Source organism: Bombyx mori, chromosome 1 (genome assembly GCF_030269925.1).
Source record: "Bombyx mori chromosome 1, ASM3026992v2".
NCBI classification, from domain to species: domain Eukaryota; kingdom Metazoa; phylum Arthropoda; class Insecta; order Lepidoptera; family Bombycidae; genus Bombyx; species Bombyx mori.
The window spans coordinates 3,563,734-3,672,120 of record NC_085107.1 but is presented as its reverse complement, the minus strand read 5'-3'; the positions used below and the strand labels follow the sequence as shown (position 1 = coordinate 3,672,120).

The 108,387-nt window shown below is 36.5% G+C and overlaps 2 protein-coding genes and 1 long non-coding RNA gene across 8 annotated transcripts; 1 reads left to right on the top strand and 2 right to left on the bottom strand.

Moving 5' to 3' along the window:
* Positions 1-21,822: 21,822 nt before the first annotated feature.
* On the bottom strand, positions 21,823-44,866 carry LOC101743859 (otoferlin). Of its 5 annotated transcripts, none has more exons than XM_021352372.3 (32): positions 44,661-44,866; positions 43,828-43,968; positions 42,852-42,996; positions 42,195-42,345; positions 41,390-41,549; positions 40,900-41,083; positions 40,019-40,206; positions 39,133-39,274; positions 39,030-39,056; positions 38,786-38,958; positions 37,875-38,075; positions 36,794-36,958; positions 35,735-35,887; positions 34,900-35,079; positions 33,974-34,087; positions 33,747-33,878; positions 33,443-33,592; positions 33,083-33,225; positions 32,660-33,009; positions 31,901-32,166; positions 31,613-31,666; positions 30,977-31,191; positions 30,422-30,613; positions 29,452-29,625; positions 28,924-29,072; positions 28,412-28,566; positions 26,989-27,170; positions 26,362-26,476; positions 25,621-25,729; positions 24,755-24,924; positions 23,255-23,346; positions 21,823-22,216 (listed from the first exon to the last, which is right to left on the bottom strand). In XM_021352372.3, the coding sequence occupies exons 1-32, from the start codon at positions 44,760-44,762 to the stop codon at positions 22,048-22,050; spliced, it is 5,043 nt and encodes a 1,680-aa protein (XP_021208047.2). In that variant the 5' UTR covers positions 44,763-44,866; the 3' UTR covers positions 21,823-22,047. The 5 variants fall into 5 exon arrangements, with proteins under 5 accessions (XP_021208047.2, XP_062533076.1, XP_062533078.1 ...); XM_062677092.1 differs by having other exon boundaries at positions 44,671-44,812; XM_062677094.1 differs by lacking the exon at positions 44,661-44,866 and adding an exon at positions 43,369-43,630.
* Positions 44,867-46,188: 1,322 nt separating this feature from the next.
* ap (apterous) lies at positions 46,189-97,863 on the bottom strand. Of its 2 annotated transcripts, none has more exons than XM_021352275.3 (7): positions 97,742-97,863; positions 76,128-76,359; positions 71,702-71,836; positions 69,782-70,018; positions 64,639-64,787; positions 52,890-53,125; positions 46,189-50,862 (listed from the first exon to the last, which is right to left on the bottom strand). In XM_021352275.3, exons 2-7 carry the CDS (start codon positions 76,208-76,210, stop codon positions 50,653-50,655), a joined length of 1,050 nt encoding a protein of 349 aa, XP_021207950.1. In that variant the 5' UTR covers positions 76,211-76,359; positions 97,742-97,863; the 3' UTR covers positions 46,189-50,652. The 2 variants fall into 2 exon arrangements, with proteins under 2 accessions (XP_021207950.1, NP_001269150.1); NM_001282221.1 differs by having other exon boundaries at positions 50,394-50,862; positions 76,128-76,356; positions 97,742-97,815.
* A 380-nt stretch (positions 97,864-98,243) lies between these two features.
* On the top strand, positions 98,244-99,087 carry LOC134199752 (uncharacterized). The gene is made up of 2 exons (XR_009974378.1): positions 98,244-98,357; positions 98,480-99,087. It is a non-coding gene; the product is annotated as an uncharacterized LOC134199752 (long non-coding RNA).
* Positions 99,088-108,387: the final 9,300 nt, after the last annotated feature.

Sequence of the window (108,387 nt, the reverse complement as noted above, 5' to 3'; positions counted from 1 at the left end):
AGTGTTGCTAACACTGGCCCTAGCAAGAGCAGTGCTTCGCAGAATCTACCACCAGATCGGAATCACGATCCACTGAGAAGATCCGGCGAGAAAATCAGTGGGCTGTATCTGTGGATTAATTTACTCGCCGGGCCCTTCGTCGCAAGCGACGGGTTCGGCGAGGGCGTTGACCGGTGCTTGAGGTACCTAAAAGCACCGTTAATGGGTCGGGAGTTTAATATGTACATAATATATATCTGTAAGGTACGGTAATCTCACAGCTCATTTAGCTTAAGCCATACTAAAATTTGAATTTGGCCATAACAATGCACGAAGTTCAAATCTCTTTTCAACATTTTTCTAAGATTTTTACTCCCCTGACATTACATTACCAAAAAACATTACCGTTCAAAAATATCGGGTTGGTATAATTTTAACAAATATATGTAAATAGTCTCCATTTATATTAAGGTGAAATATGCCAGTCTTTATAACATTGTCCATAACAATAACTGTTCTATTTTTCATGAACTAAAAATAATTAAGCGGCTCTGCTGTACGGTGTAGTCTCGTATTCTGACATCTATTGACATGTGTCACAGGGTGGGGACAGAGGTACAGAGCGGAAGTTGCGCGGCAGATCTCCCGTCAGATGGACAGACTAGGTCAAGACTCCAACGGAATACCCATACCATAAGCAATACAGTAAGAAATATCAGAAGAGAGTAATGGCGGCACGTTATAAAACTTGGCTTTGAAACCTTGACAGCCACGACAGCTCTGCCAAGAGCGATAAAAGAAAGAAGATGTTATAAGCTCTCAAAAAAGATGTAATACATGTTCAGTATCCATCATGACCTTAACATATCTACCCCGTAATACTTTATTCTATTTCAATTAAAAAAACAGGTTGTATAAAGGTAAATAAGAGCAAGTGCTAATTATTAACTTTGAGGGAAATGAATAATACAGTATTGTTATGATTAACATCTTTTATCAGTCTTCTTATAACGAGCTTATTAGCTTTGTGTATTATACTCGTACAACACAAGGACAGATGCCTGAATCTCGCTTACGACATTTTCAAGATAAATTTGCATTGAGTACAAGTTCCGAACAACAACACACGGACCGGTCGGTCTACCGAGCAAATATCACCCGCTCGGTGGAAGATCTTTCCTTTCGTCTTTATACCTACAGCTTCCTAAAACTTATTATGAACTAGTGACCCGCCCTCGCTTCGCTTCGGAAACATTAAATTTTATTATTGATAGGCGAGTCCCGTCATGTTGCGCGCGGTGCCACAATAAATACGGGTGACGCCGCGGGGCGAAGCCAGTTTAAAAAAACCTAAGTTAGTCCTTATATCATCAGCTACCTATTAGTGAAAGTCTCATCAAAATCGGTTCAGCCGTTCCAGAGACTAGCCGGAACAAACAGATAGACAGACAGACAAAAATTGTAAAAAATATTATTTTTCTGTATGTACCGTATATATATTCATATGCATGTAGTAAAAAGCAGTTATTTCAATATTACAAACAGACACTCTAATTTTATTTATATGTATAGTTATAGTCTTATCTATATATAATTATCTTATAGTCTTATATATAATTTATATTTTTCTAAGTCGGCATTGTAATTGCGAATATCATTGTCAGCTGGTTTCAATTTCATTACATAATGTGCTAATGAAAAAAGAAACATTTGTAAAATTTAATGTTACGAAAGTGATTCTTTAATGTTCTATTTTAATACACCCTGTATTTAATTTTTAGTACATAACGATGCTCGATACACCAATAACGATGACTTGCCTTGTTACCCTGAAACAAATATAACGCTCCAATTTTTAGCGATTACGAAAATTTCTCGTCCAGTAATTTAACTATTCCAATCAATTTGTACATGTTGTAATTTGATGTTTTTGTGTTTTTTATCATTGGAACATCGTTCATCGTACTAATGGAGCCGCGCCTTCACGATGCTTGAGGACTTGACAGGTTGCAGTTACGTCAGACCCACCGTTGACATTCCCATTCGATATGCAAATGGTATTAAGCAATTTGAGACTGCATACAGCGCAACATTACTTCGATATTTTAGTGGTTTTCCTGAAGGTTTTATTGTTCAATGGGTGCGCCATTTTGACGTTTACTTCACGAAATAAAGTTTCCTAGCTTTTTAGCAATTTCTTATTTCGTTTCCTCAGCGTACGTTCGCCGGCTATCGATCTTTTAAAATGATTAAATTAATTTTGATATGAAAGCGCAACTTGTGTACGATCTAATGTCAATACTAGTGGTGATTTCGAGACATGAGGTACTAGGTCCATGAATCATCCAGGTCTATGAATGAAATTATATGATCTTGGGTTAATAATATTCATTCAGGTAAAATGGCTGTACACCCTTATAATGCAGGTTGCAGTAAAAATCTCATGCAAAAAAAAAAATTAACTCCCCTCCAGGGTGTTTTCCGACCGCTATGACATGTCCTTCTTCAAACGAGGCTTGCGGAGAGTACTTAATGGTAGGTAGTGGCTTGGCTCTGCCCCTGGAATTGCTGAGGTCCATGAGCGACGGTGACCACTTACCATCAGGTGGGCCGTATACTCTTCTGCCTACAAAGGCAATAAAAAAAGTCACTGTACTCTCTTTTATACTGTACTCTATTTTATAATACATCGTAATTTTCAAGTGTAGGATGTTAGCGTATCTAAACGAACGACTATAAGATATAATGATTTTTACATTTTAGTGACTACTTAATTATTCTCAGCCAAAGTAATGTATTAAAAATTTTTTTTTTTTTTTTTTTAACATCGATTTAGCATTCCGTCCGCACCGCCTTTCCTTCCGGAATATAGATTATTCAAAATCTGATTCTCATTTTTTCGACTAACAAACTATAGATCGAAAATGTAACAATAGATTTCGGTCACGTTTCGAAGTAATTATTATTCTAGAATTCAATTAATTGAAAAGCCTTGAAATTATCAAATTGCAAGTTTTTTATCGAAAATTTCTAGTTCGGAACTGGCTAAACATTAACTTTGTGTAAAGATATCTGTTATGTTATTTTAAAAGTATATTTTCCTTATTCACTTTGTTAGATCTTCCTTTAAACTATTCGAATTATTGAGCAGCTCCTTCATAGAAACAATAAATCAGTTGCGTCAAATTGTCACTAGATGACACCGATTTTGTTCCTTTCGACTCACAGTTAATATCGACGCTATAGAGTTAATAGAAAAACTTACACCAGGCACAATAATTATTTATCTTTCCAGCCCACAAAAGTCTTGGAAGAGGCTTATGTCACTGCTGGGCACCAAGTGCGCCACAACGACCTGTCCTGCGCTGCCTACAGCCAATGCATTCACGTGACCTTCAATAAGTCGACGGTCTACCTTGTGGGAAGCCTGAAAATGCTACGTCTTCCGGTAAGGAGTCATCACTAGAGCAATATTCGGCCTTAGTGGCCATTCGTTCTACGAGCGATATGCCCTGCTCAGTGCCACTTCAACCTCGCAATCCTTTGACCTAGGTCGGTCATCAGGGTTCTTCTGAGATTTTCCTTATTCCTGATTTGATCTCGCAGGAAAAACCCTAGCTTTCCTCTTTGTGTGATCTGGCCTTCAGATAAGGCCCCTGGTGACGTCCCACTGATTTTTTGTATACCACCAGTCATAGTATTTTGTCTTGAGACATTGCGGTATTTATATTATTAAGGTTCTACACAGCTTTCCGAATATTGCGACTAGGTACACACATATGTACAAAAAGTATCCACTGTATGAAAAAAATAATCTTAAGCAAATATCTGTCAATTACCAAGTTTTAATTTATTATGTAAATTTATAAAATATTTTCATAACAATACGTTAGAATAACAATGAACGCATTTTTTTCGTGGTTTTATGATGTTGACTAAAATATAATTAGTTCCCAGTATTAACTACTTATATCCTCACGCAACACAAGCACCGGAGAGTAGGGTCAATTGAAAATATTCAGATTTCTATGTTCGAAAACCACTATTGTTATTTAGATTTTTATTTTTACGTAACAGGATGGTTATCGTGAATTTATCTATACTAATATTATAAAGAGGAAAGATTTGTTTGTTTGTTTGTTTCGAATAGGCTCCGAAACTACTGGACCGTTTTGAAAAATTCTTTTTCCATTAGAAGCCGACGTTGTCCCTGATGAACATAGGCTACTTTTTTTATTTTTTTTTATTTTGGTTCATGTGTGTTTTAATGTTTCCGAAGCGAAGCGAGGGCGGGTCGCTAGTCAAACAATAATTCGGAAAACGTTACTTATAGAAATTTAATATGATTTTTCAGACTTCAACGTTCATGATAACATTCGCTTTCATGTATCTATCTGTGTTGTTGAAAGTCTAATCGAGTAGTTTCTCGAATTCCGATTTGATTCTCGATTTTGACTATGTCAATTGCACATAGTTACAACGCAGACTTTTTGTTGAATGTACATGCAATATATTTTAGAATTTGAAATTAAATAAAAGATTACTCACAAATAAAAAAAAAATATGCATCGAAATTTATATGTCTAATATTTTAGGCTTTTTTTTTATTGCTTAGATGTGTGGACGAGCTCACAGCCCACCTGGTGTTAAGTGGTTACTGGAGCCCATAGACATCTACAACGTAAATGCACCACACACCTTGAAATGAAATCAAATAATATAATCATTACAATTAAATCAAATAATATAATCATTCATCTATATTACCGAATAGAAGAAATCGTCTAAATCAAAACAAACGATAATTTCAAGGAAATCTCCGATGTGTACAAGTTCCGGCTAACAAATTAATTGCTTCAATATTCTTATTTTATAGGAAATTTAAAATTTAATTATTCCTTGCTCGGTTGACCTACGGTTCCTCTTTTTTTTTTATTGCCTTTGTAGGCAAACAAGCATACGGCCCACCCGATAATAAGTGGTTACCGGCGCTCGTGGACGTCATCAAAGCCAGGGGCAGAGCCAAACCGCTGTCGAAAGTTCGGCTCAGATGTTGCTATGCATAGTACATCCTTGAAATCATCGTTAGCACGAGTCGGGATCTTTCCGAACCAATAATTACGATTCAGTGTATGCTAACGCTGAAATCAATATAAATAAATCACTATAGCACCACTTTCACTCTCTTGTTGGTCCGAATATATCGACGCTTGAAAGGCAAACGTGACTAAGCGACAATGCGTGAACTTTACAGTAGACTAATTTAAAGTTGAAATACCTGAAAAAAGATTCTATTTTAACGAATCTAGCTGTAGTAGAATCTAGCTAGTAGCTGTAGGATTGAAAGGATTTTAATAGACCTAGAAATATATATTTTTTCCCCATCGAATGTGGGTATTGCCTATCATTTATGTACAAAGCAGTTATTGTCGCTTAGTCATGTTTGCCTTTCAAGCGTCGATATCATATCATTGTAAAGCGGTTTCAGATTGCGAGTAGTATAGACGTGAACATCGTATATAAATAATCTAAAGCTAACTTTTTAGCGCGACGCGACCCGAATGCTCTCTCGCAAATGGAGCCATAACATATAGCCAAATCATTCAATCATGCAGTAGGCGACAAGCGTCAAAAGGGTTTCTTTTGTTAATTGAATTTCGATCGAACGTGCATTGTGACGAACGCTTTCAGGTTCGGTTGCTTCGGTCTAGCTGTCTACAGCTTTATAATTGACACGATCATTGTATTTACTAGAGTTAGGATGTATTGTTAGATCGCACGATTATATACCACGATCCTGCTAATTTGTGCCGAGAAACAGGTATGAAAGATCGTTGTACATGCGATACTGCGCATCTCCCAATGTGGCTGGTGGCATAAAACTTGTCATATCTATGGGCTCCGGTAGCCACTTAAATTCTGATGAGCCATGAGATTGTCTAGCCATCTATTAAATAAACATACACTAAGGTATTCCTAGTATATGGCGTATTCTTAGTCGATTTCGTAGTAATTCACAATTCTGAGCGTTCGTTTCTATGTGTAACTGATCGCGTCTTTGTTGTCGTCAAATAATTGGAGAAATTTATTGACAGTTAAGCCACGTGATCGTGGAACGCCTCAGGGAGAGGTAACGCCGCATGAGTCTTGTTTTTCGTGCGTGCAGCCGGCTCCATCGAATTATAAGACGTTGTCACGTCAATAATCTATACTAACATTATAAAGCTGAAGAGTTTGTTTGTTTGAATGCGCTAATCTTAGGAACTATTGGTCCGATTTAAAAAATCTTTCAGCGTCAGATAGTCCATTTATTGAGAAAGGCTATATATGGGCTATATAACACCACGCTAAGACCAATACAAACGGAGCACCAATAAATAATGTTTCAAAATCGGGGTTTTTTTTTTTTTGAGAGCTTCCGCTGCGTGCGCTGCCGAAACGGTCAAAGTTTCGCTAAAATAATGTATGACAAAAAATTCCCCTTTAAAAGTTCTCAAAAAAAGTCCACGACAGCATATGTCTATATTTTAAAGTTGGCTCACTATGACGTTTTTTTATAACCATTATAACCACTTTACAACAAACGCGCCATGAGCTTGTTTATAATTTTATTTATTACCCTTGTAGGCATACGAGCATACGGGCCACCTGATGGTGAGTGATGGCTGTCGTCCATGGATGTCAGCAATACCACGGTCAGAGCCAACCTGCCGCCTATTACAAGCGGCGCAATAAAATAATTTAAAACGTAGTGTAACTTAATCTTAATTCGACTGACATGTACCTTTAAAAAAACTAGAGGTCCCACAGTAGTCGCAATTCGACTATAATTAATTGGAATTGTAAGTTTGTCCCCTATTGTGATTGTATTTTATACTTCTATAATCACAAATTTCGCCAAGACTACATTATAAAAAATATTAACAAAGACAAACAATATTTAATCTATTCTCAATTTGACAACAGATGTCAAGAACAAAAGTTTGACAATAAATAGTATGCATGCGTGTGTGTGTCAAATACATGGTATGTATGTAGTGTGTGTAATATTTTCTTTATTGATTTAAGGTATCTTTTATGCATTATTTTAAAAAAATATTAGCATTGTGATATTAGCATTGTGTAGATACGAAGAGCCACTGCCAGTGGCCGTCACACCGATAATCGATTTAATTGTATTTAAACTAGCTAAAGTCAATTATGAATTTGCAAATTACTATTATTTTCCATTTCGGTTTAGAGAGCAGTCGGTTCCTATCTTGTCAATAGTTTTACGAGCATACTTACAAATATATTACTCATACATACATACATTATTACTGGTGGTAGGACGTCTTGTGAGTAGGGTTTGACGGGTAGGTACCGCCACCCTGCCTATTTCTGCCGTGAAGCAGCAATGCGTTTCGGTTTGAAGGGCCGAGCAGCCATTGTACTGTTAAAAGTGGAGACCCTTACAACTCATGTCTCAAGGTAGGTGGCGACATTTACGTTGTAGATGTCTATGGGCTCCAGTAACCACTTAACATCAGGTGGACCGTGAGCTCGTCCACTCGCCTAAGCAATAAAGTAAAAAAAATACTCACTGGTGGTAGGGCGTCTTATGAGCCCGCACAGGTGGGTGACTACCCTGCCACGGAATGGTGGTTTGCGGGATAAGTATTTAAGTTTTTAACAGTTTGAAGAGTAGGGTAGCCGTTGCACTATAGAACTCAGTGCTTAGAACTCGTGACTCAAGGTAATTAATTACTGTACGTTGTTGAAGTCCGTGGACTTCGGTAACCTTTCAATGCCAAGTGTACTGTCATATGGGCCGTAAGAAATTGTCCTACTATGAAAATTTAAAAAATGATATACTTAATATCATCACAGCATCACATTTGAGCTGCAATTGTAAATTTAAATCATCCAGATACCCACACAAAGATACTTGAAAATTTTCTCAAATAATCGGGCCAAAGCTTTGGGGGTTTGGTGACAAACTAGGTAAAATTCTATTTAGGTATTAATGTTTTGCCAACTATCGAAATAAACTCACTGACACCTCAAGATATATCATCAGTGGCTTTACAAGCAAACGGGAAAACGATCCTTATGTAACGATTTTGTTTTGAAGAAACAATAAATATCTATTCCAATATATATATTTTTTATGGTCCTAAATCTCGTCAATAAATACAAACAACAATAAAAAGAAAATCGGCTATCAAAGAAGACTGTTTCGTATTTACGTGAAAAGGAATATAAATAAAGAAGATAAATTAATTAAAAAAAAAAAACATATAATTATACATGAATAGATACAGAAACTTAACTAAAGTTATATCATACAAGTATACTAAACGGTAAACATCTTACATAAAAAATATAAAAACAAGTAAATAACATTTCATATTCATATAAATTTTTGAATTCCCGGAACAGAAAGGGCACGCCGTGTTTGTTACCTAGCAAAATAAATTTGATGAAAAATAAAATTAATGAAAATAATGGCTAAGTAATTCTCTTCAACGGATAGTCTAATTTTTTTGACAAGTTAATTACACGAAAATACGGTTTTAATAAACACAGCCTATAACGACCTATACTATGTATATGAATTGTTACTATGGAAAAATACATTTTTCCATTACATTTTGTTTGCAATTAAACAATACATTAAGTCTACTAGAAATATTAAGTGCTTGTTAAAAAAAAAATCTGCGGCCCAATGCGAATTAAATTAGAATAGATATTAAATCGATTAACGTTCATCTTGGTTCGTACTGTGATGACGCCGTATGTTCCATAGGAAATGGATTGTTGATGTAATCCCGTCATCTTTCTACTGTCGTGGCCACTGGAGCAGATTATGAACTCGCTTATCCACATTACATATCGACGTATGTTTTGGCACATATGTCTGCCCACGGCTATGGTATGAGTTTCTATACGGCGAGTCTTGAACGACATGACATATCCTTGTGTTCTTTTCGAAAGAGACTTAAAAAGATTCCTTAGCAATAGGCAACTCCGCTGTTGACTTCTACAGCCATAACTGACAATTCTCCATTTGTATGCTTGTTTTCAAGGGCAATAGTGAAAATAAGAAAACAGAAGATTGAGTTACTTAGATTCTAAAGACGCACTCTTGGGTTAACATCGAAGATCTTCGAGCTGTTGGACAATATTACGACAGCTGGTTCCGGGGTCCCTTTTAGTAGAACTATAGAAGATTAGGGTTTCCACACTTCTATCATAACTACTGGATCGCCTCTGAGTTCAATTTTACACAATTACTTTCAGCTTTTTTTGTGTTAAAGAAGTTTCTTCATTTCACTTACCGGGGTTTGTATAGAACATTGATATAAACGTATTTTCATAACACATTGCAAAGAGAAGAAAAAAAAAATTATTGGTTCCGTTTATGAGGCTTAGAATATATTTTACATTCTAAATTGAAATTATTCATGACAATCATATAACAAGAAAAACAGGTTTGATATTTTAAACACATAAAAATACTGGTTTTTAAATAATTTATTTAGTTTGTCTTGCTTTTAGATTTATTACTATATTTAAAACATAATGACTATTATAAGTTTATTTTCACTATATTAATGTGACACATTCGGATAGTTTGCGCTACTCAGATACTTGAAATTTGTTATTTTTTGTTGTACATTTTTCTAGCTTTTATATGTAGACTTTTCTAGTTTACTCGATTAAAACAGAAAATTGGTGGAAGAAAACCCATATTTGAAATAATCCCTTATTAATATAATTCTATTTATCTTAAAATGTAATCATTTGAGTCGGAAATTTTCATTTATGATATTATCAGCTCAGGTTTTGCTTTGGTTACTTTAAACTGCAAAGATGAAATCTGGTAGATAATGGAATAGTCACAGAGTCAAGATCACAGAGTATTTTAATGAACAGAGAAATAGATGAAATAATCAAAAAGATTTCAGAACTGATAACCTAATCCAGGATAATTATTAATCGAGCTGACATAGTTATTGTTAACAAAGTGGTTTTTTCGCCTTTCGCTCCAATATTTATATTTCGTTGATGATTAATAAAATTATTAAATAGAATTCCTATGATTTATTTGACGGATATCAGGAAAAACAAAATAATATCTGCGTCGCCATGTTTAAATTATGTTTTTATAATCGAGAATTTTCTTTTGGTTTACACTACAAAAATACGTAACGTAGGTTATGTTTGTTAATAAGAAAGATCATTGTAGCTGGAAGTGGAACACGAAATGCATAATAACAAGAAATCTGAAGCGTGTGTTATGAACACAATGTTCTCGAAATATATTTAATAATTTCGTGTAAGGAAAACAGATCTTGAAACTAGCAGCATAAGATTGGATATCCATAGTTTTCATTGGGCCTCTCAACATATCACGCTTACAAAAATGTAGGAGCCAATTTTAAGGAAAAGATTTCAATTTACAATCTAATGTGTGATCTAAAAAATGTTTTACAGAGTTTGGGACACCAAATACCACGAATACGTATAAAGTTTTTTTTTCCTGAAAATACCAAACCTATATTGTACGATAGATATTTCAGTGATCTCTTTATTCTATTAAATGGAAGGAAGAAAGACAAAAACATTTTAACGCCGCCCAGTTAAAAGAAAAATAAGAAAAACGATTCTCAAACTAAAAACATCCAGCATGCCATCGCTGATCTACGTCTAACGTGTGACAATTGCATGATTTTTAGAACGAAACTTAAAACTTAATGTATTCTCGAACCTGTAAATAACCGAAAAAAAGACAATACGTATCAGAGATGTCACAATATTAATTGCTGTAAAAATGGGTAGGAATGCATAAGATGACAACGTGCAGGAGTTTGCATGGGTGTCAGCAAACTGCAAGGCAGTCAATTTAGCAGGCGGGATTCGAGAAGAATGCAATTGATGAGAGAACACTGCTACTACCAGAGGTGGTCAGAGTCGCACATTCGTACCCTGGATTAATAGTTGGATAGACGTATTTTCGCTGGCTAGGGCGGCTGAGCGAGCGAGGAATTTCTTCCTTTACATACACCCACCACATCCTCAAAGCGTACAGGTGAGACGACGGATGGAACTCTGGAAAAAAAGAGAGCGGGACTGCTGGAGTCAGACCTCGCAGAGAAGAACGTGACAAAAAAAAAGCAGCGTAGCTTCCTCCCGCAATTGCTTTCCAAGAAGTGCACCCACTAAACCTCAATTAACCAATACCAGTGGAACTGGAGAGTCATCCCAGAATCCGTGTCGCCGATCCACCAGCCCAGTGTCTCGGTAGCCGCAAGCTTGACTTAAGTGTAAAAGTAACTAGTTTTCCTAATGGCTTAATTTCCTTATATTCATTTCACATTACCGATACCAGAAATAATTCCCAGTTCCCAAAGTTCACACGAGTTGGTGCAATAATCTAACCTATTTGAAGGAAGAGAAGCTGCTATGGATTTCTGTTTGATTAGTGGCAAAGGACTTACGTAGAATAATAATTAATCGAGGTACTTACTAAAAAACACGTTTTTCAATTTTGTTCTGTAAATATTATATCTGTCTTGTTTACATTGCTAAGAAGCATTTTGTTCCTATTTGCCTTTTGAATTTTTGCGGCTACTGATTTTTTTTGACGTCCTTGCGATCTATAGCTCACAGCCCACCTGGTTTTAAGTGTTTATTGGAGCCCATAGATATCTGCGACGTAAATGCGCCACCCATCTTGAGATATAAGTTCTAAGGTCTCAAGTATAGTTACAACGGCTTCCCCACCCTTCAAATATATCCAAAATGTACGTACCTATCCGATATTCTTACATTTAAGTTACAACATGTCATATATACGCAGCGCATGATGAAACATGCTGTACGAGAATTATTTGCGACATTAAAACGCTATTCCGTGTCTTGATAGGATTTCAAAGTCAGGAGTATTAAGGGGAGATATTGGTCGTATTGCACAGCTTTGTATCATTATGCGGTGTCATTATGACTCGTAACACACAAACGGCTAGCTCATTCATGACACTTGACGCAGTTATTGTGAACAGGTAAGAGGCTAACTTCTTTGCTAGGGTTACTGAACGGTCGGTTAGTTCTTTTGTCGTCTATGTTATGTACATATGAGAACGGTCAATTCGTTCCTTGTCTCGAATATATTAAGTGTATAATCTATGGTTCCTTGTCATCTGGTTCGTGTCAGTCTTTTAGGAAGTCAAAAAAAGTACTGCCTGCCGCTAGTCACGTAACGCCTCGTTCCATTTCTCTCTTTATTTTTGAATTCTTGTCAAGCGTCTGTCTTAGTCTGTGTCTAGTCGTTGTAGGTCTTATGTCCTGTCAAAGAGGTTGCACGTCACGACAGCTACCAAGAAGTAAAAGGTAAATATGATTAAAAGGTGTACTATCATTTGAAATAATTTTAATAACATGTTATAGTGTTTTATATCATTTATGCAGATAACATCATTTTAAGAGTAATAAAAAAAACGTAAAAGGTGGCGCAACTATTTCCAAACACTGTTTTTTTCCTTTTTATCTAAGTTTCATTACATTGACCCTATTTAATACTGACCGTATATTTTATATTAGATATAATGATATGGAATTCTTCAGAATGTATAAACAATAAAAGACTTACCTAATTGGGTTTTCTGTTATATAATAAGTAAACAGCCCTTAATCTCTTTTACACTTAATATTTTAACCAGTATTAATATAACATACCAAACTCAACTACTCTATTCACTGAATAACAAAAAAGTGAGTGATTCCGTCTAAGAAAAACCTTTTTTTTAAACTGATGAGTTTTAAAGGATTGAATTGATAAAGGTTTTTCTTTACATAAATTTTGTTGTAAATATATGTACATTAAACAGGTGCTCAATATTTATAATGTTTTTCAAATTTAAATTATCAATTTAATTCGAACGATGTGTGGACCTGCCCTGTGAGTTCACGCACATTTTTTTTCATCTTCCACATACTTTGATTTCGTATCAGAATCTCGGCATCGTCAAACGTTTGAGGCATCTCGACTTTAGCAGTTTCCGGTAATGCAAAACAAAGAACCGCCGTTAATATTGATGTGCATCCTACAACGAACATTGGAAACCACAAGCCGAAAACTGTCAAGTGCGGTATAAATGGCGATATCACAGTAGCGACATATCCACATATGTGTATTATGGATGTACCTGACCCTCGGATAGGAGCAGGCAAAATCTCGGCCGACCATTGCATACAAGTGCTCAATGACATATTTACTACGAATCTTGCGACGACTGCACACATTACGGACGGCCATCCATGACCGACAAAAGGTAAGATGAAACTAAATATTCCGCATAAAAACATCGCAAGTATTGTTAGTTTCTTTCGTCCTATAAAATCTAAGACAAACGACAATAAGAGAATCGAAGGGAATTCCGTGAAGGAGACAATCGTGAATGACACGAAAAAGTTGAATTTGAGATCACTGATTGTTCTTATCAAGGAGTCGTACACGACATAACAGCAAAAATACACGAGGCTCATGCAAATAAACACCCTTCGTAGCAATGGTCTCTTCATCATATCTATCATTGTAGTTTTTTCTTTATTCTCGCTACACTTCGAAATTGATAGCTTAAATTCTTCGATGAGTTTCCTTGACACAGTCTTCTTGTTGATTTTTCCTATTGACATCACTTGATTCACAGCATCATCAGTTCGACCTCTTGCTAGTAGCCAACGAGGACTTTCCGGCAGAACTAATGGGGAAAATAATGTTAAACCAAAAAGGCAACTTGTTACAATGGACGTTATCTTCCAGCCTCCACAAAGCAAAGCTATCCACGGCAAGATGCACACACCTGCCGTGAAGAAAATGCTAAAAGCCAAATTCGCCATTACGGTCCTATATTTTGGAGCAACGTACTCGAGTACGAGTAAGTAAGTCATCATCATACAATTGTCGTATGACATTCCCATCAGAAAACGACATAGCGTGAACGTAGTGAAACTTTTAGTAAAAGCGCTTCCAATACCTGCCAAGCACCCAATCAGGTTACTGGCCATAGCAGCTGGTAGTCTTCCAAATCGATCAGCTATCCAACCAATGATAAAACCACCCAATATTGAACCCACAAAGAAAACAGACTGCGCCGTTGCTTGATGAGTATCCTGTTCGCAGACCCATCCCAAATCACTAGTAATTGTCGCATAAGGAATTTCGGTATTATTGAATTCCCATCCATTTTGGCAGCTTTGAATCGGCCATGATCGGTTAGCTTTTTGACTATATATCAACACTTCACTCCAGTTCGCGGCATACGATGAACATCTAGAATATTCAAATCGATTATTAGCATCAACCGGTATCGCAAGTCGCTTTCGTTCTAGTGCTGTCAAATTTTCTAGCTCAGGTATCCAACACCAGTGGTCCGAGGATGCTTCCGTTAAGAACAGCTGCGAGAAATAGCTGAACGCACCACATATGTAGAAAGGTCCCGAGAGAAAAAACAAATACACTTGATATAACCCGAATTCGCCGGCGGAGAACAACAGTTGGTCGTAATCAACATTCTTATTTGAGTCGCATTCGTTAATAACTTTCTGATCAATATTGGGATCATCTTTTTTGGAATTCTCGGACATGTCTTCACCAATAATTACTTAAATAATTACAACGAATATTTTGTTTATCACTAACGTCTCAGTGTCTTCTAGCCGATTTCGTGACTGACTACATGTTTAATCATAAGGTCGACTAGACAAAGAACCGGTTGAAAACATGAATACATTCGCCACGGCGCGGCTATACGAGCTCCATATTGTTTGTAGTGCTGTTTGTCAATTTCTTACACAGTGTATCATCCTAAAAACAAAATCACGTGAGAGACACTCACTGTTGTTCAACAATATGTTTTTTTCCATTTAGGTAGGTATTACTTATTTTCTTCTTCGTACTCTAAATAGTCGTAATATATAGTCTCTAGATAGTCGTGAGCAGAATATAATTACTAACAAACAAACTGACATTCAGCTCGTCCGTTTTCAATGGTGAAAAGAAAGCCCACATTACCCAATTATTATAAAAATAAAATTAATTAATGTCAACGCTCACACCAATTACTCGCCTCAAAAACTCATACGTAAGTATTATAAACGATTTATTCTAAAAAGAATTCAGCCAGCTAGATGTAAACGAGACAGACTTAATTTGCTTTTATTAAATTAATATGACTTTTATTAAATTAATATTATTATTGAATGTTTTCGAAAAAAATGTGCGCAACAACTGCAATTTTAGTGAGTGATGTATGTTTTTTTTTTATTAATAATGACCATGATTACATCTGTTTACTATTTTTTCATTAAGCTCTTAACAAATTTCACAAAAATCAGTTAAGAGCCAATTCTAAGCTGATTGTCTATGTTACTCGATACTTTTATTCTATTCTAATTTAACGTTATCACAGAACACTAAATTCATCCGACATGCTATAATTAGAAATAAATTATTCATAGACTCGTTTTTTAATCAAACAATAGTCTTCTGCTATGGTAAACATAAAACTTGTTTTGATAATGAAGCAAAGTTAAGATCTCTGATGGGTTTCGTAATAAAATTATGAAGGCTTTGTTAACTTTTGCACCACAGATATTTGCGGCAAACGATACGCTTTCTACTAGTCAATTTTTTAATCTCTTATAACACGCCTACTTTAGTATATCACAGATATATTATATCTTTGTTAATAGAGTAACGGAAAAGTGTTAGAGACATACTTATCGCATCTTTATGATCAGATAGATTTTTTAGCGACATATTGCGGCTTGGCTGTGCCCCTGGCTTCATTGGTGTAATTTTTTTTTTGCATTCATGGGTGGACTAGCTACCAGACCAGCTCACCTGGTGTTAAATGGTTACCGGAGCCCATAGATATCTACAACGTAAATGCGCCACCCACCTTGAGATTTGAGTTCTAAGGTCTCAGTATAGTTACAACGGCTGTCCCACTCTTCAAACCGAAACGCATTACTGCTTCACGGCAAAAATAGCAGGGCGGTGGTGCCTGACCTGCGGTAAAGACAGTAAATAAGTGATCATGACCACTCGCCGAGAGCCCATCTACATAAAAAAGTTAAGAACTAAAAAAACATGTGTTTCTGTAGATTGCAGCATTATAACTTAAGTAATACTTACCATTGTTTTAATTCAAATGATTAGATCATCATCATAGTATACTGCTGCTGGTAGGGCTCACTTAAACCCGCACGGGTAAGTACCACTATCCTGCCTATATCTGCCGCGAAGCAATCGTACAAAACAAATGAGATTTCGACCTCATTCTCAAGGTGAACGGCAATATCATTGTGATATTTTTTTTTCCTATACCTATGCCGGTAGCCTTGAGAGGCTATTTCAGCGTAACCTTAACTAGTAAGTGAGCTCACGGGACTCAAACCTGACGACGTAGCTAACACGTACCAGAGCAAAAGCCGTGCTTCGCAGAATCTACCACCGGATCACCGAAACTCAGTGGGCTGTGTCTGTGGGTTAAGTAACTCGTCGAGCCTTTCGTCGCAAACAACGGGTTCGACGAGAACGATGACCGGTGCTTGAGGTACCTAAAAGCACCGTTAGTGGATCGGAAGGATCCGAAATGACGTGTTTTGGGCGACGTCGACTGATTTCCATTCTGTCCGCAGGATCGGGAATGTCACATTGACGGGGTTCGAATGACGACACTACTAACTGTAGAATGTATGTATGTATGTATGTAATATATTTATTCATAAAAAGTTACACTTACATTCAAAACATGCCCCGCAAAACTGCTTACGCAGTTCAACTGCAGGTAACTCGCTTTATACAAACAGCGTATAAACCATTCAACTACTTTAATATATCTTATTTTAATATAGACCTACTGTTTTTTTTTATACTACGTACAGCGGAAGGGTGAGGAAACATTGCGAGGCCAAACACTGATTTCTTGGTTTGCTGTTATCTTAAACACAAGCGCCTTGTCTATTTCTAACGCAATCATGTGTTCCTATTTAACGTGTTATATCTACGTGAGACTCAAGAATTGGTATTCACGAAAGCTGGTCTGCCCATCTTTAGTGAGAAAAATAATTAACTAAATTAGAGGTTTTCTTTTTTTTTTTTTTACGGCTAGCAATTTCAAATACACAGTGGATAATGAATTAATTTTATTAACAACCACAATTTACGATCTCAGGAACGTATTTCTTTTAAAATTTAAGATTTCTTTTCTTTATGTTTTTGTTTATGTAAAAACTTTTTGTAAAAACTACGATACGATTTGTTTTGCTTAGAACCAGCCATCGAACAGCGATGAAAAAAAAAACATTTATGATCTAATTCTCTTTTAGTTTCACCTTTATCTTTACATTAATACGTGAAGCAAAAACTTTGTACTTCTTTTTACGAAAACTGCGCGAACGGAGAAGTATGAAGTTTCCCACACTTAAAGAGAATATAGAGAAGAAGTACAGAATGCTAATATTTTTTTAAAATGATGCATTAAAATTACACTAATTCAATAAAGAGAATATTACACACACTACCATATATTTGACACACACATATTATACTCTTTGTTTATTTTCAAACTTGTTATTGTTTAAAGTCTGTAGTCAAATTGAGAATAGGTTAATATTGCTTATCTTTAATATTACAAGTATTTGTCTATATTGTAGTCTTAGCGAAATCTGTGACTATAGAAGTATCATAGTCTTTGACAAAATAACCATAACAATGCTCAAACTTATAATTTCAATTAATTATAGTCGAATTTCGACTACAGCGGGACCACTAGTTTCAATGAAGAGACGATAATCAACTTTTTTTCTAATTCGATATCCAATACCGCGATTCGCGAACGAATCGTACAACACGACAAAAACTCGAACAACAAATCGAAAAGCTAATTACAAAACAATAAAAAAAATCACTCACCAAAATTGAAATACTCGGAACGAACTTTGCATGAAGAACGAATAATTTTGTGCGATTTTTTTTTTTGTTTTTGTGTTTTTGTTCTTTTGTTTTTCTCGTAAACCTAAAACACGAATGTGCGGTATACGGGCGCTGTTTTGGTCATCGGTTTACGAATGAAACGTTTCAACGCCTCGCTATTTGCAGGCATGCGTGCTACGAGCGAAACCAGTGGTTCGGGAATCGCACTTCTAGGGGACGAGATCGTGAAATCTCATAGGTATTGGAACTGATTCGATGGAATTAAAAAAAAAAATAAAAAAATCTTTCTTTATTTTTTCGTTATTATTCAAAATGTTTTTTTTTTTTTTTTATTGCTCAGATGGATGGAAGAGCTCACAGCCCACCTGGTGTTAAGTGGTTACTGGAGCCCATAGACATCTACAACCTAAATACGCCACCCACCTTGAGATATAAGTTCTAAGGTCTCAAGTATAGTTACAACGGCTGCCCCACCCTTCAAACCGAAACGCATTACTGCTTCACGGCAGAAACAGGCAGGGTGGTGGGACCTACCCGCGCAGACTCACAAGAGATCCTACCACCAGTATAAAATTATTTCAAACTTTCTTTTATTATATTTAAAACTGTAACTAGTATGTAAAGCCAATACGGGCGATAGCTTGGCCGTATTGGTATATTTAATCGTTTTCGTGATCACAAACAAGAATAACACAAAAATAAATTCTTCTAGGCTCAATTGAGGGCCACCATTTTTTATTTTGCCGCCAAACGGCTCGTGTTTTGATTTACAATGCGAATCTGATCAGCCGTCAGCCCAATCTAGGCTAGAAGTTGTATTTAAGCTGTTGTATTTAAACTCTGAATGCCAATTATTAACACTGAGCCAGTTGTAAGCTCAATCGCCCCACTTTAATATTTTAACTATTTTTGATTAGAAAAATTGATCTCTTGATTTATGATATGATTTTATTAGACTTATTATCACCGGAACACGAGCGCAGTTTATATTAATTACTATTGTAACGCGATAACGCTGCGCTGTGACGATCAGTAATTGTATGAAAAGAGTTCGTTTCTTAAAAGGATTGGCACGCCACCTATCGCACGGCTATGATGCTATAATTGAAACCGAGTTCCAATCGAGTCCAAAGTCCGAGTGAAAATAAATCTGTACTAAATACGTTTTTGGTTTAATCTATAGTTTATCATTTTCATTTCATTGACTATGTTTACAATTCGTTTTTGGAACGAAGTTCCTTATGGGACAAAACGTCCGTAACGTAAGATTTTTATTAGTAGTGCACACAGTGTATGACTTAACTTTGTAATAAAATCGCTTTTTTTTCCTTTCCCTACCTATGCTAATAGCCATGAGAGGCTATTTCAGCCTCGTCCTAACGTGTAGGTGAGCTCATGGAGCTCAAACCGGGAGTGTTGCTAACACTGGCCCTAGCGAGGGCAGTGCTTCGCAGAATCTACTGCCGGATCGGAAACGCGACCCACTGAGAAGATCCGGCGAGAAACTCAGTGGGCTGTGTCTATGGGTCAATTCGTGATAACCGAAGAAGGTACTTAGTATAATAACTTTGTAAAGTTCCATCACAACCGAACAAATGATTTAGAAGGTCATAGAGAACAACACATAAGCATACATTTGTTTTTATTTTATTTATATAGATTAAGTTGTAATAAAAGCATATTACAGTGTGCATTTGATTAATCGTTGCTTATCAGTTAATTGACAAGCGATCAACGATAAGTGTTATAATGTACTCGTAAATGATGTGAAAATAAATACATTGTAATAACAATCGCTCGACATTGCGTTTCCTAACAATTACCATTAATCGATTGATTGCTTAAACAGCAACCAAAGCGCTTACGTATTAGTGGACCGCTTTTTCTCACAGGGCTCAAGCTGGAATGATGCTAACAGTGACCCTAGCAAGAGCAGTGCTTCGCAGGATCTACCACCGGATTGGAAACGCGACCCACTGAGAAGATTCGGCGAGAAACTCAGGGGGCTGTGTCTATGGGTTAATTCGCTCGTCGAGCCCTTCGTCGCAAGCGATGGGTTCGACGAGGACGGTGACCGGTGCTTGTGGTATCTAAAAGCACCTATAATGGATCGGGAGGATCCGTAATAACGTGTTTTGGGCGACATCGACTGTTTACCATTCGGTCTACAGGATCGGGTATGTTGGTGGACCGCGATTCTGAGGAGATTCTGATTATATGGCCTAATTTGAAAAATATATTTATATTTCCTAGGAAGGCAGCTAAACTCTCGTAATGGTGAGTGTGTTGCAGACATGCTTTAGCCCTCGGGTAGGATGTGAAGCAGAGTTTGTTCCATACACGGATGCTACAAGCCAAAAATGATCTATGTAAACGCGCTGGGGATAAATTCAGAAGGCAATCTGTCAATAGTGATGAACTCTGCTCAGAAGACAAATCGGTAAGTCAAGTAAAACTCGTGCAAGAATTGAAGCCACACGATCACATAAACGAAAGCATTTTCATAAGCGAATTTTGGTTTGCGATAAAGGTCACTTTTGTTTGAATTTATACGTAAACAACAAAACTGCCGTAATTGAAGCGATGATAATCCTCAGGTTTATTTTTTATTTATTTTTATTGCTTAGTTTGGTGGACGATCTCACGGCCCACCTGGTGTTAAGTGGTTACCGGAGCCGATAGACTTCTAGAACTAATCTTTTTATTTTTTTTATTGCCTTTGTAGGCAGACGAGCATGCGGCCCACCTGATGGTGAGTGGTTACCGTCGCCCATGGACTTCAGCAATGCCAGGGGCAGAGCCAAGCCGCTGCCTACCGCTTAATACTCTCCACAAGCCTCGTTTGAAGAAGGACATGTCATAGCGCTCGGGAAACACCGTGGAGTGGAGCTCATTCCATAGCCGGATGGTACGTGGCAAAAAAGATCTCTGGAAACGAACTGTGGATGACCCCAGTGGCTCCAGGTAGTATCGATGAACTCTACTCCGGTGGCGGGCGGTGCGATGATAAAAACGAGACGTTGGTATCATCTTGAACAATTCCTCAGAGCACTCCCCATGGAACATGCGGTATAAAATACAGAGGGAACCGAAGTCCCTTCGCAGACCCAGAGGCTCCAAACGATCCGTGAGAATGGGATTATCGACAATCCGAACGGCCAGATATAATTAACATATGTATATATTTAATCCAGAAAAACTGACTGTTTGATGTGCTTTATGGGCTGGTGGAATCATTGGTCAGTACTTTTATAAAAAACCATGCTGGTCAGAGCATTACAGTCAATGGTGACCGTTATAGAGCCATTATTATTGACTTTTTCGTTCATCAATTGAACAACCAATACATATTGTTGTTATCATACAATCAGAGTATTGTAATGTAAAATATTTTTTTGCGAAACTTAGAATCAACAAAACCTAACTTTCTTTATATTCGTACCCAAATTAGGTACTCTTTAGTTAAAAAATATTCTAGATTGTTCAAAAATAATTTTAGCTCACGCCATCTACACAAAAACCAGTAAGGTATTTGGACAGGATGTGTGCCTGGAACACACAAGACGTTCACTACACAAAACAAAGATGGCGCTTTGATAGAAATAAACATGGCACTATACAAATTAATATTTTCTTGAAATAAAGTAAATCAATTTCTGAATTTGATTAAATATTTCGGTACTTTACATTGAATATCAAGTTTAATTAAAAAAATATATTAATAAATTTATTTTGTATCCGACTAGTTTCAGCAGGTACTGGGATTGACCGACATGACTAAAGACAATGATTTCTGTAGGTATATTATTATATTAATAACAGAATAATAACCAGGTAGTGAAAATAAAACAATGCAGTTTGTTAATATAATATTAACTCTATATTGGATTAAAATAAAAATAATGATTGGATTGATAGATCACTAAAAATTGGCTTTCTTGTTTAACTAAATCAGAGCGGTATAAATGGCCACAAAGAAAACGCCAACACATATAACACTGCATAGAAAACTTAATAGCTAATATTACTAAATATGAAAATTCAGTGGAATTCCCCATTACGCTTTTAAGGGACTAAGAAGCTCAATCAAAGAAAAATATGTGAAAATTTCTAGCCAAATCGAAATAAAACACAATCAGTATGAAAGTGAATAAAATTATAACGCCGACAACCACATATTCTATCTTGCCGGTGCGAAAGAATGCTTCGAGATTCGAAATAATATTTGAATTATCGTTTCGTTCTTGGTGCCTGAAAAATATAAGAATTTTCTGTCAAATACATTGCGGTCTCTTACGACCGATTTTGCTTCAGTATATCCAGAGACATGACACACGCCGTCAGAGCAAACTTGAAGCCAACCATATTATTATCAATTATACTATAGTATACTATAGTATACTATACTATACTATACTATAGTATACTATACTATACTATACTATACTATACTATACTATACTATACTATACTATACTATACTATACTATACTATACTATACTATACTATACTATACTATACTATACTATACTATACTATACTATACTATACTATACTATACTATACTATACTATACTATACTATACTATACTATAAATTTTATCAATAAAATTGTTATCAACTTCCCAGACGTAGCTCAAGCTTTTGACATAGTATGGCACGAAGGCCTTGTATTTAAACTTAAATCATTATTACCTAAACATTTTATGGATATTCTAGAATCATACATATCTAACAGGGTATTTAGAATTAGGCAAAATTATGCCTATTCAGAGCTAGATGCTTATTAGCCTTATTTAACCCTCTGATTTACCCTTTAACTCTGCCAATGCCGGTCCCAAGCCCGATTGAGATAGGAGAGCGTTGAGTTGGAGTTCGACCTTTCCACCGTAAAACAGTCAACGCCGAATATCTGACGGCGGTTAATTAGCCGGACCCAAATAAGGCTTCAGCGGCCTTGAGGAACTAAGTCTCTTCCAAATGCACTACCGTGGAAGGACGCGGGACCCCACCACGTGTATTTTCCCAAGAAAGCCTCATGAGGCCACGACCTTCAGCATTGAGGTTTATCGACGCAAGGAAGAGGAGGATTAGCCTTATTAAGCTAGATGGTAATCCTAGTGTTGTGCCGCAGCTAGGTTTTGATACAATACATAAATAAATTAAAAAAAAAAATAGTCACAGCCTTCAGAGTATTAGAAATAAAGGAGTTTAGAGTTATCGATATGAATACTGAAGCCTTATCTATTCCACCTCGTGTCTAACGTCAAGAAAATATAGATTGATACCTTGGTTGTTGTGGAGACAAAGGCTCTTGCATGACGGACATCACAACGGCCGTTTCCAGTGGCGACAAATTCAATTCCATGTTTATAATGCCCTACGAGAAAGATTTTTGTTAAAAATTAGCATACTAATAATATTCTGTTAGTCATTGAAGAAGTAGTTTAAAAACGTAACATTATTCATATCTGTTAGTGTGACGATAGCCATCATAGAACACAAGGTATTTGACAGATGCCTGAATCTCTCTTACGTCATTTTCAAGATAAACTTGCATTTAAATATATTCCGAACAACAACGTTCGGACCATTGGTCTATCGAGCAATATCACACGCTCGGTGGAAGATCTTCCCTACGCCGTTATTTCCACATTAGCGTCTAGCTTTTTTTAAAGTAGATTAAAACACTAGGACTTAGAAAATACGAACGCTCAGAATCGAGAACTGCCACGAAGTTGATTTAGAATACGCCATATACTAGGAATAGCTTAGTGTTTATTTATTTAATAGACGGCTAGACGATCTCACGGCTCATCAGATTTGAAGTGGCTATCGGAGCCCATAGATATGACGAGTCTTATGCCACCAGCCACATTGGAAGATGCGAAGTATCGCATGTACAACGATCTTTCATACCTGTTTCTCGGCAGAAATTGGCATGATCGTGGTACATAATCGTGCGATCTAACAATATATCCTAACTCTAGTTAAACAATAATCGTGTCAATATAAAGGCGTAGACGACTAGACAGAAGCAACCGAACCTGAAAGCGTTCGTCACAATGCACGTTCGATCGAAACTCAATTAGCAAGAGAAACCTTTTTGACGCTTGTTGCTTACTGTATAATTGAATGATTTGGCTATCAAAACATTTAAATGTTGCATGAATCCACAGAACGGTAATAGAAAATAGATCTGAGACATGTAAAATGATATAATGACCTTCAAAAGTAATATCCATGTAATATATATCATGTATTAGGTTTATTTATAAAAAAATTATGATTAATATTTATATATTATATAAAAAAGATATAACGTATATCTTTCGTTTAATTTACCAAGCAATCCATCTGCTACGTTATTTACTGCATAATCTTTGGTTGATTAGTTGAGAATGCTTTAAATTAATTTGCATGAAGCTTAATAAATATATTATGAATTTATGAAGTTGAAGTTATTTGCTAAGTGAATTTATTAACATATTCCTGTGAATACTGTATAAGCTATTACCTATATAATAATATGTATGTATGTAAGTTTATGTATATATGTATTTGTATGGGAGAAAGATTTTAAAGATGTAGTTAAAAATCATTTTATATCCGTTATTTACGCTTATGTATGTTATGTATTTTTTTTTGTATGTACTTGAAATTTAATATAAATTTCATTGCGCCTACCACTATTTACTCTGCACTGCCTTTGGTTGACTAATATTATTTAAATATTATTTAAATACCTAATATTATTTAATGTCCATAAAATTGGCTATAAAACTTACGACATTTGTTCCGTTTTCGGGAGTCTCATCAGTTGACGTCAAAGGCCACCAGCCTCTAACAGATCTTGATGAAAACAGATGTACCCTTCTGGATCCTTCCGAAGCTTTACTAAGTGACTGAGCTGATAATGCTCCTTGTGGCATATTATTCAAATTTAATGACAACGAAGCTGATGATATAATATAAAACTGATTAACATAAAATCACAACGCTATGAGAATTAGTATGATTACAATTTTCATCGCATCTAAATGTTAGGATAGTAATAATAAATAATCAGTGACAAATCGCCCAAGATTAGGCCTCAATTTAAGTTTTCCTGTACTATGAGTACTTTATAAATGAATTAGCGGACCCGGCAGACGTTGTCCTGCATACACAAAATAAATGAAATGAATGAGTGCATACACAAAACTTCATTCAAATCGGTCCAGCCGTTTAGGAGTTCAGTGACATACACACGTACAATAAAGTAATTATATATAAAGATGGGCTCATTTCCACCTGGTGTTTAATGGGACTTTAACTAGACTGTTTAGTTTAAAGTGATTTTCCTCAAAGTCCCGGTCGAGAGACGACCTGTTTATTTTATTAGTATTTGTTTATTATTGGTATGGAATACCTATCTGATTGCAGGGCCTTACCGTCATAAATTGGTCATGCACGTCGGCAATTCTATGGATACAATTAAACTGCTGCATCTCAAACTCAAACAAGCAAAGAAAGCTCAAACAAACTATTCTCAATCAATTTTCGTTTTCAGAATGTGATACACTTGTAAAGTAACTGAATAAAAGTAACTAACATGTATTTTATTTTAATATGAACCATATTGCAGTAGTCCATCGTATTTTAGAGATCATACCTATTACGTTGTTTTCATTTTCAATGTCCTCTTCTAAGATACGAATTTCAAAAATGGGCAATGAATATTCTTCAAACTCAGTAAACGGGTCTCTCTCTTTGTTAACCAACTGAAAACAAACTTGGTCGGAAAACTTTCATTTTCGTCAAACTCGGTTCAGTTGTTCAGGCGTTAAATGTAAGAAAGCATACATAGTTACAATCGCAGTGATAAAATTATTAATCATAACACAAAAAAGTCATTGAAAAAAAGACATATTTTTTTCTTCTACAAATTAGTATCTGTCAATGTGTGAAAACTACATGAAAATTTGTTAAACTGTTCACGAACAAACAAACAAATAATTTAAAAAAAATACTTGTTTATGTTCTATTATCTTTTAGTAACCCTATTTCTATCATTTTGATTTGGTGTGTCAATAATAAATAAATAAGTTTATATTTACTAACAATCACGCCAATATAACGGAAATAAATGTAAGATTTTTATTGTACACATACATATATATAATATATATCCATAACCCTGGAAAATACATTTTATATTTATCATACAAATATCTTCCCCTGACGGGATTCGAACCGGCGACCCCCATGTGTAGTGACCATGTCACTTACTACTACACCAGACGGCCGTTGGATGTACACAGACACACTTAATTATACTGCTTGTACGAGTATTGTCTGTATTCTATGCATCGATTGATATAATAATATAACGATATGATTTTCATTATTTTACCTTGGCCAAAGACGGATGGTAATGAATTGGAAACATTATTTGCCAATTAAGATAGAACTCTGCCTGGGAACTCTGTATGTCTCCCTTTTCAGTTCGATTCGTATTCCCTATCCAACTAAAAGCAGTTAACGGTTTAGACTATGTTCTAATTTACAAATAAATAAATAAATAAACGCTGACATCTAATAAAATATTCAAAAATGCTACATAAAAACTTTTTTTTTTATTGCTCAGATGGTTGAACGAGCTCACAGCCCACCTGGTGTTAAGTGGTTACTGGAGCCCATAGACATCTACAACGTAAATGCGTCACCCATCTTGAGATATAAGTTCTAAGATCTCAGTATAGTTACAACGGCTGCCCTACCCTTCCAACCGAAACGCATTACTGCCTCACGGCAGAAATAGGCACGGTGGTGGTACTTACCCGCGGGGACTCACAAGAGGTCCTACCACCAGTGTAATATAGAAAGCTAACTAACGAAAGCAGAGAGTTTACTATGTCCATTTTTTTTTAAAGATTAAACTGTTTCAAATGACAGCATAATACTTTTTACTAATCACTTATTATCAAATATCGATTAGTATTAGAGGTAATATAACAAAAGAAACATTCAATTCACTAACCACTGAATCTGAATATTTTTAGGGACTTTAATTTTCTGGTCCTTGAAACGAAAAAGCTTAACTTGTCGGATAATAGCTTTCAGTGCATAATCTTCGACTTTCTGAGGTTCAATGTTGACCGGCGGTGGAATATACACACCATTTTCCATAGGATAAATATCTACCCACATCTGAATCTTTCCCTAGAAATTATTTTTTTGAAACTATCATATGTAAGGTAAATCAATACACCGAACGCTACTAGTGAATTTAGTAAAGTAATCAAATTATATCTGGAAATTGTAACTATATATCGCACCTTTAGAATTGAAGTGGCCTAATCCAATATATTCTTGTTTTTTGGAAAACGCCAAAAATTTTACTGAACTATTGTAAATTTTCAGTTACGATTTTAATATTTTAAGCCTTAAAGTTTAAAGTATGCACTTGATTTAAAAGTGACAGAAAGTACACTTTAACCTTTTCTAGGCTAAAATGTAAGTTTAATTTTGAATAAAAAAAATTAATTATATTAACTGATAGAATATATGTATATAAGTTGTATAACGAGTCCATTCTAAGGCAGCTAGACATCCGAAAAAGGCTCTCTTCCATCTGCCGGGAACGTGTTATGAGCTTCTTCGGACACATCATGCGGTCTCCCAGACATGAATTAGAGAAGCTCATAGTTACGGGTCGAATAGAAGGCAAGCGCGCCGTGGGCAGAACACCAGCCAGATGGTCAGATCTGGCAAGAGAAGCACTCGGTGGTAGTCTGTACCATGCTGTCCATGCCACCCATGATCGAGCACATTGGAAGTACGTCGCATGTGGTCGCGATCCTCAGTAGTGAGGGAACGATATAGAAGAAGATATAAGTTGTTCGAAGTGTAAATCTCATATTGCTAAAATGTTTAGTTAAGCCATTTCAGTTCTAAAGGTACGATGTTTCTTTGTTTCGATTCCATTACAATACTACAAATTATTCTCGTAGCGTTTCAGTTGACATTCCTGTTTCATGCCACATAGTTTTTCCATAAACAAACCAACGTATTATTTGTGAGCATTAAAGCAGCTCGAGAAAAAACAGCAAAATAAAATTATTGTACAGATTGTAATTAATCAAATAAGCTCTACTGGCCTGCTTTCAATGTGACTCTACTAAAGAAGAAATAGAAAAGAACCATCATTCTACCAAAGTTCACTTCAGGGTAAAAAGCTTGAGACTGGGATAAAATTGTCATGGTTTCGCTAGATTTTAAAATTAATAAAACGACTTTAAGAAAATTGGATCAACGAGGGTTCATGATTTGCCAATTAATAACCTACATTAACAATGAATTGAGCGGCAATTGCTCTTTAGGTAAATTAAAGGATTTTCATATTCACCGTATTAAAAAAATAATATTACCAGTTCATTCAAGACAGTGAATATAAAATATACCTGCTCAAATCCCAGTTTTTCGGGGTTAAATAGTGACCTAGTTTCTACATGCTCCGGAACTAAATGATGTCCAATGATTGGTAGAGTATGCCATTTGTGAAGTATGCTAAGACATATGTTTTCTTTTCGATCTGCTATTGAACCAGATGAAGAACCTATGGACAAGTTATGCAGGAAATTGCTCTAAATTACTTTAACAAAGTGAAGCTCTTTATCTTTCCTACCACGATGAACAGATGCGTTCGAGAAAATGCTGGATTGGAAGATATCCTGGAATTCATGTATCACAGATTCATATTTTCAATTAATTCGTTATATAGATTTATCTAAAAGCCGATCTAAAACTCTACCTTTGTTATGTATAGGGTTTACAGTAAGACACAACGAATGAAGTAAGTTATAACATTAAGACGTCCTGCATGTCACCTATTTCAATATCGGAGACACTAGGAATCATCAATAATATAAATTTAACCACCTTATTGGTAAGTAACTTACAAAAAACTAATTACCAAATCCACTATTATCTTTGTATTCAACCCCATTTATGAATAATGTAGACGCATCAAGGAAAAACGGAGGTGGGATGTGATTTTTTAAACAGAGCTCTTCAAGAATTGCGGAAGGTTTCCGAAAATCACGCCACCTCAAAGGACCGGTTCTGAAAATATTAAATGCCATCGGTCATATGTACAGATTATGTTTTTATTTATAAAGGACGAACGTTGTTGTAAAAAGCTGGGAATGTACGACTTTATTGATCCCCTAAATGATAATTGGTCGTCAGAAAAAAATAGGCGATATACTGGCTGCTCGGTAGGCAGTGGCTTGGCTCTGCTTCTGGCATTGCTGACATTCATAAGCGACGGTAACCACTCACCATCAGGTGGACCGTATGTTCGTCTGCCTACAAAGGCAATAAAAAAAAAACTTCACAGCCATTGCCATTACCACTTTGCCGGTTTGAAATGGTGACCATAATCAACTAATCGTTGCGTCAATATGAGCGTACTACTAATAAGCTACTAATAAAATCTTACAGGTTATACTCTGCGGCGAGACCAATACAAGCTCTGTGTTTTGAATAAAAACGATCTTCTAAATCAATGGAGCTTGAGCCTATCAGTTCATCAGATAACGAAGAAGAATCCTTGCTATAAACAGACACCGTGAGGAGGTAATCCTCTGGAAAGACACAGCGTAATTCGTACATCCTGTAAAAATGATTTGGGTTGTTGATTAAAAACGTGAAAAAAAAGTTACTAGTGGCAGAGAATATTGTAAGATTGAGCGAATAGAGAACACGATTCTTCCTATTTGCTATCTAATCATATGCTTTGTTTCGGGTGAGATATTTCGTATCGCCGTGAGTGGCAGTATTCACATTGCAATGTATATGAGCTCCGGTGGCCACTTTAAGGTACAAGAGCTGTGAGCTGGTTCATCTATCTATACAATGCTGAGATGACATTTAAAACCATCATCATCATCAGCCTATAGTAGTCCACTGCTGGACATAGGCCTCTCCAATTGCACGCTACTGACCGGCTCCTCGGATTTCCAGCTCTTGCCAGCCACCTTTCGTAGTCGTCGCTCCACCGAGCCTGAAGACGTTCTGTCTTTGCCAATGATAGTCCCCATAATGTACGCAATATACACAACATTTAAAATTAATTACGCAATCTTCACAATACTTTTAAACAAAATATTCCGATCACCAGAATTCAAATGAACTTCAGACTTCAAATAAATGTCTCGAGTTGCATTTAATCTGAGCATACAAACTTAATGTCCATATGGTTTGAGTAGTCAGCGAAGAATAAGGAGAACGCTGGATCTCTAATAAAGCATGAGGTCGAAGGTAAGGCATTTCTACTTTTTAATCCGGACATTCATTCGGTGAGGATATAGACAATTCACTACCGAACTCACTCCAGAATCACTTAAATTAAACCATTGGAGCTATTGCTAGAATAAGTCGCCTAGAATATTATTTTTCGTGAAACTCACGTTCCAAAAATCGGATTTGTGCTACTCGCAATGGAGCTGTGTCTATTTCCGAGCTCTTTTTTACCGCAATTAACGGTTGCATAGGTACAAGTTTGACCAATAAAACTTTTGACTGATAAATTCGTAGCACTAACGAGGTACACTCGCACCAAAACCTTAGCAGCTTCATTCGAAGGATAGTTCGAAAAATAGCTGAAATTAGAAAGAAAACTGTAACATGTTTATTAATGATAAAATAGGCTATTATTATACTTACCAATCACGTGTGTTCAGTATGGTCTAGGGGGGTTCGAATTGAAAAATGGGATAGCCACTAATAACCCATGTAAAATTTTCAGATTGTAATTTTATATTGTAGTCAGTTTGTCATTATTGTAGTAATTTTTTTTCCGTATTCGGGTTAATGATCTATGATCTTAACCGTGCAAATTTTGTACTGCATTAGATTTAGAAACAAAAACTTCTCTCATATATCGCGAGCATAACGTACGATTCTAAATTGAAACTTTATATTAACACAACGATCGGATTACATTTCAAAAATAAAAAACAAACCCTTTCCCTAAATCTACGCCTCCGGTACTGACTGATTTAGTATTTTCGGGTGGTGGCCACTTGTATATAGCGATACCAGCTTTGAGATATCCACAGAATATTTGATCGTCTTTTTCCGGAATTCCTGTTTTATTTCCATTGTACAGTTTGAAAGTGGAACACCAGTCTTTGAACTTTGAAAACTCTGGTTGTTTCTCCAATTCTGCATCGTATACCTGAATTTTATCAAATAAGTCGTTAATTTTAGTTGCTAAAGGAGTATCCCCTTAAGTACTGCTCTATTCAACTTTAATAAATTAGGTTAGATCTAAAATGATCACATCTCAAGGTGAATGACAACATTCACGTTGTGATATCCGTAAGCTGCTTAACTAAGTGCAGTAGGATTGTATTGAGCAGAGGTTGATTATGGGACATCGTGAGGATTATCAAGACTGCCCCCTCATACTACATCCTGATCACTCTGTCGAGAGCGTAACGACTAGGAATCTATGTATGAGGGCTCCAAATTCTGAGGTTATTGTGGACTTAATTTCATCCAGGTTACCAAAAGTTAAATATCCTTTCAGAACGTTATAAGCTAAAAGAAAGGCGCGACCTAAAAGACTACACATTAAAAAATTACCCTAAAATTACCTTTATTTCACTGAAAAATCTGGTACTGTCCTCGGTGTAGGGTAGATCGTTATCCTGTTTATGGACAATATAAATAATTAACAAAAAGAAAAACGTACAGAATGTATAAAATGCACTAAAAAGTAAATAAGTTTGATAAGCGTCTTATATCAATAAAAAAAAGTGGTCTTAAAATTAATCACCAAGCTTCGTGAGAACAGCCAACGAGAAAGCGAGTCAATAAAAACGATATATAATTAAGGTGCAAAATGACAGTAATTTCAGTAATAGGACTATAAAACATTTCACCTTTTGTGATTTTAAAAATTTGCTCCACCAGTTACAGACGTCACGTTTAGTTATTTTTCCAAAATTAACGTTGTCACGATCATATTTATCGAACATAGGAAGTAAGGTGTATTCTTCTTCGTCGGGCTCTTTGGTGCAGAATATCCTTTTCCATTTCGAAACTTTAATTGGAGTTTGTACAGTTATGTTTTTCGTTTTACTATATATGCTCTTTTTACAGCTCGACACGTAATTTGTTTGATTCTCCGAACTTAAGATAGAATTTACTAAAACATACATTTCAGTTATAAATTTTGGATCAGAATTAGCTTAATCTACAATATTATCCCTCACCTTTCGTTTCAGATTATATTACATGGCTTTAAAATATGCAAGGGGACTATTTAAAATATGTCGACATCATATCTTAACATAGGTTTTGGTATAAAAAATGTACTGGTGGTAGGACCTCTTGTGAGTCCACACGGGTAGGTACCACCACCCTGCCTATTAATTATTAAATTAATTATTATGTAATGCGTTTCGGTTTGAAGGGTGGGGCAGCCGTTGCAACTATACTGAGACCTTAGAACTTATATCTCAAGGTGGGTGGCGCGTTTACGTTGTAAATGTCTATGGGCTCCAGTTACCACTTAACACCAGGTGGGCTGTGAGCTCGTCCACCCAACTAAGCAATAAATAAAAAAAGATTTATTGATGTTAAAAATTGAATTTCAAACGATGTGTATGTGTGTTACATTAACATGCTATATTAGGTACCTTGATATAGATTCGCAGAAGAAAGTGATGCACTCCTTAATGACAGCTCTCTGTCATTATGCGACATCCAATTCACAAAGTATTTCATAGGATTTTGCACCATATTACTTCCCAAGAAAACAGTTCTACCAAAAGTGCTCGTTTCGTAAAGCTTCAAAAATAAAGGCGGACAGAACTCTTTAGTGACGATGCCTTCAAATATTTGACTAATCCTACCATTAGGAAAATTACAAATAGATTTTTCGTTAACAATAACATCGGATTTTATCGTGGTCGTTTCCATTTCAAACACCATACATGGCTTTTTAGTGATGGTGACGTTCCTTAGGCCCCACCAATAGATATCGACCCTGTAAAATACGGAAAGCTGCATGTAATACCTGTCATTACAGAAAATAACTAAACCAACAAGATATACCTTACTTATAACTACTCGATTCGGGAATGAGATGCGTAGGAAGTTTCTCCATTTTTTCACAGTTTTGATCCAAGTCCTGTACACCAGTCGCACAATACGTTGCATCTGTTGAGCCGTAAATAGTTGTCCTCATTACAGTCTCTGGGACCTTAAAATAAGGAAATTAGAAAAATATCTGTTTTATAATTTATTGTACAATAAAATATTTACGGTAGTAGTTTATTTTGTCATTTCTATCAATTCAATAAATATAGAAATGCCTAATGAAGTGCTGCTATGACTAGAGGCGTAGACAACAAAAATAAGTGCTTAAAATATTCATCAAGACTCTTTATCTAAAATGAATTTTACAGGCCAAGATTTACCTGAATCAACTGCACCGACATCAAAATCTGTCCTGTACATTCCATTCCATTATGAATCTTAAACCACTCAAGATTAGGCGCATATTCATAACCCTGCCTTTCATCTACAGCTGGAGTTATTTCCGATCTACCTATAAGACCAAAATTACCCTAAAATAAATAAAATCACTGATTACGTACGTAATTAAAAATCCATTTTTGCGATAATAAAATTATTAAATTATTTTTAATAATAACAATAGATATAATAATTTAATAGTATATTATATAGTAAAGATAATGAAAGTAGTATTTATTATCTTACAGCTAAATCAGTATCGAAGATTTCAATTAGAAGCAGCGGTGGACTTTTCATTAACCGCTGTGGGCTCATCAAAACCATTTTGTAGATTCTCAAAACTTGATTCCAGATTGGTGACAACGTTTTTTCTTTAACCTTTACAAGTATTGATTTTTCAAATTATTAACAACAGTATATAAAAAACAAGTATTTTTAACGAGTCATTTATGAACAGGCGAGTCGCAACCTACGTTCGTTTCTTGTGTTGAATTAAGTATATTGATCCTCGCAAACGTATAGTCCATTTCAAAACGATCTGTACAGTCGAATTTGGCTTGATAAATAAATGCTCTGCATTCCAACATCTGGAATTGACGTCAATCAAATCAATAACATTGATACGAATGGAATACGCTTAGGAAGCTTGAGTGCATTTCTGCTCTGAAAAGAAACGCCTGATATTCAAAATATAGTGTCCTTAAAATTTTAAATTTATTATTTCATAAAATTCCTAAAGCAACCGTGAGACTGGTAGCATAGATGTTGAAATATATTCTTGTAAAATTTCGGAAACTATGCATATCGTTTACTCTCTTCAAACGTGAAGAGGGTTTTTTGGAATTAATTGGTAGAGACATGTTGTAAATATTAAGTGGGTCGACTTTCATTTGCTTCGAGCCCGATGTCCTGGTAGTCCAAGCTTTATCATGCATGCCTTTCATGCCAGAAGTGCTACCTCAAAATTGGCCTCTTACGAGTAACTTTTCAATTTATCCGAAGATGTAAGCTACATATTATGTGCATTTGCGGTTGGCAGATATGAGATAGCATTGTTATCAAAGCTAAGGCTTATATTGTTTTTTTTTCATTTCTTATTGCGTAGGTGACAAGCTCATGCCATACCTGGCCTAAAATGGTTATCGGAGTCCGTAGACATCACAATGCGTTTTCCACCACCCACTTAGAAACATAAGGTCGAACATTTTAGTCACAGAATCTGATCGTTACTACCAAACTCCTACTGTTACTACAAAAACCCTTCCTATTTCTAACATAAATGAATTAGGCATTCCCACTTTAAACTTTTTCTCAGTATCCATCATTATATAAAATAAATAAAAATGATTATAATGGAGAAACTTGATCGATTTTTTCTATATACGTAGGTAATTCTTACCATCGAAGTCGTCTTTATACCCATGTCATAATTCTTTACTTTCATCTTGTAGCCATCAGGTAGATGCCCATCAAAGCTTTTTATTTGTTTGAAAAGACCCATCCACATAAGCATTTCAAGCTTACCGACGATACACGAACAAGTTCCAGTAGAATCGCAATGATACGGACACTTTAAGGGCTATAAAATATAATGTAGGCTGAATTTTCGAGATAATTCTTAGTAAATGGACAAACTAGTCTACATATAGTCGCAAGAAAGATCAAGAACTTCTCCAAAAACAATCCTCCGAAAACTCGTTCATAGCACATTTATGCAATTAGCGGCGTTTTGATTTAAAAACAAAATACAGTTAATGCTCAACACATCATATCTATTACATAATAAATAATGTTTCAGTTTGTTTGTGTAGTATTTCCTATATGACTTTAATCTTTAAAGAAGTCTGCTCCTATGGTCACACATGTCATATAAGATATATTTCTTTGAAGATTGAGAAATTGCTATTGGTTCAAGGGCCTTATTATTAGGACGGATTGGCTCGAAGCCTCAGCCAGGAGAGGGCTTTGATAACAACTGTCTATCTAATAGAGCAGGCAGTTACTGCTGCTTCGCAAATATAACTGCTATCGGATGGGAATCACGATCCACTGAGAAGATCCTGTGAGAAACTGAGCGGGTGGGCACTATGGACTAAGTGTCACTATGGACAAAGTGTCACTATGGACTAAGTGTCATAAGAACAAATTTGGAATGCTTTATGTTTTTCAAATTATTATTGCGGATAAAATAAATTTGTCTCGTTTTGCCGTCAATGGCTTCCAATAAAACAGACCTGAAAATATATCGTGTGTATACATCCACATTTTTGTCCTGCTTCTTCAGGCACGACAGAATGAATTACATCCGCTGGCGATATTTTTTTGTAAGCGACTCTCGAGCCCCCATTCAGAAGCCAGACCACAATATCTGGCCAAGGTTCTGGAATCTAGAGATTTATAGACAGGATTGTTAGATTATAAATTTAGATGAAATATTTATACATGACTTATAGAATGCTAAAACTACGGTTTTATTTATAAGACATTTTTCTAATGATTCTATCAATATAAAATTTGCCAATTACGCATTTCCAGTGACATTGCAAATAATACAGTGTCACTGAGCTCTCACTCTAGCAAGGGTTTGATTAACTCAAGTTCGGACCCATTGCATTATTTTATTGAGTATTTAAAAACGTTATGTTCTTATGATCATCGATGAGTACGATTTTGTTTAAAATCTGGAAAAACCTTGAATTTACATGTTAATAAAAACAATTTTGTCAAAGTTTTGTTGATTAGTCGATATTCAACAAAATTGTTTTGATTATTTTATAATTGATTGATATAAAACTGAAAAAATGAGTTTATGAATTAAATGCCAATATGTAATGCCAAGTTAAGTTGTTAAGTTATTCATGTAATTAATTATAATGAATATTATGTCAAGCGACATATCACATTGTTATCTAGCAATGTATAGAGGTACATAATTTATTCAAGTTATTATTTTTATATTTTATTATGGATCCGCTGATTTCTTAATTGTGCTGCGAGAAAAATTGGGCAGCAATATTGTCTTTTGAATCTGTGTGGCTGTTTGTAATCTTTGAAGGAATAAATTAATAAACTCAAAATACAATGAGTATCGTAGCTTTAAAACTGGCCTTTCCGAAATATTTTAACAATTATGAATTTTTAAATTGTTCTATAAGCTCTTGAGCCTATATTTGACCATCAAGTAACTTTACGTACTAATTATTGTCATGAATCGATATAAATTATTATCGATAACTTACATATTAAATTACATAATAATAAACGATTGCGTTAATCGTAAATTGAAAACTTACCTTGGGTATCAAACTTCTTAAGCTTTCTGCCATTGATTTGCTCTCTGCCAGCAGTGCCTTGAATTCTTTTTTAGAACCAAAAGTATAAATTTTCTCAGTGGATCTAATCATACCAGTAGTTGAGTCACCATAAATTCTCTTGGAAATTTTAAAATTTAAGTTTACCTATAATAACAAACCATGAAATATAGCAATTTTAAATATCTATATATTAATACGTGAAGCAAAAACTTTGTATCCCTTTTTACGAAAATTGCGCGGACGGAGGAGTATGAAATTTTCTACACTTATAGAGAATATAGAGAAGAAGTGCACAATGCTAATATTTTTTTTAAATAATGCATAAGAAATACATTAAATCAATAAAGAAAACATTACACACACTACATACCATGTATTTGACGCACACACGCATGCATACTATTTAGTGTCAAACTTTTGTTCTTGACGTTCGTGGTCAAATTGAGAATAGATTAAATATTGTTTGTCTTTATTAATTTTTTTTATAGTGTAGCCTTGGCGAAATTTGTGATTATAGAAGTATAAAATACAATCATAATAGTGTACAAACTTACAATACCAATTAATTATACTCGAATTTCGACTACTGCGGGACCGCTAGTATTATTAATTAGGACAAAAAACAAATGGTGAATATCATTTTTAAATACAAAGCCGCTCGAATAATGGTCACGTTGGTATATAAATTATGTATGTCAAATGAGTCAATTGCTAGTTTATTGTAGTGCTATCTTAGGACAGTATTGAAAATAGTTTGAAAAAAGTAACAAAATCTAAACAACTTTTTTCTTTTTTCTTTTTATTGCCCTTGTAGGTAGACGAGCATACGACCCCCACCTGATGGTGAGTGGTTACCGTCGCCCATGGACTTCAGCAATGCCAGGGGCAGAGCCAAGTCGCTGTCTACCGCTACCTGCTCATTTACAGAAAGTCTCAAAATAGTGTAACGCATCTGATATTCTACTAAGACACTCAAGTCAGAATGCCCATCGTCGTAATTTTCCCGAGTTTCCTCAAATCCTACATACCAATAATACCCTTTACAATTACTATGACGTACAATAGCATCCTCCTGTAACTTCAGAAGTTTCTGATCCAACTCTGTCTTATGTTCACAAGAACTTTCTTTCACTGTCTCTAGAAAATGTTTAAGTCCTCCAACTAATTTATCTAGTGCGTTATTGAGTTCACATATAAATTCTTGTGGATTTGACGATTTCATTGTTTTATATCTTTTTTCAATTTGAGATAAGCTATATTCCTGTAAAGTCAATAGTAATTCGATATTAGGGATACTTTCAAATGAACATAAATTTTCGATATTATTTCAAATTTTTGTTTACACATTTTTTTATAATAAGGCTATTGTTTATTAGAATAAATTTGTACTAGTTTTGTTATTGTATTTTTGTGAACCAAACAAGACAACGCAATTTGACATTACTTTAGGAATACCTAGTGGTATCCAAAATCAGACAGCTGTAATATTGAAGTGGAAATGGCACCATTTCCCCGTGAGATATAGGTTCAAAGTTGAAACTAATTTTACCTTTCCTAAAAAATCAATACTTTCAATAATATCCAATCCTATAATTCTCATATATAATTGCTCTTACATCATATATAATCCTATGCTTTTTTTATTGCTTAGATAGGTGGACGAGCTCACAGCCCACCTAGTGATAAGTGGTTACTGAAGCCCATAGACAACTGCAACGTAAATGCGCCACCCTCCTTGTGATATTAGTTCTAAGGTATCTCAGGATAGTTACAACGACTGCCCCACCTTTCAAACCGAAACGCATTACTGTTTCACGGCAGAAATAGGCAGGGCGGTGGTACCTACCCACGCGGACTCACAAAAGATCCTACCACCAGTAAAAGCGATCAAGGGACGCGATGGCGTTGACCCGATTTTATCATTAACAACATAGTTATGTATTTAAGAATTTCCTAAACGAAAATAAATACCAGGTCCATGATGATTTCTTTAATGACATTATTTCTGTACATATTGGATCTCAAGTCAGGAAGTCGGGTGGCTAGCTGTAAAACTGGAAATGCGTTCGAAAAATCCAAATGTCCATAAACTGGACTAGTTTTGATTACATCTAAAGGTCCTGTGTAGTGGAGTTTTCTAGATCCTTTTAACAAAAAAACAAAAATCATTAGAGCAATCAACTAAAAAAAAAACCCGTAAACAAATTCAACTTACGAATCTCATTCCACAAAGTCTCAAATTCTGAAACAAACAAAGCTATCAATGAATATCAGTTTACATTAAATTGATATTATTTATATTGAACATAAATAATAACCTCGATCTCCCGGACTGCTTGTAGAAAAGTCTCCAACGGTAATAGCAACACCACAATACTTCCCAACAATTCGACGATCAAGTAGTGATACTTCAAATAATGGACACATTACACAGAATTCTTCAATAGGCCATAAGTTTTCCTTAGAATTTGGGAATCTCATATTTAATAAGAATTAAATTAAATTATAAAATCTATTTAAATCTTATACCTTTAAACGAGCAATTCTTGTATATTAATATAACTATATATATGTATAATCTGAATCTCGGAAATGGCTCCAACGATTTTCATAAAATTTAGTATACCCCCTCCCTGTATTTCGGGGGCGATAAATCGATATACTACGATATTTTATTTTCAGAAAATTTTGTTTTATTCGTGTCTTCAAATCTTCCCGACATCTATTGGCGAATCATAAGACTATTTTTCTTAATTGAGGGAAACTAACCAAGATGGCGTTATCGAAAAAAAATCAAATCGGTCATCATCTAGGAAAAATGAATTGCTGTTCGTTAGTCTCGCCAAAACTCGAGAACGGCTGGACCGATTTGGCTAATTTTGGTCTTGAATTAGTTGTGGAAGTCCAGAGAAGGTTTAAAAGGTAGATAAATATGAAAATGCTCGGAATTAAATAAAAATAACAATTTTGTTTTTCCTTTGATGTGTCCCCCGTCGGACGGATTCCTTTTATTTGTTTTAAGTTTATTTTATACAAATTTTAGGTATTTTATTTACCGATTAAGACACTACGAAGTCTGCCGGGTCAGCTGGTATAATATATTACATTACTGTAATACATTACAATAGTAAATATAATATATAAATTTAGTTGCTCTCAAATTGCTATATGCCAATGCGTTAATAAAGAAAAAGTAATTCGTACCAGCTTCAAATTTGCCACTGGCTCTACAATTTTACTCTTCACGGGCTTCTCATAATAAGGTACAGTCGTTTTTAATGAAACCAGTAAGGAACCTCGGTAGAAGGGGCTATCGTTCGTGGTGGCCACGGTTTGTGTTGATAAATCGTCGTACATTGGCAACAAGGACGGTCCAAACGTGGGCAAAAACCCTGTAAATAGGGTCTAGTGATATTTGACTAATCAAAAAACGCTACTTTGTTTTCTTCTCTTATCTATACTAATATATAAATCTACAGTGGTTTTTACGGATGTTCCGTTATAACTACTGAACCATGCACCCGATTGACTTGAAACTTAGTATCCATGTAGAAAATACATGTACTTAATGGATAGGCTCATATTTATATGAGTGTTGGACTCCCTACACCATTTGCGGGGGCGTTAATGATGAGAATCTTTGTGGGGGTGAGAAATAATTTAAATGCTCATCAAAGCAGTCGGGTACAGCTAGTGTATTATAAATACATTATAAGCGTCATAATAAAAAGGTTACATTTTTAAATACCATTCAGTCAGCAATAGTTAATTTGGGCAGATCGCTTTAGCTGTGTCTCGTATTAAACTGGTCATTAAAACCTGATAGGGATTCTACAACACTCACAGACCTGATTACGAAGTCTCAATTGTATTGGTCTATCGAACGGGAATATACGACTACCCTGCTCTCTACTGACGGCTATCTTCAACACCTCATAAACTATCAGAAAACGCAGGGGAAAGAACTATACTGAGATGACCCTCTAAATCAAGTATTGTTTAAGAGCTTCTTGCCTTTTAGCCTTATCATATTATACTGAAAAAAGAAACAAAGGATTTTGGTATGAAAATAATAGTTAAATCACCTTTTTCACCGTCGTGGGATAACAATCGCAAATTCAATGACGTCCTAGCTATAACTTTGAGGCAACTCTCAGCTGAATAAACTTCAAAGTATATGATTTGACACATGTTCGGAAACATTTCAACTATGCTGATTCGTTCATTATATACTGGACAATGTGTGCGTTGCTGTACTGCTGTTCTTGCCTATATTAGTAATAATTTAAAATGCGTCAGAAGCATATATTATACATTTACATATTTAATACTCAACAGTTTTATTTTCTAAGACAGAAGACTCTATCTCTTCACTTTTTCAGTGGAATATATTCGCCGTAAAAATCCTTTAGATACTTGACATTTTAAAGGTACTTTTCGTTTTTTTTATTAGCTTCATCTCATTTGATAAACTTAACTTTATTTGCTAAGTAAATCACAAATTTGCTACAGCATTTTAATGCCAATTTATTTCATTAATCAAAATTCACGAGTTACAAGAAAAAGTTCACAAACCCCAATACCGCAAAACGATATCCTGACATATGCACTAGGTGGTTTTCCGAATCGCTTTTCGCCACCGGTAGTAGTAGTAGCGGGAAGACCGAAAGCTCCATGAATTGTAATTGAAAAATTAGCTCGCTGCTGTTCCGAACCTGACGGCAACAGGAGATTGCTAAAAGAAAACGTTCAATATCATCCCTGTTATCGTGTTCTTTTTATTTTAAAGTTTGCAAATCAACAACTGCTGCGAACTAGTCGTCTTTTCTTTCTCCATTTGGATCTGGACTTAAGCACAGTCTTGGGTTGTTGGCACGTTCTATCGTCCCCGCTCTATACCAACAGTTTTCCAATACATCACTATCTATTACTTCTAAATCGAGATATTAAATTGAAAATTCGATTATCTAACTAAAACAAGCTAAATTTATTTAACGGCAAAGACAATGAAAGCTGATAGCGGGAAATTAAGTCGAATCTGTGCAATATACCACCGCTCACTTTCTCATCTGGAGAGGGTACAGACCCGGGTAGACATGAGAAGCCTTGAAATGTGAAATTTATAATGTTACCTTATTTTCTGGTGGTAGCGCATCTTGTAAGCCCCCAAGAGTAGATACCAACACCAACGTGCCTATTTCTTCCACGACTCATTAATGCATTTCGTTTTGAAGGGTTCTACTAAAAAACTGAGACTTTAGAACTCATGTCTCAAGAGGGGTGCCATTTACGTTGTTGATCTCTATGAACTCCGGTGACCACTGAAAACCAGATGCGCCACCAAAATAAAAAATAAATCATTTCGTGTATATATACTCACTCTTCGACTTTTTCATAATTATCAACAGATGGCAAAATCTGGCTGTCTCCTCTAAATATTATTGAAATGTCAACTTTCAAAAATCCAACAACTGCCTCCGAAGGATCATTTCGCGAATCCAACTGAGCCCATTTATGGAAAGCTCGATGGTCTATATCAGAATATTTACAGAAAATATATTGTTTTAAAAAAACTTTACCGACTATTATATGTAACTATATTTACGTAGCAAGATCTAGAAATATTTGCAATATGTAATTTCAGGTGCGATGTTTCTATATTTTCTTCTAAATCAAAATAAAAAAACTGCATTAATTTTCTCTACTTATTCTAGGATTTAGTGAATTAACAACGGTAACCACTCACCATTAGGTGGGTCGTATGCTAGTCTGCCTATACGGCTTAAAACAAATTAATCTAAAGGCGAAACAATGATAACAGTGGAAAAAATAAACAAAACAAAAGATAAGCTTTCGTTATTGCAGTTCAACAAAAGAAAGACCATAGATTTGGTCACCTGTATTAAATTAGCCAATTCAACTTCCGACCTAATGTGATTGAAATCTTAATTCAATCACATTAGGTCGAAATCTCAATTCTATTAATATCGAAATTAAGTTTTTTTTTATATTTTATTATTGACGAATATATACTAACGTGGCAATGCCCATATTGTTGCCAATTCGATGCCCGCTTCTCCGACGGAGCGTGGTGGAGCGCAACAACGAGGCTCCATCACGGCCAGCCACAAAATCGTTCGTTGCATCTCACGGATGCTCATGAAAAGATCAAAAGTGAAATTCTACAAAAAATTTACTTGGTTCCCAACCGGTCACCTAAATTTCGTCGAGCCGATGATTAATTGGACTTTTTATTGTGTTGTTAGATGAATATACATAAATACATTGTTACATATATTGAATTATATTGTATATATATTGTTAATAGCAAATTTAATTATAAAAACACGTTTGGTATATTTTTCCTGGCGGAAATGATAGCATTTTTTGTCAAAAAGCTATCTGTAAAATGTCCGTGAGCAAGTTTTTTGTGTTAATTATTTTAAATTTTTTGATTTTTTTTATTGCTTATATGGGTTGACAAGCTCACAGCCCACCTCGTGTTAACAAAATTAGACGTTGATGACAAATTAAAATTGATAAAGTTATTACACCATCCGATACTGTAGTTACAGCTCATGTCTCCTCCAATACTCCCTGTAATGAACGTGTGACGACTGCATCCATGACCTTCAGCATGTCTCTACTATTTCTACGAATTTGACTTATTTGGGGTAAATACGTATTTTCTTCTTCTTAAACTTAAATTATTTCCTTCAAATTTTTTTTCCTAACCCCACAGTGTCTTCTCAATGATCAAACGCAAATTCACTAATATTATGCTCTATTATTTATTTAAATGTTTCGTCGACATTTCTAAAAATACTATTCTACACTTTAATATATAATAATATTAATGATAATAACTAGTATTGTTATTACAATACAATATTTTAATATAAATTTCATACCAGAGTAAAAATTAACAGAGGATCGAGATACCTATTCACAGGATTGCTCAAACATGGTTGGAGAAATTCTTTTAGAACACTTAAATTCATAAGAATACAGACCTCTCCGTAATAGGGCTCCAGCATATTCCTTCTAATTGTAGTTCTGTATTTTTTCTTTCCTATTGAAAGCAGAACGTACGAGGTAGCTGCGCGAGGATTATTCCAATGTAGCTTGCTAGCTTCTAACACAGTGACTAATATCTATAAGGCAATTACATTGATTTGATTATTTTTATCGAATTTTATTATTTAGTCGACTTCAACACAGAAAGCTCGACTTACGGCAAAAATAGGTAGTATTTAATCAGGCGGGCGGGCGAGGTTATTATACGACCTACTACCAATAAATCCACTCAACTAAATCTACCCCAGAGATTATTAATATCCAACATATTTGACTATTCCTAACTAGTAATCTTTGGCTACGTAGTGGGTCAAAACTATTATTATTAACATAAATAACAAAGATTAGCATTAAACAATAAATGATGATTGGTTTGCTTGTAAGTACAAAGTTTCATTGTATTTACATACAGAACAATAAAAAACAGAAAAGTCAATCTACCTTTACATGTAAATTTTAGTTTGAAACTTCACAAATGAACCGCATATATTCATTCGTATACCTCATGAGGCTACATACGATTTTGTATGTACATATAAACTCGCATACATTCAACGAATTCTACATAAAACGTTCGTAAATAAATCACACATCTGAAAGTCGTCATTGTCCGCGTATCCGAAGACTGGCCCACTAAATTATCGTGCCGCGCAATACGCATTAAACAGAACCCGTCCGCGCATACCTCGCCGCATAAGGGCGCCTTATAATCGAGGCAAAAAGCCGTCTCGTTTCCAGAGAACAAACATTAATAATTTATAAACTATACCTGAATGTACCTAGAGCTGTCTTCCGGGAGTTTATCACCGGCAACGGGTCCGGTTCGTATCGCGACAGGTTTTTGCCGGGGTCCCTCCACTTCGTTACGCATTATTTATTTATAAGTGATATGTAATAAATGGTATGTAATTTGTACATTGTACGTTTTACGTCTTGTAAGAGCGCTTGCGTCTGACGTGCGTCGTATTTAAACGATCGCATTTGACATTGCGCCTCGTTTCGTCAATCATAAAGAAAGAACAGAACAATTATTAATTTCTAAATGTAAAAAGTTCTAATAATCTGTATAATGGAGCCGAGAATTATTTAATCGCAAACAAATGCTAAGATCTTACGTCATCGCTCTAGATGTTATTGTTCATATAGTCGCGGTTGTCAGAAGCAGATCAGCACTTACTGTAATCCATTATTTTACAGCATATTGTGTTCATAAGTAAACTAGTATTAAGGTAGAGCCAGACGGATCCCACTTAGGCAGCATACAACAACTGATTCTATTAAAATTAAATACACATACCGCTTCACCTGTAAGACAATTCTCTTCTAAGTTATTTCCGGAACTTATGCTTTCAAAGCAATTTACATTCGTGGGGCAATGTTGTTACCTGGAACTAATGTGCACATCAACATACAGATATTATCATAAGTCCATAGTAGGGTCGAAATAGTCTATAAAATATCGATACGAATGTATTAGTGACGTCATTATAACATAATAATATGTAGTGACGACCCAGTATAGTTTGTGCAAAATGAACGATTGGAGAAATCAATAATTAAATCGAAAAAAAACTTCACAAAATACAATATCGCTTTAAGTCCAGGTATTTGATTAATTACTTATTTATTATGAATTAAAAGTATATATTCAGTTTCATAATTACCTCGTAATTATGTACCTGCACATTTCACATTTAATAGTCCCGAGAACTAGCTTTCAGTATTTATTTATTTTGCTTCGATTACTTCAACAAACAATAAATATGTACATTCAAAAGTAATTCATTGAGCATTAATACCCACACAAACGTCATAAATATAAATTTCCAAAGAACTAATTAAATAATGTATTAATAACAATAAATTGATCGATAGATATCTGTGGCTACCGGATTGGCACATTCGATTCGTTAAAATATTTTTATTAGATTTATTGCAACACAATGTGTCTTAATGAGATCCCTTCGTCCTATCAGAGATTGTTGAAATATCTAACGTTTTTGCAAACCCTGCTCAGGCTCGTCTTTTTTATTGTTTTTTAATATCTAAGCTCTTGGTGTGGTGGGAACTAGTCGGTAGACTATGTATGTTGCTAGTAGGGAATCTTGTGAGCACGATTCCGTACCCTTTTCTTGCACACGAGGCAATCAAAACAATTTCGGTATTCGAAGCTCTCAAATTTTCAGCTCCAAACTGCATTATTTTATCTCCTAGCTGAACATTCAACACAAGCTGAGACCTAAACATACAAGTATATTTTATGAAGGATCAAGGATGGGTGAAATGAAAAATAAACGTTACAATTGAATTTTAATATATTAAATCATTTTCATGTATAAATATGTGTCTGTCCTACATTCGTATCTAATAATACTACGCTTAAATACTAAATAGTTAAAGATGGCGTTAAAGAGAACGTTCTCGAAGCCGCGTTACCGTTAATACTTTTACTTTTAGTAAGATTGTATTTCGGGAATCAGTAAGGTAAGAGAACGACGGCACTTCGCCGCGTAAGCCCGAGGTCACTGACCTAGCGCGTCATCTGATTTTTAGGCTGCGTTACATTGCGCGGTATTCGGGAAACAATCAGTACTTACAAGTTGTTTCGTCGATCGTGTTATGGATCACTTATGCATTCGAGAACGACTCCAACACCCCCTATATGAATACAAATACATTTTACGTTCGTCATCAAAAGCTGAGTAGAGACAATATCATATTGTTTTTGTTAATTATTCGAAAACAGCTATTGAGCTTCTTGCACAGAGAACAAAAGTAGGTAATATTCGATCGTTAAAACGACATATATAAAAATCGTGACACACATAATATGTATATTGGGTATATAATATAGTGTTACAGTAAATTAGTTGTAACTAGCACGTTTTATGCGCAGTACTTTTTATGAATACACAAACATTGGTTTGGCACTGATAAGTTCACTGATAAAAAAAATACCTGTTTTGTTTTTAGACATATACATATTTGGCGTAAATTCATATAAATTTTAAACATTTTTTTTTATTGTTTCAAAGAAGATGAGTTTCATGTGCGATTCATGTATGTGTGTGTGTGCGTGAGTGATTTTTTTTTAAATTCTATATGCTTGACATTTTTTGCGTACCACGACTAGTAATTATTCGTTGTGCATAATATTAGATTAAAATTAAGCCTTGCAATCAATTTTTATGGCCTAATTAGTTTCTTTGATGCATTATGTACGTCTTGAATATTACATTCACTGCACATACTCCAATAATCTGGACTGTGGCCTTGGTATTCCTGATATCCAAAATTCATATTAAGCTCTTGCCGTACCTAAGGTAATGAAGAAGAAATGTGACATTTAAAAGCAAACTGAACGTAACCAGAGTAACTTATATATGTATTCTGTTGACAAATATTAATTTTATTCATTATAATAATAAATCATTTCGTTAAATATTCTTGTTTACATATTACTAAATTCTTGGTTAAGCACTTCTGTCATACTGAAACTGTCCACATTATCATTATTTGAATAGATTATTTAATACCATGCAACTTTAAGTTGCACACAAGATTACGTTTGTATGAACAACAATAAATTAATATGTTGTAAAACGTAACGAACAATTAGTGACATCTTATAATAGCAGCATAACTAATATAATAATAAAAATATACAATATGGCCACCAGTTGAAGTCCTTTGGCCATATTTTTTTATAACCTGGCAATAATGTATGTAGTTCAATTACCTGTGTTCCAAGAAAAAAATCCAAACTACGACATATTGAATAAATAAAATAAAAAATATATATCACTGTCAACTGTCTTGCGTGACACCTTTTATTTGACAAACTTTAATGTAATATCGCATGAATATTGTGTTGTCAATAAAAATTAAATTAAATTTGTTTTGACATATTTGTTGGATCAAATTTCAAAGTACAAATTATTTGCGTAAAATTATAATCTTAATGTACGTAATTTACAAACACTTTTATGTTTTTTTTTTTTTATATTATTATCAACGAGATTACAACATCTGTCAGGAATGGCTTGGGACATATTTAAGTACATATATTAAATGACACACAACTATCGACATAAAGAGCACGAATAAATAAATTATAAAAAATAAATTCCATTAAAACTTAGTTAACCGAAATACTATAGTTTTACTGTAGCAATATAATCATGCTATTTTTGATGTCGCATTAGCGTATAATGAATTACAATGAATAAATCGTTTTAGCATTCAAGTGTATACCAATAAAACACGAATGAAAAAAAATTACATGTGTGCAATTCACACGTGGTAGAAGTGAAACCTTCCAAAATTAAAATACAATTATCCTAAACGTCTTAAGTATATGTAAAATGTTGTCATTAGTAAATAATTGTAAGGTAGTGCCCTCTGTGAATTGATATTTTAATTTCACGTATAATCCTAAATTAAAATTCACTACAAGAGCTTTCATACACACGTTAGTGTTAAAAAATCTCACAGATGGCGCTGTATTAAATAGTATGTATATTTCTGTCTCATTCTTTGCTGGCTTCCTCCTACACATTTTTGTATTTGTGTCTCTTACCTGTCGTTTTTTCCGTTGCATCCGGTCTGAAATCACAACGATTCTAAAGAAGTTTTCACTTCAAAAGTAACTAAAATTGATGATTTATTAGTTCTAATAAAAGTATAATAATATCTAGATATTATTCTGGTTGTCGGATAAAATGTAATATAAAACCGATTTATTTTTTACATTGAGCCATTGTTCAGGAATGAAATCTTGCTTGAATAACGAAAATAATCAATAGTAAGTTTTCCAAATATTTTTTGTGATCCTTATCTAGAGAATTGTGATAGGACGCAATTATTATTTACGTAATTACTGGTGGTAAGACGTCTTCTAAGTCCGCAAGGGTAAGTACCACCACCCTGTCTATTTCTGCCGTGAAGCAGTAACACGTTTCAGTTTGAAGGGTGGGGTAGCCGTTGTAACTATATTGAGACCTTAGAACTTATATCTCAAAGTTGGTGGCGCATTTACGTTGTAGATATCTATGGGTTCCAGTAACCACTTAGCACCAGGTGGGCTGTGAGCTCGTCCACGCATCTAAGCTATAAAAAAAAGAACCAAAAATAGTACATATTTCCATACAAAGTACTTAAAAAATTGGATAATTGACTACATTGATAACTGATACATTCCATACAAGAAAACATTATGCAGGTTGAAACTTGACAACCTTAAATGGTTCTCTTTCGAATAATGATATATTTTAGCTATCTGGATCGAATTTATTTACACTTAATAATTTTTAATTGCCTGCGTAACCCAAAACGCTTAGTTCACTGATTTCTGACGTCAAAAGTCAAAATAAAGATTACTGCTCACTGATGATACTATTTTATCTGTATAAACAGAATTAAATGGCCTCACTATTCGGCTTTTACGGAAAAAATAATAGGAGAACTTCCCTGAAAACGGAAAAATCCACAATACCATCGTAGGCAAGTCCCTGATCACTATGTAATAAGAAAGCTATGACGTCACAAGTCAGCAAGCAGACGATTATTTGTCAGATATGTACAAAAGAAGGCTACGTCAATAGCCCAAAGAATAATTCACTTTTGTCTAATGAGTAATCTATTTAATAGTAAATGTTGAGTAGGATCTTAAAATAGCAATAGTTCTTTGAACAATATCACCTTAAAACAGTCTGATTTGCATATTTTTGTTTATGTTTAGTAAAATTATAAAATACCTTTCTACGTATGACTAGTTCCTATAGTCCTTTTAAGAATATTAAATTTTAAATTATTTTGGAATGTAAGTGATAGGTGTCATATTATTATCTTCAGCTATAGCTGCTTATACGTGATTCACGTTAACGTTTACCAAAACGATGATGTCCTGGGAGAAAATTTACGCACTAATTATAAATCTAAACTAATATAAAAGCCTCAAAATTACTTTAGATTAATATGTTATATAAATAGTTTTAAATGCACTAGAAAATATTTAGTATTTTTTACGATCTTAAATATCAGAAGTGTCTTTTATTACAGGAATTAGTTATACATATATTTTTATTATGATTAATAAGATGATTTCGGAATTAAATAAAATTCATAGTTTGAGAATTAAAAACTGAATGAAAATAATGTACAGGTTTTTTTTAAAGAAAATGTTTCAGGTATGTTTAACACACGCGAGATTGTCTGCCAGATGATATAGATATCCCGACGTCAAATTAACAAACTTTCTGATATAAAATAAAACTTATCCTAAAACTAGTTTCCTACACGAGAGGGTAAGATATTATATACTCAAGCGCTAAAGCCAAAAATCGAATTTTCTTTTTATTTTCAAAATTTTCGTATTTTTATTTCTTTTTCTCTCTGTGTAAAACCAAAGCACCCCATTTAAAAGATAAATATGGAACACGGATTAATAGGACGATTCATTTTTATCAATCAAAAAGTTCTCCAAAAGGGAAATTCGATATTTGGCTGCCGATAGAGATAGAGAATGCGTTTGTAAAATACTTTAATAATTTACAATATGAAGTAGATTATAACCATTAAGTGAAACAAATAATGTTATTATGTACTTAAAGTAATGTCACTTAAAGTTCGCTGTCACTAAATATCAGAGTTCGTTTACCTTTCGTGGTTATAAAAGATCTTACTGATACAATTATGTGAGTAGATAGGCTGTCATTGTATTTTCAGCAACAAACTTCTTTAAGTCGACGATTTTCCATTTGTCAGTAAAGTTCATTGAACGCCATCGGATGGGGAGTATGTACCCTCAAATCTTCAAGGGGCTGGAGAGGCTCCGAGAGGATCAGCGCGGTGGGAACTATACTTGGTGTTCCACCGTTACCAGGGACAATCGAAGTATGACCATTAACCCCGTTCGTTTCTTGCCTCATCATGTTACGTCGCCATTTTGCGCGCGCATTTTGGAACCAGACCTATGAAAATAAACGTAAGTTAAGATACATAAAAATATGCATCTTGCTGTAATGCAATAATGCAAACCAATTTGATTAATTGGAAACTTCCTCATCTCTCAAAGTTGGTTGATTGATAATTATATTTTTATACTTTTTTTTTTATTTTTTTTTTTTATTGCTTAGATGTGTGGACGAGCTCCTAGCCCACCTGGTGTTAAGTGGTTACTGGAGCCCATAGACATCTACGACGTAAACGCGCAACCCACCTTGAGACATAAGTTCTAAGGTCTCAGTATAGTTACGACAGCTGGCCCATCCTTCCAACCGAAGCGCTTACTGCTTCACAGCAGAAATAGGCAGGGTGGTGGTACCTACCCGTGCGGACTCACAAGAGGTCCTACCACCAATAATTACGCAAATTATAATGTTGCGGGTTTGATTTTTATTACACAATGTTTGTTATTCCTTCACCGTGGAAGTCAATCGTGAATATTTGTTGAGTACGTATTTCATTAGAAAAATTTGTACCCGTCTGAGATTCGAGCACCGGTGCATCGCTACATACGAATGCACCGGACGTTTTATCTTTTAGGCCATGACAACTTCAACATACATGCATACATTCAACATAATATGCTGCCGTTAAGGCCAGTAGTAAAGGGTCACAATAATTTGCTAGTACATTTTTAATGATGAGTCTGGAACTTTTTTATTACAATTCGAGGGCTGAAAGGCTATTTGGTTTAAGCGACATTTTTGCAATTTTACAGAAGAGACATTTAAGGATTAAAATTTGGAAAAGATAGGTATCATGCCAAAAAACTTCTTCAATGATCTATTCGACACAACTATTTGAATGAAGTAAAATTAATTGTAGTTCAATTAAAAATATCGAATTGTTAATGTTAATATGTACCAAATAAAATGCATCTTTAATTACAAAAATAAATGTCGCGTAATTAAGCGAAATGTCGCTTAAACCAACTCTTACCCCTGAAATTAATTATACTGCCTTACGATTTTCTAATTTTAAGGCAGCACCATCTAACGGAGGGATGAGGAATCTTTTTCATAAATCGTGCGCCCTCAAAGGTTTTCACGAATTGCGTATTGCTTGTTATTACTTACAAAGCGTTTGCAAATAATTCTCTAAATTATCCGATAGATGATGTAGCCTTAAAATTTGGCATATTACTTGGACTTATTTATTGAATTTAAAAAATGAAATGTACCTAATAATTTACAGTTAATAGTTTGTACCAAAATTTATTTATATTATACCATTTTTCATGTAATGTAACAATATAATATATTCGTTTCAGTGTGGTATTCGAGAATAAGCTGCTAAACTACTACTACCACTGTCATAAAAGTTTATTGAGCACAAACAGTTTAAATTTGTGTATATCGATCTTTTTATCTCTTAAAATCAAATATGCGAACTAAGCTTGTTGTAATTATAATTCATACACAAGTCGATAACCGTTGCCATTGAAATCATCGCATTTTCTGTAAAGTGAAAATATTGCACGGGCAACTTTGATTGATTCTTATAAACATTATAAAGTTGCGAATTTTCACAAAATTTTAAATCGACCGGTTTGTCGTTGATGATTCGCAGTCCATGCCGCCGCCGCGCGACAATAAAATTCACGACAAGTGGCCTCAAAAGGCGAGTCGTGATATTTTTATGATGTGGTCTTCGTTTAGGTAGGTATGCGTCAACAATTACCACAAAAAAAAAAATATATGTAACTAGCTGTACCCGTCCGCTTCGTTGGGCATTTAAAATTAACATTATTATTTCTCACCCCCACAAAAATTCTCATCATTAACGCACCCGCAACTGATGTAGGGAGTCCAACACTCGTATAAATATTAGCCTATTCATTAAGTATATGTATTTTCTACATGGATACCAAGTTTCAAGTCAATCGGATGCATGGTTCAGTAGTTATAACGGAACATCCGTAAAAACCACGGTACATTTATATACTAGTATAGATTGCATTGAAAAAAAAAACAGTGAAAGGGAAAGATCTAACCTGTAAGACCCTTTTCGAGAGTCCAGTCTTCTGGGCCAATTGCTTTAAGTCTTTCGCATCAGGGTTCTGGTTGATTGCGAAGTAAGATTTCATGGTCCGTAGCTGGTGATGCTTGAAGCTGGTTCGCATTCGCTTGGTCCTTTGCGTGTGGCTAGAAACGCTGCCTGGAGAGGCCACTGAAGAGTCATAAGCCAGAGACTCCATGGATGAAGACAGATCGCCACGATGCAGGATTTCTATGGAAGTTAACTGGTAAATTTTTGAGGTAAACTTACGAGCTTTGTAAGCAGAACGCTCCTGATACAGGATAAGTTCGCAAATTTGCAGTACATATTATTATAAAACAACTATTGTATCTTTTTATGTTTTCCGAAAAACGACAAAAAAAATAAAATTCGCAATATTCGCTTAATATTATAAATACAAAATAAAAACTTTAAAACAAACAATTCAGGAGTCCGTACATATAAAATTGACAGAAAGAAATAAACTTAAGTGGTTCAATAACGTTATAACATCCTTATTACTTAATAAAATACTTCATAAAATTCTTTGTAAATTTCCAAATACATAGTATACTTTCCCTAACATTTAAACTATCATTGTATTTAAATTGAAACTCTAAATCCACAAGCACATAGATCTAAATAGAGTTTATGCAAGAAAGGAAATACGTTTCATTGCTGTAGTAATAAGGAGCTGTCGTACCGTGAAGCCACATCCTACGGAATAACTAACTCTCATAGACAGGATGCTTAATTGCTTATAAGTTTGCAGATCGGAGGCTGTGGTCTCGTGATCGTTGGACCGGATTATGATATAGTTTTTGCTAATGGGAACGTTTTTGCTGCAGAACCATTGCCGTGGTTCCGGGGTCTGATCGCGACGAAGCTAGTGACTAGAAACGAGGCGACAATGGCCAAAAGAACCGCTGATATTGGGCCACTCTTCAAAAAAATGAGAATATATTTTTTATCTGGCAGCTAGCTACTCGAGTAAACGCCACAAGATAATTTCTACGCGACGATCTCTTTGAATTAATAGGAACTCTTTAAAGTTCAAACTCTGTATTTTGTACCGCATGTTACATGGGGAGTGCTCTGAGTAATTGTTCGAGATGATACCAACGTTTCATTTTTACCATCGCACCGCCCGTCACCGGAGTAGAGTTCATCCATACTTCCTGGAACCACTGCGGTCATCCACAGTGCGTTTCCAGAGGTCTTTTTTGCCACGTACCATCTGGCTATGGAATGAGCTCCCCTCCACGGTGTTTCCCGAGCGCTATGACATGTCCTTCTTCAAACGAGGCCTGTGGAGAGTATTAAGCAGTAGGCAGCGGCTTGGCTCTGCTCCTGGCATTGCTGAAGTCCATGGGCGACGGTAACCACTTACCATCAGGTGGGCCGTACGCTCGTCTGCCTACAAAGGCAATAAAAAAAAAACTCAAAAACTATTTTGACTTAGAACAGAGAAGCGGGTAGTTCAATTTTTCTTAAACGGTAACGTGAATTTCATAATATAATATATTATTCTCGAACGGAGAATGCCACTTTACAACGTAGTAACGTTATTTGAGGTCAAAATACATTATTATTCGTCATAGTATCCTAAAAAGATAGAAAGATAAATATAGGCCCAAATAAGCCAAAGACTTCGCTCCATTTTCTAACGGAAATTCGTTAAATCAACGTACCAAACCAATTAGTGAATAACGAAGTTGACGGACGGAAATATAATTTTATAAAACGGCTTTTCGATCAAACCAAGTGTACGCCGCTTACGTGGATGTCAAAACAAATAACTCGACATGATGAATGCTCCGATAATTGGAACTATATTTCGATCTAATAAGATAAAGACTAATAGACAAGCACACTCATCATAACCAATGGTTTATAATCTATTAATTTGTGGCCTCGAACTTGGGTGGTTGCACCCAACGGTGCAAATCGAACTAATTATCAAAATATACGTTTTTATTTTATTTTAATTAAGTGTATTTCGCTCGTGGGGTGTCTTGTTGGTAATTAATTTTTGTTGTTTGGTTCTGCTTTTATTCAATTCGGTGTGCTGTCCGTTAATCTCTCATATTAAATTATTTTTAATGGGAATAAATAGGGCACTTAATTTGATGGAGTGTGGTTTGAATTTTTTTTTTTCTTTTTTAATGTTTGTTCATCGAATTATAAGTACGATTTACGGGTAACAACTTCGTTCGTTTTTAGTATACTTTATTAAAGCCAAAACTAGCGCATCACAAGAACAGTTAGAACAGATAATTACGTGAGTGTTTCTAAAAGACACGTTGACGATATCAGTTTAAATATTTTCTTAAAGAATTCTTTTAGATTCTCAACTTAATAGAGACGTGCATTTTAGAAGTTATAAAATGAACATTGTTTCTATGTATTTATTTTTCAAGTAATCATTACGTCTAATTTGAAGTATATTCACCTTACTAAGTAATCTGAAATATGAGATACATTTTGATATAGCCTGCAACGACAGTGTTTTGTGACCAAATATTTTATTGCATACCAAACATTCCGTTATATTTACGTGTATCGGAATCCAAGTTAATGGGGCCCGGCAACGAATCGATCACCGCATTATGTACATGTTTTTCTTTTACAATCAAAATTAACATGTTACTGTATTAGAAAATTAAAAAAATAACTTCTTTGAAGTACTGCAATAAACCAAACGTGTTGTAAAAGCTTCGATATTAACCATTGGTTATAAAAAAAATAAAGGAGCCACGGAGTTGTATATGTGTTTTATTGCAGTTGTAGGCGCCGTTTCTGACGGCTCTCAAGTCAAGCGATGTAGCGGATGACAAGATTAACTGCTCTCGAGTCATGAAGTAAACAATAAATATTCAGCTCCATGACTACAGCAAAGAAAACAGACGGTCGACAAATAGGAAAAAAAATTCTGCACATTATATTTTGGTATTTATTTTTAAATAAAATATAATAAGGGTAAATCCGAATGTTTTTTATTCATACCATTAAATCTTGTTTAAAGCAGTAGCGGTAGAAACAAAAAAAAAGAATATAATCGGTAGACTAACTATACGGTTAAGATCCGAGATATAGAATATTATGCATAATATTATAATTATAAGCTTAAAAAACTAAATAATGTTTTTACATTAGATACAGATAGAATCTCATTGATTCTTATTCTTCTTACTGGTGGTAGGACCTCTTGTGAGTCCGCACGGGTAGGTACCACCACCTCGCTTATTACTGCGGTGAAGCAGTGATGCGTTTCGGGTAGCCATTGTAACTATACTGAGACCTTAGAACTTACAACTCAAGGTGGCGCATTTACGTTGTAGATGTCTATGGGCTCCAGCGACCACTTAACACCAAGTGGGCTGTGAGGTCGTCCCCCCATCTAAGCAATAAAAAAAATTAGAGGCTCACTGAATATAATAAATTTTATTTTTAGGTTTTTTTGTTTATTATACGCAGTCGAAAGTTTATGTAGTGCACCAAACACCAACAATAAAATTTCGGAGCTTGTAAAAAGATACTTCATCTGAAGCGAAAGCTGCTATTTTGGTAGATACCTAATATATTATTTGTTGTAATCAAATCCAGGCGGCTGTAATAAAACTTAAAAATCTCACAAACGCTAACTTCTTTCTTTGAGCTCTGGACACATCTCATTTACAATTGAGCTTTGTACGCGGCTTTTAAATCGGCGAACTTATCACGCATTACATATCAACTAAATTTAAAACAAAAAAGAGACAATAAAATGCATAAATAACTACATCGGAACCCATAAATTGATATCATAAAAACCAAATTAAAGTATAACAAAAAAAAACCTCACTAAATCGTTACGAAGAGGCGGTCAATCAATTTCCACAAAAAAAAAAAGTATAGTCAACAGTTTAATACCTATATCCGAATCTTAATCACGAACAGACGTCTAATTAAAATAAATATGCCTCAAAAGACAAACCACCCTCGACCCCAAACACACCCTACGTAATAAACGGCGGTGTGCATTTACAACCGCTGTTTCGTAAAAAAAAATCATTTTTTTGAACCTGTTCTCACACCTGTCTTTTTAAATAACGTTTCATTAATTGCAATTATCTTTCGGGTACAGAAAGACGACTTTCTTTATTTCTCGTATCTTTTGAGCAATGCCTTAGTGATCTTATATCTTTAAACGAGCAGTTCTTGTTTTAAAATATATAATAATATATAATCTGAATCTCGGAAACGGTTCCAAGGATTTTCATAAAATTTAGTATACAGGGGATTTTGGGGGCGATAACTCGATCTAGCTACGATTTACGTAAAATGTTGTTTTCAACTTTATCGATAATCAGCTTAATCATAAACTTTTTTTTTATTGAAGGAAAATAACAAATAATAATAATATAATATCAATATGTAATTCGTATTTAAATATAATTTCTAAAAAACAAAATTTATAAAAAAAAATCGTTCATCCTCTAGTGATCAAATATGATAACGAAGCGTAATAAAAAAATACTGGAACAATAGGACAGCTACGTGGTGGTGCTGGAACTCACCGGTAGTACTCATGAGGAGAAGGAATGCTTGCACCAGCACGCAGCATACCGAAAGAGAGGCAAGTAAAGAGCTCGCTACATCTAGTACACTCATGCCATTCGTTTGCCGTTAGATATGCAGCCATTATATAATAGCGTTTGTGGCGGGTAGCCATTACACAACACAAGATATTTGACAGATGCCTGAATTTCTCTTACGTCATTGTCAAAATAAACTAGCATATATACAAGTTCCGAACAACAACATCCACTGAAGAAATCTCAGTGCATGACCACCATTTTACTGAGATTACATTTCATCCCATATCATCTTATCTCATTTCGTTTAACTTTATCCCAGTCGATTAATGTCTCAAAATATTCTTCTTCATTTCCTCATTTCGTTTCATTTAATTTCCCTCCATATTGTCATTTTTCATAAAAATAAGAATATAAATTAAAATAAGACATGACTTAAAGTTCTTAGTTACCAGGTCATAAAATCCCTTAAAAAAAACAATATCGGACCGTCGGTCTACCGAGTTATTACACCCGCTTGTTGGAAGATTTTCCCTTCGTCGTTAAACTTTCCATAACGTTTGACGCTGAATCCATGCGCAGTTCACCAACTAATATATGCTCCTCAATACAAACATAATGCAAATAAACTTGCAGACTAAATGGTCTTAACTGACTCTATCCATCAACCCACAGACGTCCAGTAATGGATATAGGGCTCTCACAAGGTTCGCCACAATAACCAGTCCTACGTTACCTGCATCAAGCGGATTCCCATGACCTTCAATAGGTCTTAGATCCACCTTGGGAGAGGCCTATCCACGCTACATCTTTCGGTACACGGCTGCCACTCCGAAAACTTTTGATCTCAGCAGCCATCTGTTCTAAGAGCAGAGTTCCATTTCAATCCTGCCATCCTTATAATGGTTCTCTTATGAATCTCCTCATTCGTGAATCGCAGGGAAACTCCTTATTTAATCTAATAAATTTATTTATGATAACAAATCTAATATAATCAAATACTAAATACCTATAGTTTAAATCGTTGTGGATTTAGTTTTAATCACGGAATGAATTACCAATTAATTATTGGTGGGGCTCAAAAGTACTGGAGTGGAGACCTCGTACTGAACGTTGACGTGGGTAGACAAAGAAACGGACCGACGATTTGTTGAAAATAGCTGGTAGGGACTGGATTCGAAAGGCAAGAGACCAAAAAGAATGGAGTGCATTTAAAGAAACCTACACTCGGCATTGGATGGACAGGGGTTCAAGAAGAGATATATACGTGATACTGTCAATTTTCAATTTCAAACAAATAAGAATCATCACAAATGCATTTCTAAGCTGGATACGTCCCGTGAGAGATCTGCTCTGTGATTTAATGATTTAAAATTTTGGAATGAAAATAGTGAGTTTGTACAAATTAATGTGTAAAAATTTACCTTATGTTATTCACAGCTATTATTATATAGGCATTGGTCTCTCATTATGGTATATTAATAAGACAGAGTTAAATAAGTATATTCCGCATCTATAGTAGATTTAATTTCAGTGTGACGCTAATCGAAATATTAAAGTAAAATTAAAAACGTAATCATCTAAATCATGATTTATCTATGAAAAAGATTGTTGAAAGAAACCACATTTTAGTTTGCACAAACTCGGCCAAGCCACTACTAGTCTAAGTCAGTTGCTATGAAAAGTTTACAATATTGAATTGAGTAGAATAAGTGAAGACTCGCGAACTCAATTGCTTGTTTAATTTTCAACATAGATGAATTATGCCGGATCGTCGAACGCGAAAGAAAAACTTTCAACTTTGCAGTGGCTGGCACTAAACGCGGCGGCTATTTCATTTCTCTGACCTTGAGTTCCCTGAACTTGAGAACGGAAGCTTCTTAATGGACTGGTTTTTTTCCTTTTCTAGTGTTGCTAGTTTGAAATTTAAAGTATTATTGTTAAATGGAAAATTCAGTCTAAGCGTTTCGTATGCATATTTTAGTAATGTTTTGGCATTGAAAAGTAACATCTCAGAATGAATTTATTACTATTTTAAATCTTATTCAAAGGGAACAGATAATAAATTTATTTTAATTACGTCTCAATTAACTACATTTATGTTCTTCGTGGTTTTCTCGTAGATAATTTTTGTTACTGTCAATATAATTGGTTTTTTTATTGCTTACATAGGTGGACGAGCTCACAGCCCACCTGGTGTTCAGTGGTTACTGGAGCCCATAGACATCTACAACGTAAATGCGCCACCCACCCACCTTGAGATATAAGTTCTAAGGTCTCAGTATAGTTATAGTTATAGTGTATTCCGTCGTTAATCTGCAGTACTATGAAAATATCTTCAAAAAGTTCAGGAACATTTTATTTTCTCTAAAATCCTGATTCTACTTCCAAATGGAGCTCGTCAGCTTTGTAATAAAATTAAAATATCACACCAATACACTACTTCAGATAAAAGTTGTATCTGAGAAAGCAAATTATGAGTACACCTAAATTTACATACACATTGGTATCGATAATGTGTATATCGATAGTCGATAAGGCACGTATTTTAAAGGGCACTTGCAGTTCTCATTATGACCGTCACGTGCGCTGTCGAGTGGCGCTGTTGTGCCAACAAGCTAGGGTCGAAACGTGTGAAATAATCTAGATACCTAGCATACGTTTTTTACAACGGTTTCTGACAAAACGCGGTAAACAAATTGGCAAGTCACACAGCCTTTAAAATTAAATAATCAAAATCATTGTCGTTACCAATAATTTTACAAAATCTTGGAAAAGAAAAACAAATGTTTTGAAATAGTACAAAGGTCTGTCTTTAAAATCAAGAGATTAATGCTTTTTTTTAATATTATCTACCACAACATTAAAAAAATCCGAAATCTCGCAAGTAGATTCTTAATTTGAAACAACGAATAACGAAATAGGTAGAATTACATTACATCAGATGTTTCCATTAATATTTGCAGCCTAGTAGAGTACGCCACAGTTGTTGTAGTTTTCTGAGAATTTCGGCAGAGACCCGTCGCCTCTCTGCTGCCATTCTCGACGGCGGCACGATAAATCGGGTCGAGTAACATAGCCTGAATTCACCTCAATGAGTCTCGCTTTTCGTCGCTATAAAGAATAATCCAAGCGACCCTGACTGGCGACCCAACATCAGTACCCACACGTCTCTCCCTCACCCTTACCATCTCAGTACGAGCTTGAAAGAGACAAAGCCTACTTTGGTCGTTCGCTTTCTATTCATTAGTAGTGATTATGGCATGGGATGACTTGACATAGGGACATTGGGGTAGCAGCCGTGGGGTAACCCTCCTGAGGTTTGTGAATTTCAACTGATGCCTTATCCGAAAAATGGATGAGATTTTATGAACGTCTTAGGTACTGCAACTTATTCTGAAGCAGAGGTTGTATGTTTATTTTCTGGTATAATCATACTTTTTTCTGTCTCGGCAGAGTTACTTTACAAAAGTTAAGCGATTCTGGATTTAATATTACAGAGCTGTCTTTTGCTATAATTCACGAGTTCGGTATTTTATTAAAACTAATCATAATCCCTAGATCATATTAGCTCATTGTTACACATTAGACATATGACCCTAATACTGAGGAGTACTTGGGTATAAGGTCTGTATACCATACCCTTCCCTAAATTGTTCAATTTAGAAAAGGGATATTACATCCCTAAGATTACATAAAATCAAATTCCTATCCGCAATTTCATACCAAACATTTGCGGCACTTTGGATCGAGTTTCACGATTCGTGTTTAATGAGCGATTTCAAACTCTGCAACGGCTGCTCCTCGGGTTTAGTCGAATCATATGTACTAACAGTTTCAAGTGATATCTTAATTAACGTTAATGATCGATTAACCTAAGGTGTTAACATTTTCATCATCAGTCGTATATATACGGTCGTATTTCGTGTGTTTCTATATAATATAGTTTATACATAATTGTACATTTTCTATATATATTATGTTACGTTTTGTTTAAGTTATTTTCTTCCATTCATATAACAGTTCGACATTAAATTTAATGATTGGCTCTCTATCTCTGGATCTGCTCTGCACAATTATCTTTTTCGTTTAGTATTCTGTCAACTACTTTGAGATTCTACTAATATGAGAAATCGTATTAGTATCACCATATATGGTATATTAGAAACACTTATCCGTCATAATTCGAGCGGTCACGTCTGTTACTAAGAGCGACCATTGAAACCCAAAAAAAAAACATCAGAATTAATCAGGATAGTAAATGAAATGTGTTTCGATTGGGACTTCAAATAAGTAGCAGTTATAGCTATTGTCTCTAAACAGCTTTATGATAGTTTTTGTAAGTGTTTATGTAGCCTGACTTAAACAACTAATTTTTTTCAAAAAGGAAACCAGATTGGAATAAATACGTCGCGATTTTTATGAATCGAAATTTCACAATGGAGCGCACATTTACGCTTCTATTTAGTTACATCCAAACACATTTTACACTATGAAACGTAAGTCTCAATCGCAACAATATTTCCTGGGATAATGGAGGCAATGCGTTCCCGATGATAAGTTATGAATGTGAAGCCGGATGCTTGAGCTTACTTATTCACCCGTCTATTGAATCCGCGCCCGGGAAATTTTACATTTTATTTATTGAAGCAAAACGCTATTCGTTATCGGAATTTTGATCCCTACGAGTCACGGATTTAAGTTGTGTTTTAAATGCTTCTTGAACGTCGAGGACTTTAACGAGCTGATGACATATTTCAATATTTTTAAAAGGAAAATCCTTTTTCTGGAGAATATTTCAAAGTTCAATATAATATTTTATTTTGCCGTGTACCTCTGTTGTGTTTTAAGTTTCTTATTAAGACGCTATGCGATGCGGAATGCAAATAAAAACCGATACGTCAGTTTTATTGATTCGTACTAATCATCAGACCTCAACCAACGCAGGTCACACACAAATAAAATCATCGATACCTTAAACTCTATACCCATTTACGGGTATGTTTTATTATTTTGTATCGTTCTACGTACCATTTACGAAATAAACGTATTCCCCGTTTAAGGTTTGATTCATTTTGAATAACTAGAAACTTCCATAACTGTATGAGCAGGCGTCAAAATCGGTTGGATTTGGTAACATTCGATGGAATGGATGTGATTAAGCGCCGGTCGTGAGCCGATTAAATTGACGGTCAGTTCCATAGTTGCTTGATAGTTACTGCGAATTGTTTAATCATCTGACGTTTTTTTTCGATGAATAGTTCCTTTTTTTGTCGTTGTCGTTAAGTATTTTATTGTAATATATCCGATGTAAACGTTTAATGATGATTTCTTACTATATCGGTATCAAGGTTCTATATTACTGCCTAATTTTGCCGCATATCTGGCATTTGCAATAAAAATTAATTTAATTATATTAAATTTCAATGTATTTTGGGATTTAGTGAGAGATAGTCTGTCTGGGATTTTGTGGTATGGACATGTGATGCGCAGAGAGAAGATGCATGTAACTCGGAGATGTATGGAAATGGTAGTGCAAGGTACGGGGGGGAAGAGGTCGACCGAAGAAGACATGGACGGAGTGTGTGAATGACGATATTGGAGAGAGAGGAGTGAGTGTTGATGACGGCTGATAGAAGAGAATGGAAAAGAAAAATTATATGTGCCGACCCCACCTAGTGAGATTAGGTGGAGAAAAAGATGAGGAGTCTGTCTCGGATTTTGACGTTGTGACCACTATGGAATTATCTTTTGTTATTTAGAAATATTGAAAAATACCAAAGATATCTCTCTTAAATGCTTAGTGATTTTCACTTGGAGAAAGAGCCGCGACTACTAAACATACGCCGACAACATAGACGAAAGTCTATACGTTAGGAAGAACAAAGAGTTGTTTATTTTAACACAATTATTGACCTGACCTATCTATCTAATTATCTGTCTATGACTTCTCAACTTAATTTTCACTAACTTGAAGACGTCCGATTAAATTGGAAATTTGCACACGAGTTTTTTTTACTCACGGCATTTCAATCACAATTATCAGGATATTAAAAAAAATCTTGTTTGGTTTGCTTTTTTATTTATTGCTTAGATAGGTGGACGAGCTCACGGCCCACCTGACGTTAAGTGGTTACAGCAGCCCATAGACATCTACAACGTAAATGCCGCCACCCACCTTGAGACATGAGTTTAAGGTCTTACTTTTAATTACGACTGCCCCGCCCTTCAAACTGAAACGCATTACTGCTTCACGACAAAAATAGGCAAGGTGGTGGTACCTACCCGTGCAGAATCACAAGACGTCCTACTACCAGTAATTATGCAAATTATAATTTTGCGGGTTCGATTATTTCCTTCACCGTGGAAGTCGATCGCGAACATTTGTTAAGTATGTATTTCATTAGAAAAATTGGTACCCGCCTGGGATTCGAAAACCAGTGCATCACTACATACGAATCCACCGGACGTCTTGTCCTTTAGGCCACTACGACTTATTTGCTATGTTATTTGCTAATGTGTCTTTTATATCATTTTTATACAACACATATTTTTTACTGTTGAAGTGGGCGAACGAACTTATGGCACATCTAGTGTTAGGTTCCATTGCCATGAAACCGCCATCCATCTTGAAACATAACGACAAAGCCTCAAATGTATTTATAACATTAGAGCTGTCTCACCCTTGAAATCTAAACGCGTATCTTCCTTATGGCAGTAATACCGTAAATTTATAAAGTGAAATTAAATACTTGACATTAATTCATATTATACAAATAAATCCGTGTGATTTTTATCGAAAAGCAGTCATGGTTTCGATTTGAAGGGGAGCTTAGCCCGTATAAAGTATAAATGGATCACAGGATTCATAGTAAATACAAGTTAATACTAAGAGGATCACGAGATTTCCTACGCAATTACAACTTAAAAATATTGCGAAAATTCCACGGTCAGAACATTTATATTATGTATCTATTTAATCACATTACTATACCTCAACTAGGTACTAGGATTTTATTAATCTAAATTAGAATTGTACCGCTTATTACAATGATTGCTACCGTCATTTGTAAAGTATACATTGCTGTTTACATTACTGGATATTTTGATTTCGCTCTTTATGCTATATAGTCCCAAGCTACAAGGTTTATATTTAATTGAACTTACCTAGAGCGGAGCTGGCCATCCGTATGGTTTGTGCTTGTAGCTCGTCCGGAGAGCCGTGGGGTATCTTTCTCTTCCTCGGCCGACCTTTTGGAGTTGAACCTCCACTATAGTACTGGGGTGAGTTTCCGCCATTGTGCATATCTTGACACCTATGTGTGTTTTGTTAAGATTACCGTCATTACATCCATAGATTTTCTAAGAGTGATCAAAATTAAAAGAATAAATTTTAGCTGTATTTATACGGTACAGTTATAACCATTATATGTTGGTCTCTTTTTTTTTTTTTTTTTTTTTTTTATTGCCCTTGTAGGCAGACGAGCATACGGCCCACCTGATGGTGAGTGGTTACCGTCGCCCATGGACTTCAGCAATGCCAGGGGCAGAGCCAAGCCGCTGCCTACCGCTTAATACTCTCCACAAGCCTCGTTTGAAGAAGGACATGTCATAGCGCTCGGGAAACACCGTGGAGGGGAGCTCATTCCATAGCCGGATGGTACGTGGCAAAAAAGATCTCTGGAAACGCACTGTGGATGACCGCAGTGGCTCCAGGTAGTATGGATGAACTCTACTCCGGTGGCGGGCGGTGCGATGGTAAAAACGAGATGCCGGTATCATCTCGAACAATTCCTCAGAGCACTCCCCATGGAACATACGGTACAAAATGCAGAGGGAACCGAAGTCCCTCCGCAGACCCAGAGGCTCCAAACGATCCGTGAGAATGGGATTATCGACAATCCGAACGGCCCTCCTCTGTATGGAGTCAAATGGAAGAAGCTGGTATTTGGGAGCCCCAGCCCAGAGATGGGAGCAGTACTCCACGCGAGGCCGGACTTGTGCTTTATAAAGCAAAAGCCTTTGTCCAGGCGTGAAGTACCGCTTCGCTCTGTTGAGGACTCCCAGCATTTTGGACGCCAACTTGGCTTTGCTTTCCAAATGACTCCGAAACTGGACATCGCTCGAAATGTCGACCCCAAGTATCCCAATACTCTCGGAAGGTTGCAGGGATACTCCTTGGAATTGCGGCGCCATGACAAAGGGGTCCTTCTTTGCAGTGAACGCGCAAACTTGTGTCTTTATCGGGTTGAATTGAACCAAGTTCAATTCACCCCATTCGGAGACTCGCCCCAGAGAGTTCTCCACTTCAGACACAAGTTTTGATCGTCTCTCTTGCACCGCGCTCCGAGAGAGACTCTGATGGCCGATATATCGCGCATCCCCCGTGCTGTCATCCGCATAGCAATGCATGCCATCAATAGACAGCATGTCATTGATATACAGGATGAAAAGCGTGGGGGAGAGCACCGAACCTTGTGGAACGCCAGCGTTAATGGTCATGGTATCAGAACAGTCACCGTCTACAACGACCGTGATGCTCCGCCCATCCAAAAAGCTAGCGATCCACTTGCAGAGACCCTCGGGGATTCCGTAAGATGGTAGCTTCGATAGAAGTGCCCTATGCCAGACCCTGTCGAAGGCCTTCGCGATATCAAGGCTCACAGCAAGAGCCTCGCCCTTGCTCTCCAAGGCTTCAGCCCACCTGTGAGTAAGGTATACAAGAAGATCGCCAGCTGAGCGACCGTGACGGAAACCGTACTGTCGGTCACTGATCAGCTGGCGATCCTCAAGATACTTCAGGAGTTGTGTATTTATTATTCGCTCCATCACCTTGGAAAGCAAGGAAGTTATCGCGATAGGCCTATAGCTCGACGGGTCCGACCGGTCACCCTTCTTGGGGATAGGGTGGACGTGGGCGGTCTTCCATGAAGACGGAACCCTGTTAGCGCAATAAGAGAGGCGATACAAACGCGTTAGCGCAGGTGTCAGCTCAGGGGCGCACGTTTTCAGAACCACTGCGGGGATGCCGTCTGGCCCACTCGACTTATGGACGTCCAGGAGTCGGAGCTCCCGCCTAACTGCACACTGTGTGAAGCAGATATCCGGCAGGGAGCTATCACACTGGGGGATGTTCGGTGGTGTGACACCCCCGTCGTCCACAGTCGAGTTCGAGGCGAAGAGTTTGACCAGAAGGTCAGCCTTCTCTTTCGCGCTGTGGGCCAAAGTGTCATCGGACTTGCGCAGTGGTGGGAGACTAGACCTGCAAAAGTTTCCTTCTGCAGCTTTGGCGAGCGACCAAAAAGCACGGCTCCCAGAGGGATAGCTCTTCAGTCGCTCGCCAACTCTAGCAACGTGCTCCGACTTCGCCTTGGCAATTACCTTCTTGTAGGACCTGGAAGCGGCGTTATATTTCCGCCTTTCCCCTGAGATGTTAGGATCCCGACGTCTCCTGGCATTATCCCATGCCACGTATGCGGACCGCTTGAGGTGTGCAGCATCCCTACTGGCATTGTTATACCAGGGTCTGCTGCGACCCCCAACGGGCACTTCAGAGGAGGGAATAAACAATTCCATCCCCCGGAGCACCACGTCTTTAAGACGGTCCGCACAGACGTCAGGATCAGCAGAGGAAAAGCAGAACCGCCCCCATGGGTAGGATGCGTAAAATTCACGCAATCCATCCCAATCTGCTGACATATACCGCCAAACTCTACGATACCCGGTCGTCCTTCGACGACCGGGACGAGAGAGTGGTACGGCAGCACGAATAAGGCAGTGATCAGACGATCCAAGCGGAGCGTCGACCACCACACTGTATCCGGCCGGATCTGTGGTCAGCAGAAGGTCCAACAAAGAAGGCTCGCGCCCCTCGATATCTGGGACACGGGTGGGCTGTGTCACCAGCTGGGAGAAGCCGTAGGCCAAGGCGAAATCGTAGGCAGTCCGACCCGGGAGGTCAGTGGTTCTGGACCCCAACCACTCTTGGTGGTGAGCGTTAAAGTCTCCAAGAACCACCACCTCCGCAGATGGGTACTGCTCAAGCACGCGGTTAGTCCCCTCTTGCACATGCTCAAACAGAGCTGAACCTGCATCACTGCTGTGGGACCTGTACAGGCACGCGTAGATTCGGATACAGCCCCCGTGATCCACGCGCAGCCACAATAGGGACAGGTCCCGTTGTTCGAGGCCCCGAAGACGGCGACAACAGACATCCGCCCGGACGAATACGCACACCCCGGCTTTACGTAGGAAGTTGTGCTCCAATACGTAGCCGGGGTATTCAACGTAAACATTTTTGATACGCACGATCGTGTTAGTAATATACAAAAATCTTTTCACTAGCTACTTCTACTCTAAGCACGACTTCCTTTTGATAGAATTATTTACTGGTGGTAGGACCTCTTGTGAGTCCGCACGGGTAGGTACCACCGTCCTGCCTATTTCTGCCGTGAAGCAGTAATGCGTTTCGGTTTGAAGGGTGGGGCAGCCGTTGTAACTATACTTGAGACCTTAGAACTTATATCTCAAGGTGGGTGGCGCATTTACATTGTAGATTTCTATGGGCTCCCGTAACCACTTAACACCAGGCGGGCTGTGAGCTCGTCTACCCATCTAAGCCAAAAAAATAATATTTAAATAGTTTAATACCTTTTTTTTTAATTAATGGCCTGAGTATTTGCTTGGGAGGTAGGGATGATTTGGAAGCATGAAAGGAATTGGCGTATATCCCTTAAAATTAAGCAGCCAGGTATTGGTCGAAGTCAGTTATATTTTTTTGTATTTGGTTATTTATGTATATATTGATATTAAGCTTTTATATGCAAGCTTTAATGTTATCATCGGGATACCTTCTACACAAGGAGTCAAGCGCAAAATTATAAACAGTGAAAGAGAGAGAGAGAGAGTACAGCGTGTACCTATACAAATATTTAAGCCGCGAAACATAAATTCTCGGAATGCTTTTTTCGAACATTGAGGTTCATTTTTAAAACAAAACAAATTTTAATTGAGTTTCTATAAAACGAATCGAATTCCAAAGACAAAAGCTCTTAACGGATTTTACACAAACTAATTGGGTCAACTCCTCGAATGAATGAGTCAGAAGAATCTTATAGTTTTGTTGTCTGGGTGAATAGATTCGTAGTAAGTTCCACGTGGTAAGACCTCTTGTGAGTCCGCACGGGTAGGTACCACCACCCCGCCTATTTATGCCGTGAAGAAGTACCTAATGCGTTTCGGTTTGGGTAGCCGTTGCAACTATACTGAGACCTTAGAAATTATATCTCAAGGTGGGTGGCGCATTTACGTTGTAGATGTCTATGGGCTCTAGTAACCACTTAACACCAGGTGGGCTGTGAGCTCGTCCACCCATCTAAACAATAGAAAATAAAATCAAAATTATTGCTGTTTGGAAAACTATAGTTTTTTACTAACGTAATTTAAATGGGGTTCCTTCGTAGGTTTTTCTCTTTTGGATTTGCCACGGTATACTGACGAACATACGACCCACCCGATTGTGAGTGATGTCGCTCAAGGACATCAGCAAAGCCAAGGGCACAGCTATTTTTACTACGCACTATTTTTAATTCGTTTTAATTTATTTCCTATTTTTTAGTTGGATTTCTATAAAAGCGTATTTTGTTAGTTTTTTTAAGCTATTATTTATTTTATTAATTATATAAAGAGGAATGATGTCGTACGTGCCGAGAATACATCAAATGAGAATATTGTATTTTTATTGATTTAATGTGTCATTGTATGTAGTTACGAATGTCGTAAAAAAATCATTTTAATTCAATATGAATTCAAATAAAAATTAATATTAAATTCGACACGCACGTTCTCGAATGACCTCACGATTCTTTCTTCTTTTAGGAATAGCATCTATACTAATATTATAAAGAGGAAAGATTTGTTTGTTTGTTTGTTTCGAATAGGCTCCGAAACTACTGGACCGATTTGAAAAATTCTTTTTCCATTAGAAGCCGACATTGTCCCTGATGAACATAGGCTACTTTTTTTAATTTTTTTATGTAATTTTTTTGGTTTCATGTTTGTTTTAATGTTTCCGAAGCGAAGCGAGGGCGGGTCGCTAGTCGTGTAATAAAAATGAAACCCGCAAAAATAATTGCGTATTTACTATACAATTGAGTCCTCAAACTTCAACACGGTAGACGACATTCACGCTATATTACATAGACTGCGATAACAATTTAAAACCAGGTGGGGCATGAAGTCGTTTTATGCCATAAAAAATAACATTACATGCGAATTATATTATCTTTAAAATGACAATAAAGTTTCTTACCTATAACCGTTAGTCATTTCTTCATCGCAGTAGTCATCCAAGCAAGCGGTGTCGTAATGAGGACGACAGTATACCAGACCACCTTTCATTCCGAACACATCCCCCTTAGAAAGCTGAGTCCCGCAAGCGACACAAGTGAAGCAGTTGAGGTGGTAGACCAGGTCTCTGGCTCGCATCACGAGCTCATTGGCAGTGATACCATTACAGCATCTGCCGCAACGCTTCACGCAAAACAACCTGAAACAATTTCCTCGTTTTCGGCTTCCCTTCGCTGAGATTTTTGGCAGAGTATGAACCTAATCATCCTATGCGTAAAGATGAAAACCGCATGACGCTCCTTAAAAGCAAAAGCGGAAAATAAACAAACAAAAGATTTGAAACATCAAAATGTTTCCGCGCATTGTTAATGTGTAACATTGTTTCGCCACCCCTACCGGCGTAATCAATCAGTCTGTAGTTACACATCTTGACAGTCCACGCCGTATTGAACACACGCGTACAATTATAGTGCCATATGCCATGGATTTTGTATTAAAAAAGAAAACAGGTGCCCACAAAATAGCTACGATCAGAACTATTTTTGTAGCAGAAAACTAGTGCTCCCGAGTTGACTATAAAGAGATATATTTAGGTTAGTGACTCCAAAATTTTCGATATTTTATACTTAAATTTAGTTAAGCTTCATTTTAACAACACAAGACGAGTCCAAAGATTTTTTCACTAAATTGTACCGTGCTTAAGTTTTTTTTTCTGACGATGGTATTCTAAAGAAAGAAAAAAGCGATAACAATCAATAATGAGCCGTTTTATTCCAAATTTGTGAGTTTATTGTTAGGGAAACTGCGTTGCCAGCCAAAAAAAATATCCAGAATACGGAATTTAAAAAAAATCCTGTCTTAATTCTACTAGTGCTGTCCCTTATCTGTAATCAGGTATACGTGTCATCTCCAAGAAAATATTTATAATACGCAAAATCGGCATAATAATAACACGCGTTTCGTTTACCGCGATACAAAAACACGCATCAAAAATGTTGACATCTCGTTATCGATAATTGTTTGGTCGACCAGTACGGCGGCGGCTCCGACAGGTGTGGGAAATGCGCAAGTGTAGCGAAGTGAAGGAAGAGAGAGAAGTGGCCCCGAAACGACTCCCTAATTGCACCCCATGTTGACACGTGACAACCCGCGGCTCGCTGCTTGACTTCAGAAACGAGTTTATTCTGTACGTCTGACCACAATGAGCGAGCAATCAAAAGTTAATTGAACTCCGGATACGCGAATAACGATAACATTTAATCAGACAAAGAAGAAGACACGTGTAAACGATTCCACGTGATTCAATAATAAAAAAAAAACAAAGTAATCATAATTATACAGGGGTCAACACCAAATTCGACTTTGATTTGAAACAGTTTGCTTTTGAACTTTAATAAATCGACCACATATGAAACAAAATGCATCAGCATCGTATTTACAGTTTCGTGACATTTTAAGTTTTTCTGGGCTTGTACAAAACACCTGATCGTTGTTTATGACTCGAGTGACATCTACTGGCACTGTGTAAACGTAAACACTCCACTCTCATAGCGCGGTTTTTTCGAAAGTATGAAAATTAATTAAAATTTATAAAAAAAATGAAAAATGAGTATTATTACTATAACTATCACAAAAGCAAACTTTATACCAAAACAAAGGTATTTTATTTTCGTTTTTGTGAATAATTAACCGGAAAAACCTAGTATAAAAGTTATTATAAAGAACGAATTTTTTTTTGTAGAGTTGTGTTATCGATTCGATAACATTGTCAATTAATCAGATATGCCGGGGATGCTTTGAAATTCGCATTGGCGCAGCAAAATTTTCGCAACGGCGTCTGCAGACAAATCGAAAATAAACCAATTAAATGTTTCATAGATACCTGTAATAATCCTCTTTGCAATATATGTTTCCATCCCGTGAGAAGCAAGTCAGTTCGGTGTCTAAAGGCAGACGACATTCGCAGCAGCGCAGGCAGGATCCGTGCCACTGACGATCCACAGCTAGGAGGTAATATCTGAACATAAGACGTTTATAAATTACAGCATAAATAGACCAAATTGTTGTAGATCTTCTTAGACTATCCTGAATGGTGTTCATCGCTGTTCTCCATAGTGTCTTCCACTCCAGGAAAGCATAAAAGCTCACCAATCCAAAAAAAAACGTGTGTGGATGGATGATGGACTCATCTGCATTAATACTCGTACTATCCAAACTTGGAAAAATCGTGGTATGCCGCACAAAATATTTGACGATGATGAATGGTGATCACTAGTTCGTCGCGTTGCATTGATTGAATAATATAACTAATTTCATATCATGGGTCACCATTTTAGGACGCTTAAATAAAAGCGGCTCTAAATAAAATAATAAAATGTCTATTTTATGTAAAAACGTACAATACTTTTTTTATGGCGGGGATCATGGCCTCCTGGATTTTTTTGCCGCGCATGCGCGTGCCGTTACCAAAGGTTTGGCCACAACGTTTTAATTAGGGACAAAATTATCGATAAATAAGCAATATTCATTTAACAAGTATAGGTACTACTAATCGATGTCGGCACAGCTAGCTACTAATTTCTCGAGGGTATATTGAATGGCGGTCGGTCTGGCATTGAGTTTCAATAGGTGATGCCGCGGTTAAAAAAAACGTAATAGCAATTGTGCTACCGTTAAATTAACCCTATGTAATACGAAAAACGGCTTTGTGTGAGCAAAAGACAAAGTAATAAAAACATCACCATCTATGTACAATCACTACTACACTAGTACCTATATGCGTACCACCAGTAATTACGTGTAAAGTAAAGTAAAAGTATAGATATACATATAATATGTTTGAATGTATTTGAGTATGTTGATCAATCTCTGGTTGCACAATCGGGGATTCCTCGACTGTTTTTTAATTACGAAAATTTAATATAAAAAATCCTGCGTAAAAGCGTCGCCGCAAAAATGATTATGCAAACTTCGTCTTCCGATTTAAAAGACTTTTTCCCACAACTACAACTCATGTTTCATTCTTAATAGTTATTATTTTTACTTTAAATAATCTACTTGTGCATTGCAACACGTTTAACTTGAATTTTTATTACATTGAAACATCTTATTAGAGCTTTCTTGGTAATGGTCAACGCGGCATGGGATCATCTTTTTTTTTTTCTTCCTGAGCTGCTGGTAGCCTTGAGAGACTATTTCAGCGTAACATTAACTAGTAGGTGAGCTCACGGGGCTCAAACCTGACGACGTTGCTAACACGAACCCTAGCAAGAGCCGTGCTTCGCAGAATCTACCACCGGATCGGAGTCGCGACCCACTGAGAAGATCCGGCGAGAAACTCAGTGGGCTGTGTCTGAGAGTTAATTTACTCGTCGAGCCCTTTGTCACAAGCGACGGGTTCGACGAGAACGGTGACCGGTGCTTGAAGTACCTAAAAGCACCGTTAGTGGATCGGGAGGATCCGAAATGACGTGTTTTGGGCGACGTCGACTGCTTTCCATTCTTTCCGCAGGATCGGGAATGTAGTTACCGGCGACCACGATGAGAGGGTTCTCGTGTCGTGCCGCTTTATCGAAGTGGTGGTAGCATCGCGAAGATTTTAATCTAATATAAAAAAACAGCTTTTTTGTTTTTTTTGTTTTTATAAACTCACAATCGACTAAGTAATGAGTTGATCCACGATAAAAACAAAACCCTATCGCCATACATGATAATTAACCGTACACAATAACTAAATAATAAAAACATGTATTCGTTTAATATCGAAATATTTTAAAGATTGAAAGATAAACAACTGGAAATACGAAGCTGTCGAAAACCTACGTAATGAAAACTGAATTTACGTAAACTCCAAAGATCCCTTATTACTGTTTCTCGTGGCAATTTCTTTGTTCGAAGAATTTTATTGTATCGAAATAGCGCTGATTTCGAGTCACGCGGCAGCGAGCGTTTGCTTGCTTATTTTTTGGGAGAAAATATTTTTATTGTTCGTTTTTTTTTTTTTAAGTTGAAATTCGCAATTCAACTTTTTCAGATCGTAGACGTCACAAAAGCCTTCAAGGACGTCAAAAATACCTTCACAGTTACGTTGTTATGTTTATTTATATTGTTTGTATTTGGAAAAGTAGTTTAAAAGTACTTTAAAAGTTCATTTTTTTTTTCGTAATTATCTATGAAAAGCCGACGCGAGTATGTACTCCTCCTCCTCGAGTCGTGTTCCTCATGTCTGAGGGTCGTGACCACCATCACCCATGAGCTTCAATCTTAGGATCTTTTTCCACTTTCCCCTGTCCACGGCGTCATGCAGCGCGCTGTACACTGTACTGTCCAAAGCGGTGCGGATCTGATCGGACCAACGAGTATGGCTGCGGCCTCTAGATCTGTTGCCTATGTACTACCATCCAGGGGTGGGGAAACTCCCACGTCTGTTTTAAAGTATCTAGTTTTAAAGTATACTACCTGGAGCCACTGCGGTCATCCACAGTGCGTTTCCAGAGATCTTTTTTGCCACGTACCATCCGGCTATGGAATAAGCTCCCCTCCACGGTGTTTCCCGAGGCTTGTGGAGCGTATTAAGCGGTAGGCAGCGGCTTGGCTCTGCCCCTGGCATTGCTGAAGTCCATGGGCGACGGTAACCACTCACCATCAGGTGGGCCGTATGTTCGTCTGCCTACAAGGGCAATGAAAAAAAAAAGGTGTTTGCGTTATTATGTCTACAAAATACAGCAACCTTAGCAAGCCCATTGGGCCGCTAGTTCGTTCACGCATCGGAACAATAGAATTTAAAAGCATTGCAAAAATAAAATATTCTTCATTCAAATCTGCAATGATTCTAATCTTGTCCAACAATGGAAACTGTGTTCTTGGTTCCGCAGCGTCCTCGTTATCGCCTCAGGACTCAGCCACGAAAAGGCAATATCATTATTTCGCTGTATATGCACTACGCATCTACTGCTAGAGTGCTGAGTCATCCCCTAAAAATTTATGTAGAATTGCTAATAATAAAATACACGGAGCGATTAATCCTTTGATCTAAACGAGAAATTACGCTATTAGAAAAAAAAAATAGCCAGTTTTCTTAATGATAAATACTTAAATGCGTCCGGATTGATATCATGTCTCAAAGTGGCAAGATTGGTAATGAATTAACTTGTAATCAAAATAAATTATTGGGGACAAATTACACTTGGTTCTCTAGCCTCTCTCCAGAAACCCTCTAGGAACAACGCGAACAAGAGACTAATACGTGCTGAAATATGTTTAAATAATATGTTCCTAAGCATATATTTCAAACAGACACAGAGAAAACAAACCTTATTTTAATAAAAATAATTCCGAAATGGAAATAGAAAACACGATCCTCAGCTTTTCAGATGCCGTTTCATTTGATTACCTATATCATTGTTCAAACTAGTTCAAATCCATTTTTAATACTAATAATAATAACTGGGAACATATCACGCATGGTCATCCAGCCGCAATTTAGGATTGCCTGTGTTATGCGTGCCAAAGACTGATAAACATACCCACATATGTATAGATAATAAACACCCAGACAAAGAGCAAACAAACCTTATCATCATACTACTACATACATTACTGGTGGGAGGACCTCTTGTGAGTCCGCGCGGTTGGGTACCACCACCCCGCCTATTTCTGCCGTGAAGCAGTAATGCGTTTCGATTTGAAGGGCGGGGGAGCCGTTGTAACTATACTTGAGACCTTAGAGCTTACATCTCAAGCTGGGTGGCGCATTTACGTTGTGGATGTCTATGGGCTCCAGTAACTACTTAACACCAGGTGGGCTGTGAGCTCGTCCAACCATCTAAGCAATAAAAAAAAAACTAAAAAAAATTACAATAGTTGCCCGATGTGGGAATCGAACCCACGACCCTCAGCGCAGCAGTCAAGGGTACGAACTATTCAGTAAGTCAAAGCTTACAATGCCATGGAATATATTTTGCGGGAAACTTACAAAGCTCGCACTATAATATCGAACGTGAGTCAGACTATTAAATACGCAGCTATATATGAAGACTAGCTGTACCCGTCCGCTTCGCTGGGCATTTAAAATTAACATTATTATTTCTCATCCCCCCAAAGAATCTCATCATTAACGCTCCCGCAACTGGTGTAAGGAGTCCAACACTGATATAAATATTAGCGTATCCATTAAGTACCTACATGTATTTTCTACATGGATACCAAGTTTAAAGTCAATCGGATGCACGGTTTAGTAGTTATAACGGAACATCCGTAAAAACGACTGTAGATTTATATATTAGTATAAATAGATAGAACAACATTACCGATCTTGTATTTTGCCTCCGCAGCCTGCGCACTCGTCTGGTGCCCCGGGGGATCCTTCTGAGCTCTCGCGTTCCTTCAGCATGGCTTCCTGCTCCGTCGTGCCCTCCGAACTGGTCTCTTTGTCTCAAATAACAAGGTCTGTTTCCTCTTGTTTCACCGCTTCGCCGTTCGGTAAAGGCATTTTATATGTTTTTTGTTCGATTGTATTGAAGCGAGATTCCTCAGGCTCTGCTGACAAACGGTCGGCAACCATGTTAGTGTATGTATTCAATATAGACATTTGTTGGCTCTGAATTGACCAATCCCCGTGTTTCTGTATTGAACGAAACCATTTTATGCTATCGAACGTTTGTACTATTACTATGCTTGAAGGGTTTTACGATTTGCGAAAATTCTGACAGCAATTTTACCCAACAAAAATGTAATTCGTAATATTTGCGATTGTATTTTCTTATCATCCGATGAAGTTCATGAAGTGAATTGTCGTAATCTGATTAAATTTAATAGTCACTAAAATTGAATTTAAAATTGAATTAAATTTGAAGTCGTCGTGGCCTTAAGGATAAGACGTCCGGTGCATTCGTTGTTGCGATGCACCGGTGTTCGAATCCCGCGGGCGGGTACCAATTTTTCGAATGAAATACGTACTTAACAAATGTTCACGATTGACTTCCACGGTGAAGGAATAACATCGTGTAATAAAAATCAAACCCGCAAAATTATAATTTGCGTAACCACTGGTGGTAGGACCTATTGTGAGTCCGCACGGGTAGGTACCACCGCCCTGCCTACTTCTGCCGTGAAGCAGTAATGCGTTTCGGTTTGAAGGGTGGGGTAGCCGTTGTAACTATACTGAGACCTTAGAACTTATATCTCAAGGTGGGTGGCGCATTTACGTTGTAGATGTCTATGGGCTCCAGTAACCACTTAACACCAGGTGGGCTGTGAGCTCGTCCACCCATCTAAGCAAAAAAAAAAAAAAATTAATTGTTGTTAATTGTTTTAAACAAATGAGTTTTGTTTTGAGTGAGAGAGAAAGATAGATAGATAGAGAGAGATATAGAAAGATAGGGAGAGTGTATACTTTATTGCGCATCAAACCACAATATAACATTGGAAAACAGTCAACTGGCAGCTAAAATAAATGAAAAATGTTTTCTTCTTTCTCCCAGCCAATCATTTTTATTACGAAACATTCTGAGAAAGGTACAATAGTATTTTGCGGAGTGATGTTATTGTCAATATTTGAAGTGATCTAACAAACTAGACGAAGCCGCAAGCAGATTTTTAAATAAAGAAAAAGAATATGAAAGCAACTCTATAAAATAGAACATAAACATTATGAAATAAGTAAATGCAGTTAGGAAGTGTTTAATTTAGGAAATAGATGCATAATTAATTGATATTCTTTTTTGTTTAAAATTTGTGTTGAACGCAAAACGCGCAAATTAAGCTACACTAAATTAACTCAGTGCTCGTCTTCAAAGGAAGCTTACTGCATGAAGTCTTTTGAAACGGGTATACGATTAACAAATAATAATAATCTTTGCTAATTATTTAACTTGTGAAGTTTATCTGCTGAATCTCTGACAGTTAGCGCAGCACGGATTTGATATTCGTTTGAAAGAAAAACGAAGAATCCGGTACTGGTATTTGAAACATTTTGTCGGTAGCAAGACGACGACATTCTACATACATAATTATATAGGTATACTAGTGGTCCCGCAGTAGTCGAAATTCAACTATAATTAATTGAAATTATAAGTTTGAACATTATTATAGTTGTCAGAGATATTATACCTCTATAATCACAAATTTCGCCAAGACTACACTATAGACAAATAATATTAAAGATAAACAATATTAACCTATTTTCAATTTGACCACAGATTTTAAGCATTAACTAAAGTTTGACAATAAATAAAGAGTATATATACATGTGTGTGTGTGTGTGTGTGTGTGTGTGTGTTTGTGTGTGTGTGTGTGTGTGTGTGTGTGTGTGTGTGTGTGTGTGTGTGTGTGTGTGTGTGTGTGTGTGTCAAATACATGGCAGTGTGTGTAATGTTTTCTTTATTGATTTATTGTATCTTTTATGCATTATTTTTAAAAAATATTAGCATTGTGCACTCCTTCTCTATATTCTCTATAGGTGTGGGAAATATCATACTCCTCCGTCCGCGCAATTTTCGTAAAAAGGGGTACAAACTTTTTGCTTCACGTATTAATATATAGATTTCTTTACATGATACAGTCATTTCGTATAGTCGTTTATATCAGGTTATGATTTATACGTGTGAATCATCTAGAAATAAGGCTACTAATATATGTTATTGAATGAAATTGCTTCTTTTACGTACTATTTTTTTTGTGTTTTAAGGATTACCGGTGGCACGGACGCCTTTCCAGTTTCACCAGAATAGGTGGGCCAACTGATTAGTGAATGAATCTACTCCCGGATCCGAATCGCGACCCGCTGAGAAGATCCGTCGTGAAACTCAGCGGGCTGATGCATGGGTTAGGTTGCACGTCGATTTGTCGGTTTGTGGTGGTAGGGTATTTTGTGAGCCCGCAGGAATAGGTACAGTAGGCCTAGCCAGCCTATTTTTGTTGCAAAGCAGTAATGCGTACCGGTTTGATTGGCAGGACAGCCGTAGTACTATAGAACTGAGAGTAGTAAGTCTCAAAGCCGGTAGCGATATTTGCGTTATTTTTGTCTATGGGCTCCGTTAACCACTTAACACAAGGTAGGCCGTAACCTTTTACTGGTAGTAGGACCTCCTGAGAGTCCGCACGGGTAGGTACCACCGCCCCGCCTATTTCTGCCGTGAAGCAGTAATGCGTTTCGGTTTGAAGGGTGGGGCAGCCGTTGTAACTATACTGAGACCTCAGAACTTATATCTCAAGGTGTGTGGCGGCTGGAGTCATGGTCCAGGCGGCTGGCCGATCCTTCGGCTGGTCGTAGGACCGTCGAGGCGATTCGCCCGATTCTTGTGGATTAGGTGAATCGTGACAGAGGACGCCTCACTTTCCGGCTCACGCAGGTGCTCACTGGGCATGGTTGCTTCGGTGAGTTCCTGCACCGGATCGGAGGCAAGCCGACGGCAGAGTGTTACCATTGTGGTTGCGACTTGGACACGGTGGAGCACACGCTCGTTGCCTGCCCCGCATGGGAGGGGTGGCGCCGTGTCCTTGTCGCAAAAATAGGAAACGACTTGTCGTTGCCGAGTGTTGTGGCATCGATGCTCGGCAACGACGAGTCGTGGAAGGCGATGCTCGACTTCTGCGAGTGCACCATCTCGCAGAAGGAGGAGGCGGGGCGCGTGAGAGACGCACAAGCCCGCCGCCGTCGAGCGGGGGCCAGGGAGGCGGACCTCGCCCTAGCCTTGGCCCTCTAAGTGTTTCGGGTCCCCCTCATATGTCGGTCTGGGGCCCGGCGAAGGGGGCCTAAGAAGACGACGTGCAAGCTGCTCTGCACGCGTTTTACGCAAGAGTATCCGGGTGATGGAAGGCCGGCTATCCTCGACCCACGCTGGTTCTGACCCAGCGGGGTATTTCGTAGGATAACCTATTCAAACCGGCGCCATCTAGGCGGGCTTCGGACAGCCTGCCGACCGAGAGGGCTGGTGGTCGTGGCGCCGACGATCGCTGGCCCGGCGTCCTGAGGGGGAGGGTGATGGAAGAGATGTGCTCCGCACTAAACGCTTCACTCTCCTCCCCTTGCCTTTTCATGAGTTCTGTCTCATGCGAGGGTTGGACGTTGGTTGTTGAGCGACAGGAGGTTTTAGTCGGTTCGACTCCGACATGCCCCACCCTCCATCCTCAGTGGAGGGTGGGAGTCCGGCGATTTCCTCCTGACACATTTGGCGCATTTACGTTGTAGATGTCTATGGGCTCCAGTAACCACTTAATACCAAGTAACCAAGTAGGCTGTGAGCTCGTCCCATCTAAACATGAGTCTCAAAAAAAAGGAAGAAAAAAAAACCGTCCCATATTTCTAAACGCGTATTCGAAACTATTATAATTCGATGCACAAATTCCTTAAACATAATAATATTTTTACCAAAACTTCAGTGTGTCGTGTTTGTGGGAAGTTATAACTTCACTGAAATACACAAGTTGAGCGTTCGAATCGTGGTCGGCGTTATCCGCTGTCGTGAAATCTCAGCCGTGAGAGTATATAGAAATTTTGCTCAATTTATTTGGAGTGCTTCCGCTACGGCTGGCTTAGTTCAATTGAAGTTCGCAACATTTTCCTCGCCTCGAAACTCTGAATTTAATGTTAATTATACATTTGTGCTTGTACAGTTGAACTAGCGAGCGAGTTTGATATTGAGTTGTCGTTAATTAAGATGAGATTTGTATGTAGTTGCACCCATTCACCGACCTTAGTTATATTGAAGCGCATATCACGTCGGTGTAGGTATGCGGTTTGAAATGAATTATTTTGAGGGAAATTTCTAGGAATAGAAACAGCTTAAATCAAACATAATGATCAAATGTTTTTTTTAGGGTCTATACGTACATGTACAAGCATACGGCGTAATTAGTTTTAACTTAGTTTTACCGGAGACAATAGACTACAACAGAAGATAATTAGTACTATGGCTAAATTTAAACTCATTTTTCGAAATTCACAATTCGAATAATACAAAAAGATAAAGTTAAACCGGAAAAGCGTTCAGTCGCAATTACAAGAGAAATCACAGAAAATAAAAAGAATTAAACTAACTAACTGTGAACATTTATTTGCGCTTAGAAATATCTCGTACGTTCTAGAATTAAAATAATGAGAGAATAAAGAAATAAGAGAAAACTTAACATTCTATGTTGTACCTACACAGATTTTTTTTAAGTAAATGAAAAAAAAAAATGGGTCGTCAATAAAAGTATAAGAGTTCTAATGATCCTCTTTTGCTAGTATTTTATATCTAAGCGATAATCTATGTTATGCTACTAGAGCTTCGACTCGATAAATTATCAGAGCAAGATCTTCGGACTGTCTACCGAATCCACACTGCAACTACATTTAAATAATAAACACAAATAAATAAACACATTTAAATAATATATAAGCGATTTTCTATTTAGCATATAAGTTTTTTCGAACTCAGACAATGGTACTTCAAGATTTATGCGCGGCTCGAAGACAATGGATGTGTTTCAGTGATTTTATTTCTTTGGCGATACGAAAACCAGTTGAGCGAAGCTTGTGTCATGTATAAGCATATTGTGTGGACGCTGGTGAGTGTAAGTGAAATAAAATTTACCTACTGTTGATCGAATTTGTTGGTAAAATATTCTTGCATCGATGGTGTCTTTTTTTTACTGACCAATACGGACATGTTTTTATATAGTATAAGCTTCTTATTTGCCCTTCCTTTATTCGCGTTTTCAGTATTCGCGAACTAAACACAAAGGGGCCCAATTCATATATTCGCGTCTAAACATTTCCAATTAGTACCTCGGTATATAAACAGCAATAAAAAGGATTCCAATATGTAGGCATCCAAAATGAAGTCGTCGTGGCCTAACGGATAAGACGTCCGATGCATTCGTGTTGAGCGATGCACCGGTGTTCGAATCTCAGGCGGGTACCAATTTTTCTAACGAAATACGTACTCGGCAAATGTTCACGATTGACTTCCACGGTGAAGGAATAACATCGTGTAATAAAAATGAAACCTGCAAAATTATAATTTGCGTAATTACTGATGGTAGGACCTCTTGTGAGTCCGCGCGGGTGGGTACCACCGCCCTGCCTATTTCTGCCGTGAAGCAGTAATGCGTTTCGGTTTGAAAGGTGGGGCAGCCGTTGTAACTATACTGAGACCTTAGAACTTGTATCTCAAGGTGGGTGGCGCATTTACGTTGTGGATGTCTATGAGCTCCAGTAACCACTTAACACCAGGTGAAACGCGCTTTACCACATTCACGGTTTCTGTATTCGCGGCATATTTACGGAACATATACTTTGCGAATAAGGAGGTTTTACTGTGTAACAAAAAAAAACTTACTTTTATATTGCACTAGATAGATAGTCGTTCTATTGTATTAAAAGATAGAACCGCCATATTCGAATTGTCATTTTCTTGGTTGTCAATAAAGAGTAATCTATCTATTTATAGCTATAATGCCCTACAAACGCAGATCCATGGCAGCTTGGCAGCAGAATTAATCAGAATGGTGTACGTTCTCGTTCGGACTCTGAATGCTCCCTACCACTATTAATTAAGCAGTTTTTTTTTTTAAATAGCTTTAATGGTAGAACATACATTGTACTATCCAGTCACTAGTGCATACGAATATTGTAGTTTCAATCGTGTTCACTAACAAAAATCAACGCAGCTAGCTGTGTTTTAATACGCTTTTATTAGCTTCAGACGTATGTATGTTTGTAACGGAATCTTTGAACATGATTTTGACCCCATTTTTACTCATTAAGTACCGATGACAATAAAATATTAAAAAAAAAATTAAAAAAAGTTTGAAATTTTACTAAAAAATGAAAAATAAATAATAGTTTAATAAACTAACAAAATCCGCTTTATATTATTTATACAAAACACGTTTTTTAATTGGGAAACGAAACACAAATACAACAAAAAAAAAGGTTAAGGAACTTGAAAATTTATCAGCGAAATGAAAAGCTCGGGAGGGAGCAAACACAGCTTTTTCATTCGTTCGTATCTTGAAAAAAACTTAACTAACAACGCAAGTTACACAAAGCACAAACGAACAAGTTCACAAAAAAAAACAAAAAAACAAAAAGAAACTCTTAATATTGAACTCTTTTAATTTGTCTTTTGAAACTTCTGAAACTTCCCAATGTTCTTCTATGTTAAAATGAATTTCCAATACAATATTAAAATAGGGCTGTTATTCTATTTTGTTGACAGTTTAATGGAATCGAATTTTTAAATTATCATGGACCAATGACACTTCAAGACTTTTTGAATGCAATCGATGGCCGACATATTTCCGGCCCTAATCAAGTTCAGTCGTCACCGTCGCCCATATTCACATATATTGCAGCAGATCCAGAATACGTTCAAGGACTTTATCAAATTAGACTTTCAATTGTTTATTTAAATTGTTCATCATCTTGTTGAATCAGTTGTTGAATCATCTTAGTCCTCGGAAAAGGCAAACACTAAAAGGTCAAATCCGATAGTAACTTCTTCGAATCTCAAGCTTCGAACCGCTACTTTATCAGGGGTGCCAGAAACATGCGAACAACGAACAAGTATATCTAAACACCGAATTCAACATACAGTTGCCCCAACAGGATCAAAGTGAACTCCGAGAAAAAGAACCTAGACGTAGTAACCAAAGAAGCCGAAGAGTCAAAACCAAACTGAAGTCAGCCGATGGTGTTGAACAATCTCTTCAAACTACGATTAAAGCTGAAGTATGACTCTCAAGAAAAATAGATGTTCATATTATTCAGATAAAATATTCACGTTGCTTTTCGACCGCTATGACATGTCCTTTTATTGGAACATGGCTTGTGGAGGATACTTAGCGGTAGGCAGTGGTTAGGCTCTACCCCTGGAATTCCTAACATCCATGAACGACGGTAACTAATAACCATCAGGTGGGCCTTACGTTCGTCTGTCTATTTTTGCAGAATTTATTAAAAGCGGAACCGTTAATGTTGCTTCTAATACAGCTACAATCAAAATCTTCCTTAATAACTATCTTATCTTGTTAGAAATTAGTGAAACCCTCCGCATTATGACTAGCGCTGTGTACAAAACTGGATGAAAAAGTTACTTCTTTTATATAAAAATAATTCTTATTTACTAGGGTACTACATCGTTCTAATTTCACATCTAATGATTTAGCAGTGTTTGACAAAGCCGCCTTTGTAACACCATTTTTGGGTGTATTTTGATTGTGAACAACCTCGCCGTGTATCTGGTGTTAAGTGGTAAAGGAAAGCAATAAGCATCATACGGTGTGAAACCCGCAATTAATAAATTACGGCTGTCTTGGTATGTCACGTAAAAAGGAATCCACCTGACTACGTCGGGAATTTGGCACTACTGCTCGACCTCCCAGGTCGGAGACCTAGAGGTAGACCCAAAATAAGGTGGAAAAATGTAGTGCTGAAGGACAAAAGGGAATACAATGTTGCTAACGAGGATGTCGAAGAGCAAATTGGAGGAGTAAAGTAAGAAAAGCTAGCCCCACCACCATGTGGGATAAAAAGCTAGAAAGATAGAGGTTATCTTAGTACGTCATCATGTCATTGGGTAACCGCGTTGTGTATGATGCATGATCGTTTCTAACACGCAAGTCTCACACTGTTGAACACATTAGACACGCCTACTGTAACCTAAGCCATATAAAATTAGAGCTCAGTAATTACGTATTATTATAAAATATAATATCAATGTTGTCTGTAGAACATAACACAAATTACAAACCTATGAACAAAATTACCAGTGTGATTTTGTGATGGCTAATCAGTTGTTGAGTTAATGTATAACACCTGACCGAGTGGTGTCAGTCCAGAATTATGGCATCCCCATTTTTGTGGGTATTGTATAAGGCGATTTAAGTATTTTGCGGAGTCCTAGTTCTCCATCCGTATTGTGTGCCCGCCACCGGCATTCAACGATCAGATTGCATGAGTGGACAACATATTCCTACCTATTTCTGCTATAGTATTTCCATTATCTCATTACATAGGCCTCTTGCATAGAGCTTACTATTACAAAATATCCTGCAGCCTCGTATATCTCTTTGAGTCGTGATTATCTCTGACGAGCATAAAGGCTTTCTACAGTATATGATTCGAAAACTGCCCATTAGTTCTACTTAATTCAACTTTGAAGTGTTTTAAAAATATGCAGTAAAGTAAACCCCTATACTAATTTTTTTTAAGAAACTCATTAAGGAAACAATCTTAATTTAAATTGAACGCAAAGAACAGTTATTAGAATTCACACCTAATATTATGCCTCTAATAATATATTGAACAACAAATACATAGAAGTGAACAATGTCCGAAATGTTATTTGCGTAATACGTCTATCAAAAAAGATTATACGAAATGTATGTTTTCGATAAAATAAGCAAACAAATATTATCGTCAGATCACTTTCCCGAGGTGTTATGAGAAGAAAAACAATTGCCTTTCAGAAAACAAATAACAATAAAGCTAAAATTACACATACATTTATTATTAAGAACAAAGATATTCTTATTTCTATTACTGTTCGTATTTCCTTAGATTTCATACTTGTTTGGCTTATTTTTGTCACCATTCCTCGTTTAAGTAATAACATGAACATATTGTATCAAGAGATGTAGATGTTGAGTTGAGATCACGACCGACATGGTTTCAAAGGCATGACTGAAACTTCAAGTGGGTATGGATTAATCCCGGCTCCCTGTTGCGTACATTCACAATCGAAAATTCATCTGGTTTTGTAATAAGCATCCTTCGTCTTTGTTTCATGAGCGTGATATGATTCAACTGAGGCTTGAGGAGAGGATTATCTTCCCAAAAATAGAAAGTGCCTTGGCATTTCTGACATACAGGTTCGACTTTATCGTATATGTTTGTTTTGAATGCATGCATATGTGGGTCGTATACCTACCTATGTTTGGCATGCATGTGAAAAGTAAATCCACACTATATGGGGAAAGAAAGGGCCAAAGTCATAGTGTGCAGTGAGGTCTGTTAGCTTGATTAAATCTCTAGCGACCTACGGTGTTCATTCGAGTTGCTTTGGTTCAGGGGGGGCGGGACCGATATATGTATTCTACTCTCGGTCCCTTTCCGCCCGCGAGGAAAACACATTGCAAAATGCAAACCGGTCCTAACCGATCGAATGACAGGATTGAGTGACAGATCAGAGCCTATGACTGTGCCGAGAGCAGCTAGATTTGCTACGCCATATCTGATTTACAATCACCACAATCAGCAGTTTGCTTCTCTTTCGACGAACCAACACAACCAAATCCTGTGAATATCTAAGTCAGTCAGCGTCTTTACTATCTGTTCGCCCATACTCTGAGGGTTGGATAATCTCGACGGTCCATAACCAACGAAAATAAAAAGCAATTTCACACTCAGGGATAAAAAAGATTCCTTGCGTTTTTGAATCTCCACGTTCCGTTGTATTTGCATTGAATTGGCTTGGTATGGCTTGGTAGCGGAATTCAACTTACTTGGAATTTTGAACTTCTAAACCTAGATTCAAAGTCAAAACATGCGCCAGATATAGAATCCGGTATCCGCGTACTAGCTCGATGGTCAATAGGTCAGTAGTCGCTGTGATATGTACATCACTACGATATACCAAACGGTCAGTTGCTCGATACGGGTATCGTTGGGTCTTCGTGTCCCCTTATGGGGGCACGGATCGGGCCTCGAGGAAATCCCCTCTGTCCAGGCTTGGACTCCCTGCCTGACGAGGCAGGGGTGATGATTATGCTTGCATGGCTATTACTAAATGGCGATGAAGTGGATGTGGTTGAGGCGATTATTTATTGATGAAATGATGATATGGTGAGATGATGATGTTGGGTGATAATGGTTCGATTTGTGAATTGGATGGCGGTGCTCCTTACTGGTTAAATGATTGTGGATCCATCCTCAACAAGTGAGGGATGTCCTCTTCTTCACGCCGTAAATAGCCATTTATAGCAATACCTCCCCACATCCAGATCCACAAGAGGTAGCGAAACCAGTTAGTCGTTACTGGTTTTAGTTGGTTGGTGCTGGTTTAGATTAGAGCACCAGTTACTGCCTGAATTGAGGACTCAATTAATTAAATTCCGAATAGGACAATTCCCTAAGGAATATCCTTCCCCATAAGTTCTTTGATAGCCAGCAGATCTGCTGTATGAATATGGGTATGACGCCGTTCAAACCGAAAATTATGATTTCTTAAGAGAATTTTTTTTATTGCTTAGATGTTTGTCGAACTCATAGTCCACCTGGTGTCAAGTGGTGACTGGAGCCCATAGACATCTACAAAGTAAATGCGCCACCCACCTTGAGATATAAGTTCTAAGATCTCAGTACAGTTACAACTGCTGCCCCCCCCCCCCCCTTCAAACTTCAAAGAATAATGATTGATTGAGAGCAACTTGCACCAGTGAGAGGTAAGGCGTCTCCTAGTCCCTGATCATCGGATAGACCTCAATCCAGAAGCTTAGCCCAAGACAGTATCAGAGCACACGACCTATACGATAAAGAATTTAATCGAGTAGGTATGTTTATTAACCTTTCGATTCAAATGAAATCGAATCTAGTAGTCGTCGTGGCCTAACGGATAGGACGTCCGGTGCATTCGTATTGAAGCGCTGCACCGGTGTTCAAATCCCGCAGGCGGGAACCAATTTTTCTAAGGAAATACGTACTCAACAAATGTTCACGATTGACTTCCACGGTGAAGGAATAACATCGTGTAATAAAAATGAAACCCGCAAAATTATAATTTGCGTAATTACTGGTGGCAGGACCCCTTGTGAGTCCGCGCGGGTGGGTACCACCACCCTGCCTATTTCTGCCGTGAAGCAGTAATGCGTTTCGGTTTGAAGGGTTGTAACTATACTTTGTTGTAACTATTAATGTTAACTATAATTGTTGTAACAGCTGTTGTAACTATACTTGAGACCTTAGAACTTGTATCTCAAGGTGGGTGGCGCATTTACGTTGTGGATGTCTATGGGCTCCAGTAACCACTTAACACCAGGTGGGCTGTGAGCTCGTCCACGCATCTAAGCAATAAAAAAAAAAAAAATTCTTTCGTCTGTTTTAGACTTCAATCTTACGACTTTTGTACTTCACGACTTATGTATTGTTACGGAAGCTTGTGAACGACTTTGTTAATATTATGTTGTTTTGTTTAAATTGTGATTACAATTATGAAGTACCTACTGGTAGGAGGAAGTCTTATGAAATCGGATTTTTCTTTTGTGTATCCACACAAACAAATAACAAAAAGGCTTTAATTAAAATAAAAATTGGCAATTGGAAAGCGAACCGTAAAGTTTAGATTCTGAGTCAAGTGTTCAATTTCAAATCAAAACGTAAATGAACCACCAATAAACTACAAAAAACTTGAATTATTTCGATTGATAAATCATATCGTTTTTTTTATGTGAAACATCTATAGACGCACGTAAAACCGATTTCTGGCATGGCGACGCATGCCGTGGCGACGCGTCGTCATGCGCAATCGATTGTGCGATTCTCTCCCACTCGATCCGGCGTTAAGCCATCTCTGTCGCTATACCGAGCTCGGATACCTATAGAGTATACTCCGTAGTATATACAGTGTTGCTTACAGTACACATAACCTGTGTTTTACTTGAAAACAAATTATTTTTTCGTAATATTTTATTTTATCATTATGACATATTTAGTTCCTATCACAATCTGTTCTTCTCTGCATATTACTTTTACCAAATAATGTCGATGTTTCACATCTGCCAGGCGTCCCGTGACGGCTCACATTTTTTTTTTGTATTTTAAATCAATGTTAACCATTAAACAGATTAGAGTTTAAAACATATAAATCACTTTTAAATTTTAAAGATATTTTACCTATTTTATTTGAAACGGGATTACGGGAGATACTTTAATTTTCGTTGCCTAACTTCTGCGGTATCAGCTTTTAGGAAAAAGCGCTCGGTAAAATTCGGCCGTTAAAAATTTTGTTTGTACGAATTTTTTCGTTAGTAAACAGAATTGTTTGGATGAAAATGCCTGTGCTCATTGTTTGTTTAATTTTAAGGCCTTTTTTGTACCGTTCTTGTTTAAGCCAGCTCGAACTAGAAACCTTTTTCCTAATTATTCAAACTGAAATTTTAAGTTTGTACATTATTATGGCTCTATTGTCAAAGACTATTAAACTTCTATAATCACAGATTTCGCCAAGACTAACTACACTGTAGACAAATAATATTAAAGACAAACAATATTAATTTATTCTCAATTTGACCACAGACTAGAGTTTGACAATAAACAAAGAGTATATGCGTGAGTGTGTCAAATACATGGTAGTGTGCGTAATGATTTATTCATTTATTTAATGTATTATTAATGCATAATTAATAACAATTTTAACATTCTGCACTCCTTCTCTATATTCTCTATAAGTGTGGGAAGTTTCATACTCATCCGTCCGCGCAATTTTCGTAAAAAGGGGTACAAAGTTTTTGCTTCACGTATTAATATATAGATTGATCTCTCTTTTAATGATGTTGTTCAACAATGCTAAGCTAATTCTGCAATAAACTTACTTCCTATTTTAGGGTTTGGTAGCTACCTGAACCTTAACATTACAATATGCTTGGCCACTTTATGCGAAGTGATTTCGAAATTGTAATTACACTCAAAACAATTGAAAATTGCATTTCGTGTCCGTAGTCACATTTAAATACTATTTAAAATTGACGTAAAATTTAACACAAAGTATTTTCGCTACGGGAATAAGCGGGGTAGTGTATAACTAATTGCAATGTAGTAGCTAGTTTATATTAGATGATGCTAGGGAATATTATAAGCCCACAAGCATACGTATCAAGATTCTGCAGCGAAGCTGCATTACATTTCGCTTTTAAGGGATGGGGGAGGGGGGGGGGGATTAACCGCCTTTGTAATATAAATATTTGTTGGCTATTTTAATAGTGATCCTTATATATCTTCTGTACAACTGATTGGAGCATCTCCCATGGATATAAAGATGGTAAGGGCATGATCACATGCTTCTCGGGTGTTACCTACTTAATCGTACAGAATATGAAAACTTAAAACTCTAAATAAAAGAAAAAAAAAATTAAATACATTTATAGCGTTTGAAAAATTTTAATGACTAAAATGAATTTTATAGTTCACAAACCATAAATCGGTGCACGTTAGGCTGTTTTGATAAGGCTCTCCGCACACAATCAGGATTTATAGTCATAAAGTTTTGGCTATAAAATTGTAGTTGATAAGGTTTCGGTCGCACTGACCGCGTGTAAAAGCTTATTGAAGAGTAGTTAATGTCTTTGTCTTTATTTTTAATATTTTTTTTTAATTTAGAACTCGTTGTTTATGATCTATTAAAATCTAAGTCTCAAGAGTTAAAACTAATTTTTTTTCATAGCTCAACACTTCCCGGGAGGAAACTGTTGCCGTAGTTGCTGAAACTACTTCGCTAACACGCAGTACGCTTCGTACGTACATTCATGAGCGATGTACTATTTATAGAACGAAAAAAATCAACCCAATAGTCCCAATTTAGTTTATCGTAGCCAAAAAATCGCTCAAAAAAATAATCACCATTTATAAATTAAATAAAAAAAAAAACCGTTCTGATTTTCCGATATTTGAGACGAGGTCACTCTGTTTCTTGTCGTTGCGTCGATAATGTGATGTGTTGAGGGTATCCGAAGCCCATTGGTCCCGCCAGCGCATTGTTCTTCTGACTCGGGGCGTTCTTCCAAACACATGACGGACGAAGTGACATCCCAGTTTATTTCGGAATCAATTCGCATCCAAATCCCGCGGTCCGATACGATTTATTATAGCCTCGGTTCGCGCACCGCCAACTACGTCGTAGTTGAAATACAAAACATACAAACACAACTCAATACGGTTAAAGAGTTTGATAATTTTTTACGAGCGCTCATTTCCGGATCGCGGTCCGCGTTTTAACTGTGTGTTTACTGAACTAACAACGTTTTAGAATTCGTAGTTGGCCGTTTATTGTTTTATTGACTTCCTATGATTTTAAAGGCTTTTTAATGTATCATTTTAGTTTGTTCGGATATGAGGAATCCGAGTTTTATTAACGCAATTTAGCTGCCTAAGCAGTCGCGAGTATCTAATAGCGTGTTATGATACATTCACTTAACCTAGAACACTGTTGCTGTACGAAAGGCGTATCAATAAAATTTTCAATGTTATCGCTTGCCATCCATTTACGTCACTGAAATGCTCTCTGTCAAATTTGACAGTGACGTTTATGATATCATTGAATTTGTCAAATTGTGTACACTATAGGATAGAACGATTTTCTAGAAATTTCGAAATATGTATAATGAAAACAGAATTAAATGAAAATTTGAAAAGAAACGAACATTTCAAATTTCGATGTACTTATTGAATTTAAACCTTTGCATCCTTTTTTTTCGAACATGATCCGCTTAATGGATGACCTACAAATAGACTGCTATGGACTACAGAACAGCATGGATTTTGTTTTATTAATACTATCGGCAAACGAGCTCCTTACCACCTGTGGCTACTGGAATACACACGCACATCACGTTATCGCACTAACATATCTTCAGAGATGAGACCAAAACTTCGAATGATTGAAATTTTGATTTCTGTTTAAAAAACGATCTAATTAACAAAACCTTCGGAAAGGTTCACGAAATTCTCCAATCTAATGTATATTCGAATTTAGCATAAACTCATTATGAAGATATTGGTTCACCATAATGCGGCTTTGACTGGGCCATGCTTAACTTGAACATTATTATAAACTCAACGAACTCGAGTGGCCACTCACGAAAATGTTTGTAAGAAAATATCTTGGCCTATTTAAAACGCGGTATGCTCTCGAACGAATTACTGCGTTTTGGTTTATAAACGTTTAATAATATATAACTAGAGGTCCCGCAGTAGTCGAAATTCGACTGTAATTAATTGGAATTGTAAGTTTGTACACTATTATGATTGTATAGGTATTTTATACTTCTATAAAGTCTACGCCAAGACTACACTATAAAAAATGTTAACAAAGGCAAATAGTATTTAATCTATTCTCAATTTGACAACAGACGTCAAGAACAAAAGTTTGACAATAAATAGTATGCATGCGTGTGTGCGTCAAATACATGGTATGTAGTGTGTGTAAGTTTTTCTTTATTGATTTAATGTATCTTTCATGCATTATTTAAAAAAAATATTAGCATTGTGCACTTCTTCTCTTTATTCTCTATAAATGTGGAAAATTTCATACTCCTCCGTCCGCGCAATTTTCGTAAAAAGGGATACAAAGTTTTTGCTTCACGTATTAATATATAGATTATTATTTATTATTTAGTTTATAGGTATCGCGTGCAAAAATGAAATATATATATAGAACCAAACGAAACTTTAACGAAATACACGTCTTCTTCCAGAAGATTCTCTTTTAAGAACGTCAAACGAACACGAAGCTGTACTAATAGCTGCCCACAGAATATGTAGAGTAATAATTAGCAAATGAATCAAAGACGCTTGTTTAATTAAAACACGTGCAGAAAAGCGATTTTAAACTTCACGATTGTTTGGAGGGTCGCGGAAAATTTAGGGCGTTTCGAATTTGCACACACCCTGTATATACGACCCTCGCTTAGAGAATTGGAGTGTGCTATACCAGGGAACGAAACTTCAGAGCCCTTACTACTATAACGAAGTTGATAAGAGCAAGATTTAAATGACTGTTCTATTTTTTTTTCTCTTCTACAGACGACTTCAAAGAAAGCTTGCAGATAATTACAATATAATTGATGTTTCGATGAGACGAGAATCGATTCCTCATCTCGAACCGGAACTGATTCGCGGCAGAAATAGGCAGGATCGTGGTAACTACCCGCCTGAACCCCACTACAACATCAAAGCTATTGATTCTATCAACAATGTGCGAATCACTTTTTAGATAATTTTAAACAAGCTATGCTGGACAAAAGGTTTAGTGAAAAATAGCGGATTGGCTGACTTCGATGGTGACGATACGCGTCGCCTTTTTTTTCCTACCTAAGCTGATAGCCTTGAGAGGCTATTTCAGCGTAACCTTAACTAGTAGGTGAGATCACGGGGCTCAAACCGGAGTGATGCTAACACTGACCCTAGCAAAAGCAGTGCTTCGCAGAATCTACCACCGGATCAGAAACGCGACCCACTGAGAAGATCCGGCGAGAAACTCAGGGGGCTCGCGTCGCCTGATGCACAGCGAAAGAAACACAGCGTGCTAGAATAATATATTCGAACAACCCTAACACATGTTCACGAAAATGTTCCACCTTTACGAAATATACTTTTAATCTATAAACATGCAAAGATAAAAACAGGAAACAGTCTCATCTGTCTCTCGATCGATTTTAATCGCTTCTTTTCGTAGCTATTCTTGAACTGTAGTAAGGTTATCAAAAAAGGGACAATATTTTTTTTCCACAAAAAAATAAAAAAAATTGTAATACGTAAAGTGAATCTAGACTTTGAAAAGTACCTGATTATTGTCGAATTTTAATCGAACAGTTATTGTACATAAATACAATACTTGTAATATTATTAACTAGCTTTTGCCCGTGACTTCGTCTGCGTGGAATAGTTCACAAATAATGCTTTATTTTAGAACAAATTTGGTTAGCATAAAAAACGTTATAGTGAGCCAACCTTAACATATAGACATATGCTGTTGCTTGACTTTTTTTAGATCTTTTAAAGGAGAACAATTCTGTCATACAGTGTTTTAGCGAAACTTTAACCATTTCTGCAGCGCACGCAGCGAAAGCTCTCAAAAAGTAAAAATAACCCCGATTTTAAAACATTATTGATTGGTGCTCCGATTGTATTGGTATTAGCGTGATTTTATATAGCCTATAGCCGTTCTCGATAAATGGGCTATCTAACACTGAAAGAGTTTTTCAAATCGGACCAGTAGTTCCTGAGATTAGCGCGTTCAAACAAACAAACTCTTCAGCTTTATAATATTAATTAGTACCTATAGATTTGTTTAATGTCTCTTTCTTGAAGACGAGCGCTTAACATTTTACGATTTATAGTGTAGGAGATATTGTTAGTACGATTCAATCAAGTTTTTTTTTATTGCTTTGATGGATGGACGAGCTCACAGCCCATCTGGATTCTGAATTCGATTTCATGTCGCATTGACGTTTAGGAACATGATGGTGATAACTATATTCTGGCATCTTAATTTCCGCAGCGTTATCAGAATATTTTATTTATTGCTTAGATGGGTGGACGAGTTCACAGCCCACAGTTAAGTAGTTACTGAAGCCGATAGACATCAACAACTTAAATCCGCCACCCACTTTGAGATATAAGTTCTAAGGTCTCAGTATAGTTACAACGGCTGCCCCACCCTTCAAACCGAAACGCATTACTGCTTCACGGCAGAAATAGGCAGGGTGGTGGTACCCACCTGCGCGGACTCACAAGAGGTCCTACCACCAGTAATTACGCAAATTACAATTTTGCGGGTTTTCATTTTGATTACTTAATTAATTTTAATTTTGCGGGTTTTCATTTTGATTACTTAATAAATTTTCCTATTTCTGCCGTGAAGCAGTAATGCGTTTCGGTTTGAAGGGTGGGGCAGCCGGTGTAACTATACTCAGACCTTAGAACTCATATCTTAAGGTGGGTGGCGGCATTTACGTTATAGATGTCTATGGGCTCCAGTAACCACTTAGCACCAGATGGGCTGTGACATGGTGGACCATGTCTACACCTATCTAAACAATAAAAAAAAAAAACTTAAAGATTCCCCGTATTTCCATTGTCGTATTTGTTGCTTGAAAAGATCACTAGATTCTTGTATATGTATACGTGATACACGCGAACGAATTAAGAATGTCATTGAAAATTTTAATATTGCCCTATAAAAATTAAAAGAAAAACAGTTACATAAATCGTCTTCACGAAAAGTCAACAATACAAAATGCGAATTACAAGAACGTAACAGAATTGACTGTGTGAAATCTGTTGTGATTAAACTTAAGAAGCTTTGCACTCATTCACAGACGGGGGAGCGTTTCGTATTAATTGAATTATTTTTTCACAATCGTATTTATTTTGCCGCATAGTAAATAAATAAATAAATAAATATTTACTAACAATCACGCCACGTTAACTGGTCCCCTGGTAAGTTCGTAAAGAACTTGTGTTACAGGTACCAGATAACGGAAATAAATGTAATATTTTTATTATACACATACATAATATATTTAATATAAATCCATAACCCTGGAAAAGACATTTTTATATTTATCATACAAATATCTTCCCCTGACGGGATTCTAACCCGCGACCCCCTTTTGTAGTGACCCTGTCACTTACCACTACACCAGACGGCCGTGAACGAGCGTTCTGTGTAAATTGTTGAGAAGCAGTCAATACTTCGAATTCACATCTCGGGTTGAGTTGGCGTCAGTGATGTATTTAGGTAGGTACGTGGCCTTCCGAAAATCACTCCACACCTCTAGTTAAAACTCGCTCACTCATTCACAGAAATAAAACATGCGAATGCATTTCTAAAAAATCGAACTATTTATCACTACATAGTATAAAACAAAGTCGCTTTCTCTGTCCCTATATCTGTGTGTCCCTATGTATGCTTAAATCTTTAAAACTACGCAACGGATTTTGATGCGGTTTTTTTTAATAGATAGAGTGATTAAAGAGGAAGGTTTATATATATAATAACATCCATTAAATAGTGGAGAAATCAATAATAAATTACAGTTTCCGAAACGAAGCGAGGGCGGGTCGCTAGTATAATATAAACTTTAGTATTTTATTTATTTTTTGTAAATTACGAAAACATCAAGATTTTTTCTTTCCAAAAGAGTACCTTAAATATTTTTTTTATAGAATGCTTTATGAAGTTTCGTCTTTAGCGATACAAAGCGCAATTAAGCCTCTCCTACATCACACACTGTTCAAATTCTTTCACTGGCCATGTAGGTACCCGCGATTTCAGTATATCATGGCTTGCTTGGCTTTGCCCCTGGCATTGCTGATGTCCATGAGTGACATTGACCACCCATCAACAGATAGGCTGTACGCTCGTCCGCTTACAACGTTAACATAAGCAAGTTGACGGCAAAAATGAATTTTACGTATCGCAACCACACTTCTCATTTTTTTATTGCATATTCTATTCAGGGACCAATTCACGGACCACCTTATTTTAAGAGTAATATTTTTATTTTATTTTAAGACTGACAGATTGTGAACCACCGTCCAACTTGAGACTCAGGATCCACATCTCAATTGTATGGTAATTACGCAATTTTTTTTTTTTGCGGATTTCATTTTTAATCCTTCATCGTGGAAGACATTCGTGAATTAGAACTATGTAGAATCGGTAGCTGCTTGCGGGATCTGGGATACGGCTACGATACGCGGGCCGTCTTAATCATTAGGCCACGATGACTTTTAATAAAATCCACATGGCTATTTAATTTCATGTGAACACGTAACAAACATCTTGTTGAAGAGGCACTGCGAAATTTGCTCTATCATAATCCCACTAATTTCTCGGCAGATGTAGGTATATATAGATTTACTGACCTATGAATCTCACATGTCCGACGACCTTAGCACTTCATCGATTCCCATACGAATTCAATATGCTGTTTTTTTTTTCCGAAGGCAAACAGAGAACATTCGAAAACACGTCGCCATTAACTAGAGCAAGTTGTTATTACATAGCAGTTTGGCTGTACCCGTGGTATTATTAATGTTTTTGGGCAAAGGCGTTTATTTCTTTTTTTATTGCTTGGATGGGTGGACGAGCTTACAGCCCACCTCGTGTTAAGTGGTTACCGGAATAGTGGAAGATTGTGTTGTCGCGTCAATCTAATAAAAGAAAAATGTTTCTAGCTGTAAGGCTGTATACGTCACGCGGAGCCAATGGTAAATAGAAATTGAAGACAGTGTCTTCTATAAGTAAGTTCTATGATGTGAAAATATAATCGAGACGCTGTCGTCTCAATTAATTTTATGTAGGTATTCCTAAAAACAAATATGTACGTCTTTGGTATTTTAATTTTTTATCAGCAAAAAGTTTCGCTTTCGGCCATATTGTATTTTTTAGATACCTACCTATTATGTAATTGCTTGTCAAATATTTATCACGTGCCTCAATAGCGCAGATTAAACAAAAAAATATATGAAAACTGTTGTAGAATGTGACAAAATAATAGTTAACGATTTAGTGAGTAAATATTTAAAAAAACCTAATCTTGATTTTTATAAATAGTTTTAAATTTAAGTAAATCTGTATCGTGTATTAAAGAAAATGTCTACTTAAGTCTAAAATAAAAATGGTGTCTAAATCTCTAGTTCTAGAACTATTTACGTCAATTACTACAGAAGATAGTTAAAGTTAAAAAAAAAAAACAAAGCTTGCTACAGATAGTCAGAAACGTCGGTTGGAACAACACATGCTCATCTAACTTAACAGCAAATCATAACAAACGAAAAAATTCCAATTTTTATGAGTCATCTCCTATTAACCTGATAGTTAAAGAATGTTTGCGGCAAATTCAAAAGAAGGAGCCTCCACACGGTTTCCCGCAACCAGAAGTCTGAAGTTAGAACTTTGAACGAGCTTCCTGAATAGCTTCAACAAAAACTTCGACAAAGTGAAAGTGTAAAAAGCGAAGCGATTCGCTTTGGAGAGGCGTTAACTAGAAGAGGAACTTCTTAAAAAAAAAAACAACAACAACAAAAAAAAAAAAAAAGACGCTTCAAAAAAGGTTTAATACAGCAACGAAAAATAACAGTAGCACATACTGTACTCGACTCGGGGCTAGCACTTTACGCGGTTCCAAACATAAATTTTATTTATCGTAATTTTACCTCTCCGGTGATCTGGCAACGTCGCGCGTCCGTATGCCGTCAGGCGGTTTTACAATACGCATTCAACTGTTCGAAAATTTAACGCGGCACTGTTCAAGACCGACAGACATCTGAGAGGGCGACTGGGTAATGCTGAGCCGCCACGCCTCCACAAGGCAAACGTCCAATCGCGCCTCGCCGTATATCGATCTGTGGTCGCGTCGAAAAACGCAAAACTATACTCGTCCTTTTCTGGTTTCGTGAAAGCCTAACGCTCCGAAAGAGCGGTCGAAAGCGGTATCGTTTGAAAAATCTTTTGAATTTGGCGCGCTCGATTCCGAACTTTATCATCTTCGCGTAGAAAACGTTTTCGATTTACACATCTAACCGTTTTACAAGCTAAAATGACGTATGTGATTTGGAACGTAGACTGTCTCCGATTGTTTGACTGAGTAAGTTTGCACTGTGCGATTTAAATATTTACAAACCTTCCACTTCAAAATGACACGTCATTATTCTTTAGTCAATCGAAATGTTAAACACAACTGAAGCCAATAAAATACCAAATATTACATTTTTTTTATTTTTTCGAAATTAAATAGAAGTTTTGTTATTATGAAGAACAAAAATGCTTTTAGTAACATTATTTTTAACTTAAAATTTGTACTAAAATTCCAATATTCATTTCATAACAAATAAAACTATACGAAATCGTTTCAAAATTATAACTTGTTCTATTTACAAACATGTTTTTTTCAGTAACTTAAACTTCGACTATTGTTGATTGAAGAACGTAAAACGTCGAAGCAATTGTTAAGCGATAGCCCGAACACGATATTGTTACATCACCTTCAATCTAAATCTTAAACTAATAGCAGCAAGATGGAAATTGCACTGTACGAGCTAAATTGGACGTCTAATATCAAGACAATGCCTTAGATCAAGCACGTAATCATTGGAAGCTACGACGTTGTCGCGGTGGCATCAGGAAGCCAAACTTTGCCTTGCGAAATAATCTATTAAAATATATTACGAACTAAAAAACAATTTTAATTTTCAGATTTAAAATTGCATGAAATTGAAGGATTTAAATAACCAATCAAAGAAGTATCTGATTAAACATAAACAATTAATATGAAGTCATCACAACTCCGAAGAACGTAATAAGGTAGCTAGTGTTACCAGCCATACCTACTAGATATCTAGGTATAATTAGGAACTTTTTTCGATAACTTGTACTAGTTAATTGTAATATTATTTTATTAATAGTTAATAATATCGATTGGATGAATCGTAAATTTAATTAAATACACAAAAAAAGATGGACATTGCTTGTTTGTTCTAATTGAATAAAATATATTATTATCTTTGACCTTTTCATTTACTATCGCTGCTCCCCTTTCGACATTGTGTCTGGATCCCAATTGTGTTGTATTACGGCTATCTCGCCTCTAATAGAAGTACCTACCATTACCATCATTACCATGATCTTCTTGTCCACTAATGAGCTCTTCTAAATAAAAGTCTCTGACCCCGGATTTCTGAATATCCTGCCAAAGAGAATCGTTATACTAAAAACCATTCTTCACAGTGAAAAACCGCAATCATAATACGCCCTATCACAAGTACTGTAAGTGCGCACGTTATTAGTTCACTTCAAATCCTCGTAGGAGCCTTGGAGATTCAAAATAGATTGCTAATAATACCTCCCACTTGGGCTGGGTTGGCGAAAACGAGAACACATGTGGGTATAAGCCCACATCCATCTACTGAAAGGCGGGAAATTCAACGCAAATATTATTGGCAATCAAAGAAGTTCTAAAATTATTTCGTATTCAAAGTCAACGTAATGATTTTTAAAGCATTTCTATTAATATATCGTTTGATATCTGCACTACCTACAAATCTTAAAAAATGCGAATTTTCTTGCAAGCTCTTGGAAATACCTATAAAAAACAATTGAATTACATACTTTACAAAGTTTTATAAAAACCTTAAAAAGTATTCGTTGTTGAATTTAAAGAAAATGAAAGTTAAGTGAGACGCTAAAACAACAAACACGAGAGAAAAACGAAATTAAATGCACACAGATCGAAATTGCATTACGTTTAGCCAATGATAAGATCAAGTGGATACTGCTGGCCTGCCTACGTATGGCGCAACCCTCGCATATTAGCAATGAAATTGGAACTTTGATCCTAAAGAAAAATATAGCATTTACTACCCAAGTAATTAGTTCTGTCCGGCCAATAACAATGTGACCCTCAATCGGGATTCCAAGATGGTAGTGCTGGTTATTAGGCCGTATCTATTAACAAAGACAATGACGATGCCAATCTAGTCCAGGTCACTCGTATTTATTACGCAAATCATTAGCGTACGTAATCTATCAATTGGTTGTATTTGATACGTTCACGATGGCCCCACGGATTAATTGCACACTTTTCTGCAGTTCAGCTATAGCCATAGTTTAGAGCCCATTCGCGAAGCAGTTTTTCTTTAGTCGTTAGGTCTCCTTTGGAAGCACTTAGGCAGCTGTTAGTAAATCCCACCCCTCCTAATTGAACCTTTGCTCGCCCACCTGTCCTGGTGAATCTGGAAAGGCCTCTAGGGCCACCAGAAATTCTTAATTCATAAAAAAAAAGTTGTAAGATACTTTGGTATAACATTCAACTGAGCTATAGGGTAAAACCTGGATAGATGCCGCAGCGGGATAGATGCCTCATGTTCTAAAAACCTAACTTCCCGCACTCATGACAAAAAATTAATTTAATAAGTAGGAACCACAGTTACCCTATACCTTATGTATCATTTGATAATCGCGTGGTGACGAAGGGTTTTCCTCGTGCATGTGATTTTCTCCGCGCGGAATTTCACGAACACGTCAAAGATTTAAAGGTTAGTATTTAGCGTGGTATAACTTTATAATTAGTGTAAAATTCCATTATATTTTTTACTACGTGAATATATTGGTTCATTGTGTCTGCATCTAGGTGTAAATAAATGTTATTATGTTTATAATTTATTTACAAAAAATTTGGGTATCTATCCTTATCAAAAAGGATAGTTGCCCTGATTTTTTAGGGTATAGGTGCCTTTAGTGGCATCTATCCCTCCATACTCTGCCATTTCAGAATATAGCAGAATTATGCCACGAAAACGTAAAACACAAACAAATGATTTACAGTTCAAGCAGCGAAGATGAAGACAATCCACTTAACTATGGAATGAAAGGAAATAAAACAATAGATTTGCCCCTAAAGAAATCTAAGGGATAAACCTAAAACGCATGTAAATATATTTGCATTGAATGTTTTGAAAACTATAAAAATACGAAGTCGCAATCCGACTGGATTCAATGTTTAATGTTTCAGAACTAGCTACATGAAACGTGTTTTTCAGAAATGATGTAGAAAATGTGGAAAATTGAAAGCACTATCCAGTTAAACTTCAATTGGACAAAATAATAAAGATATCTTTATTGTGTTAATTTAATATAAAAAAATATGATTTTGCAATGTACACATTGACACTTAATGTGAATATTTTATAAACAATTAAGAATTTATATTTTTGTTGAATAAATATTGAATTTAATAAAAAAATAGGATAATGCATGTTAAAGCTAAAAAAATTGTAGTTAAGCTTACGCTTACTTAACGCTTTAAAATTTAATTATGATCATTTGTGTGATATGAGAATTATCTTTTAATTATAAACATTCAAAGACTTAAAAAATACAAAATATTTTTTACTATTACGGCCCATGTTTCTTGGAGACAATTGCTGTGTTAGGAATAGAACTTATATAATGTTTGGTTTGTTTTTTTCGTTTATACGGTATAAAGAGCATCTATCCTGCACTGCAGGCATCTATCCTACTCCGTATTTTCTTGGTGGGGCAACTATCCATACAAGTAGGCATCTATCCTCCAAAAAAAGGTTCTACAGAAAACGAATTTCTGCAAAATCTGTATTTGATAGGTTAAAAAAAATTTATACTAATTAAACATAAAGGATTGAGCTAACTACATTAATAGAAATTATTCGTATAAAATTAATATTTTCAAAATTACATGACTATTTCAAAAAGTGGGGCATCTATCTCGGCTTTACCCTATCGTTTCGAGAAACCTTCAACTTTCCTCCAAATATTATGGCGGTAGGTTTAGCCATTCGCCCTTCGAGTGACCAAAAATACCGGACATACATTTTTTATGTACCTACATACTTAATACGATTGTAGAAATGGACGTGGAAGGCCTAAAGACTGGATTCGGTCGCGGTAATTGGAAGATGTGTGGCGGCTTATGCCACTTAATATGAATAAATATATAGATTATTATTTAATGCCCCCAAATTAGTTCCGGTTCACCCACCCACTCTGTGTAGCGGGTACCTATCACAAAGCACAATATATTTGAAAGATACCTGAACCTTACTAACGACATTTTCAATTCAAGATAAACTTACATATATACAAGTTCCGAATAATAATATTAGGACCGTCGGTCTACTGAGCAATATCACGCTCTCGATAGAAGATCTTTCCTTTGTTGCAACTCCCAAGCTCCACGAAGAAAGTAGGTGCCAAAAAAATAATAAAAAAAAAATAAAAAAAATTAAAAAAAGTCCCCAGAAAATTCCATGAGCTTTTTAAGAGAAAATAAAAAAATAAAACTTATACGTGAATTATTTAATAAAAGCTCGAGAGGACGCGTACCATGCATGACAGCGGCAAACATCTTTATTTTAAAACATCTTTATTTTATTTCATACATTTCAAAAGATCAAAGAACTGTTCATTTCAAACAAACAATAAGATGTGTTACTGTATAATTTTGCAGAGAATAATCTAATACATGTAAACCTAAAGAAGAATAATTCTTTTGATACATAGGTTTTTCTCTATAATAAACTCGATAATTATACTGGTGACAGGACCTTTTGTGAGTCCGCACGGTACCAGCCTATTTCTGCCGTGAAGCAGTAATGCGTTTCGGTTTGAAGGGTGGGGCAGCCGTTTTAGCTATATTGAGACCTTAGAACATATATCTCAAGGTGGGTGGCGCATTTACTTTGTAGATGTCTATGGGCTCCAGTAACCACTTGACACCAGGTGGACTTTGAGCTCGACAAACATCTAAGCAATAAAAAAAAGCGAATAGTTATAAAATAAAGCTAAAAATACAGATAAAAGCAAATATTATGTAGGTACTACATTGGATTCAAAGAACTCGATAAATTTTTATTATGTCAATAGATAATATGTCAAATCAAATAGAACCGCGATATAAAATAAAAAACAACCACATTCTCAACAAATTGAAATTTTCATTGAAATAAGCTCAGGGTTGTGGAGTCATTTTTTTGTTCCCATAATTAAATGAGCGCGTTAGGGCGAGTTCACACGAGCGTGGCTGCAGCGCTGGCGTCAGATGAATGAATGTCGGTGGGCCATGCCATTCGCCCCGGCTTCGGATCGTGGCTCACCCATAGACTAATTATTACAGCTATGTAACTCAGTTAAATGCCTACAAACCAACTGGCTTTTAGAAACAAAAACAAATCTATATTTTCTGATTTGATTTGAAATACTTCATCATAGTGTTACGTGCTGGAGCTCACGATAAATAAAACTTTCACCGAAGTACAAATTAAAACTCTATTAAACCCTTAAGGCAATTTAATTCACAATTCGCAATTCACTCCTCCCAGCTTCGCTTCAGGTGTTGCGTTCGCAGTTTCGCTTCGAGTAGAACCGATTATTAACTGTTTTCATATCATCTCTGCAACAGTTTTATAGTCGCCACGATAAGTCTACAATTATCGAGAACATTAAAATTTCTCCATATCAATCAAAAGAACTCTTTTGATGCTCGTTTCTGCTATTTGATGACAGATGGCGTTGCTCTTGTCGGCATAACAATAGATATAATTGATAATACAAAAAAGGAAGATTGTGCAAGAAGCTACGATACAATATTTAAGTTCATAGTGTTTATTCAGTCGTATTTCGATCAGTCGATTGATACAATGGACCCCAAAGAAATTTTAATGAAATAAAAATCAAAATTCAAAAGTAGTTCTTTCTACACTTTTTTTTAATCTACGGCAGTCATCACTCGTCGTGAAGGACTCATTAGCCAACGCCAAGTACCCGCAATCAGCGGCACGTGCCTTGTTTCAGGGGCTAGACACACAGAAATTCATGTGGCATCACGGCCCTACACGAGATGAGATCATGGCAGCGGAAGTTACAGCTAACCACACCACGGTACGGTGAGCGTCAAGTTCAGTTACGATAGAAAAGCTCGTTACACTCATAAGCTGTCTTACTTAATCCAGTAGAATAACTAGACTTCGTTACAGATTCATTTGATGGTACTTCTCTGAGATCTGGTTTTTGGTAAAAGATATAGGATTCGGCGATTTAGTGGACCATTTGTTTTAAATGTTATATATAACTCATCTTATTGAAGAAATTAAAGTACTATACTGAATTTTTTGTGAGACAGAAATCAGTGCTATAAAAATTATAGCAACAAATTTAATTTACAGTATTGTGTAGAGCGCCTTATTTTAAATGCTCTAAAGATAGCTTTAATAGTCGTATCAAACGTTGTCTGATCATATAATAAACATGACGTTGTATTTTGGATAGGCGAGACTAGGTACTTGATGAAATTATATAATATATATATCGTTAGGCAGGGGCTTGACTCTGTCCCTGGCATTGCTGAAGTCCATGGGCGACGGTAACCACTCACCATCAGGTGGGCCGTATGCTCGTATGCCTACAAGGGCTATAAAAAACAAAAACACAGCAAATGGTGAATTTCGAAAGTAAATAGTTTACTGACATGACGTGATAGGAACTTTGTGTGACTCCAGTACTTTTGCCCTACTGACAATTGCGGTGACAGAAAAGAACTGGAGTGGAGACCTCGTATTGGTGGTCATAACGTGGGCACATAACCAGTGAGGACGACCTGGTCAAAACAGTTGGTAGGACTGGATGCGAAAGGCAAGAGATCGAAAAGAATGGAATGCATATGAAACTACACTAAGCATTGGATGGACATGGGTTGAAGAAAACAGAGATAAAGAGACTGAAATTCGTGAATTACGTATCGTAAGACGTTAACTCACTCTACCTTCAGTAGTATCACATTTTAAATTCAAATGATACAGTAAAAATTATCACATGCTATTAAAAAAATAAATTTAATAGCAAACCGAAATCTGATTTTTTTATCCTGGTTATTCCGGTCAGGACATTGACCGAAAGTAATATAGTCATTGTATGTATAGTTGTCATCGTCTTTGGTACGTGTAAAAAATCATCTTAAACATGCCTATTAAAGTCGGTGGGAATGAATTTTAAAGATAAAGTTAAATAGAGAGATAGAAGCAACTCGAGCTAATAAAAGCGTATTATTATATACATACGTATAATAAATAAAAACTACCACAAGCATCATCCTTAAACAATACGAATTTGATCACCTACGCTAATACCCGGGAGGTTTTTAAAACACTCATTTCTGTATTCGATTCGACAACGTCTTATAAGGGAATTCGGTTAGTTGGTAAAACGAATCATTTGTTAAGGATGTGAATAAGGTTGAGTTTTTTTTGTTTAAATCAGGACATGTTAAAGCAGAGCATTCCCTTTGGTCTAATCTGCAGGAGTTTTAAGCGGAAGGAAGAGAGGAGAGAGTGTGTAGGCGATAACTGGGTGTATATTTCCAATAAGTCTTACGACACATATACTATTCATGTCCCAAAATAATATTTAAGACAGCAAAGATGATTTTATTAAATATTCGCCCGATATTTTAATGGAAGTCGCGCATAAAAGCACCGTGTTTAATTACTTTCGAGAGCATATTACATGGACTGTACCAGAATATTCGAAGCGTAGCAGCATAATTTCCTTAAAGTTGACAAAAGATTTCGGGGGAACTTATTCGCTAAAATGAAACGCGATACTCACGAAATGTATTTAAGTAACTGTTCATTCAAAAATATTAATGTTCAATATTTTCTTATTTGAATCGTCATTTAGATTTTTGGTTTTCAACGGAAGAAAGATTACGTTATTTTTTCCTGATTATCTTAGCAGTTTTAGCTTCAGGACTGTACGACCCATCTGACAGTGAGTGGTTACCGTCGCTGATGGACATTAGCAATGCCATGGCCTTAATATTGGCTCAGCTTAAAGGGAATAATAATTATTATAATATAACGTAGAGGTATATAACAGTCCATGCGCATATTTCGTTTTTAACATAAAAAAACAAGCAATAGTTTAGTAGGATTCAGACATGGCTTTGTATCAAGACCATACGGCACCGCCCGATCTACTGACACTGTCATTAGGCGCCTGCAGCTCTGACACTAGCAGCTGCCATAGAGACCCTGGTAGTCTTACTCGTTGGAGAGTTCGAGTAAAATTTGTATCGAGACCATACGGCACCGCCCGATCTACTGACACTGTCATTAGGGGCCTGTAGTTCTGACACTAGCAGCTGTCATAGAGACCCTGGTAGCCTTACTGGAGAGTTCGAGTGAAACTAAATCAACACACCAAACCGCTGAGTTTTTCTCACCGGGTCTTCTCAGCGAGTCGCGATTCCAATCCAGAAATAGGTGCATTCGCGAAGCAGCTGTCTTCAAACTAGGTCTGCTTGGGAAGCGCTCGGGTAAAGCAAATCCTAACCCACCTGGGTTGAGAGGAAATAGGCAGATACCTGAAATACGTTAGTCAACAGTACAACCAATGTGGGCGGCGATTTGGATGTATCCCAGACAAGGCTGAAGTTCATGAGTGACGGTTACTATTTAGCACCAGGTGTGTATCTCTATAATTGTCTGCCTACAAAGGGAATAAATAAAAATCAAAGCAGCTCTTAGGATGAAACGAACCTTAAATTCAAAAACATACAATTTTCAAAGATGATTTTTCAATAACAGCGATTTAAACGTTCGCTTTAACATTTTCTTGTACATTTTGAACCGTATCCAGTTGAGTTACGAGCCAACAGATGCTATCAATCGACGGGAACGTAATTGTCACGAATGCAACAAGATGAAAGAAATAGTATCTATTTTCGACCACACGGGACATAGTTGCGATGGTTTCATATAACTTATTTATTGGTTGCAATCTTTTAGAATGAAAATAATACTAATATTATGTATACATCTTTACAAGATACATTGACGGTTTAATTATCAGAATACACTGCGTGTTCGATTTCAGGACAGAATCTGTTACTCTGTTGAGATATACATGACATTCGCAGTCTGGAAGTACATGTACCTTTTTCTTTATGACGTTATGGTACATGTAAAATAGGCGAAAACCTTAACTGGGTGGCGGTACATAAATTGATCGTTTTTTTTTAAATTACGCGGTTATATAACACTATATATAATTATCGTCACGATTTTCAGTTGTAATGAGATCCCAAAATTGATCACGAGTTGGACTGACCAGATCCGCACTACTCTCGACACCACAGTTCACGATGCTCTTACACTAGGCGGTAGATAGAAGCAAATGGCGTGGGATGATCCGGAATAAGCTCTTGTTGCGAGGAGGTGGTCGCGACCCTCAGTATTGAGGAAACACAAGCGAGAAGAAGAAGAAGATTAAAGACTGCGGGTGTTAGGAGCACAAAAATCTGTCTACCCTCTTTCTAGCTTGAGACTTTGTCCTTACAATATGTTCTTACGATATTTACAAAGGACGACTAATGGAATTATTAAAGTAAAGGTAACCCTCCTATAACATTGTAGATACGTGCCTACAAAGTCCCGTGCTCTGAGAAACCGCGTTATATGAGACTACGAGTAGAAGCCAGTAGGTAAAAAAAGAAGATTAATTTTTCTGAATGAAACATCTCAACTGTGCCTATTTTTTGCTATTCTTTTATCTAGAAATAATAGGTAAAAATTAAGCAGTAAAATTTTTCATTTATTGTGTGTTCATAGTGCATAATGTAATTTTCGAAATAATTTTAAGCAAAAATCTCGTTATCTCGTAATATGTCTAACTGTATAGGCAGCAGCGTTTAAGTGAGTATGAAGTCACAAAGTGGAAGAACGTCACATATGGTCGCTCATTTCGAGAAGGCGGCACGACATGAGAGCCCTCTTGTCATGGCCGATGGAAACTACATACCCGATCCTGTAGACCGAATGGTAAACAGTCGACGTCGCCCAAAGCACGTTATTAGGGATCCTCCCGATCCATTAACGGTGCTTTTAGGCACCACAAGCACCGGTCACCATCTTCGTCGAACCCGTCGCTTGCGACGAAGGGCTTGACGAGCGAATTAACCCATAGGCACAGCCCACTGAGTTTCGCGCCGGATCTTCTCAGTGGGTCGCGTTTCCTATCCGGTGGTAGATTCTGCGAAGCACTGCTCTTGCTAGAGTCAGTGTTAGCATCACTGCGATTTAAGCCCCGTGAGCTCACCTACTAGTTAAGGTTACGCTGAAATAGCCTCTCAAGGCTATCAGCTTAGGTAATACAAAAAAAACATGTGATTGCGATCCTCAGCAATGAGGGAACGATATAGAAGAAGAATTTTCTGGTTCTAGGGTTGAGACAGCTATACAAAACGATTGAAACTTGAACCTTATGTCTTAAAGTG

Excerpts from the sequence above, each read along its gene's own strand:
- ap (XM_021352275.3), bottom strand. The coding sequence starts at position 76,210 with ATGCTGAAGGAACGCGAGAGCTCAGAAGGATCCCCCGGGGCACCAGAC. Across the intron at positions 71,837-76,127 it reads GGAGGCAAAATACAAGATCG|ATATTACCTCCTAGCTGTGG; the intron begins GTAATGTTGTTC and ends TCTTATGTTCAG. Across the intron at positions 50,863-52,889 it reads TCTCGAAAAGGGTCTTACAG|GTCTGGTTCCAAAATGCGCG; the intron begins GTTAGATCTTTC and ends TTATTTTCATAG.
- LOC101743859 (XM_021352372.3), bottom strand. The coding sequence starts at position 44,762 with ATGCGTAACGAAGTGGAGGGACCCCGGCAAAAACCTGTCGCGATACGA. Across the intron at positions 29,073-29,451 it reads CTCGCCGCAGAGTATAACCT|AACCGGTCCTTTGAGGTGGC; the intron begins GTAAGATTTTAT and ends TAATATTTTCAG. Across the intron at positions 24,925-25,620 it reads AAATGAAAACAACGTAATAG|CTTCGTTGTCATTAAATTTG; the intron begins GTATGATCTCTA and ends TTATATCATCAG.